The sequence below is a fragment of the Ranitomeya variabilis genome, chromosome 2 (genome assembly GCF_051348905.1).
Source record: "Ranitomeya variabilis isolate aRanVar5 chromosome 2, aRanVar5.hap1, whole genome shotgun sequence".
NCBI lineage: Eukaryota > Metazoa > Chordata > Amphibia > Anura > Dendrobatidae > Ranitomeya > Ranitomeya variabilis.
The window spans coordinates 205,823,713-205,967,891 of NC_135233.1; the positions used below are offsets into that span (position 1 = coordinate 205,823,713).

Sequence of the window (144,179 nt, forward strand, 5' to 3'; positions counted from 1 at the left end):
TGGCTTTCATGGAAAAGTCATAAGAAGAAAACCTCTCTTGTGTCCTCACCATAAACGTCAGCATCAGAAGTATGCAAAAGAAAACCTAAACAAGCTTGATGCATTTTGGAAACAAGTCCTGTGAACCGATGAGGTTAAAATAAAACTCTAATGGCCACAATGATCAAAGGTATGTGTGGAGAAAGAAGGGCGCAGAGTTTCAGGAAAAAAACATCTCGACAACCATTGACCTCTTTAGGAACTCCGCCGTACTAGTACGGCGGAAGTCCCTTCCCTCCCTTTGATGCGGGCTTCGGCCCCGAGTCCACATCTTTCCCGGGACAAGTCAACTGTTTTGAACAGCTGGCATGTGCCCAGAATAGCCGCGGATGGAATCGCGATCCACTATTAACTAGTTAAATGTTGCTGTCAAACAGTGGCATTTAACACGAGCTTCCGGCCATCGGGCCGGAAATCCTCCCACCAGTGACCCCTGTCACATGATCATGGGTCACCGGTGGGTTGACATGACAACCAGAGGTGGTCGACGCTCGTAGCAAGTGAGTAATTCTGCTATATAGAGGCGATCTGATCATCACCTCTATGTAGCAGAGCCGATCGGGTTGTGGCAGCTTCTAGTCTCCCATGGAGACTATTGAAGCTTGCCAAATGTAAAAAAAAAAGTTTTTTAAAAATATAAAAAAAAATTAAAAAATATCAAAGTTTAACCCCTTTCTGCCATCGGACGTACCATCCCGTCCATGTGACCTGGAACTTAATTCCCATGGACGGGATAGTACGTCATATGCAATCAGCCGTGCTTACGGGGGAAGCGCTGCCAATCGCAGCCGGGTGTCAGCTGATTATCACAGCTGACATCTGGCACTATGTGCCAGGAGTGGTCACGGACTGCTCTTGACACATTAACCCCCGGGACACTGCGATCAAACATGATCACAGCATTCCGGCAGCATAGGGAAGCTTCCCTGAGACCCTCAGAACAACGCGATGTGATCGAGTTGTTCCGATGGTCTCCTCCATTCCCCTCCCTGCAGGCCCCGGATCCAAGATGGCCACGGTGGTCCTTCCGGGTCCTGCAGGGAGGTGGCTTGCGAGCGCCTGCTCAGAGTAGGAGCCAGCAAGCCTCCTGCACTGCCTGTCAGATCGCTGATCTGACACAGTGATTTGACACTATATAGTGATGTCCCATCCTGGGACAATGTAAAAAAAGTAAAAAAAAAATTACACTGTGTAAAAATATTTAATAAAAAAAATTCCTAAATAAAGAAAAAATAAATAAATATTGTTCCAATAAATACTTTTCTTTATGTAAATAAAAAAAAAAACAATAAAAGTACACATATTTAGTATCACCGCGTCCGTAACGACCCGACCTATAAAACTGTCCCACGAGTTAACCCTTCATTGAACACCGTAAAAAAAAATAAACGAGGCAAAAAACAATGCTATATCATCATACCGCTGAACAAAAAGTGGAATAACATGAGATCAAAAAGAAGGATATAAATAAACATGGTACTGCTGAAAACGTCATCTTGTCCAGCAAAAAATGAGCCGCTATACAGCGAAAAAAAAAAAGTTATAGCTCTCAGAATAAAGCGATGAAAAAATTATTATTGTTTTATATAACATAGTTTTTATTGAATAAAAGCGTTGAAACGTAAAAAAATTATATACAGTAAATGAGGTATCGCTGTAATCATTCTGACCCGAAGAATAAAACTGCTTTATCAATTTTACCAAACGCGGAACGGTATAAGCGCCCCCCCCTCCCCCCCAAAAGAAATTCATGAATTGCTGGATTTTGTTCATTCTGCCTAACAAAAATCGGAATAAAAAGCGATCAAAAAATGTCATGTGCCCAAAAATGGTACCTATAAAATCGTCAACTCGTCCCGCAAAAAACAGGACCTCACATGACTCTGTGGACCAAAATATGAAAAAATTATAGCTCTCAAAATGTGGTGACGCAAAAACGACTTTTTGCAATAAAAAGCGTTTTTTTGTGTGTGACAGCTGCCAATCATAAAAATCCACTATAAAAACCCTCAATCAAACCCTCCTTTATCACCGCCTTAGTTAGGGAAAATAATAAAATAAAAAATGTATTTATTTCCATTTTCCCATTAGGGCTAGGGTTGGGGCTGGGGCTAAAGTTAGGGTTAGGGTTGGGGCTAAAGCTGGGGTTAGGGTTTGGATTACATTTACAGTTGGGTTAGGGTTGTGATTAGGGTTGTTAGGGGTGTGTTAAGGTTAGGGGTGTGTTGGGTTTGGGATTAGGGTTAGGGGTGTATTCAGGTTAGGGGTGTGGTTAGGGTTATGGTTAGGGTTGGGTGTCAAGACTCTGAACATTTTTATTACCTTTAGTGCATTACTGCCCTTTCCCAAGATGGCGTCTTTGGTCTCATGTGCACTGTGTCTTCCTGCTATAAGACTCCACCCCAGCCTTCAGTCTGTGCTAGAGTATTCTGCCTTGCATCCAGCTCCTCACCCTGGTGACTCCCTGGCTATATACCTGCTTCTGTGAACCTGTGTGGTTATCTTGCTACTCTGCTCTGAGTTCCTGCTGCATACACCAGTTCCAGTAATCCTTCTTCATCTGCTGCTCGTGTTTACTTCCATCTGCATTTGCTGGACATGTAAGCTGTTGCTGCTCTGCAAAAACCTGAGACTATTACCCAGGCCTCCCTGGTTGTGCTAAGATATTATTTGAACTGCCTTATAAGCCTAGCTATCTGTGTTTGGACTAAAACAAGGACTTATTCGTGTCAAGTAACCTCAAGAATAATTGTGCTTCATAGACTTTCTGCGTGATTGCATTTTCCTCTGAAGTTTCCTATAGACTGCTAAGCTGCGTTTACACCAAGTGTTGTGGACTTGAGTTTCTCTCTGCACCTGTTTGAATCACCGTGTGATAATATAGACTTTACCACTTATAAAACTGTGTCCTGTAGTTGTCTTGTTCCATGCAAAGAGTTTCCTGAGTTATCCCCTATAATTATTACATTGGGATTAGGGTTAGGGGTGTGCTGGGGTTAGGGGTGTGTTGGGGTTAGGGGTGTGGTTAGGGTTAGGAGTGTGTTGGGGTTAGGGTTGGAGTTAGAATTGGGGGGTTTATATTGTTTAGGCACATCAGGAGCTCTGCAAACGCAACGTGACGCTCGCAGACCATTCCATCAAAGTCTGCATTCCAAACGGCGCTCCTTCCCTTCCAAGCCCCGACGTGTGCCCAAACAGTAGTTTTCTCCCACATATGGGGTATCAGCATACTCAGGACAAATTAGACAACAACTTTTGGGGTCCAATTTCTCCTGTTACTCTTGGGAAAATACAAAACTGGGGGCTAAAAAAATCATTTTTGTGGGTCTAGTTTCCAATATGGGGTCACTTTTGGGGGGGTTTCTACTGTTTAGGTACATCAGGGGCTCTGCAAACGCAATGTGACGCCCGCAGACCATTCCATCAAAGTCTGCATTCCAAAATGGCGCTCCTTCCCTTCCGAGCTCTGCCATGTACCCAAACAGTGGTCCAAATCCACATATTGGGTATCAGCGTATTGAAGACAAATTGCACAACTTTTGGGGTCCAATTTCTCCGGATATATTTGGGAAAATAAAAAATTGGGGGTGAAAAGATCATTTTTGTGGAAAAAATATGATTTTTTATTTTTACGGCTCTACATTATAAACTTCTGTGAAGCACTTGGGGGTTCAAAGGGCTCACCAAACATTTAGATAAGTTCCTTAAGTTATCTAGTTTCCAAAATGGGGTCACTTGGGTTTCTACTGTTTAGGCACATCAGGGGCTCTCTAAACGCAACATGTCGTCTGATCTCAATTCCAGCCAATTCTGTGATGGAAAAACTCAAATGTTGCTCCTTCGCTTCTGAGCTCTGCCATGTGCCCAAACAGTGGTTTACCCCCACATATGGGGTATCTGCGTACTCGGGACAAAATGTACAATGACTTTTGGGGTCCAATTTCTCCTATTACCCTTGGTAAAATAAAACAAAATAGATCTGAATTAATTTTTTTGTGAAAAAAAGTTAAATGTTCATTTTTTTTTAAACATTCCAAAAATTCCTGTGAAGCACCTGAAGGGTTAATAAACTTATTGAATGTGGTTTTGAGCACCTTGAGGGGTGCAGTTTTTAGAATGGTGTCACACTTGGTTATTTTCCGTCATATAGACCCCTCAAAGTGACTTCAAATGTGATGTGGTCCCTAAAACAAAATGGTGTTGTAAAAATGAGAAATCGTTGGTCAACTTTTAATCTTTTTAACTCCCTAAAAAAAAAAAAAATGTTTATTCTAAAATTGTGTTTATGTAAAGTAGAAATGTGGAAAATCTTACTTATTAAGTATTTTGTGTGACATATCTCTGTGATTTAGGGGAATGAAAATTAAAAATTGAAAAATTGCAAAAATTTCAAACTTTTTGACAAATTTCTGTTTTTTTCACAAATAAATGCAAGTAATGTCGAGGAAATTTTACCACTAACATGAAGTACAATATGTCCCAAGAAAACAGTGTCAGAATCACTGGCATTCATGGAAGCGTTCTAGAGTTATAACCTCATAAAGGGACAGTGGTCAGAATTGTAAAAATTGGCCCGGTCATTAACATGCAAACCACCCTTGGGGGTAAAGGGGTTAAATGACCCCCCTTTTGCCCCATTCAAAATAAAACAATGAAAAAAAATCAAACATACACATATTTGGTATCGCTGCATTCAGAATCGCCAAGTCCATCAAGAAAAAAAAAAGATTAACCTGATCACTAAACGGCGTAGCGAGAAAAAAACTCAAGACACCAGAATTACATTTTTTGGTCGCCACGACATTGCGTTACAATGCAATAACGGGCTATTAAAAGATTGTATCTGCAACAAAATGGTATCATTAAAAACGTCAGCTCAGCACGCAAAAAATAAGCCCTCATCCAACCAAAGATCACAAAAAATGGAGACGCTACGGGTCTCGGAAAATGGTGCAATTGTTTTTTTTTTTAAACAACCTTTAGATTTTTTTCACCAGTTAAATAAAAAAGAACTTAGACATGTTTGGTGTCTATGAACTCATAATGTCCTGGAGAACATGGCAAAAAAAATCCTAAAAACTGTTGTGGAATTGCACTTTATTTTGCAATTTTGCTGCACTTGGAATTATTTTGCCATTTTTGAGTACACGATACAGTAAAACCAATGATGTTGTTCAAAAGTACAACTTCTCCCGAAAAAAACAAGCCCTCACTTGGCCATATTGACGGAAAAATAAAAAAGTTATGACCCTGGGAAGAAGGGGAGTGCAAAACAGAAATGCGAAAAGGAAAAAGGGCAGGGTCTTGAAGGGGTTAAGAATGGGGTGGATCAATCTTGCTTTAGGGTTGTGCTGCAACCAGTGGCACAGGGAACATTTCAAAGACAGAGGGAAGAATGGATTTAATGAAATTTCAACGCATTCTTGATGCAAACATAACACCATCTGTAAAAAAACTGAAGGAGAAAAGAGGATGGCTTCTACAAATGGATAATTATCCTAAACACACGTTAAAATCCACAATAGATGACCTCAAAAGGTGCAAGCTGAAGATTTTACAATGGCCCTCACAGTCCCCTGTTGTGAACATCATTGAAAATCTGTGGCTAGACCTCAAAATAGCAGAGGATGGAAGACGACCCAGGAATCTCACAGAACTTGAAGAATTCTCCAAGGAAGAAAGGTTAAAAATTCCCTCAAACAAGAACTGAAAGACTCTTGGCTGGCTGCAAAAAGTGTTTACAAGCTGTATATATAGCCTAAAATACAAAGGACATATGTCATCCTTAACTTTAGGCCTTTTTAGAGATCATTTTATCTACAACTTGCTTAACTGTTCACAATAACAGTAACAGTTTTGACCAGGGGTGCCCAAACTTTTACATATCACTGTAGATACATCAGTCTTTGTGTATCCTATGTGATGTATATACAGCAGAGTCTCAGTGTATCCTATGTCATATATATACTGCAGTGTCAGTTTATGCTATATGATGCATGTAGTAGTCTCAGTGTACCGTATGTGCTATATGCAGCAGTCGTATTTTCTCCTATGTGATTTATATACAGCAGTCTCAGTGTAACCTATATTATGTATATACAGTAACATCTGTGTATCCTATGAGATATATAGACATCAGTCTCTTTGTATCTCATGTGATGTATACAGATACTGCAGTCTAAGTATAGCCTATGTACTAACTACTACTACTACTACTACTACTACTACGCTTTTCTTATATAGCGCCATCTTATTCCGCAGCGCTTTACAGACATTATCATCGCTGTCCCCAATGGGGCTCACAATCTAAATTATATATATGGTAATTAATAATCAGAACTCTCTAAAGAAAACCCAAACCAATCAGAGGGTAACACTTCATAAAAAATTAATACATAATGACCATAGTGATGCCCCTGGAAAAAGCAGAGCGAAACGCTTTTCGGGGTGGAGGGATGCAAGACTTTTGATACCTGTGGATATCCTTCTAGGTAAAACTAATTCCTTTAAACTTGTATTTATATGTGATGTATATACAGAATTCTCATGCCCTAAAGTGTTGGCACCCTTGAAATTGTTCCAGAAAATGAAGTACAGTACAGACCAAAAGTTTGGACACACCTTCTCATTTAAATATTTTTCTGTATTTTCATGACTATGAAAATTGTACATTCACACTGAAGGCATCAAAACTATGAATTAACACATGTGGAATTATATACTTAACAAAAAAGTGTGAAACAACTGAAATTATGTCTTATATTCTATGTTCTTCAAAGTAGCCACCTTTTGCTTTGATGATTGCTTTGCACACTCTTGGCATTCTCTTGATGAACTTCAAGAGGTAGTCACCGGGAATGGTTTTCACTTCAGAGGTGTGCCCTGTCAGGTTTAATAAGTGGGATTTCTTGCCTCATAAATGGTGTTGGGACCATTAGTGTGCAGAAGTCTGGTGGATACACAGCTGGTAGTTCTACTGAATAGACTGTTAGCTGCTTTTTTCTTGCCATAATACAAATTCAAAGTAAAGAAATGAGTGGCCATTATTACTTTAAGAAATAAAGGTCGGTCAGTCCGAAAAATTTGGAAATGCAGTGGCAATAACCATCAAGAGCTACAAAGAAACTGGCTCACATGAGGACCGCCCCAGGAAAGGAAGATCAAGAGTCACCTCTGCTTCTGAGGATAAGTTTATCCGAGTCACCAGCCTCAGAAATCGCAGGTTAACATCAGCTCAGATTAGAGACCAGGTCAATGCCACACAGAGTTCTGGCAGCAGACACATCTGTACAACTCTTAAGAGGAGACTTTGTGCAGCAGGCCTTCATGGTAAAATAGCTGCTAGGAAAACACTTCCAAGGACAGGCAACAAGCAGAAGAGACTTGTTTGGGCTAAAGAACACAAGGAATGGACATTAGACCAGTGGAAATCTGTGCTTTGGTCTGATGAGTCCAAATTTGAGATCTTTGGTTCCAACCACCGTGTCTTTGTGCGACGCAGAAAAGATGAACGGATGGACTCTACATGCCTGGTTCCCACCGTGAAGCATGGAGGAGGAGGTGTGATGGTGTGGGGGTGCTTTGCTGGTGACACTGTTGGGGATTTATTCAAAATTGAAGGCATACTGAACCAACATGGCTACAACAGCATCTTGCAGCGGCATGCTATTCCATCCGGTTTGCGTTTAGTTGGTCCATCATTTATTTTTCAACAGGACAATGACCCCAAACACACCTCCAGGCTGTGTAAGGGCTATTTGGCCAAGAAGGAGAATGATGGGGTGCTACGCCAGATGACCTGAACCCAATCGAGATGGTTTGTGGTGAGCTGGACTGCAGAGTGAAGGCAAAAGGGCCAACAAGTGCTAAGCATCTCTGGGAACTCCTTCAAGATTGTTGGAAGACCATTCCCGGTGACTACCTCTTGAAGCTCATGAAGAGAATGCCAAGAGTGTGCAATGCAGTCATCAAAGCAAAAGGTGGCTACTTTGAAGAACCTAGAATATAAGACATAATTTCAGTTGTTTCACACTTTTTTGTTAAGTATATAATTCCACATGTGTTAATTCATAGTTTTGATGCCTTCAGTGTGAATGTACAATTTTCATAGTCATGAAAATACAGAAAAATCTTTAAATGAGAAGGTGTGTCCATACTTTTGGTCTGTACTGTATTTCTCTCAGAAAATTATTGCAATTACACATGTTTATTATACATATGTTTATTTCCTTTGTGTGTATTGGAACAATACAAAAAATGGAGATATAAATGCAAACTGAACATAATTTCACACAAAATTCCCAAAATGCACCAAGAAAATTGTTGGGACCTGTCCAAAATTGTGGGTAAACAACTTTGTTTCAAATGTGTGATGCTCATTCAAACTCACCTGTGGCAAGTAACAGGTGTGGGCGATATGAAATTCACACCTGAAACCAGATGAAAAGGGAGAAGTTGACTCAATCTTTGCAGTGTGTGTCTGTGAGTGCCACACCAAAGCATGGTGTCACGCACAGCGAGGGAAGACTAAGTGCAACTCGAGGGGAAGGAAGCCCAAATGCTAGGGAAATGGGGAGCTGAGACCTCTATGCAGATCTAATAGCACCCTGCCTCCCCTACCATCTCCATGTTTGTTTCACACAAATCGCTGAGCAGAAACCTAAGAGGTATATATCCCTAGAGCTAGGCCCTGAATAGGGAAGGGGGGATGAGCGCTGGTCAGTCTCCATTGTATGCTAAAGAGAAGGGAGACAAACAAGGGGAAAGCAACTTAGCTTGAGTTGACTCAGAGAGATAACACCAAACCTCTTCCAACAGCACCAGAGAGGAAGTTAGCCCTCTGCCAGGGCCGGACTGGCCATAGGGCACTTCTGGCAAATGCCAGAAGGGCCGGTGCCAGTGGCGGGCCGCTCAATCCGCCGCCCCCGCCGTCGCATTCAACTATACCGGCGTATAGACGCCGGTACAGTTGAATGCAATGATGGAGGAGAGAGCGTCTACAGACGCTCCTCTCCCATCATTCCCCGCTCTGCCTCTGACACTGCGGGTGCGCGATGATGTCATATCATCGCGCACCTGCTGTGTCCCGGGCAGACTGCAGCTGCTGAGACAGGAGCAGGAACCAGGAAGCAACGCTGGGCACGAGGAGAGGTGAGGAGAGTTTTTTTTTTTCTGGACTGTGGGGCCATTCTCGGAGGAGGTGAGGGGAGGAAGAGAAGAGATGTGGGCTGTATATAGTTCTCTGTGGGCTGTGCTCTGTGCTGTATACTACTGTGGGCTGTATATAGCTCTCTGTGGGCTGTGCTCTGTGCTGTATACTACTGTGGGCTGTATATAGTTCTCTGTGGGCTGTGCTCTGTGCTGTATACTGCTGTGGGCTGTATATAGTTCTCTGTGGGCTGTGCTCTGTGCTGTATACTGCTGTGGGCTGTATATAGTTCTCTGTGGGCTGTGCTCTGTGCTGTATACTGCTGTGGGCTGTATATAGTTCTCTATGGGCTGTGCTCTGTGCTGTATACTGCTGTGGGCTGTATATAGCTCTCTGTGGGCTGTGCTCTGTGCTGTATACTGCTGTGGGCTGTATATAGCTCTCTGTGGGCTGTGCTCTGTGCTGTATACTACTGTGTGCTCTGTGCTATATATAGTTCTCTGTGGGCTGTGCTCTGTGCTGTATACTGCTGTGGGCTGCATATAGTTCTCTGTGGGCTGTGCTCTGCGCTGTATACTGCTGTGGGCTGCATATAGTTCTCTGTGGGCTGTGCTCTGTGCTGTATACTGCTGTGGGCTGCATATAGTTCTCTGTGGGCTGTGCTCTGCGCTGTATACTGCTGTGGGCTGCATATAGTTCTCTGTGGGCTGTGCTCTGTGCTGTATACTGCTGTGGGCTGTATATAGTTTTCTGTGGGCTGTGCTCTGTGCTGTATACTACTGTGGGCTGTATATAGTTCTCTGTGGGCTGTGCTCTGTGCTGTATACTGCTGTGGGCTGTATATAGCTCTCTGTGGGCTGTGCTCTGTGCTGTATACTACTGTGTGCTCTGTGCTATATATAGTTCTCTGTGGGCTGTGCTCTGTGCTGTATACTACTGTGGGCTGTATATAGTTCTCTGTGGGCTGTGCTCTGTGCTGTATACTGCTGTGGGCTGTATATAGTTCTCTGTGGGCTGTGCTCTGTGCTGTATACTGCTGTGGGATGTATATAGTTCTCTGTGGGCTGTGCTCTGTGCTGTATACTACTGTGGGCTGTATATAGTTCTCTGTGGGCTGTGCTCTGTGCTGTATATAGCTCTCTGTGGGCTGTGCTCTGTGCTGTATACTACTGTGTGCTCTGTGCTATATATAGTTCTCTGTGGGCTGTGCTCTGTGCTGTATACTGCTGTGGGCTGTATATAGTTCTCTGTGGGCTGTGCTCTGTGCTGTATACTGCTGTGGGCTGTATATAGTTCTCTGTGGGCTGTGCTCTGTGCTGTATACTGCTGTGGGCTGTATATAGTTCTCTGTGGGCTGTGCTCTGTGCTGTATACTACTGTGGGCTGTATATAGTTCTCTGTGGGCTGTGCTCTGTGCTGTATACTACTGTGTGCTGTATATAGTTCTCTGTGGGCTGTGCTGTATATAGTACTCTGTGGGCTGTGCTGTATATAGTACTCTGTGGGCTGTGCTGTATATAGTACTCTGTGGGCTGTGCTGTATATAGTACTCTGTGGGCTGTGCTGAGTATAGTACTCTGTGGGCTGTGCTGTATATAGTACTCTGTGGGCTGTGCTGTATATAGTACTCTGTGGGCTGTGCTGTATATAGTACTCTCTGGGCTGTGCTGTATATAGTACTCTCTGGGCTGTGCTGTATATAGTACTCTCTGGGCTGTGCTTTATATAGTACTCTGGGCTGTGCTGTATATAGTACTCTGGGCTGTGCTTTATATAGTTCTCTGAGCTGTGCTGTATATAGTTCTCTGTGGGCTGTGCTGTATATAGTTCTCTGTGGGCTGTGCTGTATATATTACTTTGTGGGCTGTGCTGTATATATTACTTTGTGGGCTGTGCTGTATATATTACTCTGTGGGCTGTGCTGTATACTACTGTGTGGACTGTGCTGTATACTTCTACATGGGCTGTGCTGTATACTACTGTGTGGTCTGTGCTGTATACTACTGTGTGGTCTGTGCTGAATACTGCTGTGTGGGCTGTGTTATCTACTACGCGAGCTGTGCTATAGTATGCAGGCTGTGCTGTATACTATGCGGTTTGTGCTATATAATATGCGGGCTTTGCTATATACTATGGGGAGTATATTATATTCTATGGGGGAGGCCATGTTATGTACTATGTGGCTGTGTTATATACTATTGTGGGGGTATATTATATTCTATGGGGGAGGCTGCGTTATATACTATGGGGGGCTGCATTATATTCTATGGGGGGCTACATTATATATTATGGGGAGGTGGGCTGTATTATATTCTATGGGGGTTACATACTCTGGGGTGGCTGCATTATACTCTGTGGGGTGGCTGCATTATACTCTGTGGGGTGGCTGCATTATACTCTGGGGTGGCTGCATTATACTCTGGGGTGGCTGCATTATACTATATGTGGGCTGCATTATACTGTATCGAGGACTATGGGGAATACGTTATGCTATATGAAGAACTATGGGGTGCATTATACTATGGGAAGTGAATTGTACTACATGGATGACTGTGGCGGTGCATTATACTATATGGAGCACTATGAGGATTGTATTATGCTATATGGAGGACTATGAGGATTGTATTATGCTATATGGAGGACTATGAGGAGTGTATTATACTATGTGGAGGACTGAGCAGTGTATTTTAATATATGGAGGACTATAGGGAGTGTATTGTACTATATGGAGGACTATGGAGCACATTATAATATATGGAGGACTATGGGGTGTATTTTACTAAACAAGTAAAATGCTGCATATTCGGATTGTTTTTGCTGGAACAAAAAGCCTTGTTGTCAGCAGCACATTGCCAGTGTAAACTGTAGATGTGCTGCTGAAAACATGATACTGTATGGTGATCTATTAGTGATCGTTCTGTCTCATCATTATTCCTCAGCTGGTGGAAAGAGGCCGGGAAACAAGCGTTGAACAACTTCAGTATTGTCGATCAAACTCGTTTAGCGGCCTGAACTCAGCGCACGTAAATACAACAGAAAGGCTTCTGTGTGATGTGCAATATGTTAGCATTTGGGGACCCATTTTAAACTTTGCCTAGGGCCCCACTTTGCCTAAAACCGGCCCTGCCTACAAGTGTACAAAGATATTATACAGTCACCATGTGACAAGTGGGCCTGTGTAACTTCAAATGCCAGGGCTGAATTTTAGTCCCAGTCCGGCCCTGCCCTCTGCTATACCTCCAAGCCTTCATTCACAAGGGAAAATGGAAATGTGAAAATCACCAGCGACTCCCAGAAACAGACTGAGAGTCTATAAACATCCAGGTACAGGTGTGTAAATTAGAGCCGGAGGGAGGATGCGCTGGGTCCAAAAGTCAGAAGGATCAAGAAGGCATCTGTAATGACAAACGCAGAGACCTTCTGCAGCCAGATGCAGAGCGACTGTTAGTAGCATCTGACCCACCCGTGCCACATGGAGAACAGAAAGAGAAGAAGAGAATTGTCTGAAGACTTGAGAACCAAAATGATTGAAAAATATCAACAATCTCAAGGTTACAAGTCCATCTCCTGAGATCTTGATGTTCTTTTGTCCATGATGCGCAACATAATCAAGAAGTTTGTAAGCCATGGCACTGTAGCTAATCTCCCTGAATGCTAACGGCAGAAAAAAAAATGATGAAAGGTTGCAATGCATGATAGTCTGGATGGTGGATAAGCAGCTCCAATCAAGTTCCAAAGCAATTCAAGATGTCCTGCAGGCTCAAGGAACATTAAACACTATGGCAAAAATACTTCTGGGAAAGCATCTTTTGGACAGATGAGGCCAAGATAAAGCTTTTTGGTAAAGCACATCATTCTACTGTTTACTGAAAACGGAATGAGGCCTACAAAGAAAAGAATACAGTACTTACAATCAAATATGATGGAGGTTCAAAGATGTTTTAGAGTTGTTTTACTTCCTCTGGCACTGGATGCCTTGACTGTGCGCAAGGCATAAAGAGATATGAAGATTTCCTAAGGATTTTAGTGCTCAGGGTCAGAAAGCTTGGTTTGTGTCCTAAGTCATGAGTCTTCCAGCAAGACACTGACCCAAACATACTTCAAGACGCACCCAGAAACGGATGGAAACCAAGCCCTGGAAAGTTCTGAAGCAGCCAGCAATGAGTCCGGATCTAAATCCTATTGAACATTTGTGGAGAGATCTTAACATTGCTATTGGGAGAATGTGCCTTCAACTATGAGAGACCTGGAGCAGTTTGCAAGCGAAGAGTTGTCAAAAATTCCAGTTGAGAGGTGTAAGAAGCTTGTTGATGATTATAGGAAGCGACTGCAGTTATTTATTCCAATGGGGAAGGCAATCAAATATTAAGTTGAAGGTGTCAACAATTTTGTCCAGCGCATTTTTGGAAGTTTGTGTGAAATTATGTTGAATTTGCATTTTTTCAGGTTTTTTTTTCATTGTTCCAATATACACAAATTAAATAAACATGTGTGTAACAAAACATGTGTAAATGCAATAATTTTGTTGTAGAAATAGTTCATTTTCTGAAACAATTTCAAAGGTGCCAACACATTCGGCCATGACTGTGTGTAATATATATATATATATATATACACATACACACAGCAGTATCTCTGTATCTTTTGTGATGTATACAGCAGTCTCACTGTTTCTTATGTGATGTATATACAGCAGTCTCTGAATATCCTTTGTGATGTATATACAGCAGAGTCTGTGTCTCCTATGGGATTTATACAGGAGAGTCTGTGTCTCCTATGTGATGTAAACAGCAGAGTCTTAAAGTCTCCTATGGGATGTATATAAAGCAGTCTCGTTGTCTTCTATGTGATGTTATGGGCATATATATATCAGCATTTCAGTGTCACCTATGCAATGTATACAGCAGAGTTTCTTATGTGATGTATATACAGCAGTGTCAGTGTATGCTAATACATATACAGGAGTCTAACTATTTCCTAAGTGATGTATAAACAGCAGTCGAAGTGTATCCTATGGGATGTATATACAGTAGTCTTGGTGTCTCCTATGTGATGAGTACAGCAGACCTCTTGCTGCTTTAGTTGCATAAACTTTACATGAACAGTGATGAACATGATCACACGCCTCATCAAATAGAGGCAGTTTCCACCATCACATTGGGGTTAATTAATTAAATGTTCATAATTTTGTATGGTCCACTAAAAATGTTATAACTAATTTTAAGTTCAAAATTTTGTGTGGTCCACTAAAAATGTTCTAAGTATCCAAATGGCCCTTGGCAGAAAAAAAGGTTCCCCACACATGCTGTAGATGATGGGCTAAAATATTTTGTGTTTATGTGAACTGCACAGACATACGTCAAAGAGTTGGGCATCCATTTCCCCATCATACGAAGAGCTGATGGGTTACTTCTTTTAACCCTTCTTCTGATCTTTCCTGTTAGATAGGGTTCTTTCCAGAGGGGAGAGAAGAACAATATTTCATCCCTACAAATTGGCTTTTTTTTTTCTATTTTTTGAGCGTTTTATTTTATATTGAAGTGGAGGGCGGAAAATTCAAAGCTGCAGAACTTGGCATGCAGATTGCTGCCTATGAATGCAGGAAGAGAGTGCCGAGTCCTCACTAGCCATGGAGGGCAGGTAAAGAGTGACAGACCCCATATTACTCATTGAGGAGAAGTAGAGAGTGAGAAAGCCCCATGTCTTTTTTTATTATTGCAGTTTATTTGTAGTAATTATTTTAACTGACAAGTTGAGTAACGTTTTAAGTGAATTCCTTTATTTTTCTTGTGCTGGTCCTCAGCTGCAGCCTAAGGCCGGGATCACACTTGCGAGAAACTCGCACGAGTCTCGCATCTCAATACCCGGCACTCAGACAGGAGCGCTCAGCTGCATAGAAATACATGCAGCCACACGCACGCGCCGATCCTGAGAGCCGGCGGCAGTGCCGGGTATTGAGATGCGAGACTCGTGCGAGTTTCTCGCAAGTGTGATCCCGGCCTAAGTTATAGCCTAGACATGCATTCACAATTCTGCTGGATGAGGAGCTGGAGTCTCCCAATATAATCTGCCGGATCAATATCTGAGCAAAACTTATTCCGAATTAATCAAACTAGCTGTCCAACTGCCTCATATGAGCTCACCTGAATTTTTAGAAGTGCCACAGAAGAATATTTGCTTGCAACGTCTGTCCTATGGGCCCAAAAATAGATGTATGCTTACGGTACGTACCATAGGACATTGATATGCAAGTGTTGATGTACTGCATTTGTACCTTGTGCAGCTGTATACTGGCACAATAGGTGAGGAGGACCACCGTAAGGACCAGGGGTAAAGAAATGTAGGCAACCATGTGGGACACCATCCATAGAGGCCAACACTCACACATTTGCCAGCACAGTCCCAATTTGCAGAAATTTTGTTTCCAAATGTTGCTGTCCCAAACCAAAAATTGGAGGGTTTATATAAATTCAGATAGATTGGGGTCATTTTCGGGTACAATGGGGACTGCCAGACAGTGTAACATGTTCTGTGTAGGGACTTGGGATCTGGTTTGGGGTCCATACATATTTTGGGTATCTAGTCTGGGGTCTGTATTTGTTTATGGACTCTATATTTATTATGAAGGTTTTATCTGGGGTCTATACTTAATTAAAGGGTCTAGCATCAATAATTATTTTGGGGGTCTATTAAATTTTGGCGTCTGGTCTTAGATCTGTGTGTATTCATACTTATTCAGGGGCTTGTATTCTGAGGTCTCATCTGCGAGATATACAGTATTTATTCTGCGGTATGGATTTATTTAGAACTGATGCAGTGCCATATTTATTTTTGGGTTTGATATATTCAGAGGTATATATATTTTTAAATAGGTTTTGGCTACATCTATATATATTTAGGAGTCTGGTCTACATGTGTATTTATATAAGGGGCTTTGGGGTCTGAATGTAATACCGGCATCTATGTGAATAATGTATCAGTGTTTATTTCTATTTTTCATTGTGTATTATTATTATTTATAATCTTCAATCTATTCAGCTCCCAAAGATTTCCTTAGTATAATCCAGTTAACAAATAAAGTTTATATGCAGAATATATTGGGAAAAAAAAAATTATAGGAGCGCATGCTTACAAAATTTGCCAAATTTTTCTCTGATTTGCAGCCGATTTGGAACGAAGTGCGCGCGATGCGGCAGACAGATCTATGCCAGTGACTGGGTGAGAAGAGCGCGGGGAAATGCCTACCACCTAGCGTGCTTTGCGTGCTACTCCTGTAAGAGGCAGCTGTCTACGGGGGAAGAGTTTGGCCTTGTGGAAGAGAAGGTTTTATGCAGGATCCATTACGACACCATGATTGAAAACCTGAAAAGGGCAGCGGAAAATGGTACGTTGTCGACACCGCTTTGAAACTTATTCTATATTGAGTCGTTTTTTTTCTCTGTAATTCAAGATGCTCTTGTTATGTTGCACTATTTTCTTTTTCATTGTTGACTTCCTTCTTTTGTGTGTTATTCATCAGAGCTATGATTAAGCTATTAGTCATGGAAGCCAGCTGTGTGGGTGACAGAATGGACGACAATGTTTCCCCATAGTCCCCCACCTTAAGTCCTAAGACCCTTGGCAAACAAAAATTTGAAAACTTTTTTTTTCTTTTTTTTTTGCCAGATTTTTTTCGGTAAATGACCCACCAGATGTCAAATCATTATACTCAATAAGCTTTGTATAGATAGATAGATAGATAGATAGATAGATAGATAGATAGATAGATAGATAGATAGATAGTACGATTAACATTACATACTCGGAAGAATATGGGACTTCCCTCTGGTCTCTGGACAAAGCTGTAGGGTTTATACTGCTCCATTCGACATACATTAACAAAATAAATGATTGGCTTTCTGCCTCTGACTTGCCTAAATCCCATCGAGAATCTGTGACAAGACTTGAAAATTGCTGATCACAGACGTCTCCATCCAATCTAACAGAGCGAGTGTGCAATGAAGAAGGGGCACAAAATGTCTCCACTGCACTTCCCTTTAGGCCGGGGTCACCCTTGGGAGTTCGATGCGAGAAACTCACGCATCGATCCCCAGGGGAAAAATACAATAGAAACACGTCACCACTATTATGTCACCAGAAGTGAAAAAAAAAAATCAATCATCACCCACCGAAACTGTAGGGTAATAAGATCAAACTAACGTAGGTAACAAGTAAAATTATCTGTATTAGACGAATGTAGACATGAATAAATTACCATCAATGTCATAATGTAATTTATTACATTGTATATCATTGCCTGCTTGTTACCAGGTCAAGGATCTTGCTTTTGCTCTTATTTCATTCTCACTGCCCCCTGATTATTCCATTTTTTTTAAATTCACCATTCAATTCCATGGACCTTTATTTAGTGCTGATTTTTAATGATCTTTATTAAGGGGCGTGGCTCACAGGTTCCTCATGGGCATGTCTTTAGGCTACTCCGCATTGTTACTCTATGAGCCACGCCCCTTTAAAAAAAACAAACATAAAAATTAGAACCAAATAAAAACACTCATATCTCAGGAACTGGATGGTGAAATGAATGAAAAGCAGAATACTCAGAGGTACAGGGAAAATATGCTGGTGACAGGACCCCCCTTAGCCATAAAACAAGTGAAAAATATCTGTATTTTCAGGAAATGGGATTACTTTGGAGGGGGCAGTACCGTCAGAACAGGACAGCCAGCCAAAACCAGCAAAACGGGCCCGAACATCATTCACAGCAGAACAGCTACAGGTATGAGATTCACTGACGGGTTAAGTGCTAGGGAACGTACAGGAATCTGCCACTAATCTACTCTGTTCTCCAGGTGATGCAGGCACAGTTTGCTCAGGATAATAATCCCGATGCCCAAACACTTCAGAAACTTGCAGATATGACAGGACTGAGCAGAAGAGTTATCCAGGTCAGTATGAGACACGCAAAACTATTTGTTAAAAAAGATTTTAAAAAGTTTTCCTTGACATACAACATCAAATGTACGATCAATGTAGATCAGACCCATGAAGCCCTCAGAGATCAGGAGAACAATGGGACAGTGGCCTCTTCATCACAGTGCCTGGCATACTGAAGACCACCGGACTATGATTGTGCCAGGGTCTGCAGGTTGGCCACATTGTCATGAACATTGCTGTGCCAGGTATTGCAGTGAATGAGCCACCGCCTTTTTGTCTGGTGATTGGAATAGGTCCTTAACAATCATACATGAATGGTTAATCAATTGGAGCACCAAATCCCCCCAAAAGTTGAGACACTTTGTAAAATGTAAAGAAAACAAGAATCGAATGATTTAGAAATCTGTTACAGCCATATTTTATTCACAGCAGAACATAGATCACAGATCAGGAGACGAGCTTTACATATTTTTCCATTTCAGATGAAAAAATTAACTCAATTAGGAACTGACGACACTCACAAATCTCAAGAAAGTTGGAACGGTTCTAACAAAGGGCTGGAAAAGTAAGTGGTACTAAAGAAAAACAGCTGGAGGGTCAATTTTCAACAATGTCACATGACTAAAAACAGACAGCATGTTATAGACTAGAGGCAGAGTCTCTCAGAAGCAAAGATGGTCAGAAGTTGTGAACAACTTTGTCTAAAAACTGTGGGATGATTTCAGAAAAATCTTCCTCAACATAAAATTGCAAAGACTTTGAAATGGGCCAAAGCTTATTTAAAATGGACTGAGGCAAAATGGAAAACTGTTTTGTGGTCAGATGAATTGATCTTTGAAACGCTTTATGGAAACAACTGACGTCGTGTCCTGCGAACTCAACAGGAGAGGGACCATCCAGCTTGTTATCAGATCACATTTCAAAAGCCTGTCTCTCTGATGGTATGTGGTGGCATTAGTGACTATGGCATGGGCAGCTTACACACCTTGAAAGACTCTATCAAGGCTTATATTGAAGGTTTTAGAACAACATATGCTCCATCCAGACATTGAATATTTCAGGGAAGACCTTACATATTTCGTCAAGACAATGGAAAACCACATACTGCGTCCATCTTAGCATCATGGCTTTACAGAAGAAGAGTTTGGGTTATGATCCAGTCTCCTGCAGTCCAGACCTCTCAACAACAGAAAACATTCGGTGCATTATGAAACAAAAATTCCCACCAAGACCCCGGACTGAGGAGCAGCGAGAATCCAACATAAGACAAGTACAGGGCAACATTCCTCTCCCAAAACTCCGGCAATTGTCTCCTTACTTCCCAGACGTTTACAGACTGTTGTAAAAAGAAGCGATGCTACACAATGGTAGACCCGTCATGGCACAACTTTTTCGAGATGGTTCTGCCATCAATTTCTAATTAATTTTTTCAAATAAAATGGATAAATGTCCAACGCTCAACTTCTGATCTGTGATCTATGTTCATCTGTGAATGAAATAGGGTGATAAGATATTTTCAATTCTTTGCACTACATTTTTCTTTACATGTTACACAGCATCCCAAACTTTTATGGAATTGGAGTGGTAATATGGATAGGCAATTATCTGTAAAATTACCGAAAACCACGTTAGTGAGCTATGTTGATTTAAAGGAGGTATCTAGAACTTAGATATTGATGATGTATCCCTAAAATAGGTGATCAATATCAGATTGATGGGGTCTGATCTCGACACACTGGAACTCATCTGGAACTAGAGTACGGAACCGGGAAACTGCAACTCCATACACTGTTTGGTTTCAGTTCCCGGATACTGTGGGTCAGCTCCAATTTACTTAATTCACCCCATGATATAATATTGATAAAATATCCAAAGGGTAGGTCATCATCAATATGTAAGGCCGGTACAATCCTGTTAAAGGGGAAATGTTGGAAGGTCTCATGCACCACATTTCTGGATGCTTTATATACCTTAGCGGAAGCTAATCTCTGATGTGGCCAATCCTGCGGCACGTAGCTCCTTTCTAGCAGAGGGCTGTCTTAAAGGGAAACTGTTAGTAGGATCAACCCTCCTAAGTCGTCTATATGGTCACGTAGGTCACAGAAAGGGTCACATTGAGGTCAGATAACATAAAGTAAGGTTTTAATACTAGAGACAGGATAGAACCATTGCGATTAGTCACCTTGTCGTGGTGGGATGGCTTTTACGCTTTTTGATCAAAATAATTTTAAGTCCCCCATGTTATTTATATGTACTATTACTAATTTCTTGTTCACTTATTATAGGGTATATCCTCTTTCTTTTTGGTGAGGGGGTTGTTTGTGAAATGGCTACAGTATGAACGTGTTCTAACACTTTGCATGTATACCAAGTTATGCTCCGGTTCATTTCTTTGGTTTTGCTGTCAGTCATTACATGTCTCACACTGGTAATGACTCCTTTCATTTACAATAAACTCTGCAGGCAGATTCTCAGGGAGATCTATGTCCGGCCCATAGATCGTAACCGCTCATTTACATATTAAGAAAGGTGTGAATTTCTCTGGAATAAGACATCGGATCGCAGATATCAAGGTGTCATTTTATTCAGCTTCCTATGACCTACAAGTCCATATAGACGGCTTAGGAGGGTCAATCCTACCGACAGATCAGCTTTAAGCAGGGATGTCCTGATGGAAATACATGGGACTGTATGTAATGCTAAATCAGCATGGCCAGACAAAGCTTCCTCTGGCAATAACAGCTGATCAAAGAAACCCAGCCCCAAAGTATCATCTGATCACCAGTCCAACTTCTGTTTGGAAGAGTGGTTGACCAGTGAGACAATTTCTTTAATTTATGGTCATTTTTCCTGGTCACCGTGACTGGGACACTTTAGGATTATGCGCATGTTCCCTGACACATAACCAATAACAATTGGAGCTTCTGATTGTCACCATAACCGTTACTAGTGGTGGCGGGTACATGGATAAATGTGCCGATATTTCTATAGATCGGTAGATATCGATTATCTGTATGTTGTTGTTGATCATCACTATACCATTTCCTTGTCAATTGTTCCTTCAGTCTCAAGAAGTTGAACACATATACTTATTGTTTCCATAGTTTGTATCATCCATAACTGATACAATATGTATTTGCTGATTTTTTTTGTAAAACAATTTAAAATCCCCAGGTTTGGTTTCAGAACTGCCGAGCACGACATAAAAAACACACGCCTCAGCATACAGTGCCTCCACCCGGCCCTACACCAACCCGTCTCACCTCTTCACTTTCAGATGACATTCACTTCTCCCCCTTCAGCAGTCCAGAAAGAGCCAGAATGGTGACATTACATGGATATATAGAAAGTAAGTACACCCGCGTTTGTACTGAAAGTCCAGGACTCGTCTATTGATGATGTCTCCTGTCCTATTGTGAAATCAATGTTAAATCGGTGGCGGTCAGACACCCGACACGCTCAATGATCAGCCGATTGCGTCTCCCAATGAATGTACACAGAGCTCCATACACTGCATAGTGGCCATTCTCAGGTACTGCAGCTCGGCTCCTATTAAAGTGAATGGGAAATGAGCGGAAGAACCTAAGAAATTCAGCCCATTCTGTAGGCTTGTAGCACACGTTTGCCCTGTATTATCATCTATAAATATCACTATGTAACAACATAAAGCTATATTTGTCAGACAACCCCTTTAAATAAAAAATCCAAATGGTGATCGGCACTCCACTCCTTGTGGTATAGGTGGAAATAAGATAAATGAAGGGAAGAATTCCCGGCACTCAGAGATATTGTGAATCTTGTCTTTTTTTATTTGTCAGAATCTGAACGTTTCAGCTCCTCCCGAGCTTTCAACACCAGTGCGGGAAATTCTTAATTTCGACCCCTTTAAATAGGCCAGGATAGACCCCCTTGATGTGAGGCAACCAAAAGATGCCTTAAAGGGAATCTGTCACCTGAATTTGGCGGGCTATGTAAATGCCCTGTGCTCGGTCAGATGGGCGGTGTTTCGTCTTCTTTCCTCTACCCCATCCTTCCCCGCTGTCCGCAATATTTTCGGGAATTTGAGTAGGTGTCCTCCATAGTTCGCGTGTACGCAATGCAATCTTGCCTCGCACATGTGGAGTATGCTTTGCCCATCTGCGGGCAAAGCCAAAAAGCATTACTGCGCATGCGCTGGTGCCCTATGTCCCGGAACACAGTGAAACACTTCCGGGACAAAGTGCGCTGGCGCATGCGCAGTAATGCTTTTCGGCTTTGCCCACAGTTGTGTAAAGCATACTGCGCGTGTGCAAGGCAAGATTGCATTGCGTACGCGCAAACTATGGAGGACACCTACTCAAATTCCCGAAAATATTGCAGACAGCAGGGAAGGATGGGGTAGAGGAAAGAAGACGAAACACCGCCCATCGGAGCGGACACAGGGCATTTACATAGCCCGCCAATTTGAGGTTTTTTTTAAGTAGAAACTGTAGGAAAATAGAGTCCACCAGACCATACGGTGATATCTTTTAGAAAAGGTATATGCGCACTTGAGCGAGTTGTGTAGGCACAAGTCCTGGGAAAGGTTAATACCGGTTGCGCTGCCCCGTGGCTGGAGGAATAACTCCACCAGGGTGCGCAACTAGAAGAGACAATTCATGGTTGTAGGCAGCGCCACCGAACTGAAGAGCCCTTATCCAAAGATATATCAAGCGTTTTTAATTCCACAACACGTTTCAACACCGGACTGGCGTCTTTATCAAGTGCAAAAAATCAATTGTAGATAAAGACGCCAATCCGGCATCAAAACGCGTTGTGGAATTAAAAATGAAGGCTCAATATATCTTTGGATCAAGGATCTTCACTTCGGTAGTGCAGCCTAAAACCATGAATTATCTCTCCTTTCTTCAGGAGTGCACCATTCCCCAGCCTCGCGGATTCCTTTTTGCTGAACGACTGACAATTCGGAGCAGCGGAGTCATTGTACCACTGGCCGGAACTGTGCGCTGTTTGATGGTGGAAACAGAGGCAGCATCAGAGGAGCACAGGGGAACGGAAGCGGGACGGATCTAGCAATCTGGGTAGCTTCACAGCTAAACTTTGGAGAGAGCTTTTAATCACTGCACTCCTTGACTAAGGGACAGTCCACCTCTGATAGACCTCAGCGGTGGTCGGTAACCTGGCAATTTTTACCAGATAAAGCTCCTGGATTCAGTATACTGCCATCACTGTACTCTTTGCTATCTGTGGGAAGATCTACTAATGTCTGTGTATATTAGTGACATGAATGTGTATACTTCTATAGATTGTGTTGTTTCGTCATGGCTGCCATTTATATTAATAGCATGTTTTGGAATTGATGTTTTTCCAGGTCAGGTACAGTGTGGGCAGGTGCACTGCAGACTTCCCTATGCTGCTCCTCCTGTGCATCTCAAAAGTGACATGGAAGCCACGCTGTCTAACAGAGGAGACAAGGTAAGGGCCGCCGCCCATGGGGAGGGATGTTAGATACCTCAGCTTTTAGGGTATGGGCACACGTTCCGGATTATTTGCGGATTTTTCGCGTTTTTTGTGCATTTTTTCGGATTTCCCACTATGTTATTGAATTGGGAAGCTCCGGGAAAAAACGCGAAAAATCCGTGACATAACCGTGAGTAAAATGCGAGAAAAACGCGTGCGGATTTTATGCGGGAAATCTCCAGTTTTGCTCAGGAAATTTCCGAATAAAATCCTGACGTGTGCACATAGCCTTACAGGAAAGACACCATTGATATTTATAGATTGTCGTCTCTCTGTAGGCGTACTTATCCATGATCTACATGTATCACATTAAAGGGGTACGCCAAGAATGTGAGAAAAATGGCCACTGTGACATATTTTAAGTTGCAACCAGTCTTGACATGTAACTAGGATGCCACATACAGGGCCGAGATATTTCCAACAGTCCCATAGACAGTGAATGGAGCGCAGGTCAACCATGTGCATGGACCAGTACAGTCGATCATACATATGGACCAGTACAGTCGATCATACATATGGACCAGTACATTTGACCATGCGCATGGACCAGTACAGTCGATCATACATATGGACCAGTACAAGCGATCATACATATGGACCAGTACATTTGACCATGCTCATGGACCAGTAGTCGATCATACATATGGACCAGTACAGTCGATCATACATATGGACCAGTACAGTTGACCATGCGCATGGACCAGTACAGTCGATCATACATATGGACCAGTACAGTTGACCATGCGTATGGACCAGTACAGTCGATCATACATATGGACCAGTACAGTCGATCATACATATGGACCAGTACATTTGACCTTGCTTATGGACCAGTACAGTCGATCATACATATGGACCAGTACAGTTGACCATGCGCATGGACCAGTACAGTCGATCATACATATGGACCAGTACAGTCGATCATACATATGGACCAGTACAGTTGACCATGCGCATGGACCAGTACAGTCGATCATACATATGGACCAGTACAGTCGATCATACATATGGACCAGTACAGTTGACCATGCGCATGGACCAGTACAGTCGATCATACATATGGACCAGTACAGTTGACCATGCGCATGGACCAATACAGTCGACCATACATATGGACCAGTACAGTCGATCATGTGCATGGACCAGTACAGTCGATCATGTGTATGGACCAGTACAGTCGATCATACATATGGACCAGTACAGTCGATCATACATATGGACCAGTACAGTTGACCATGCGCATGGACCAATACAGTCGACCATACATATGGACCAGTACATTCGATCATGTGCATGGACCAGTACAGTCGATCATGCGTATGGACCAGTACAGTCGATCATGCGTATGGACCAGTACAGTCGATCATACATATGGACCAGTACAGTTGACCATGCGTATGGACCAGTACAGGCGATCATACATATGGACCAGTACAGTCGATCATACATATGGACCAGTACAGTTGACCATGCGCATGGACCAGTACAGTTGACCATGCGCATGGACCAGTACAGTCGATCGTACATATGGACCAGTACAGTTGACCATGCGCATGGACCAGTACAGTCAATCATACATATGGACCAGTACAGTTGACCATGCGTATGGACCAGCACAGTCGGTCGTACATATGGACCAGTACAGTCGACCATGCGCATGGACAAGTACAGTCGATCATACATATGGACCAGTAGAGTCGATCATACATATGGACCAGTACAGTCGACCATGCGCATGGACCAGAGCCCTGTTCTCTATATTCTGAGTCTTGTTAATGATTACTAGATGGGGGATAACTACTGGACAGGGGATAACAATTCATTGGGGAACTACCTCTTTAAAGGGTTTCTCCGAAAATGTGATAAAGACGGCCCCATGTGCAGGGCAATGCAGTAGCTTTAGTGTTCGTGGTTACAACCACTCATATAGTGACAGTTAGTTAGTTAGCTGTTAGTGGTCGTAACCATGGTATCTATGGTTATGACAACTAACAGCTAACTAACTAAATACCTGTAACTATACGAGTGGTTGTAACCACGAACACTAAAGCTACTGCATTGCCCTGCACATGAGGTAATAGCAAATCAGAAAAACTATACTACATTTCTAATTGGCGGTATTTGCTAATATTATTATTATAACACCTAGTACATATTGGAATAGGATCTCAGAGATGGAAATACCCCTATAAAGAGGTTGTCTCATACCTGTTATTAAAGGCATATCCACAGAATATACCACAAATGTCTAATAGATGTGGGTCCCAAATGTGAGAGCTGCATGTAGTTCCCGACCTGGGGTCCCCCATTCTGACTGGTGTCCACACCGCAGTGACAAAAGAGATGGCTGAGCATGTGCTGCTCTCCTCATTCACTGCTATGGGAGTCCCGAATATAGCCAATCACTCTGGCAAAGCCATCTTTCCCATCATAGACACAACAGGTGCGTGAGAACCTCTGTTCTGGAGATCTCATGGATATGCCACAGTTATATGACAATCCCTGAAGAGTGTGTGCACACTGAGTCTTTTTACTGAGCTTTTGGAGCAAAAACTGAGCAGAAAGTTTTTGAGAAGTTTTTCACTTTTGAGGAAGTTTTACAAAGTTTTCAGTCTAAAAACTCGCCCCAAAAACTCAGTGTGTACATATCCTTAAGGGCATATTCACACTGAGTCTTTATACGAGTTTATGGAGCAAAAACTGAGCGTAAACTGAGCACAAACGCTGAAAATTCTCCTTAAAACTCAAAACTCCTCAAAAACTTGGAGTTTCTGCTTTTTTAATGCTGCTTTTTTGCAGTGTGCACATAACCAAAGGCTATGTGTCGATGGAGTCTTTTTTGCTGAGTCTTTGGAGCATAAAGTAAGCAGAAACTCCAAGTTTTTGAAGAGTTTTGAATTTTTGAGGAGGATTTGGAGAGTTACTGTTCTGTTTCTTCTCAGTTTCTGCTCAAAAAAAAGTTCTGTGTGCACATAGCCTTACAGAGAAGGTGGAGGAGATTAATTAAAACTAATGTAGAGAAAAAGTACGGCTATTGTTTATTTCGTGCTCCAAAGGCCCTTTGGAGTTAGCTCCTCAAACCAGTTGTTCACTATGGATTATGACTCCATTTTTCCCCTGCACTAGTTTAGTGGTCAAAGGGTAATTGATTTTATAATTACTAATTAGTCTTTGTATTATTATGGCAGGTAATCCTTTTTCAGTACTGAACTTCATCTTCTACAATTTGGTGACGACACACAGCCCTTTAAGCCGGGGTCATGAAGAATGCAATTGAGATGGGCGATTAGCACAGAGGACATTGTGTTCCAGTTGACTTTTACTTTTGAGGAAAGTGGCCAATACACAACAGAAACTTTCATTTTTCTTGAAAACAACATGGACTTCTCCTCCCAAATAAGGATCAACACATTCTTGTTGAGAGAGTTTGACATTGGTATTAACTTATAGCACACGTACAAGTGAACGCTACCCATTCTCAGACTGAATTCGTCATCCATTGCATTTGTGTTGAAGACCAATTACATCAAAATGAGGAGACCTCAGTAACTTGGCAAGATTAAATCAGAAGAAGATGGTGGACCACATCGGAGATCCTGAATCTGGTTGGATGGCCCACATTAAATAGTGGTTGGTCTCATGTGGAGAGACAGGCCAACCATTTTTTAGTTTTGAGTTGGTTGAAGGTACAGAAAATACCACCTAGATCTACTTCTAACATAACATGTCTATCCTCCCAAAGTTTCTATTCCTTTACCCATGGCTCTCTGGTTTTCTTCTCATGTGATTACTACCACCCTGATGTTCAGATCTTTGATATGTTGTAGAGCAGATTCTAAATTATTACCTCTGAATGATTGTGGTTATGGCTTTCATGACTCCTTGTTGTGCTCACCAGCAATGTGGCTCTATGGGAATCCAACCCATAAGGTCTCATGAACTTTTTTTGGTGATGGGTGACAAGCAGTGCTTTTTGTCCTTTAAGTGAAGAGCAGGGTTACCTGTTTAGTCAATATGGAAAGAAAAGATTTAAAGCAACATACTAATTAGGTCAGCATGCCCAACTCCATAATTTCCAGGTGCTCAGTTTATAGGGAACAGTGGTGTGGAGGAAAAAAGAACATGTCCTTCTGTCATGGGTTGAAAACTGTGAACTACAATGGGGGGGCATTTTGATTTTTGCTTTAGGATCCCCACTGCTTCACACCCTAAGTGGGTGACTTGTAGAAGATCTGTGCATGCTATATCTTCTAAGGAACATGGAAACCAGACAATTGGAGCAGAATGTCTAGCTTGCAATATCAAACCGGTGCACACCTGAGTGCTGCCTATCGTCTTTATGGGGCTCTCACTTATCTCGATAGCTCCTTCATACTACCTATACATTTGGTTCTTTTAATGTTTTTGCAGTGCTGTCCCAGAGAAGGAACATGTATGTTCATAGACACCTAAATGGTTCATAGACACCTAAATGGCTCTGGTCTTACCGCATAGGAATCCAAAATGTTACTAGTAATTATTGCTTGTGTAAAGTTGACCCCATATCAGGGACTCTTGAATTATGGCTTGTCTGATAAAAGATCGTAAAAAGGCAGCCCCTGTTATTCTACCCCATACAGCCTTAGATTGACCCTTGCAGGTCATTCCAGTGGTCATTGACATGGCCCTGTTGCCAACAGTCCTTCCTAAGGGCTCGCGCAGACGGCCGTATTATCGATCCAAGTGTGATTCGACAAAACATTGTATCCCACCTGGACCAATGTTAGCCTATGTCAATTTTTTTTCCTCTGACAGACTCTGCATGTGCAAGTTTGATCCGATATTCAGATCGCACCCATGCAAGTCAATGGTTGCATGGAAAACATCGGACTACACTCAGATGACTTCTGGCTGGAGTCCGATTTCTGCGCACTGACACAATTGAGAAGATGGAGAATTTGTTTTCATCATCTTCTCATCGAAGAGAATCGGATCACATTATGATCACACTTGGATCACAGTTGGATGAGAGTGTCATTTGCATAATTGGCCCGATGCTCTTGGATGAGAGAATCTACAGCTGTCTGCACGAGCCCTAGTAAAGGATATGTGCACACTGAATCTTTTTGCTGAATTTTTTTTAGCAGAAACGGAGCGGAAACTCCAAGTTTTGAGTTTTTGAGGAGGATTTGGACTTGCTGAAAAAACTCCTCCAAAAACTCAGTGTGAACATACATATTTTAGGATTTTTTTGGGCGTGGATCCTCTTCAAAAACATCTTGAAATACTCTTGGAAAACTCTTCCAATTCTATGAGAAATTCACTTTTCTATTCATACGAGGATTTAATCTTAGATTATTTTTTTCTAAAGAGGTTTTGAAAAACATCACATTGGAAAAAATAAAGTGCATGTCACTTCTTTGATGAGGATCCTGAAGGAAAATTCTCTAAGCTAGGCAATGTCCAATGAAAAGGCAGCAAAGAATGGTTTTGGCTTGAAAAACTTATGATTTTTGATCACCTCAAAATTTTTTTTATATATACATGTACTTGAACAGTGGTTGTCAACCAGTGGCTCTTCAGCTGTTGAAAAGCCACAAACTGAAGCATGCCAAGGACACTGTGGTTGTAGATCTGCGGCAGCTAGCAGGCAATAGGCTGGAGATCACCATATTTAGGAGAACATAATCATTTTGCATTTTCTGTAAAAGCAAAGTAAAAAAGTCACTATTCTAAAATTATACCTGCACTTTTATAGGAGACCATTTGTGGCATTTTAAAAACAAGTGACAGAGGTGTCTGTAGGAGATTATATATATATATATATATATATATATATATATATATATATATATATATATATATTCATAGGGACCTGATGAAGGACATTTCACTCATCTATGAACATCGGACCACCATGCTTCTAATGACATGAACTTACATCACCATAGGCTTCAGAGGTGATCTAATGGTTTATCTTGTAGGTCTGTGCTGAATTTAGGTGACGCTCTCTACAATAGTCTGAAATTTGCATGTAAAATATTAATATATAAACTAGGGCCATGAAGCTCATGACCAGTGTGAGTCTTTTACGAGTCTAAGATTGAGATATAGTTAATAACTAGATGCGGCAACAGACAGTTCTTGACTTATGCATTGTAGGACTGGCAAAAATGGAGTTCACGGAGGTCCAATATCTATGCTTGGGTTCACATTGTGCTTAGGCTCCATAGCGGGATTCTTTCTCTAGCTCCCCCAAAAAATGAGATATTGGTGGAACCCCTGACAGGGCCATTCACTTTGTCCTCAGTTTGGCTGCTGTTTCAGAGGAGTCTGCTTTTTTGAGAAGGGGAAAAAAGCATGGTCGACCATGGACCGACGGAAGCCGGAGAGAGTATAAAAAGACTCTGTCTGACTCATTAGAGTGAATGGTCTTGTTTGGAGGTTCTGTCCAAATCCCGTTTTTAGGACTTCAGATGGAAGCCCTGTCAGAGCCACTGACGTGTGGCTCCAACGCGATGTGAACCCAGCCTAAGGTAAACTGGACAATATCCCCTTGTGGGGACACAAAGCCCTGCTACTGCCCGTAGATACTCTTATGTTACTGGGTACGAGCCATCAATTTTCTACCAGTCATTAGAAGTCTATATCCTACATTCTTTTGCCTGTAAATTTCTAGTCCTACTTGTTCTCTCGTGGACAAAAATATATGATAAGATAGAGTAGAGGTATTCTGTGCTGCTTGTCCTAGTGCATTTCATCCAAGGTTGCACTCAAGAATTCAGGCAAAAGGAAGAACTAATCACATCTATGTCAAATAGTCCAACTAGAAGGTCCAAAAATGGAAAGCACTTATGGGAAGATGTAGACTAGGGGCTGCAAATCCAACTGGAATGGACACATGAATTCCAGGAGAACTATCAACCTACAATTCATGATTATTCTGATATTCAGTAACTGGGGAGGACTAATTGAATCTGGACTATCAAACCATCACTAACCTTGAATGGTCTGAACTTCATAGATCTTCAAAGAATTTTGACATCAAGCTAAAGAGCCCTCTTAGGACCACCACCCGAAAATCTATTGCTTGAGTGTAGGTTAGATTGGGGTTTTGAGGATCAGAGTACTGGGTTTCATCTAATATTTATATGGCTGATTATAAAATGTGCGATTTAGTCTAGGCAGCCTGAATGTCCACTTGAGGTTGGAATCTTAAGCTGTGACTATACAGTGATCTTATTCGATTTTGCATAAGTAAAGCTTTCTACTAAGTGAACTGAACACTAGATGATGAAAATGAAATTGCCTCTGTGCGTTAACACAAGCGACTATAAACAGCTATATTCATCTCTGTGTAATACATACACCTCTGTCACTTGGCTGAGCGTGCCAGGAATATTTGCCAATTACTTAGCAAATCTAAAAAAAAAAAAATACATGTAACCACCATTCAACCTTTCCTAGAGGATATATATTGCTAAAGCCGCTTTTAGACGAGTCTACAAATATAAACACAGTCAACACCAAGAGGCCTCTTTTCAGATATCCTTCACAATAGACTCCCTCTGTTAAGAGATGTCGTACGGCGCTATGCTCCGCACAAAGATGCCTTTGAATAGGCAGGGAAATTTCTCCCGGGTCTTTGACATTTAGCGGATATACTTCATGACATACCGGCTCTACAAATAAACCGGTGATCAGCTGAAAAATAGCGCTTAGCAATTAGCTAAAAAACTCGGCAATAATTATGTCATACTTGTACAGAAAAGGTGGAATAATTATGTAAATGATGGATTGATTGTAATGAGAATCAGACACTTTACAACCTTGTCTACGAGCACTCTTTCACTGCCAAGATTTTCAGGTGGGTAAACAGTCACTGAATAGGAGATGCACGACACCGCACGTGTCCACTTACTGTGGATTAGTCAACCACAATCATCCACTGTTGTTTTGTAATACTGACATCTATTATTAACATGGCTTCATCAGAGGACCATATATAGGGGATGCAGAGGTAGGGGACGTACCTGGACCTGGTGTCTGAGGGGGTCAAAGTCTCCTCTACTTCTTAAGAAGGCACTAATTGTACAGATTCTGAATCGGGCTCCAGGTTTTTCTTCTGAGCTTAAGCAATGTTCTTGGGTCTAAGGCTGGTTTCACACTTGCGTTTTGATCTGCAGCGTTTTTACCGAAAAAAACGCATGCGTTTTTTTTCCCTATGTTTAACATTAAAAATGCATGCGTTCTGTCGCAGAAATGCAACATGTAGTAATTTTCAGAGGCGTTTTTTTGCCGCAAAAAAACGCATGCGTTCATTTGCGTTTGATTTGCTTCAAAAAATACATTGATGTCTATGGAAACGCATGCGTTTTTGCGTACATGCGTTTGCTTGCGTTTTAAACGCATGCGTTTTTTTTTTAAAAAAACAAGAATACACCCTGATAAGCCACCCCCCACCATCAGGGTGATAAAGGAATCCTAACCCTAACCCTACCCCTAACCCTACCCCTAACCCTAACAATATGACAGTGAATACTCTCCGAGTTTATATTTTTAGTACTCTATAGCAATACCGTATATCTTGGGGTGTCCACATTGAACAAAGCTTTTTATTAGAAGAATGTCCTGGTCTCCAGGTCAACATAATAGCCAATCCCTATGGATCCCTAGGATCCCTAGGGTTAGGGGTAGGGTTAAGGGTAGGGTTTGGATCCCTTTATCACCTTGATGGTGGGGGGTGGCTTATCAGTGACCTGGTGACCAGGACATTCTTCTAATAAAAAGCTACCCCTAACCCTATCCCTAGGGATCCAAACCCTAACCCTACCCCTAACACTAACCCTAGGGATACTAACCCTAACCCTAGCTAATTCTATTAATAGTGGGTTTTCTAGTTGATTTTGGCAGCTGTCACACACTTCTCAGCATGCGTTTCAAAAACGCAAACGCAGGAAAAAACGCATGTAAACGCGTCAAAACGCCGCGTTTTTTTTTACTGCATGCAAAAACGCATGCGTCTAAAAAACGCAGTGTTTGCACGCGTTTACATGTGTTTTTTCACCACCTGCGGTTTTTTTTACAAACGCTGCAGATCAAAACGCAAGTGTGAAACCAGCCTAAGTCCTCATGCACCTGGCAGATCCACTACATCTGACCTCATATGCAACGTCATGGTCCAACAGAAGCAATACATTTTCAGAAGTAAACCTCTAGGTCCTTATTCTTCACAGTAAGTACATTCACGCATCCATTATCCATTGACTCTTAGCAATGGATCAGTTAAAAAAATGGATGCAACATCGGACAGAAAAGAGAATTAAAAAGTATGACTACCGTTGTTCATCTATTTTTAACAGATCCCCATATATTAATGACCGAGACAGATCCGCAAAACAGAGGAGAATAGAACGTGCTCCAAGTCTCACAGATCGAAAACACAAATCCATTTTTAAAAAGGATGTGTATATGGATCAATAGAATTTTATGGGCCTGATTCAAGTACTGTTTTGCAACTTTTGGTGTTTTTGCACCATTCCCTGCCAGCTTTGCAAACATGTGCAGAATGAGGACGGGAAGGAGCATGGTGAAGCCCACCTGACAAATCAAAATCTGGCCTGGTGACAATTCTCTCTTGTGCATGTTCCCATAAGGCTAGATTGTGCCAGATTGCGCATATTTTTCTAGGAAATTCAATACGCAGCAGTTATTTTCTGCAAATTGAATGTCCTTTATTATGCTCTGAGGTCTCCACAGACCCCAAAGCATAAAAAAACTTAATTTGTAAAAAATACATTTGCTCACTGTACCACTCAACTCTCCGATCCCTCCGCTCCTGACAATGTCCCACATGGTCATCGGCACATTTTCTTATCACCACCACTCGCGCTGAAATCCTGTGACCATACATGCGCAGGCATGTAGAACCGTCCCTCGACTCTTAAGAGCTGGAAGCTATGGCCTAGTGAAACAAGAAGTGTGATAAGAAAATGCAACAAGTGATTGTCCGCTAACTGAATACAGTTCAATATCAGTATTTCCATCATAAGTTACCTAAACTAAGCCAGCCAGATTATGCCGAGCATTGAATGCTAATTCTACACATAGACGTCTCAGTGGGCAGACGGCAAACATTCTCCGCAGTTCCTTGGACTGATTTTACTATAAAATTGCCTACAATCATTCACTTTTATTTATTAGTAATTTTGTCCTTTTCTAGTAGCAGCTACATAACTTTCCTGCCACAACTTCTCCTGGCGACAGTTCGTCTAGTAGCGATCCTTCACAAGGATACGGTAGTGTAGTGTCAGCCTGACTTATTCAATCTTGCGTTGTCAATCACTCGTCTTCTTATTTATGATTGGTGAGGTCTTTGGGCTATCTACGAGGGGCAATACGGATACTCTGTGTTATACCCAGTGCAGAATGTGGAAGTATATGACATATATCCATACCTTGTGTCCATTGAACTCAACCACTGCCCCTCAAGCCTTGCTCTATGCATAACCTAGGGTATCATTTTTTGGCATTCCCAGGCTTTCCCTTTTCTACAGACTGGCTATTGATGGATGGCCAGGAGCGCTGTCATGTAGGAAAAAATAACAAAGGTGGCAGAGTGCTGCGGTCCTTTCATTCTCTGGTTCAGTCGAGTCCTACCAGTAACGACTCATTCACACTTCAGTGATTTTCTCATAGAAGCAAATTAGTCTGAGGTTGATCAGGGTTTTTTTTTATCACAGTTTCATCAGTATTTAAATTTTTACTTTCGGAGTTGGGTCAAAGTTTCATCAATGTTTCTCCAAACAAATCAAGACATTTCCGTATCTACTCCTATTTAGCAGTAAGTAAAAAAATGGACAGCACTTGGATGTCATCCAAATGCTGTGTGATTTTTTCACGGACCCAAAGATTTGTCCAAGTTGATAATTTTGACCCTACACTTAGATCAACATTGGACGTGTCTCCTCAATTTTCCATTCCGTGAAAAATCTGGGACATGTGAACGACTCCATTCAGTATTATAAATATGAGTGTTATCTGTGAAAAATACAGATAGCACTCGTATGAGATAAACTGACTTGTGAATGAGGCCTTAGACCTCTAAGGTTGACAGAAGGCCTACACCGCTTTGAGATGATCTATGACCATCTGGGTCTACAGGCGAAGGACACTTCAATTGGTGTTACTGCAAATAGCCAAATTTATGAAGAAAACCAGCAAAAACATCCAAGAACCAAGACGATAAGTTGCAAAAACATACAAGAACCAAGACGATAAGCTGTATGTACCTTACGAGGTGTCATTGGCATCACTGACTTGGCAATCCTAGTTCAACACTAAGTCATTGCTTCTCTAGAAACTGTTATGTACTATGACACAAACTATGCTATTTTTTCCCTGCATACATACACTGCAAAAATGAGTAATAGATAATGTCCTGCAGCCAATTATTTATCAGTGGTACCAGTACAAATGTCAATAAAAACCTGGAAGTCAACCAGTTTGGGGATGGAACTAAGATCATGGTGACAGAGGATAAAGTCTATTCACATCCATGTCATCACCAAAGCATTCTCCAATGGGCTGTCATTATTGTGCGTTGAGGTCAATCATCTGTTGGTTAGTTTACCCATCAACATAAAATACTCCAAATGTACTATTTATTTATAAAGAGATGTGTAAGCACTTTTTTTAAACAAAAAAATGTCTGTTTTGTTATATATACTTTAATGTTGTGCGTTGTAAACTGTCCTATTTGTGTAATAAATAAAGTTACCTTGGGTGGAAGTGGCGGCACTTGGCTAAATCACTGGTTGTTATTGGAGTTACATGGATCATGTCAATCTTCGGCACTTCATATACTTTGTAGACCCTGCGGAAAATCGTTTTCTTTTTATTAGATGCTTCAATGGTCCATAGCAGTGTAAATGTGACATTAGTCACTACTCATGGACAAGCCGTGAGGCAGGGTAGTCAAATGTTTCGGGGTCAGACACCAAGAAAGCTCTTAGTTAACTAAAGGGGAAAGACAAAGGCATAGTCAGGTCACAGCCCGAGGTCAGAATACCAGTAAGGTAGCGATTCAGAGCAAAGGGGCTAGGCAAACGGATGGTCAAAACGAGGTCCAAGGTCAGGCAGCAATAGATCAATAAATAGAGCACAGGAATACAAGGCAAACATGCACCACCGAGCAATTGCTATGACTGGCAGAGATGAGACTGACATCTTAGCTAATTAGCTGCATTATCACCTAGAACAGGGAACACCTGAAGGAAGTTCGGCACCTCACAGTCTCAGATTGGATGGCTGAGTGTTATGATCCTTAGTGGTTGAGGATCACAAATTACTCCAGCTAAGTAACAAACATAGGACAAGCTCTAGGGAGGTGGCAAACTGGACTGACCGCAAATCTGAACCTATCCAAACACACTAGAAGTAGCCGGTGAACGTGCCTAAAATTCCTAGACGTCTCGAGCCAGCCTGAGGAACTAACTACCCCTAGAGAGAAAGAAAGACCTCTCTTGCCTCCAGAGAAATAATCCCCAAAGATATAGAAGCCCCCAACAAATAATAACGGTGAGGTAAGAGGAAGGCACATACACAGGGGTGAAAGCAGATTCAGCAAATGAGGCCCACTAATACTAGATAGCAGAAAATAGAAAAGGGAATCTATGCGGTCAGTAAAAAATCCTTACAAAATATCCACTCTGAGATTTCAAGAACCCCCACACCAACTAACGGTGTGGGGGGAGAAACTCAGTCCCCTAGAGCAACCAGCAAGCGAGGAAATCACATTTTAGCGAGCTGGACTAAAAACATAATGAACGCTGATAATCAAAAAATGATCAAACAAAAACTTAGCTTGTCTTGGAGAGACTGGGAGCAAGGTTGCCACAAGGAATCTGAAGAGCACTGAATACATTGATAGCAGGCAAGGAACGGAGTATCCAGGTGAGCTAAATAGGGAACCAACCAAGGATAACGAACCAGCTGATGCTGCAACCTGCAGAAAGACAACACTACACAGTACCGCTTGTGCCCACTAGAGGGAGCCCAAAAATAGAGTTCACAACAGTACCCCCCCCTTGAGGAGGGGTCACCGAACCCTCATCAAGACCCCCAGGGCAATCAGGATGAGCCGCGTGGAAGGCACGAACCAAATCGGCCGCATGAACATCAGAGGCGACAACCCAGGAATTATCCTCCTGACCATAGCCCTTCCACTTAACCAAATACTGAAGCCTCCGTCTAGAGATAAGAGAATCCAAAATCTTCTCCACCACGTACTCCAATTCGCCCTCGACCAGCACCGGAGCAGGAGGCTCAACAGAAGGAACCACAGGTACCACATACCTCCGCAACAAAGACCTATGGAACACATTATGAATGGCAAACGATGCTGGGAGATCCAAACGAAAAGACACCGGGTTAAGGATTTCCAAGATCTTATAAGGACCGATGAAGCGAGGCTTGAATTTAGGAGAGGAGACCTTCATAGGAACATACCGAGAAGACAGCCACACCAAATCCCCAACACGAAGTCGGGGACCCACACCGCGGCGGCGATTGGCAAAGCGCTGAGCCTTCTCCTGAGACAACCTCAAATTGTCCACCACATGGTTCCAAATCTGCTGCAACCTATCCACCACAGAATCCACCCCAGGACAGTCAGAAGACTCAACCTGACCCGAGGAAAAACGAGGATGGAAACCAGAATTGCAGAAAAAAGGTGAAACCAAAGTAGCAGAACTAGTCCGATTATTAAAGGCAAAAAAGTCACCCAATCATCCTGATCAGCAGAAACAAAACTGTTGTGATTCGGTTCGTGGGCTCCCCCGGTGGTCTCTTGTGGTACTGGTGTCCTGCAAGCTTTGCCTTCTCAGTTCACCTGTTCCTATCAGGATGTGGGAGTATCCTATTTAACCTTGCTCCTCAGTCATTCTAATGCTGGCCATCAATGTATCCAGAGTGATTCTGTTGCATGTTCCTGCTCCCAGTTTTCTGCTCAGCTAAGTTGGACATTTTAGTCCTTAAGTCTATTTTTGTATGTTTTGTCCAGTTTGCACTTATGTGAATCTCTGCAGCTGGAATCTCTTGTTGGGCTGAAATTACCTATACCGGAGTTTTTTTCTGGAGATCGATCTTGTTTTCTAAATTTTAAATACAATTGTAAATTGTTTCTTTCGCTGAGATCTCATTCTGCTGGAGATCCTGCCCAGCAAGTAAAAATTGTTATTTCTTTACTGCGGGGTGACCCCCAAAATTGGGCATTTTCATTGGCACCAGGGGATCCTGCGTTGCTCAATGTGGATGCGTTTTTTCTGGCTTTGGGGTTGCTTTATGAGGAACCAAATTTGGAGATTCAGGCTGAGAAAGCCCTAATAGCCCTCTCTCAGGGGCAAGATGAAGCCGAAATATATTGCCAAAAATTTCGAAAATGGTCTGTGCTTACTCAGTGGAATGAGTGCGCTCTGGCGGCATTTTTCAGAGAAGGTCTCTCTGATGCTGTAAAAGACGTCATGGTGGGGTTTCCTGCGCCTACTGGTCTGAATGAGTCCATGACAATGGCAATTCAGATTGATCGGCGTTTACGGGAACGCAAACCTGTGCACCAGTTGGCGGTGTCTTCTGAAGAGGCACCACAGAGTATGCAATGTGATAGCTTTCTGTCCAGAAGCGAACGACAGATTTATAGGCGCAAAAATCATTTGTGCTTCTATTGTGGAAATTCTACTCATGTTATATCAGCATGCTCTAAACGAACAAAGAAAGTTGATAAATCCTCTGCTATTGGCACTTTGCAGTCCAAGTTTATTTTGTCTGTAACTCTAATTTGTTCGTTATCTTCTATTGTTGCGGATGCGTATGTGGATTCTGGCGCCGCTTTGAGTCTTATGGATTGGTCCTTTGCCAGGCGCTGTGGGTTTGATCTAGAGCCTCTGGAAGTTCCTATACCTTTAAAGGGTATTGATTCTACACCATTGGCTAGTAATAAACCACAATACTGGACACAAGTGACTATGCGTATGACTCCAGACCATCAAGAGGTGATTCGCTTCCTTGTACTGTATAATCTACATGATGTGTTGGTGCTGGGATTGCCATGGTTGCAAACTCATAACCCAGTCCTTGACTGGAAAACAATGTCTGTACTAAGCTGGGGATGTCAGGGAAATCATGGGGACACATCTTTGGTCTCCATTGCTTCATCTATTCCCTCTGAAATTCCGGAGTTTTTGTCTGATTATCGTGAGGTTTTTGAGGAATCTACTCTTAATTCTCTTCCTCCTCACAGAGATTGCGATTGCGCCATAGATTTGATCCCTGGCAGTAAATTTCCTAAGGGTCGTCTATTCAATCTGTCTGTACCTGAACATGCTGCCATGCGAGAGTATATTAGGGAGTCCTTGGAAAAGGGACATATTCGTCCTTCTTCGTCTCCTCTTGGAGCGGGGTTCTTTTTCGTAGCTAAAAGCGATGGTTCTTTGAGACCTTGTATTGATTATAGACTCTTGAATAAGATCACAGTCAAGTATCAGTATTCTTTGCCATTGCTGACAGATTTATTTGCTCGCATTGAGGGGGCGAAGTGGTTCTCTAAGATTGATCTTCGCGGTGCGTATAATTTGGTGCGAATTAAGCAGGGGGATGAGTGGAAAACCGCATTTAATACGCCCGAGGGCCATTTTGAGTATTTGGTGATGCCTTTTGGTCTGTCAAATGCCCCTTCGGTCTTTCAGTCTTTTATGCACAATATTTTCCGTGAATATCTGGATAAATTTATGATTGTGTATTTGGACGATATCTTGATTTTTTCGGATGACCGGGAATCTCATGTTCAACAAGTTAGGAGGGTTTTTCAGGTTTTGCGGACCAATTCTCTGTTTGTTAAAGGTTCAAAGTGTGTTTTTGGGGTTCAGAAGATTTCTTTTTTGGGGTACATTTTTTCCCCCTCTTCTATTGAGATGGATCCTGTGAAGGTTCGGGCTATTTGTGACTGGACGCAACCGACTTCTCTTAAGGGCCTTCAGAAATTTTTGGGCTTTGCTAACTTTTATCGTCGATTCATAACTGGTTTTTCTAGCGTTGTCAGGCCTTTGACTGATTTGACTAAAAAGGGTGCTGATGTTGCAGATTGGTCTCCTGCTGCTGTGGAGGCCTTTCGGGAGCTTAAGCGCCGTTTTTCTTCTGCTCCGGTGTTGTGCCAGCCTGATGTTTCTCTTCCTTTTCAGGTGGAAGTTGATGCTTCCGAGATCGGAGCGGGGGCGGTTTTGTCGCAGAAAAGTTCAGATTGTTCAGTGATGAGACCTTGTGCGTTCTTTTCTCGAAAATTTTCGCCCGCCGAGCGAAATTATGACGTCGGTAATCGGGAGCTTTTGGCGATGAAGTGGGCATTCGAGGAGTGGCGTCATTGGCTTGAGGGTGCTAAACATCAGGTGGTGGTCTTGACTGATCACAAAAATTTGATTTATCTTGAGTCGGCCAGACGTCTGAATCCTAGACAGGCGCGCTGGTCGTTGTTTTTCTCCCGGTTTAATTTTGTGGTTTCGTATTTGCCAGGTACTAAGAATGTGAAGGCGGATGCCCTTTCTAGGAGTTTTGAACCTGATTCCCCTGGTGATTCTAAACCTACGGGTATACTTAAGGATGGGGTGATATTGTCTGCTGTCTTCCCAGACCTGCGACGTGCTTTACAAGAGTTTCAGGCGGATCGGCCTGATCGTTGTCCGCCTGGTAGATTGTTTGTGCCGGATGAGTGGACCAATAGAGTCATCTCGGAGGTTCATTCTTCTGCGTTGGCAGGTCATCCGGGAATTTTTGGTACAAGAGATTTGGTGGTTAGGTCCTTCTGGTGGCCTTCCCTGTCTCGGGACGTGCGTACTTTTGTGCAGTCTTGCGATGTTTGTGCTCGGGCCAAGCCTTGTTGTTCTCGGGCTAGTGGGTTGTTGTTGCCCTTGCCTGTTCCTAAGAGGCCTTGGACACACATCTCTATGGATTTTATTTCTGATCTCCCTGTTTCTCAGAAGATGTCCGTCATTTGGGTGGTGTGTGACCGCTTTTCTAAGATGGTTCATTTGGTGCCCTTGCCCAAGCTGCCTTCCTCATCTGAGTTGGTGCCCCTGTTTTTTCAGAATGTGGTTCGGCTGCATGGTATTCCGGAGAATATCGTTTCCGACAGGGGATCCCAGTTTGTGTCCAGATTTTGGCGGGCGTTTTGTGCCAGGATGGGCATTGATTTGTCTTTTTCGTCTGCATTTCATCCCCAGACAAATGGCCAGACGGAACGTACTAATCAGACCTTGGAGACTTATTTGAGGTGTTTCGTGTCTGCTGATCAGGATGACTGGGTCTCCTTTTTGCCGTTGGCTGAGTTTGCCCTTAATAATCGGGCCAGTTCTGCCACTTTGGTCTCCCCTTTCTTTTGCAATTCAGGGTTCCATCCTCGTTTTTCATCTGGTCAGGTGGAGTCTTTGGATTGTCCTGGAGTGGATACCATGGTGGATAGGTTGCATCGTATTTGGGGACAGGTGGTGGACAATTTGGAGTTGTCCCAGGAGAGGACTCAACGTTTTGCTAATCGCCATCGTCGTGTTGGTCCTCGTCTTCGTGTTGGGGACTTGGTGTGGTTGTCCTCCCGTTTTGTCCCTATGAGGGTCTCTTCTCCTAAGTTTAAGCCTCGGTTCATCGGTCCTTATAAGATTTTGGAAATTCTTAACCCTGTGTCTTTTCGTTTGGACCTCCCAGCATCCTTTGCTATCCATAATGTCTTCCATCGGTCATTATTGCGGAGGTATGAGGTACCACTTGTGCCTTCTGTTGAGCCTCCTGCTCCTGTGCTGGTTGAGGGTGAATTGGAGTACGTGGTGGAGAAAATCTTGGACTCCCGTGTTTCCAGACGGAGACTTCAATATCTGGTGAAATGGAAGGGCTACGGTCAAGAGGATAATTCTTGGGTTACAGCTTCTGATGTTCATGCTTCTGATTTGGTCCGTGCCTTTCATAGGGCTCATCCAGACCGCCCTGGTGGTTCTTGTGAGGGTTCGGTGCCCCCTCCTTAAGGGGGGGGTACTGTTGTGATTCGGTACGTGGGCTCCCCCGGTGGTCTCTTGTGGTACTGGTGTCCTGCAAGCTTTGCCTTCTCAGTTCACCTGTTCCTATCAGGATGTGGGAGTATCCTATTTAACCTTGCTCCTCAGTCATTCTAATGCTGGCCATCAATGTATCCAGAGTGATTCTGTTGCATGTTCCTGCTCCCAGTTTTCTGCTCAGCTAAGTTGGACATTTTAGTCCTTAAGTCTATTTTTGTATGTTTTGTCCAGTTTGCACTTATGTGAATCTCTGCAGCTGGAAGCTCTTGTTGGGCTGAAATTACCACTCCAGTGGCATGAGTTGTCACATGAGTTAAGGTAATTTCAGGATGGTGTTTTGAAGGGTTTTGCAGCTGACCGCGAAGTCCTCTGTTGTATCTTTCTGCTATTTAGTTAGCGGGCCTCTCTGTGCTAAATCTGCTTTCATACTACGTGTGTCTTTTCATCTGCTCTCACCGTTATTATATGTGGGGGGCTGCTATCTCCTGTGGGGACATTCTCTGGAGGCAAGCCAGGACTGTGTTTTCTTCTACCAGGGGTAGTTAGTTCTCCGGCTGGCGCGCGGCATCTAGAGACAACGCAGGAATGCCCCCTGGCTACTTCTAGTGTGGTGTGTAGGTTTAGCATCGCGGTCAGCTCTAGTTTCCATCACCCGAGAGCTTGTCCGTTTATTCTATGCTTCTGATGTTTCCTTGCCATTGGAAACCATAACACAAAACATCTCAAATAAGTTTCCAATGTCTGATTAGTTCGCTCGGTTTGGCCATTAGTCTGAGGATGGAAGGCCGACGAAAAAGACAAATCAATGCCCATCTTGGCACAAAAAGTCCGCCAAAACCTGGACACAAACTGGGATCCTCTATCAGACACAATATTTTCAGGAATGCCATGCAAGCGAACCACATTCTGAAAAAATAGAGGAACCAAATCGGAGGAAGAAGGCAACTTAGGCAAGGGCACCAAATGGACCATCTTGGAAAAACGATCACACACCACCCAGATGACAGACATTTTCTGAGATACTGGAAGATCCGAAATAAAATCCATGGAAATGTGCGTCCAAGGCCTTTTCGGAACAGGCAAAGGCAAAAGCAAACCGCTGGCACGAGAACAGCAAGGCTTAGCCCGAGCACAAATCCCACAAGACTGCACAAAGGAACGCACATCCCACGACAAGGAAGGCCACCAGAAGGACCTAGCCACCAAATCTCTGGTACCAAAAATCCCAGGATGACCCGCCAACACCGAAGAATGAACCTCGGAAATAACTCTGCTGGTCCATCTATCCGGGACAAACAGTCTCTCTGGTGGACAACGGTCAGGTCTATCCGCCTGAAATTTCTGCAGCACTCGTCGCAAATCTGGGGAAATGGCAGACAAAATCACTCCCTCTCTGAGAATACCAGCCGGCTCAGAAACTCCCGGAGAGTCAGGCACAAAACTCCTAGAAAGTGCATCAGCTTTCACGTTCTTCGAACCAGGCAGGTATGAGACCACGAAGTTGAAACGGGAGAAAAACAACGACCAACGAGCCTGTCTAGGATTCAGGCGCTTGGCAGATTCAAGGTAAATCAGATTTTTGTGATCAGTCAAGACCACCACACGATGTTTAGCTCCTTCGAGCCAATGTCGCCACTCCTCAAATGCCCACTTCATAGCCAACAACTCCCGATTACCAACATCATAATTCCGCTCGGCAGGCGAAAACTTTCTTGAAAAGAAAGCACATGGCTTCATTACAGAGCCATCAGAGCTTCTCTGCGACAAGACAGCCCCTGCTCCAATCTCAGAAGCATCAACCTCGACCTGGAAGGGAAGAGACATCTGGCTGACATAAGACTGGAGCTGAAGAAAACCGGTGCTTCAGCTCCCGAAAGGCCTCCACGGCCGCAGGAGACCAATTAGTCACATCAGAACCCTTCTTGGTCAAATCTGTCAAAGGTTTAACCACGCTAGAAAAATTAGCGATGAAACGACGGTAAAAATTAGCAAAACCCAAGAACTTCTGAAGACTCTTAACAGACGTGGGCTGAGTCCAGTCATGAATAGCCTGGACCTTGACTGGGTCCATCTCCACAGTAGAAGGAGAAAAAATAAAACCCAAAAAGGAGACCTTCTGTACTCCGAAGAGACATTTTGAGCCCTTCACAAATAAGGCATTAGCACGCAGGACCTGAAACACCATCCTGACCTGCTTCACATGGGACTCCCAATCATCAGAAAAGACCAAAATGTCATCCAAATAAACAATCATAAATTTATCCAGATATTCTCGGAAGATGTCATGCATGAAGGACTGAAACACAGAAGGAGCATTAGAGAGTCCAAAAGGCATCACTAAGTACTCAAAATGGCCTTTGGGTGTATTAAATGCTGTTTTCCATTCATCTCCCTGCTTAATGCGCACAAGGTTATACGCACCACGGAGATCTATCTTGGTGAACCAACTGGCACCCTTAATCCGAGCAAACAAATCAGACAATAGTGGCAAAGGATACTGAAATTTGACTGTAATTTTATTCAGAAGACGATAATCTATACAAGGTCTCAAAGAACCGTCCTTCTTGGCCACAAAAAAAAATCCTGCACCAAGAGGGGAAGAGGATGGGCGAATATGTCCCTTCTCCAAAGACTCCTTTATATAACTCCGCATCGCGGCATGCTCTGGTATAGACAAATTAAAAAGTCGTCCCTTAGGGAATTTACTACCAGGAATTAAATTTATAGCACAGTCACAATCCCTATGAGGGGGCAGGGCACTGGACCTGGGCTCATCAAACACATCCTGGTAGTCAGACAAAAACTCAGGGACCTCAGAAGGAGTGGAAGAATCAATAGACACCAACGGAGTATCGCCATGAATTCCCTGACAACCCCAACTTGACACAGACATCGCTTTCCAATCTAAAACTGGATTATGAGCTTGCAGCCATGGCAGACCCAAAACGACAACATCATGCAAATTATGCAGAACGAGAAAGCGAATAACCTCCTGATGTACGGGAGTCATGCACATGGTCATTTGCGTCCAATACTGAGGCTTATTCTCAGCCAATGGCGTAGCATCAATTCCCCTCAGAGGAATAGGAAACTCCAAAGGCTCCAGGACAAAACCACAGCGCATGGCAAACGACAAATCCATCAGATTCAGGGCAGCACCCGAATCCACAAAAGCCATAACCGGGTAGGACGACAAAGAACAAATCAAAGTAACAGACAAAATAAATTTAGGCTGTATAGTACCAATGGTGACATGTTTAGCGATTTTTTTTAAGCGTTTAGAGCATGCTGAGATAACATGAGTAGAATCACCACAGTAAAAGCACAACCCATTTTGATGTCTATGACTTTGTCGCTCAATTCTGGTCAGAGTTCGGTCACATTGCATAGACTCAGGTCTCTGTCCAGAAAATACCGCCAAAGGATGAGCAGATTTGCGCTCCCGCAAACGCCGATCAACCTGAATGGCTAAAGCCATAGAATCACTCAGACTTGTAGGGGTGGGAAACCCCACCATAACATTCTTAACGGCCTCAGAAAGACCTTCTCTGAAATTTGCAGCCAGGGCACACTCATTCCATTGAGTAAGCACCGACCATTTCCGAAATTTTTGACAATACACCTCTGCTTCATCCTGACCTTGAGAGATAGCCAGCAACGCTTTTTCTGCCTGATTCTCAAGATTAGGCTCCTCATAAAGCAGTCCAAGAGCCAGAAAAAATGCATCTACATTAAGCAATGCAGGATCTCCTGGCGCCAGAGAGAAAGCCCAATCTTGAGGGTCGCCACGCAACAACGAGATAACAATTTTAACTTTCTGAGCGGAATCACCAGAGGAACGAGGTCTCAGAGATAGAAATAACTTACAATTATTCTTAAAATTTTGAAACCTAGATCTATCTCCAGAAAACAACTCAGGAATGGGTATCTTTGGTTCTGACATAGGGCTATGAATAACAAAATCCTGAATACTTTGCACCCGTGCAGTAAGATGATCCACACTAGAAGTCAGAGTCTGAACATTCATGTCTGCAGCTGAGCTCAAAACCACCCAGAGTTCAAGGGGATGAAGGAAGCTAAACAGACTGCAGCAAAGGAAAAGCGGGAGAAAAAAAAAAAAACTCAGGTCTTCTTTTTATCCCACTTCTGCGATGCATTAAACACTTTTAGGCCTGCTATACTGTTATGATCCTTAGTGGTTGAGGATCACAAATTACTCCAGCTAAGTAACAAACATAGGACAAGCTCTAGGGAGGTGGCAAACTGGACTGACCGCAAATCTGAACCTATCCAAACACACTAGAAGTAGCCGGTGAACGTGCCTAAAATTCCTAGACGTCTCGAGCCAGCCTGAGGAACTAACTACCCCTAGAGAGAAAGAAAGACCTCTCTTGCCTCCAGAGAAATAATCCCCAAAGATATAGAAGCCCCCAACAAATAATAACGGTGAGGTAAGAGGAAGGCACATACACAGGGGTGAAAGCAGATTCAGCAAATGAGGCCCACTAATACTAGATAGCAGAAAATAGAAAAGGGAATCTATGCGGTCAGTAAAAAATCCTTACAAAATATCCACTCTGAGATTTCAAGAACCCCCACACCAACTAACGGTGTGGGGGGAGAAACTCAGTCCCCTAGAGCAACCAGCAAGCAAGGAAATCACATTTTAGCGAGCTGGACTAAAAACATAATGAACGCTGATAATCAAAAAATGATCAAACAAAAACTTAGCTTGTCTTGGAGAGACTGGGAGCAAGGTTGCCACAAGGAATCTGAAGAGCACTGAATACATTGATAGCAGGCAAGGAACTGAGTATCCAGGTGAGCTAAATAGGGAACCAACCAAGGATAACGAACCAGCTGATGCTGCAACCTGCAGAAAGACAACACTACACAGTACCGCTTGTGCCCACTAGAGGGAGCCCAAAAATAGAGTTCACAACAGCTGAGCTGTCAATTAACATAGTGACAACTCAGCACGCCCCTGCACTACATTGGACGACTAAGCTCTCGGTCACTGCATCCAAGACACACGGAGCGGAGGAATGGTGGACAGCAAATCGTTGTAAGCTATTGGGTATATTCAAAAAAAGTAGTCAACTTTTGCACCTGTCCACAATGCGGAGGAGCACACAAAGGTATGCACTATGAGAGTATAAAGGGTTAATGCTTCTCATATTTAACAGCTACATACAAAGTCAAGGGAGCAAGTTCCCACTGGCAGCGCTCCAGGCTTCACTCACTCGCCACTTACAGCATATAAGTTCATCGCATAGTAACAAACAAAGTTTACAAGGCATTGTTTAACAGAAATCTGTAGCAGGATTTCATCCCCCAAACTATTTATTTGTACATGCAGCTTTTTCAAAGACAAGTCCAGCAAAACCTTTACATGGCCAGTCTGTTCCTCCGCTAATGAGAAATTTGCATTCCAATTTATACGCAAATGAAGCTGAAGAGCTATGGTAGATCTGAAGACTCTGTTGCTCCAGCTCTATTCCCCGCCCAGCACCGCCACCTCCTGCTTGACCGATGGCACCATGCTGTGTGATACAGGCAAAGGAGCTGGTAGTATGGCTGTACTGGAGCTTTTCCCCCAATAGATAGGGGTGTTGACAGATTCCCTTTAAGATAATTATAAAGCACATCACTCCTGGTCAGTAGGTCCTCAAGTTGGGTCTTATTCCGTAATTATGTAGATATAAAACTTAGCACTCAAATATAGTAAAGGGATGATTTTTACTGATGGCAACAATCCAGAAAACAAAGATGTTCCGGTCTATACAGTAGACCTTCATCAGTATTCGGATTTCCCAGGAAACACTGGTGAAAGGAGACAGCACAATGGTCAGCACAACAGCCCCTCATGCAGAGGTGGACACTGACCATTGCGCTGTCTCCTTTGACCAATCAGTGTTTCCTGGGGAATCCGAATAATGATGAAGGTCTACTGTATAGACCATCTTTGTTTCCTGGATTGTTGCCAATCAGTAAAAATCATCCCTTTACCATATTTCAGTGCCAACTTTTATATCTACAGATTCCCTTAAAGAAGCATACAGAAGTTTCTTTTGTATCGGAGAGTAATTCTCTCCAACACCCTGCTACAATGTAAGCAGCTACGTCTATTAGAAACCAGAGAGAATCATGAGTCAAATTAATTCAGCCTGATCCTAAATTATGGTAATTCATTTGACAGCACTGAGCCAGTTATGTCCACAATTTGTCTAGGCGACTGGTCTGCAAAGCTTAGTATTCGAGTAAATTTGGGCTTAAAAAAGAAAATACTGCTACTCTATGCTCTGTGTGACCCAGAAATGGGTTTTACAATATAAGCTTATGGAGCGTCTGAACGAAGATCTTACATTGTAAAACTCACATCCGGCTCACGTATAGAGCATAGAGGGAGCTGGATAGTCAGAAGAGGAGCAGAACGCTGCTGGATCCTGGAGAAGACGGCAGACTGTGAGTATATTAATTCACTCACACTACGCTACATCGAGCAGTTAAAATATTCAACACGTCACCAATTTTTTAAGTAAATATATTTCTAAAGATGCTATTGACATGAAATTCTCACCTGTTGTCGGTAACAAGCCATCTAATCCACACTGGCAAAGAAATCATCATAGGTGTTCATAAATTATGTGTAATAATGAGAAATGGCACAAGGAAAAAAGTATTGAACACGCTTACTGAAATTTATTTAATACTTCGTACAAAAGCCTTTGTTGCAGAGGAACATCCAAAAGCCTCGTGTATGGAGAAACTAGTCGCAGGCAATGCTCAGGTGTGATTTTGGCCCATTTTTCTACACAAACACTCTACACATTCTGAAGGTCCCGTGGGTCCTTCTATGAACTTTGAGCTTTAGTTCCTTCCATATATTTTCTATCGGATTCAGGTCTGGTGATCGGCTCGGCCATTCTAGCAGCTTTGTTTTCTTTCTCTGAAACCAGGAAAGCTGGGAAAAGGTGCTATCTGTACATGCTCATGTACTAACCGAGTGTTTTCGGTGTGCTCGAATAATATGCTCGAGTCCCTGTGGCTGCATGTCTCGCGGATGTTCGACAGCTGTAACACATGCAGGGATTGCCTACCAAACAGGCAGGAATAGCCACAAGCCATGCAACCGCGAGGAATCGAACATAGTATTCGAGAACGCTGAAGACTCTTGGATAGCGGATGAGCATTCTCGAATTACTCCTTACCTGAGTATGTTCGCTCATCCCTAATAGTTAAATTTATTATTTTTAAATCTCTCATGTGATTGAAGCTGCCCAAACCACTGGCAGCATGAATCGGGGACGGGCTCCCATGTTGCACTTAGAAGTACTACAGCTTTTCAGAGAAAACAAACTTTAAACATAGAGCCTAAAACACGGTGAAGGAGGTAACTAGTCACCACCCAGCTGTGCATACATAGACATGGAGGCGCATCTCTCCCTATGTATGCTTAAGAAGAGACACGTTAATTTTACAGAGATGGGAGATGAAAAACTAGCCGATTCCTGCCTTGGTGACCAGTCATCTCAGTCACCTTGTTCTAAATGTCACAGCATTTCATAATGAATTGTGGACATTTGTAATAATTCATGCTGCCCGTGGTTCAGGCAGCATCAATCACATGACAGGTTCGCTTTAAAGAGAACCTGTCAGCACGATTTTATATTTGACAATAAAAGTATGGCTTTATAGGAGCTTTTCCCCCCCAAAAAATTATATATTTTGTGAAGAGATCCAAAATCTAGGGTTGAAGCCATAAACAAATCAGGATAGAAGTGCATTAGGGGTGCGTCAATGCATTTGGAATAAGCAGTCACTCCCCCAGTACACTTTCAGCCTGATTTGCATATGGCTTATGCACTAAATTCCTCTTGACTGACACATCAGATCTGTACACTAAAGCAGTCATTTTAATTGTTGGACAAGTGCCTATAAAGCCACCGGTTTCAATAAACATCTGCTGACAGTTTGTCTTTAATTCTTGGATGAAAATACTTTTCAGTCAATCCTTACTTCCCTACTTGGATATCACCAAAGTTCTTCACATCCCAATGATTTGAGAAGTCATCTTTCCAATCAGAATGGGTAAGGAGAACCACTTACTGAGAAGACTGGTGGGGATTCCAGCCTCCAAGACCCAAGAATTGTGCTCTTCTGGAATTTCCAACTCTCAAAAGATCTAAGGGTAACTAAAAACTTTTAGAAAATCTTTGATATCTATCAAAACTAAAGTCAAGGTCTAAAGTTTTTGGATGGACACAAATTTAGATTTTCACACAGTTTGCTACTTCCGCGCTTTTAGATCTTTTAGTTGAACATATCTATAGTTCAGAACAATTACAGTATCAGCATTTCCTAAGTTTTGAAACTTTTATTTTTTAACAAATATATTAAGTTTATACGAAGACTCAATATTGACAGTGTTGACTCTTATGCTTGTAAGACCCCTGCAATTCACACTGGCAGTTTAATATCCGCTCCAAGGCCAAATACTGACTGATGACCGACCATTCTAGCCTAACCAGTGCTTGGAGTTTATCATAATTTCTGTGTTTTTATTTGTCCTCTGCTTTTTGAGGATTGACCACAGGTTTTCAATGGGATTAAGATCTGGGGAGCTTGGACTTCAAATTTCAATGTTTTGTTCACTGAGCCACTTAGTTATCACTTTTGCCTTGTGACATGGTCTCCATCATGCTGGATAAAGTATCATCACCACCTTGCTCCTGAAAGGTTGGGAGAAGTTGATCTTAGATGGTTAGATCCCAATCTTTATTCATAGTAGCGTTCTTAGGCGAATTTGTGAATGAGACCCCTCTATGGATGAAAAGACACCACAAATAATGGTCTCAGAATGCTTTACTGTTGGCATGAAACAGGTAGAGCTCACCTCTTCTCCAGACAATAATTTTTTCCATACATCCCACACAATCTGAAGGGGGTTTCATCATAGTAAATAACTTTGCCTTAGTCCTCTGCAGTCCAGGCCCTGTACTTTCTGCAAATTGTAAGGCTGTAGGAAGTACAGGGATTGCACTAAAGGGGTCTTGAAGAATGATTGTCCGAAGAAAAAAAAGTGAGCGCTACCACGAGTCCTCAGTCATGTCAACAATAGAGCATCCTGAGACCATTCATCTGTGTGGGGTATTCATCCATGGAGGCGGCTCACTGATAATTTTGCCTAAGGACACTGCCATGAATAAAGAATGGGATTTAAACATCCTCCATAGGCAGCTTCTCCCAAGATCCAGGAGCAATTTGGTGATGAAAAATGCTTTTCCCAGCATGATGGAAACCATGTTACAAGGGAAAAGTGTTAATTAAGTGTCTTGGTGAACAAATTATTTAAATTTTGGGTTTATAGCCCAGGAAACTACCCAGCATCTCAATCCCATTGAGAACCTGTTATTAATTCTGAAAAAGTGGGTGTACAATCAAAAACACAGGAAGTGTGATAAACTCCAAGAACTGATTAGGCAAGAATGGACGGTCATCAGTGACGATTTGGCCCAGAAACTGATATCCATCTGCCGGGGCAAAGGGCAGAAGTCGTGAAAAATAAGGGGCAACACTGAAAATACTGATTCTTCGTATAAACTTGACATATTGTCAATAAAAGTTTAAAAATGTATACAATGCTGATAAGTGTCCTCCAGTAACTTTAGAAACATCCACCTAACAGATCTAAATACACTGAAGCAGCAAACTCTTTGAGAACCAAAATTGATGTCAGTTTCAAATCTTTTGGCCATGACTGTACTACATAGTAGTTTCACTCAAAGGGCAGAAGCGTTCATCTCGTCCTTGAGAATGATCTGAGTGCTATTCACCCAAAGAGTTTCTAATGAGCCCGTACACTGCTCTTCTCATGAATGAATAAGGTGAGAAGTTCTGACCAACCCTTTGGAAAATTGGTGATGTTCTCAGGATCAAGATCTCACTCAAGGTAGAGAGTAATTTATTAGGATAATAATCCTGATGAAGGTTAGAGTTCGACCCCGAAATGCGTTGATATCCTGTTCCTCAAAGCTTTTTACCAATAACCTCTCTTGTTTGAGTCCGTATGTGAACAGCAGCACAACTGGCCATCATAAAGGTTTCTGTTGTGAAATTGGATTCTGGGCTCCCCCGGTGGCCACTTGTGGAATTGAACTTGTGTGCATCATCCCCTCTGTTCACCTGCTCCTATCAGGATGTGGGAGTCGCTATATAACCTTGCTCCTCTGTCAGTTTCATGCCGGTCAACAATGTAATCAGAAGCCTTTCTGTGCATGTTCCTGCTACCAGACAACTCCCAGCTAAGTTGGACTTTTGTCCTTGTGTGTTTTTGCATTTTGTTCCTGTTCACAGCTGCTGTTTCGTTACTGTGTCTGGAAAGCTCTTGTGATCGGAAATTGCCACTCTGGTGTTATGAGTTAATGCTAGAGTCTTAAAGTAATTTCTGGATGGTGTTTTGATAGGGTTTTCTGCTGACCATGAAAGTGCCCTTTCTGTCTTCCTGCTATCTAGTAAGCGGACCTCGATTTTGCTAAACCTATTTTCATACTACGTTTGTCATTTCATCTAAAATCACCGCCAATATATGTGGGGGCCTCTGTCTGCCTTTTGGGGAAATTTCTCTAGAGGTGAGCCAGGACTGTCTTTTCCTCTGCTAGGATTAGGTAGTTCTCCGGCTGGCGCTGGGCATCTAGGGTTAAAAAACGTAGGCATGCTACCCGGCCACTTCTAGTTGTGCGGCAGGTTTAGTTCATGGTCAGTATAGTTTCCATCTTCCAAGAGCTAGTTCTCATATATGCTGGGCTATGTTCTCTCGCCATTGAGAATCATGACAGTTTGACCGGCCCAAAAAAGGGTTAAATTACTGGCTGAGAAAGGAGAGAAAAAAGAAGTCTGCTACAATTTTTTTTTTTTCCCTCTAGTTCTGAGTGTGCTCTTAATTGAATCACTTGCTAGTCTGCCTATACTGCAGCCTTCCTCTCTTTCTCTCCTTCTAATCCTTGAATGGCTCTGTGTTCACCTGTTTCAAATGGATCTTCAGAGTGTAGCTACAGGTTTGAATAATCTCGCCACAAAGGTACAAAATTTGCAAGATTTTGTTGTTCATGCACCTATGTCTGAGCCTAGAATTCCTTTGCCTGAATTCTTCTCGGGGAATAGATCTCACTTTCAAAATTTTAAAAATAATTGCAAATTGTTTTTGTCCCTGAAGTCTCGCTCTGCCGGAGACCCTGCACAGCAGGTCAGGATTGTAATTTCCTTGCTCCGGGGCGACCCTCAAGACTGGGCTTTTGCATTGGCACCAGGGGATCCTGCGTTGCTCAATGTGGATGCGTTTTTTCTGGCCTTGGGGTTGCTTTATGAGGAACCTCATTTAGAGCTTCAGGCGGAAAAGGCCTTGATGTCCTTGTCTCAGGGGCAAGATGAAGCTGAAATATACTGCCAAAAATTCCGCAAATGGTCTGTGCTTACTCAGTGGAATGAGTGCGCCCTGGCGGCGATTTTCAGAGAAGGTCTCTCTGATGCCATTAAGGATGTTATGGTGGGGTTCCCTGTGCCTGCGAGTCTGAATGAGTCCATGACGATGGCTATTCGGATCGATAGGCGTCTGCGGGAGCGCAAACCTGTGCACCATTTGGCGGTGTCTACTGAGAAAACGCCAGAAAATATGCAATGTGATAGAATTCTGTCCAGAAGCGAGCGGCAGAATTTTAGACGAAAAAATGGGTTGTGCTTCTATTGTGGTGATTCAACTCATGTTATATCAGCATGCTTTAAGCGTACTAAGAAGCCTGACAAGTCTGTTTCAATTAGCACTTTACAGTCTAAGTTTATTCTATCTGTGACCCTGATTTGTTCTTTGTCATCTATTACCGCGGACGCCTATGTCGACTCTGGCGCTGCTTTGAGTCTTATGGATTGGTCCTTTGCCAAACGCTGTGGGTATGATTTGGAGCCATTGGAGGCTCCGATACCTCTGAAAGGGATTGACTCCACCCCATTGGCTAGTAATAAACCACAATACTGGACACAAGTGACTATGCGTGTTAATCCGGATCACCAGGAGGTTATTCGCTTTCTGGTGCTGTATAATCTACATGATGTTTTGGTGCTGGGATTGCCATGGCTGCAATCTCATAACCCAGTCCTCGACTGGAGAGCTATGTCTGTGTTAAGCTGGGGATGTAAAGGAACTCATGGGGACGTACCTTTGGTTTCCATTTCATCATCTATTCCCTCTGAGATTCCTGAATTCTTGTCTGACTTTCGTGACGTTTTTGAAGAACCCAAGGTTGGTTCACTACCTCCGCACCGGGAGTGCGATTGTGCCATAGACTTGATCCCGGGTAGTAAATACCCTAAGGGTCGTTTATTTAATCTGTCTGTGCCTGAGCACGCTGCTATGCGAGAATATATAAAGGAGTCCTTGGAAAAGGGACATATTCGTCCTTCGTCATCTCCCTTAGGAGCCGGTTTTTTCTTTGTGTCTAAGAAAGACGGCTCTTTGAGGCCGTGTATTGATTATCGACTTTTGAATAAAATCACGGTTAAATATCAATATCCGTTACCACTGCTTACTGATTTGTTTGCTCGTATAAAGGGGGCCAAGTGGTTCTCTAAGATTGATCTCCGTGGGGCGTATAATTTGGTGCGAATCAAGCAGGGGGATGAGTGGAAAACCGCATTTAATACGCCCGAGGGCCATTTTGAGTATTTGGTGATGCCTTTTGGTCTTTCAAATGCCCCTTCAGTCTTCCAGTCCTTTATGCATGACATTTTCCGCGATTATTTGGATAAATTTATGATTGTGTATCTGGATGATATTCTGATTTTTTCGGATGACTGGGACTCTCATGTCCAGCAGGTCAGGAGGGTTTTTCAGGTTTTGCGGTCTAATTCCTTGTGTGTGAAGGGTTCTAAGTGTGTTTTTGGGGTTCAAAAGATTTCCTTCTTGGGATACATTTTTTCCCCCTCTTCCATCGAGATGGATCCTGTCAAGGTTCAGGCTATTGGTGATTGGACGCAACCCTCTTCTCTTAAGAGTCTTCAGAAATTTTTGGGCTTTGCTAACTTTTATCGTCGATTTATTGCTGGTTTTTCTGATGTTGTAAAACCATTGACTGATTTGACTAAGAAGGGTGCTGATGTTGCTGATTGGTCCCCTGATGCTGTGGAGGCCTTTCGGGAGCTCAAGCGCCGCTTTTCTTCCGCCCCAGTGTTGCGTCAGCCTGATGTTGCTCTTCCTTTTCAGGTTGAGGTCGACGCTTCTGAAATCGGAGCTGGGGCGGTGTTGTCGCAGAGAAGTTCCGACTGCTCCGTGATGAGACCTTGTGCTTTTTTTTCCCGTAAATTTTCGCCCGCCGAGCGGAATTATGATATTGGGAATCGGGAGCTTTTGGCCATGAAGTGGGCTTTTGAGGAGTGGCGTCACTGGCTTGAGGGGGCCAGACATCAGGTGGTGGTATTGACTGACCACAAAAATTTAATTTACCTTGAGTCTGCCAGGCGCCTGAATCCTAGACAGGCGCGCTGGTCGTTGTTTTTCTCTCGGTTTAATTTTGTGGTGTCGTACCTACCGGGTTCTAAGAATGTTAAGGCGGATGCCCTTTCTAGGAGTTTTGAGCCTGACTCCCCTGATAATTCTGAGCCCACAGGTATCCTTAAAGATGGAGTGATATTGTCTGCCGTTTCTCCAGACCTGCGGCGGGCCTTGCAGGAGTTTCAGGCGGATAGACCTGATCGTTGCCCACCTGGTAGACTGTTTGTTCCTGATGATTGGACCAGTAGAGTCATCTCTGAGGTTCATTCTTCTGCGTTGGCAGGTCATCCTGGAATCTTTGGTACCAGGGATTTGGTGGCAAGGTCCTTCTGGTGGCCTTCCCTGTCACGAGATGTGCGAGGCTTTGTGCAGTCTTGTGACGTTTGTGCTCGGGCCAAGCCTTGTTGTTCTCGGGCTAGTGGATTGTTGTTACCCTTGCCTATCCCGAAGAGGCCTTGGACGCACATCTCGATGGATTTTATTTCGGATCTGCCTGTTTCTCAGAAGATGTCTGTCATCTGGGTGGTGTGTGACCGTTTCTCTAAGATGGTCCATCTGGTTCCCTTGCCTAAGTTGCCTTCTTCTTCCGAGTTGGTTCCTCTGTTTTTTCAAAATGTTGTTCGTTTGCATGGTATTCCGGAGAATATCGTTTCTGACAGAGGGACCCAATTCGTGTCTAGATTTTGGCGGGCATTCTGTGCTAGGATGGGCATAGATTTGTCTTTTTCGTCTGCTTTCCATCCTCAGACTAATGGCCAGACCGAGCGGACTAATCAGACCTTGGAGACATATTTGAGGTGTTTTGTGTCTGCGGATCAGGATGATTGGGTTGCTTTTTTGCCTTTGGCGGAGTTCGCCCTCAATAATCGGGCCAGCTCTGCCACCTTGGTGTCCCCGTTTTTCTGTAATTTGGGGTTTCATCCTCGATTTTCCTCCGGTCAAGTGGAATCTTCGGATTGTCCTGGAGTGGATGCTGTGGTGGAGAGGTTGCATCAGATTTGGGGGCAGGTGGTGGACAATTTGAAGTTGTCCCAGGAGAAGACTCAGCTTTTTGCCAACCGCCGTCGTCGTGTTGGTCCTCGGCTTTGTGTTGGGGACTTGGTGTGGTTGTCTTCTCGTTTTGTCCCTATGAGGGTTTCTTCTCCTAAGTTTAAGCCTCGGTTCATCGGCCCGTACAAGATATTGGAGATTCTTAACCCTGTGTCCTTCCGTTTGGACCTCCCTGCATCCTTTTCGATTCATAATGTTTTTCATCGGTCATTGTTGCGCAGGTATGAGGTACCGGTTGTGCCTTCCATTGAGCCTCCTGCTCCGGTGTTGGTTGAGGGTGAGTTGGAGTACGTTGTGGAAAAGATCTTAGACTCTCGTGTTTCCAGACGGAAACTCCAGTATCTGGTCAAATGGAAGGGATACGGTCAGGAGGATAATTCTTGGGTCACTGCCTCTGATGTTCATGCCTCCGATCTTGTCCGTGCCTTTCATAGGGCTCATCCTGATCGCCCTGGTGGTTCTGGTGAGGGTTCGGTGCCCCCTCCTTGAGGGGGGGGGTACTGTTGTGAAATTGGATTCTGGGCTCCCCCGGTGGCCACTTGTGGAATTGAACTTGTGTGCATCATCCCCTCTGTTCACCTGCTCCTATCAGGATGTGGGAGTCGCTATATAACCTTGCTCCTCTGTCAGTTTCATGCCGGTCAACAATGTAATCAGAAGCCTTTCTGTGCATGTTCCTGCTACCAGACAACTCCCAGCTAAGTTGGACTTTTGTCCTTGTGTGTTTTTGCATTTTGTTCCTGTTCACAGCTGCTGTTTCGTTACTGTGTCTGGAAAGCTCTTGTGATCGGAAATTGCCACTCTGGTGTTATGAGTTAATGCTAGAGTCTTAAAGTAATTTCTGGATGGTGTTTTGATAGGGTTTTCTGCTGACCATGAAAGTGCCCTTTCTGTCTTCCTGCTATCTAGTAAGCGGACCTTGATTTTGCTAAACCTATTTTCATACTACGTTTGTCATTTCATCTAAAATCACCGCCAATATATGTGGGGGCCTCTGTCTGCCTTTTGGGGAAATTTCTCTAGAGGTGAGCCAGGACTGTCTTTTCCTCTGCTAGGATTAGGTAGTTCTCCGGCTGGCGCTGGGCATCTAGGGATAAAAAAACGTAGGCATGCTACCCGGCCACTTCTAGTTGTGCGGCAGGTTTAGTTCATGGTCAGTATAGTTTCCATCTTCCAAGAGCTAGTTCTCATATATGCTGGGCTATGTTCTCTCGCCATTGAGAATCATGACAGGTTTCTCACCTTCTCAAACCTTTCCCGGGTGGTCAACTACAGCAGCTTCACTTACCCAAATGTTCTACAGATGCTCAGTTCTTTACACAACACCACCAGGTGAGCGCATTACCTAAGGGTGAGGGAGTCAACCTCCATCCTCCCTATTAGAGTCCCATAGCGTTGCCCTATGAGTGGTTTTCCCCTTTCTCTTCTAGTCTGAATGAAGGTTTGACAAGTGGCTCCATCCTTATGCGTTGAACGTGTATATAGTGCTTCAATGAGTGACAAGACATCAAGTCCTGTCTGTGCCACATGGATTTTCCCCATACATTATGTGATTACACTGTAAGCTGCAGGCTCGCTCTGCCTGATTTGGTGTTCAAATGTAAGGACTCAAAAGGCTCAACCCACATCCGAGGCCAGACGGCGCTAAATGAAAAAATTATGCTGCAATTTAAAAAGTTTTATTTTTCCAAATGACCAGATTATTAAAATCAGCCACGGCTAATTGAGAAAGCTCAAGGTCAGTCTACAGAAGGTCAGGCGAGGTTCTTCCTTTCTGAGGATGTGTACTGCTGTGAAATTAAAGGACGGTTTTGAATTACAGCAGGTCAGAACCTCTTACGCTCTCAGTTTTTCGCTGCAAATCCCCTTGGGCTATCCTTGAGTGCTAACATTGTTTTTACATTTTAGAGAATATAAGCAAGCATGATACCAAATGTACACAAGTAATTAAAAGCCATATTGCATTGGCCGGATAGCTAAAATTTACATTTTCCATAGTAATCAAATGAAAATGTTGGAGAACTCTATAAGTATAAGTTTACTGACGAGAGATTTATATTACAGTGATCTTCAATAAACCTGAAAGATTACCAAGAAGTTGTTTAAGTGGGTTTCCCATAAAAAGTTGTTTCCGGTTGCTGAAACCCTAAGGGTATGTTTCCACGTTCCGTATATGCAGCGCTTTGGATGCAGCTCTGCCCAAAGCGCTGCCGGCTTTTGTACGTGCGGTGATTCCGCATGTGTTCACCTATAGACTGTAATTTATCTTGCGGAGACTGAGCCTCTCCGCAAGATAAATAGACGTGCTGCGGTCTATAAAGACACGTATATGCAAGGCTGCCGCCTGCGTCTTTGAACGCATAGTGGAGATGGGATTTCATAAAATCCTCTCCACTATGCTGTAACATCTGGACACTGCGGACTGGACGCTGCGTCTGTATGCAGCGTCCAACCTGCAGCGTTTACTGACAATGGAAACATACCCTAACAGATCTGCAATTATTAGAGGAAGGACAGTCAATGGGCGGCCAAATAATGAATGGACGGCCTGTGATCATACTGAAGTCACTCTTTTCAGCGTCTCTCCAATTTGGTCAATAGGACAGGATGGCAAATTGAGAATCCCTTTATAACAACAATAAAACAATAATCCCTTTAAATAAATAAATTATATATATATATATATATATATATATATATATATACACATATACATACACACTAGCTGAAGAGCTGGGCATAGTAACTAACTGTGCTTAGCTATAACAAATTGTAATGATTATATTGCACATAAAGCACAGCTTTTCTCCATTATAGTCGCCTCCTCCGGCAGCACCTCACACTCCTCTTCCATATACAGTACAACTGGAAAATAGAATTAGTCTTACCGGTAATTCGGTTTCTAGGAACCTTCCACAACAGTCACCTTGAAGGATGTCTCCCCGCCCTAATGGGGGACAGGAAACACAAAGAGGTTAAATAACCCTCCCCTTCCTGCTACCTCCAGTGTTTTCTGGACATACTAGCAAGAATAGTTACCACTGGTCTTGAGCGATACCTTCCGATATTTGAAAGTATCGGTATCGGATTGGATCGGCCGATATCCAAAAAATATCGGATATCGCCGATACCGATACCCGATACCAATACAAGTCAATGGGACACAAATATCGGAAGATATCCTGGATGGTTCCCAGGGTCTGAGGGAGAGGAAACTCTCCTTCAGGCCCTGGGATCCATATTCATGTAAAAAATAAAGAATAAAAATAAAAAATATGGATATACTCACCCTCGGACGGGCCCTGGCTGTCACTGCTGCAAGCGTCTGCCTCCATTCCTAAGAATGCAGTGAGTGAAGGACCTTACTTACCATACACGGGACTGAGGGAGAAATATGTTTTTGATTTTGCATTTTGGGCGTTTGCAAATAAGTTGACCTCTGGGTTCCCTCATCTCGAGGTTAGGGATAGGAAGACCTCATGGTTCAGGCACCATTCCCTGGGATGGACGTCCTTCCTGCTGAGGAAGTCCACCTGGGTGTTGTCTGAGCCCTTCCGATGTACTGCTCAGATTGATAGCAGGTGTTTCTGTGCCCAGAGAAATATCCATGCTGCAATTAGTTTCAGGTTGGCATATTTCGTGCCCCCTTGATGTCGGAGATAGGGCACCGTTGTTACGTTGTCGGAGTAGACACGGATATGATGGCCCCGGTTTAGAGATGAAGCGGCTATCAGTGCTTCCTCCACTGCCTTTAATTCTCTCAGGTTGGAAGATCTGGATCTTATGTCCGGGGACCATAGTCCTTGAAAATATGTTTCCTCCACCACGGCGCCCCAACCTCTTCGGCTGGCATCTGTATGAAGAATTTCAGGGGAAGCTTATCCCAGCTTACCCCTTGCCGTAGGTTTCGGCCATTCAACCACCATGAGAGGGCAGACTTCACGTGTCCAGTAAGCGGAATCTTTCTGGATAGAACCTTCCGATACTTCCGTGAGTATAGGAGGACGCGAGTTTGGAGGGTTCGTGTATGTGCCTGAGCCCAGGATACTGCCTGAATACACGAAGTTAGGGAACCCAGAATGAACATGGACTCTTAAGGTTGGTGACCTTTGTTGTCTGAATGTGGAGATCCTCTGACGATCTTCGGAGAGGAAGGATGTTCTTTTTTCTGAGTCTAAGAAAATCCCCAGGAATTTTTTCCTTATGGAGGGGTGCAGGTCCGACTTCTGGAGATTTGGGATCCAGCTCAGGGACTCGAGTATACCTAGTGTCTTTGACACATCCCGGTTCAGATGAGATATTGATGGAGTGATGATAAGATCGTCTAAGTATGGGACGAGGTAAATTCCCTGAAGACGGATGAAGATGACTGCTTCTCTCATAACCTTTGAGAACACCCTTGGAGCTGAGGATACGCCGAAGGGGAGCACATTGAACTGAAAATGGGTGATCCTGCGGTTGTGGGAGATTGCGAACCTGAGAAACCTCCTGTGATCCGGATGGATCGGAACATGGTAATAGGTGTCCCTCAGGTCTATCTTAACCATCATCCAGTTCTGTCCGATAAGTGGGATTGCCGTTCTGATTGACTCCATATTGAACCTCCGGTATCTGATGAACTGATTCAAAGGTTTTAAATTTATGGTCACTCTGCATTTCACAGAGGGCTTCCTTATGAGGAATAGACGAGAGTAATGGCCACTGCCTACATCCTGCTGAGGTACTTGAGAAATTACTTTTTCTCACAAGAGATCCTGTAATTGTAGAAGGGAGTCCTGGAGGGCTGGGGGCTGTTCTGGGGTAATCCTCAGGCATTGGCGGGGAGGACTCTCGAATTCCAACTTCAACCTGAATTGTATGGTGTGGAGGATCCACTGGTTCGTGGATATAGACAGCCATTGTGCGAGAAATTGCGAAAGTCGGCCCTCCACCGGAGAATCACTGTTTATCAGGGGTCTGCTGTTGTTGGGGAACAAGGATGTTCCTGCCTCTACCCCCTTCGGGTAGCTCCATCGGCCCGATTTACCTTTACCCTTGGACTCCTTCTGGGAGGACTGTTCATGAGGGGGATGAAAAAAAACACTTCCTAGTGGGTGATATCGCCTCCCCATGATTTCAGCCAAAGGGCTCTCCTGGCTGAGTTAGAGAGGATTAAAGACCGAGCACCCACTCGAACAGATTCTCCTGAGGAATCGGCTAAGAACCCCGTCACCTTTTGGAGGTGGGGTAGGGAGTCCAGGATTTCTTCTCTGGAGGTCCCCTGGGAGAGGTGTTCCTCTAACTTGCAAAGCCAGATAACCAGGGCTCTGGCGACGCATGTGGAAGCAATATTTGCTTTAAGCAAATTCATAGAGGATTCCCAGGACTTTTGTAGGTGACTTTCTATCTTTCGATCCATGGGATCTTTTAATTGGGAGGAATCCTCGAATGGGAGGGACGTCTTTTTGGTTACTTTAGAGACTTGGACGTTCACCATAGGGACTTCCCAAATAGAATTATCACCTTTGAGGGGAAAGCGGTTCCTTAATTCTGAAGTAATGCTAAGGCCCTTCTCTGGGGAAGCCCACTCCTGAAAAATAAGATTTTGGACATTTTCATGGATAGGAAACCCTTTCTTACTTTTGGGTTTCAGACCCCCAAACATCTCATCCTGAAATGAGTACCTTTCCTCCACCTCCTCGACCCCCATGGTGTTTCTTACTATGGAAACAAGCTCATCCATATCCTCCGAAGAAAAATAGTATTTCTTCCCATCAGGTTTAGGGGTGGATGTGGAGCCCTCATTCTCCCAAATATCTTCTGACCCTGAAGTATGAACTTTGCCCGAGTCAGTTTCAACCGGTGCCATTTTCCTCTGTTTAGGGGGAAGAGGATGCGACTCCGGGGGCTGGGAAAGGGCTGACTTGGAGGTTTGTATCTCCTGCTTAATCAGTGTTTTAATGCTGTCCAGGAGGGAGGGCTGTTCAGCACGTAATATGTCATCCCTGCAGGGTTGACAAAGGGTCTTCTTGTAAGCGGAAGGCAGTCTGAAGCCACAAACACCACACTTGCAGCTAGGTTTGTTCTTTGGGGCAGAGAAGGCATACTAAATGATCCACACTAACAAGTCTGGAAAGTGAAGGACCAGCCCAGCTACTCATGGTAGGAGGGTGAATGCTGGGTTCTGCAGATACAGCAGTGGGTTTGTCGCCGTCTATGGTCAAACTGTCAGCAGTCACACAGAGACAGAGACACAGCGTCTTACCTGGAGGCCCCTGACCAGGATATGAAGGCATCGAGGTCCAGCATCAATTGTGTGCTCCTCCTCCCCTTGGTCCATAGGGAGGATCCCATGAACGACCCTAGCAGTGATCCAGGCATCAAAGCACCTGGAACACAGGAGGCAGCGTGTGCGTTCCAGTGTGGAGCCCCAGGACGCTAACCGGAAGTGCGCCACTGACGTCACATCTGGCGAGCGCCGACTCCGGAACTTCAGCCACATGCCGGGAGAAGGATGCCAGAGAGCTTCGGGATGACTCTGGCAGCACATCACCGCCCCGCTTTACCTCCCGAGGAGGCGCGGGAGGGGGGTTCCAAGTCCATGGAAGATGGAGACGGTAGCAGCCGTATGGAGGAGGAAAAGAGAACCACCTGACCTCGGCTGCCCAGCATGGTAAGAATTCCAAGGGCTCCGTTCGCTGGCCACGGCAGCACCTGAGAGGAACCTCTTCATGCCCCACTTTGGGACAGAAAACACTGGAGGTAGCAGGAAGGGGAGGGTTATTTAACCTCTTTGTGTTTCCTGTCCCCCATTAGGTCGGGAAGACATCCTCCAAGGTGACGGTCGTAGAAGGTGACTAGAGAAACACTTGATCCTGAGAGAAATTGCAGTGATTGCAATAAATAGTATCGTATACACAGCCTACTTCTTCTGCAGCACCACACTTTTCTCCTTTAGACCTCATTCACTCGTTATTTGGTCAGTATTTTTACCTCAGTATTTGTAAGCTAAAACTTGGAGTAAAACAATCAGAGGAAAAGTATATTAGAAACATGTCATCACTTCTGTATTTTTCTCCCAATAGTAGTTTTGGCTTATAAAATACTGAGGTAAAATACTGACCAAATACTGAACGTGTGAATGTGGCCTTATACACAGCCTCCTGAAGCGCCTCACTCTTCTCTATACACAACCTCATACTGCAGCAGCACCTCACTTCTCTCATTTTCCCATCACACCTCATTCCCCCCTCACTCCTCTCATTTTCCCCCTCACACCTGTCATTTTTTGATCACTCCACTATTTTCCACTCACACCTCTTCATTTTCCCCTCACTCCTCTCATTTTCCCCTCACTCCTCTCATTTTCCCCTCACACGTGCACAGCAACTTCCTGTTATGAGCACAGCGGTGTAATCCATGAGGCTCCTCCCTTTCCCTTGACGTCATTCCTCACAGGAGCAACTCCATTCTAGACACGACGGAGCTAGATGTGGCCTGTGCCTGCCGCACACTGATACTCTGAAGGTGGCGTATCTAATTGTAGCTTGCAGCGGCTGTGATGTCGCAGCTGGTGAGTTTTGCAGGGTGGCTTTCGAGGTGAATGTGTCTCCACCCATGTGCACTAACAAAGTGGGCCATGTGGATGGGGCTTTGCGTGTGGACTGAGCGTGGCTATGTGGAGTGGGCGGGGCTAAGTGGAGTGGGGGTGACTTGATACATACATACACTCAGCTTTATATATATACATACACTCACTGGCCACTTTATTAGGTACACCTGTCCAACTTCTTGTTAACACTTAATTTCTAATCAGCCAATCACATGGCGGCAACTCAGTGCATTTAGGCATGTAGACATGGTCAAGACAATCTCCTGCAGTTCAAACCGAGCATCAGTATGGGGAAGAAAGGTGATTTGAGTGCCTTTGAACGTGGCATGGTTGTTGGTGCCAGAAGGGCTGGTCTGAGTATTTCAGAAACTGCTGATCTACTGGGATTTTCACGCACAACCATCTCTAGGGTTTACAGAGAATGGTCCGAAAAAGAAAAAAAATCCAGTGAGCGGCAGTTCTGTGGGCGGAAATGCCTTGTTGATGCCAGAGGTCAGAGGAGAATGGGCAGACTGGTTCGAGCTGATAGAAAGGCAACAGTGACTCAAATCGCCACCCGTTACAACCAAGGTAGGCCTAAGAGCATCTCTGAACGCACAGTGCGTCGAACTTTGAGGCAGATGGGCTACAGCAGCAGAAGACCACACCAGGTACCACTCCTTTCAGCTAAGAACAGGAAACTGAGGCTACAATTTGTACAAGCTCATCGAAATTGGACAGTAGAAGATTGGAAAAACGTTGCTTGGTCTGATGAGTCTCGATTTCTGCTGCGACATTCGGATGGTAGGGTCAGAATTTGGCGTAAACAACATGAAAGCATGGATCCATCCTGCCTTGTATGGAGCATCTTCGGGATGTGCAGCCGACAAATCTGCGGCAACTGTGTGATGCCATCATGTCAATATGGACCAAAATCTCTGAGGAATGCTTCCAGCACCTTGTTGAATCTATGCCACGAAGAATTGAGGCAGTTCTGAAGGCAAAAGGGGGTCCAACCCGTTACTAGCATGGTGTACCTAATAAAGTGGCCGGTGAGTGTATATGAAGATATCAACACAAAGTGCTAATACTTTGTTATTCACAGTGAGACCCCTCTAAAACATTTTTTATATTCCACTTTTCTGCTACATATTTTCTGTCCCACCATATAGTATGGATATTAGCTTTTTAAGAGGGCCACCTTGCTAGGAAGTAATTTGTCACTAAAGAGATGATTGGTGGTCTTACAGAGCAACTAAATTATTTTAAATGTATTTATTGATTAGCCTTTGCAAAGTTATTAAACTCTGCAATATACTCCATTACCTTATTTCACTTCCTTCTCTCGCTCTCAAAGAAATATGCTGAAATTGCTGTTTTAAGTGCCTGGTTCATGCTCATTTAGAATCTACTTTGATCTGCTGCCCTAGCAAGAAACATACTCAAAGACTATTTACTGTTCTCACTGTTTGAGCATAGCGGGAGGGTAGCAGAGAAACTCATACAAGGAGAGCGTTCGTAAATAGTGTTTGGGTACGGATTCTAGGCAGAGCAGCAGGTTAAAGCTGCCTCTAAAAGAGCATGAAGTAAGCAGTTAAAACAGCATGTTCAGCAAGCTGTTTCAGACAGAAGGATGCAAAATCAGGCAAGGGAGTATATTATAAAGATTCACAACTTTATAAAGGCTGGTCAATGATTAAATAAAAAAAGCTAGAACTACTCTTTAAAAAAGTTGGTTGTGGTTTTAAAAATGCTGATTTAGGCTCTGATCAGGATAACCCTGGGACTCGAGGTGTTGTGCTGCAATAGTTTACACAGAAGCTAAAATACATCTAATTTATAGTGTCATATTAAAAAATAGTCTACTTATATTTAGATTACTACAGAATCCCTGAAAAGGGTATATCTGGGACTTTAAAAAAAAAAACTAAAAATGTATCTAAGCACTAACATACAGGTAATTGCAACTGACCTGCCTGTTGTGCACAGTGCTGTTCTTCCCCAGCGCAAAGCGGTCACAGACTGCTCCTGTCAGGGATTCCGCTGCCTCTGCCGACGAAATGGGCTGGAACTTCCGAGGTCATTCTGATTGACAAGTGGCGCCCCCAGATGTGCAGCGGGGATCGGCTGTCAATCAGAATGACCTAGGAAGTTCCGCCCATCTATAGAACAGAGCGGAAAAGAAGCCTCCGCTCTGTAGAGGTCACGTCAGCAGAGACTTGTGGGCAGTCTGTGACCGCTCTGTGCCGGGGAAGAAGGGCGCCGGGCACAACAGGCAGGTAAGCTGCAACCACCTGACTGTTAGTGCTTTGATACATTTTTTGCCTTTTCCAAAGTCCCGGATATCCCTTTTAATTGATTACCCACTTTTTGACTTTTTCTCTTTACTATGACATAGTTAATACATTTGCATTTTTTCTTAAGTCACTTTTCTTTTTTTGTCTTGTGGTAGACTGACATTTTTTATGCGAAATTCTTCAGAGTTGTGCACGCGGTTCATGAATTTTACACAAAATAAAAACAGCACAAAAAGTCACATGTTCTGTTAAAAATTTGCACAAAAAAATTAAAGTCTAAATAAAATTATTCCAGGAGGAAAATGGACTTGTGGAAACATTTTGAGACTTTTAAAAAAGTTTAATTGATGAAATTACGACACACTGAAAACACCCATAACTCCGATCACAATGACAAGCATAAAAAAAAGAACACAAAATAAAAGGCGCAAATATTTTTTTAAGAAAAAAAAAGACAAATGAAAACCCCCAAAACGCACAAATACAACAATGAATTGAGACCAAAGTTTTCATTTTATTCCCAAATCTTATTCTAAAGAAGTAAGACACAGATGTGACTGTGAACACTTTTACATTCCAAGTAGATTATACAAGAACAGGTGACATGTTAGCTAAGTGTCCCCCCGGTCTAGTGCTTAGGTTTGTATCCTGTAATCTCATCCCATCCCTTCCGGCACGTCTGAATGATCCATTCATGTTCATCATCATCTGGAGAGACAGAAGAGAAACAAATGATAGATATTAAGGACATGTAGCACTGAAGGTAAGTGTATGGCTGGCAATGCTGGTGGGATCTGTCTTGGTGCATTGTGATTGCTGCTGAAAAGGAGACCCTGTTATTAAAGGCTCCGTGACTATTTTCAGTCTGACTACATCTTCCCCTGGTACGGATACTGTTCCTTGCTCAGTTATGTGACACTGTGACTGGCACGAATATTGCGCAGGCAATATTACCGACGTCATCGAGAATGAGACCGCTAGTGACCTGTGGAGCGTCGTTCTCAGGACAGCACATTACAGATTGCTTGAGAGAATCACTGGATGTTATAGGAACCCAAAATGGATTATGTTGGAGCTGTTGGGATTATTATTTAATAATAAATGAGTACGCCAGGGAATGTGTAGGGGAGTCTTTATTCAAATAAATTTTTTTTTCCTGTGTCTTTGTCTTTTTATTTTAAAATCCGGGGTTAGTAATGGGGGTGTCTGTTAGATGCCTCTCCATTAGTAACCCCTTGGCTTGATACCAGCTGACATGAACCCCAAAAACTATTACCCCGATTGCCACCGCACCAGCCGAGGCTAAGTGCCAGAGTTGATGCATCTAATTGATGTGCCATTTTGGGGGCAGCTGGGAGATGGTGTTGTCAGGGTGGGAAGGGGCCAATATCTATGACCTTCCCAGCCTATTAACCCTTTTCTGACATCCGACATAATATTCAGTTCATGTGACCTGGGCCTGTTTGACCATGGACAGAATATTACGTCATTTCTTTAATGCAACACTGTGACCGAAGTCGCAGTGATTACATTAAAATTCCGGCACCATCTTAACTGTGGGTAGATGGTGTCATCATTCTGGGGGTGTCGCCACCCACAGGCATCCAATTCTGAACAGCCAATCGCAGCATTTCTCAGTGTTTCAGCCAATCAGATTGCCTGAAACACTGAAGTCCAAGCCTAGGATCGGTGCTCCAGGAGCATTGATCCTAGGCTGGTGCCTGGCAATGCCAGGCATCATCAAAAACTACTCTGATTGGCACGATCGATGATCACATCGATCGCGCCAATCGCAGGCCTCAACCGCGGAGTGACTCTGCTCTGCCTAGGATCGGAGCTGTAGAAGCACCGATCCAAGGCCGCTGCCTAGCAACGCCAGCGTCACCAGGGCCAGCTCTGATTGGTGTGATCGATGTCATTATCGATCACACCAATGACAGGGCACAGCAGCGGTATAACTGCTCTGTGACCTGTATGTCACCTGTCTGTGACCGCTCTGCAGGTCCTCACACTAGCTGTGGATTCCTGCAGAGCGATCACGCTACAGGTTCTTCTGCTGTGCTGGGCCTTGTGGTGCAACAGAAGCCTGTGACACCACAATTCCTACTGGACAGAGAAGAAAGAAGACAAGACAGAAAAAAGAAGAGACAACAGCTGTGTTTTGATCCCTGCCTGATCTCTCTTCATCTACCCTAATCCCTCGCATCCCCCCTTGCCTTTCCTTCTTTTCACCCCCTCCACCCCCTTTGCGCCACCTCCGTGCGCGCATTTAGCAGCTGCCAAGCGTTGATTGGTGGCGCAGTTCACCGATCAACACTCGTGGTCGCTTTTCTTTTTCACCCCCCTTTGCGCCACCTCCGTGCGCACATCCAGCAGTCGCTGAACTTTGTTTAGTGACGCAGTTCACTCATCAAAGCTCGTGTCTGCTGTTTTACACTTTTCTTTTCACAGACATTTTTTTCTCCCTGGCTGTGCTTTTTTCTTTTCAGACAAAAGTTTACACCTAGCACTATCCCCCCCCCCACACACACAGTTAAAAAAAAGTACTGACACAATCACTATATTCATAAAAAAAATGTTGCCCCGCCCATCCCAACAACGCTATTCAGTGGATGGAAGAGGCATACGCTTTCCTTGCCTCCGAGACTGATAGTGAGGAAGAAGATCCCACATTTCTTTATTTCTCAAATTCATCGTCCTCTTCCACCTCCTCATCATCCTCCTCAGGTCCTGCTGAACCGCCATGCACACGTCCCAGGACAGAAGATGATGCAGTGCACCCCACACAGTATGGACCTCGCTCCCTGAAAATTATGAGCCACTGATTCCTGATTTTGTGGCAGATTCAGGAATCAAGTTTGACAACACCAGCCTCACAGAACTAGACTTTTCAAAGACTTTTTCTCTGAGGATTTTGTTAACCTCATGGTGGGCCAAACTAATTTATACGCTCATCAATTTTTGGCACAAAACCCCGGTTCATCATTTTCTAACTGGTCTCCTGTACACGCAGTTGAAATGATGCAGTTTAGGGGCCTGGTCCTTCACATGGGGATCCTGAAGAAGCCAAAACTTCGGCAATGTACGAGGTACCTTTGCACTGTAAACCGACCTGTGTACTGGGGTACCGCAAAAACACGGGGGGGGGGGGGGGGGGGCGTTGATCTCTCTGATCAACTCCTCCATCCATACAGTGCTTTGAGAAAGGCCAAGGTGTGGTACAAAAAGCTGTCCGTGCACATTGTACAGATGACAATGCTCAACGCTTTCCTGCTGTCACGATGTGCAGGCCACACCAATACGTTTTATCTTCAGTTCCAGGAGGTAGTGATTAAGGCACTGATATTAGGCATTCAGGAAGGAGCGGGCCACAGTACTTCCGGAACTGAAGGTGCTCGTATCATACCAGGTCAGCATTTCCCAGGGGGGTCCCTCAAACTGGAAAAAAAGGTAAGTTGCACAAAAGGTGCCGAGTGTGTTACAGAAGGTGAATACGCAAGGACACCATTTATCAATGCGACACCTGCCCGAAAAACCTGGCCTGTGTATGAAAGAATGCTTCAAACTGTACCACACCTCCATGCACTACTATTTAACTTAAATTTACATAACAGGAAACAGTAGATTAATTCCAAAAAGGGGGCACTTGTTGGGCATTGTCACTGTGTAGGCACATCTAGATAAGTTCCTTGTGGGTCTAGTTTCCAAAATGGGGTCACTTGTGTGGGATTTCTACTGTTTAGGCACATCAGGGGCTTTGCAGACGGAACATGACGCGCGTAGACCATTCCATCAAAGTCTGCATTCGTCACTACTTCCCTTCCGAGCCCCGACATGTGCCCAAACAGTAGTTTTCTCCCACTTATGTGGTACCAGTGTACTCAGGACAAATTGGACAACAACTTTTGGGATCCAATTTCTCCTGTTACCCTTGGGAAAATAAAAAATTGGGGACTAAAAGATCATGTTTGTGGAAAAAATATAATTTTTTTATTTTCAAGCTCGGGCGTTATAAACTTTAGTGAAACACTTGGGGGTTCAAAGTGCTCACCACACATCTAGATAAGGTCCTTGGGGTGTCTAGTTTCCAAAATGGGGTCACTTGTGAGGGGTTTCCACTGTTTAGGCACATCAGGGGCTGTCCAAACACGATCTCAGTTTCAGCCAATTTTGGTTTGAAAAAGTCTAACGGCGCTCCTTCCCTTCCGAGCCCTGCGCCAAAACAGTGGTTTTCCCCCACATGTGGGATATCGGCATACTCAGGATAAATTGCACAACAACTTCATCAGTCCATTTTCTCCTTCTACCCTTGTGAAAATAAAAAAAATGTTGCAAAAAGATCTTTTTTGTGACTAAAAAGTTAAATGTTCATTTTTTCCTTCCACGTTGCTTCTGCTCCTGTGAAACACCTGAAGGGTTAATAAACTTCTTGAAAGTGATTTTGATCAGCTTGAGGGGTGCAGTTTTTAGAATGGTGTCACTCTTGGGCATTTTCTGCCATATAGACCCCTCAAAATTACTTCAAATGTGAAGTGGTCCCTAAAAAAAAATGGTTTTGTAAATGTTGAAAAAATGGGAAATCGGTGGTCAAATTTCAACCCTTATAACTTCCTAACATAAAAAAATTTTGCTTCCAAAATTGTGCTGCTGTACAGTAAACATGTGGGAAATGTTATTTATTAACTATTTTGTGTGACATATTTCTCTGTTTTAAGGGCCTAAAAATTAAAAGTTTGAAAATTGCTACATTTTCCAAATGTTTGCCAAATTTCCATTTTTTACACAAATAAACACAAGTTATATTGAAGAAATGTTACCACTAACGTGAAGTACAATATGTCACAAAAAAACAGTTTCAGAATCGCCAAGATCCATTGAAGCGTTCCAGAGTTATAAGGCTATGCGCACACGATGCGGATTTGCTGCGGATTTGCAGCGGATTTTTCCGCGCAGAAACGCTGCAGATCCGCACTGTGATGTACAGTACAATGTTATTCATTGGAAAAAAAAAGCTATGTGGATGGTGTGGAAAAATCAGTTCGGAATTGCTGCTGATTATAAAGAAGTGCATGTCACTTCTTTTGTGCAGATCTGCAGCGTTTCTGCACTCCTCCATGTTAAAATTCTGCAGTGGCAAAAACTGCAGAAAAACCCCACAAAATCCACATAACCACGGCTGCGGATCCTGTCAGGAGATGGGGATTTTATGCAGAAAATTCTGCACCTCTTTTCCTACATGTGCACATAGCCTTACTTCATAAAAGGACAGTGGTCAGAATTGTAAAAATTGGCCCGGTCATTAACGCGCAATCTACCCTCAGGGGTAAAGGGGTTAATATTAGCCCGCAGCGATCTGCTTTGCCTTAGCTGGTTATTAAAAATAGGGAGGGTCCCACATCACTTTTTAGGGGGTTGCCCATTTTTAATAACCAGCAACAGCAAAGCAAACAGGTGGATGATGAAATTAATAGGCTGAGGAAGGTTCATGGATATTGGTCCTTTCCTAGCATAATAAGACCGTTGTTATTTTTCATTTATTAATAAAAACAGTAAACTACACACACAAGGCACTGCTCTACTCCTCCACTTAGACCTCCACTTCTTGGTTAAAGGTTATTATTTTTTAATTCTATATTATTTTAAATAATTACCGAATCTGCATTTGTTTGCAGGGTAATTGTCCTAGCCTTACCCCCATTTTGCTTCCTTTTGGAGGTCCCTAGCCCTTACTATGATCATTTTACAACACCGAAGTCCCCATTGACTTATTTGGGGTCCGGAATTAAGTTTGGGTCAGGTTCTGGTACTCGAATCAAAGTTTGCACTAAAGTTTGACCGAACCCAAGCTTTCACGGGTCCGCTCTTCCCTAGTTTTGACATGGTATTGCAAGTATGGCTGCTTTTTCTTTCTTTCAGTTTTTTTTCCCCCAACACAAAATAGTAAAAAATTTTGACTTGTAAAGGAAATTATACTGTCACGGGGTTACCGCAACAGAGATGAGCCAGAAGACCACAGCATCTGATTGCTCCTACTCCTGCACCGAAAATAAGCACTTCACCTTCTTTTTAAATGGTGCCAATTTATTTTGGCAGAACAGGGGTTAATCGGCCATGTTGGGAGCTCTGGGATTCTGAGCTCAGTTAGCCACTGCCATCCCCTATATAATCTGGGTTTTGACTGAAACACATAGTCAGAGCTAGCTTAAGCTGCATGGCTTGAAGGAGAGTTGTTTGGTGGTGGTTATGAGAAGTTTGGTGGATTTATCTGTGACTGTTGCTTGGCTTTGTAAGTGTGATAATTCCCTTTCCTCCTCTTACTTTGGTTTTTCCCCATCCTCCACCCCCCGATGCATTCCTCTGTTATATTTGAGTGAATATTTGTGGGTCTGTTATTTTCAGTTGCCCTTGTTCGTATTGCCTTGTTTTCATCTCGTTGGTGTACTGCAGTGCACGGTTGCTCTCCTCTTTCCTGGATGGAGGAAGAATACAGATGGAGGGCGGATACAAGAGATAAGTCAAGGTTGGTGGCCCCGACATCTTCACCTTCAAAGGTAACCCGGGTAATAGAGCACCCACTAGTGCTAGAGACAGGGTAGAGCCCCTGCTCCCGGGTCACCTGCCGAGTCGTGACATTTACATTACTTTAAAAAGGCTTTAAAAATGTAAATTAAAAAAAAATTGTGATGTGTATTTGTATTCGATTCCAAGTCAAACCTTTTCAGAACCAGCTTTTGCTGCAATTACTGCTGCAGTCTTTTAGGGTCTGTGTCTATTAGCTTTATACATCCAGAGGTGACATTTTTGCCCTTCCTTCTTTGAACACTCACTCTCGCTCAGCAAGATTGGATGGAGATGTCTGTGAACAGCAGTTTTCCAGTCTTGCCACAGATTCTCAGTGGCATTTAGGTCTGGAGTGTGACTGGGCCGTTCACACTCATGAATATGCTTTGATCTAAACCATCCATTGTAGCTCTGGCATTATGTTTAGGGTTGTTGTCCTGCTAAAAAGTGAACCTACCCCTAGTCACGAGGCTTTTGCAGCCTCTAATAAGTTTTCCTCCTGGATTGTCTTGCATTTAGCTCCATCCATCTTCCCATCAACTCTGATCAGCTTATCTGTCATTGCTGAAGAAAAGCCTCCCCACATCATGATGCTGCCACCACCATGTGTGACGATGGGGATGGCATTTTCAGGGTGATGTTAGTTTTCTGCCATACCAAACGTTCTGCATTTAGCCCAAACGTTCTACTTTGGTCTCATCTGATCAGGACACTTTCTCTCGCATGCTTGCTGTGTCCCTTACATGGCTTTTTGCAAAGTGCAAATGATACTTCTTATGCTTTCCTTTCTAAAATGACTTTCTTCTTGTCATTCTTCCATAAAGGCAAGATTTGTGGCTACGTTCACACATTCAGTATTTGGTCACTATTTCACATCAGTATTTGTAATCCAAAACCAGGAGTGGGTCAAGAATACATGCACGTATTTCTATTATACTTTTTCTCTGATTTTTCCTCTCCTGGTTTTGGCTACAAATACTGATGTGAAATACTGACCAAAATACTGCCGCGTGAACGTGGCCTAACAGTTGTCCTATGGACAGATTCTCCCACCTGAGCTGTGTAACTCTGCGAATCCTCCAGACAGACCAATGGCCTCTTAGCTGCTTCGCTAATTAGTGCTCTCCTCGCTTGAGATATCAGTTTAGGTGGACAACCATGTCTTGGTAGGTTTGCAGTTGTGCCATACTCCTTCCATTATTTTGATGATGGATTAAACAGTCGTCCATTAGATAGTCGGAGCTTGGGCTATTTTTTTTCAGAACCCAACCCTGCTTTATTCTTCTCCACAACTTTATCCCTGACCTGTCTGGTGTTCTCCTTGGTTTTCAAGATGCTGTTTGGTCACTAATGTTCTCAAAGCAAACCTCACACAACATCTGTAGTTATACTCAAAAAAAAAATTACACACAGGTGGACTCAATTTACTAATTACGGTATGTGACTCCTGGAGGCAATTTGCCACTCAGGATGTTATATAGGGGTATCAGAGTACAGGGAGCTGAATACAAATGCACGACACAATTTTCAGATTTATTTATTTTTAAAATAATTACAAAATTGTGATATATAGAAAATGTCCACCTCACCCTCAAATGGCTCTCCTTTACTCCAGAGCAAGGAAACATGTTGTTTAGATGTATTGGATAGCAAACAAGGAGAAGTTCCAGCTCTACGGTGTGCAGAAAAATGTCATAGAAATCCAAAGGGTAAAATTAAGACATCAAATGTCATGTAAAAAATCCATAAAAACAATGTAGATCTATGACTCAGATGAGAACCATCCTTGATCATGATTAATGATGGTTCTCATCTGAAACACGTAGATCCACATTGTTTTTATGGATTTTGCACATGACATTTGATGTCTTGATTTTACCCTTGGATTTCTATGAAATTTTTCTGCACATTGTAGAGCTGGAATTTCTCCTAGTTTGCTATCAATTCTTTATACCACAACTTGCTAATTTGTGTTGGTATAGCAGATAAAATCCCAATCCATTAAATTATTAATGGTACAGAAGAGTCTTTGTGACGTGTTTTGAGTTGATCTGACTAAATCGTAGAAGAGCAAGGATACTACAATCTCATTTTTCAATTTTTGCCGTGACTAGCTTTAAAAGGGGTTGTGACCAACTGGCTGCTGTGACAATAAATACCTTTAACAAGGTTGCCTCATTACAAACATGATCCCTCAATCCCCAATTCCAACTGGTGTCATGGCCGTTGTAACTTTCCCGTCCACTGCGTCTGTTGCTTCAATAGAAGACAACCTACAAATTCTTCATGGCTACGTCTTGCCCATGTCGGCTATAGCTTTTTGACCAAGCAGTATGTATAGTGCCACTACAAAAGACATATCCTTAGGCCTTAAAGAGGATCTGTCACCATGTAAAAAGTGCCCAGATCCCTTTGAGTATTTTTTTTTTTTTTTTCAATTTTGCTATACGGTTTCTGAAGGCCATTTTATTTAGGGCAAGGTTTCAAGGTCTTTACCAAGGAGGCGCTCCTCATAAGGTAAAAATGCAGAGGAGCCTAAAGAAATTCCCCCAGAAAATCCCTTTGTCAAAGACTAGCAAAAACGAGCACTAAATAAAAAGCGTTAAATAAAATAATAATTAGTGGAGAGGTGGTAATAAAATAAGAGCAAAAACTATCCACTTTTGACCACATGACAAGTCCTCTTTAGCTGGTTATAAGCCAACAACGCTCACATTTTTCTACAAAACCCTAAAGATTTTTCAGCAACGAATGCCAGACGCAAGAAAGTATCATACTAATAAAATAAAGAAATGCTACCTTTAATAGATAGCAAATGAAAAAAGTATGAAATGACAGCAGATCCTATTCGTACGTAGACTTTTTCCCCTAAAAAGGCCGATTGCTCGGTAATTACTGCAGTTCTGAGGCCATTTGAATCTCTGCAGCTGCAACCTCTTCAGCAGTAACCCATGAAACAAGACAAACTGGGCTTATTATACTGAACAAGCCTTAAAGCCCCTCCCTGATTGTCAGTAATTGGCGGCAATGGACTTAACAGCCACTTGACTATCCTTTTCACACTACCTGGCTGTGCAGACGACAATTTGAATCACAAATGTATGTGCCTCTTACAGCAGCTGCCTGCGAGCGCCAGCGCTGCGCTCCGAGACCTCAAGAACCAGGACTATGCATCAATGTTTCAGACGCAATTATTCCTAGGTATTGATTAGCGCCAGCAAACGCCGGACTAATAATTGCTGCGCTTCCAATAGCAGCTATTTTAAATATGTTAATAGAGTGATAGAGACGGTTTACAACACTTCAAGATCTTAATTTCTGTCTATGGTAAGATGTTAGGTCGGGCAATGTGGTCCAGCTGCTGGTTTGATTAAAAAGGGAATAAACTGTTTTAAAAAAATAAAAAAATAAAAAAATCGGGTAATGCAATGCTTTTCAATGTATATCGTATAAGGAATCTATGTCTCGATATAAATTAATTATGTCTTTTTCAGGAGGATACTGCCTGAAAAAGCACCGCGAAACAATTAAAAAGTAAATAGTGTACAGCAATGTAAATACGTCATTGCTGTGCACATGCTCAGTCTTTTACTACTTCTGTTATTGGTTCGGAAACCATGAAGTGGTTTAAAGAACTGGCATGTTCAATGTTCGGGTAAGTTTCATAGGAAGTCGCCCTCCACTATGGTAGAAAGTACAAAGAAAATATGTCGGTGGCAGAGCTGCTGCACAAAACAATGATGAAGCCACCAGCGAAGCCATTTCAAGAAAAAGACCACCAGCTTTTTAGCCTAGAAAAAGTTGGCGGCTCGACCAACGGAAAATCAAGACATCGTGTGCACATACCCTAAAAACATTCTTGTGCCATATACCTCTGTGGCCTGTGATTAGCTGCAGTGGTCATGTGAGATATACAGTAAATCAACGCTGCAGCTAAGTTGGTTTCCCTTGGGCTCAAAATATGTTAGAGGTGAAGAATTTCAACAAAAAAAAAAAAAGTATCAAGAGAGGAAGATCGGAGGCAATGCACTTGCCCACAACTTCTGACTGAGTGGTCAAGATCTCCGGGTGAATGTCACTTTTTACAGGCTCGCTGGCCCACCACTGTCCACGCTGTAGGCCACCAGCTGCTTTAGGCACACGACCTACAAGACATACAAGGCACAGCACAGTGGTGTAACTGCCAGGGGAAAAGAGGACTTGATCGCTTGGATAAGGCGAGTTTAAACTTTAATTTTTTTAATCTGGCATAGCACACAGGTGCCATTATTGCTTTTGAAAGGGACAGTCGGGGCATTATTACTCTTTAATTATTTCTAAAGGGGTACTGAGGTAGCATTATCTTTTTAATGGAGCACTCAGGGGGCATTATGACTGTTACTTGCCTTGCCCCAGCACTGGCATGTCTATATGCCAACAAGCCTGGCTATGAATAAATACACTGACAGATTTTTTGGGCATATCGGGCATGCCTAAACAATATGAGAGCAGCTATAAGTGCCAGCTCCGCAGCCACTTCTGATCGCATAGGCACAACTGCTGTGCCCACACAATCCCGGTAATAGTGCCTCCCAGATCACGAACACACTCCTACTGGTGACTTACTCTTTCGGAGCCATGTCAAGGGGTTAAAAGAGCTCTGGATGCCTTTCTGGTAATATATAATTTTACAAGTTAGCTGTATTAGGTTACTTACATAGTTACATAGTTAGTAAGGCCGAAAAAAGACATTTGTCCATCCAGTTCAGCCTATATTCCATCATAATAAATCCCCAGATCTACGTCCTTCTACAGAACCTAATAATTGTATGATACAATATTGTTCTGCTCCAGGAAGACATCCAGGCCTCTCTTGAACCCCTCAACTGAGTTCGCCATCACCACCTCCTCAGGCAAGCAATTCCAGATTCTCACTGCCCTAACAGTAAAGAATCCTCTTCTATTTTGGTGGAAAAACCTTCTCTCCTCCAGACGCAAAGAATGCCCCTTTGTGCCCGTCACCTTCCTTGGTATAAACAGATCCTCAGCGAGATATTTGTATTGTCCCCTTATATACTTATACATGGTTATTAGATCGCCCCTCAGTCGTCTTTTTTCTAGACTAAATAATCCTAATTTCGCTAATCTATCTGGGTATTGTAGTTCTCCCATCCCCTTTATTAATTTTGTTGCCCTCCTTTGTACTCTCTCTAGTTCCATTATATCCTTCTTGAGCACCGGTGCCCAAAACTGGACACAGTACTCCATGTGCGGTCTAACTAGGGATTTGTACAGAGGCAGTATAATGCTCTCATCATGTGTATCCAGACCTCTTTTAATGCACCCCATGATCCTGTTTGCCTTGGCAGCTGCTGCCTGGCACTGGCTGCTCCAGGTAAGTTTATCATTAACTAGGATCCCCAAGTCCTTCTCCATGTCAGATTTACCCAGTGGTTTCCCATTCAGTGTGTAATGGTGATATTTATTCTTTCTTCCCATGTGTATAACCTTACATTTATCATTGTTAAACCTCATCTGCCACCTTTCAGCCCAAGTTTCCAACTTATCCAGATCCATCTGTAGCAGAATACTATCTTCTCTTGTATTAACTGCTTTACATAGTTTTGTATCATCTGCAAATATCAATATTTTACTGTGTAAACCTTCTACCAGATCATTAATGAATATGTTGAAGAGAACAGGTCCCAATACCGACCCCTGCGGTACCCCACTGGTCACAGCGACCCAGTTAGAGACTATACCATTTATAACCACCCTCTGCTTTCTATCACTAAGCCAGTTACTAACCCATTTACACACATTTTCCCCCAGACCAAGCATTCTCATTTTGTGTACCAACCTCTTGTGCGGCACGGTATCAAATGCTTTGGAAAAATCGAGACCTTACTTGAGAAGGTAATTGATCCAGGGATTTATTCGGATTGCTGTAATTGGAGGAGAGGATTTATTTTACCCAATGGGCATCCACCTCTTAGGCATTTGGCATCGCCATCCCCTGGAGTAATACTGCTCAGGGCTGTACAGCTGGTCATACTCATTGGGTAGCTATCCCTAATGTCTTGGCTCGGCCACTGGCAGAGGAGTCCTTGCACCGAACAAAATGATCAAGCGACTGAATTCCAACCAAAGGATTCTTATGACACATGACACAATCTGTCAGTCAGGAGGTTCCCTAGTCACATTAGATCTTGTTAAAATTTGGAACGACTTGTCTAACAAGAGGATCTACTACTCAACATAGAACAGGTTTCTCTACTGTAAGGGTAAAGACCATAGGGGACAAGAATTCTGTATAGTTTAGCTGTGGATCTGTGCTGGTATAATCCACAGCAGAAAATAGTTCAGTGCATCAGTTTTTTACAAGTGTCATCTACATGCTGCAGACACGAGAAAACGGTTGTGTGACCCTAGCCAAAGGCGAAGTGGACTCTTTTCCAGATAATCTGAATTGACCCAAAGAACACTGAGTTTTTCTGCCAGATGAAGTGGTCATGATAAATCCTCTTACTACCACGGCCAGTTAGGTTTGGTCCTGACAGAGCCTCAAATCTGGTATGCGTCCCTTCATGCGGTGATAGTTTTGGAACACTTCCAACATTTCCCAGTGATTATGAGATTATTTTTCTTGACACATTGTACTTTAGGTTATATTTAGATCAATAAAATTTACGATTATTTATGAAAATGTCAAAATGTACCAAAGGATTAGAGATTTTTGCAAATTTCAATCTTTCACGTTTTAGGCTCCTCAGACTTTATTCATACACCAGTGATTCTAGTCAATGTTTCATCAGTATTCGTAAGATCAGGGGTGGCACCAAAACACAGAACTCAGGTGAATCTTTCCATAATAATTTTTCTCTCTGTAGATTCCACTGTAAAGTATTTTTTAAGAATATTGATGCTAAATCCTGACCAAATACTTACATGTGATTACGGCATAAAACGGTTATACAACACAAGATAGTTAATAAATAATTGACGTACGCCGACATTAGCCATGGATGGAAATAGGATCCCCACAACTTATTTCACAATTTCTCCATATGTGGTTGGAAACTACACACTTCGGGGCTCAGAAGGAAAGGAGCGTGTGACTTTTGGTGCCCAAATTTGGCATTTGCAGAGCCTCTGGAGTTCCAAAACATTGATCCCACTTTGGAAATTACACCCCTCAAGGAATTAGTCCAGGGATGTAGCAAGTAGGATTACAGGTGTTTCACGTAACTTTATAACATTGGGTTGCAAAAATAAATGAAATTTTTGTCCACGAAAATATTGTTTTAGGTGAAAAATTTTCACTTTCACGTGTCAAAGGAGAGTTTGCACCATACAATTTTTTATGCGATTTCTCTTAATCTCGGCAGTTCCCCATATGTGGTTGGAAACTAGTGATTGGCCACACACCTGAGTTCAGAAGTGAAGGAACGTAAATTTAAGTGGAAAAAATTGTATGCTAGATTTGCAAAGTAAAAACACTTTTTAAAATTTTTTTGCTTTGCTATATTCTGAGCGATATACTTTTTCATTTTTCAGTTGACAAAGCTGCGTGTGTGACTGCTTTTTTGCTGGATGAGTTTATATTTTCAGTAAAACTTTTTTTTTCCTTTATAAAGAACTTTTTTTATTCCACTTTGTGTGGCAGTGTGAAGAGAAAACAGCATTTTTGGCACTTTTTTTTTTTTTATATTTCTTTATGGTGTTCATGGAACAGATTGAATAATTTGTTACAGCCTGGTGAGTCCAGATGTGGCATATAAATGGTATTTTTTACAATTTTTTTCGCCATTTTTCATTCCTTTATTTTTTGGCTAATTCCTTTTAGCTTTTTTTTACGTAGTCCCACTATGGGAACTTTCCGTGGTCTGATAGCTGGAGACCTGTCAATTTTAGGCTTCATTCAGACATATGTATTTTCACGTCTGAGAAAAATAGACCAAGTTTTATCAGTGATTTTATTTTGAGTTTAATAAGACTTTAATTGGAGTTTGGTCCTAATTTAATTAGTTGTTCTCGGATGAGAGAAAAAAAAAGTTTCTCCAGCTTCTCCCATCAAATCATTGTGTGAAAAACCGTCAGCATTCAAGATGGGTTCCCGTCCTGTTTGTTTTGGTTTTTTTGCACAAACCCATAGACTTCCAATGCCAATGTTATTCCCCCATGGGGATCAATATCGGACATGTCTCCGATTTTGCACAGAATGCTTCGTCCAACATAAACATTGGTTACGTGAACAACTCCATATATTATTCAAGGTACAAGTGTTATTGATGCTTGAAAATTGGAAAATAATTATTGATCGAGGAATTTATTCTGATTATCACATTTCGAGTCCGGAATGTTTTCCCCTAAGATCAGGCTTAGAGGAAAGGGCCTAAAATGAGAATATATTGTACCAAGTCGGCTTTTTTTCTCCGTCTGTGACATCAAAAAGGTTCCAATTCTTAACCAGATGATTAAGACCCTACTTAGTCATACATCAGCTACTTCTCCACTTTGGATTTACGGTGGATAAAAAAAACTTACATGATGGAAATTTGAAGTATCAGCATCTTAAATAATGTTTTCACGTTGTCTTTTTGACAAACACTCCATGAAGATAACCTGCATGTTTCCTGAAAATTGCCATGGATTTGCATTTCAGATTTCGGCTGCAGGGATACAGTCTATGCAGTTGTGGCACCAGTAGAAGATGTAGGGCCAAAAAATTGCATCTCAAAACCACACTAATTGTTGTAAATTAAAAATACGCAGATCGGACTAAATTTGTGTTCACCAAATTGCATAGATTTTACTGGGAAATTTGCTTTTCAGCCAAGCTATTCTCCACGTATCAATGTTCCCTATCAGGCTCTGGGGTCTCCTGACCATAATTAACGTAACGTTAATGGTAAAAGAGAAACTAATACTCACCTTTCCACCCACCTGTCCCAACAACCCGCTGTCTCTGATGGCCGCCATCTGGTCCTCAGGACCTCTGCTTTCCGCAGTTGAGTGTCGGTGTCTTCTCTAAAGCAAGACTTTTGGTCGCAATCAGGCCTCAGACAGAGGTCATTGCATGTCATGATGTCACAAGGTGTCATGACCACTGAGGCCTAGACCTATAACAGGACTTCCGGCCGTGACCAGGTCAGAGGTCTGAGGTGTAGTCACTTCTGGAAGTCCTGTCGTAGAGTGAAGACACTGGCACTCGAATGCGGAAACAAGAGGTCTTCAGGACCGGATGGTGGATGGCGGAGATACCAGGACAGGTGAGTGGTGAATTAATAGATTTTTTTCATTTTTTTTTAATCTTTTGCTGGCCCTCTACCGTTCACTAAAATGGCAGACACAGCTGGACATTAGACACAGCTGCAGCAGAGATTCAGTGCTGGACCCAGGCAAGGTAAGTAAAGATCGTTTTATTTTGTTTGTTTAGAATAAACTTCACATGGGAACCTGGAATTTTTTTTTTAAAAGGGGACAATGGCTTTAAGGTATTAGGGGTAAACACAAAATCTGAAAATGCAACATACTCATCCGTAGGCGAGATGGAGCCACCCGGTATAGTGCTTAGTCTGGGTATGTCCTCCATACATTGCACTGACATCATTTGGCTCAGTGCACAAAATCCTATAAAAAAAATAATCTACATCTAGGGACTTGGATTTGGGCACAGGTAGTAGTAAAGAAGAATATTGTTTGTTTTCAAGCTGAATTGTCTTCGATGTGATCTTTGACACTAACCACCATTTAAACTGTTCTGTAAAAACAAGCTACACTTGAACTCGGGAGTGATAGACATCCGAAAGTGACACTCCCAGACCCTCGCACAACTTCTGCTAAACCTGTCTTGTTAAGACGCAGCTACAGAGGACTTCCTGAATGTTTCCTACCATCTGCTTTAGATGCTTTAGTAGGCTGGCCTGTAGCCTTGGAGTTTTCCTGCTCCTTCCTGCACACCCTGCACAAGTCGCTCTGGATGGGTTCCCTGTCATTCCAGACCCTTTCCTCATTTTCCTTTGCCTACAACATGTTTTTTTTCTATTACTCTTTCCGTTACTTCATGGCTTTGTGCCTTCCAGCAACTCCCCAGGAAAATTCTGCTTTATTATTATGCTACTTATCCCAATTTTATCAGGCGTTTTGAAGTATTGTTTCCAAACATATTTTATATTGTATTTTCATCTAAGTGCAAAACTCATCAATGATAGATACAATTGACACCCATGTATACTGTACGTAGAAAACTAAATAATCCATTGAGTACCATTTTTATGGTCCTTCCCTGTTTTGGAAATTTAATAAAATTTAGAAAGACACCAAAATCAAACCAGCAACAACAAGAAGACCCCATGTTGCATGTGCAGAACATAAAGGGATCAATGAATGAATGGTTCTTGTTATTTGTTTGTTTTTTAAATTACCAATGGGGGTGAGATTTGGTAAACTAAAGATACAATGAAAATCTCTCCCCCTACTTGTTCAATGAAGCCCATTAGACATAGACTAGTACTACACTAATGTAGACTACATTTCCTATGATACCTCTGCTAAAGCTCAGTGACATAAAGTTGCTATCCCCTAATTCACACAAGTGTATCCTATGTCATACAGCTTCAGCTTGGCTCCATTGCCTCCTGCTTGTGATAGATTTCACCATGTCAGCTTTCACAAGTAGGAGGCAGGGAAAGCAGTGTACGACAAAAAGTATAACTCTCTGGAGTTATATACAGAGTATATTCAGAGGAAAGAGAAAATTGGCGCTAGGTGACAAGGTGTCTAAAAGCTGCCAGGATAGGTGATGGTGTCATCCTGTGTTTTACTATATGGCAGACTTGGTGGTTGCTTCTGGTGTGTGCAAAGCAGGACTTTGACAATTTCCTTTTGTACTTGTATTAATTTAAGAGTGCAATGTACATATTTTAAGGCAGTTATAAGGATGTTAATTAATGCTCAACTGCAGCCAACAAGTAAAGCTTCAACAATGCTGTGTTTTAACTTGTATGAGTAGGGGTCATATCTTCTAGGGCACATGATCTCCAAAATGCCAATTCTTTGTGGAATAAAGGACAATTCTCAAATAAAGCTTGGCATGTGCCTAAGAGTCATGGTTCTGACTGAAGAGCACTCAAGTACATAAGGGCAATTACATGCTGTGTACTCACAAGTGAAGTACTCCACACAAGTGGAGTGTCCCTACAATGCAGAATGATAGTGAAAGAGCTACAGAAGTTTGTACAAGTGCTGCGCTTTAATAAAATGTGACTGGGCCTAAAAGGATACAATCAACCAACATGCATCAAACATATCTTTTTTATATCACATGTATTAAATGAGAAAACTTGAGATGCATAAAATGCTTCATCGGGCATTCAGTAATTTCCGACAAAGAATAGTAAAATAGCTCAGGATCTCATATCCCTATGGTCAAAAGCTAGAACTGAGGTTATTAGTCACAAAAAAAACACTTAAATTACTTGACAGTAAGTTTATAATAAGTTGTGTGATAATAGTAAAGAAATTGCTTTTCTAACCGGGACATCTATGGGCCAATCTGCTGTGACCTGCATCTATCTGGGTAACTGGGTCCCAACGTGCGCCACTGGGATTAAATAAATGGCAGCGCAGGAATATCTTTCTCCATTTTTTAAGGAGGAGAGCCAGCCTCGGCGTGCCTTGTCTGGGACGAGTCTGGAACCATTGGTGCTCTCACCCAAGTTGCAGGGGGGAGAATTTAGTGCCCCGGATTGACCCTTGAACTTGGGATCAGGGGGCGTGAAGGGAATAAGAGGGGGACAGTGTGCAGGAACAGGAGCCCAGTTGGCGGGAAGCTGGCGGGAAGCTGTGGTGTGCGGAGGCAGAGTGAGAGCCCTCCCGCGCTGTGTAGTCAGGACAAAGTAGGCTCAAGTCAGAGAGGCCTACGGAGACTTACCGGAGACTGTAGGAAGAGACATCTCCTAGAAACCCAGATATCCACTCCTGCAGTGTCACTGAGCGTGAGCTAGTCTTCCCCACGACCAGACCACAGGGGGCGCAGTTCGAGACTCGACATCCCGGCCAAGAACCGAGTGTGGCCGTTGTACGTTTACTCTCCCACCCGTATTAGTGTTGTACCTACACTTATAAAGGACTGTTCTCTCTCCATCGTGACTCATCGTGGAACCAGGACCCGCTAAAGGACATTCCAGGACTCTCGCAGACACTGGAACCCAGGACCCATCTCGGACCAGGATACCGCCGGATTCAAGCGTTCAGGCCGGAATGCCACCACCATCTTCACAGAGACTGATCCTCAACACCGCCAGACTGATAAGTTTGATACCTTCGTACCTCCCTCAACCCTTTAATGTCCCTGCTATACCTACGTCCACCAAACTCAGTTCTATTATCCTTATTCCCCTCATTTACCCTCTCCGTGCGTGGAGTAACGCTGTCTCATTAAATTCCCCTGTTAACCCTTGTTCTGCCTCTGACCGTTACTGCATCCTGGTACCTCCTCACAATTTCATAGAATGTTATAGAATGTTACAGTTGGAAGGGATCTCCAGGGTCATCGTGTCCAACCCCCTGCTCAAGGCAGGATTCAATAAACCATCTCAGACAGATGTCTGTCCAGCCTTTGTCTGAAGACTTCCATTGAAGGAGGACGCACCATGTCTCGCAGCAGTCTGTTCCACTCAATGATCACCCTCACAGTCAAAAAAGTTTAATCTAATCTGTATCTTCTCCCTTTCAGTTTCGTTCCATTGCTTCTTGTGTTTCCATGTACAAATGAGAATAATGATGATCCCTCTACACTGTGACAGCCCTCCAGATATTTGTAGACAGCTACTAGGTCTCCTCTTAGCTAAACATTCCCAGATCCTTTAAGGGTATGTTTCCACGGTCAGGAAACGCTGCTTGTTTGACGCTGCGCAGAGCTGCAGCGTCAAACAAGCAGCGTCCAGATGTTCCAGCATAGTGGAGGGGATTTTATGAAATCCCGTCTCCACTATGCGTGGAAACCCGCACGCGGCGGCCCTGCGACTCCGGACATGCTGCGCGTCTTTTCAGATCGCAGCATGTCCGTACACCTTGCGGGGACGCAGCGTCCCCGCAAGGCATATCACAGGGCGCTATGGGAGAGAGCGATCATCCCGGATGTGAAGAGTTAACACATCCGGCATGATCGCGTCCCAGAAAGGGGGCGGGGCTTCGCCGCTGCGGCGATACCGCCGGCCATCCTGACAGTGGAAACATACCCTAATCGTTCCTCACAGGACATACTTAGCAGTCTGCTCACCATCCTGGTCGCTCTTCTCTGAATTTGCTCAAAAATGTGATGCCTAGAACTGGACCCAGTATTCCAGATGACCAAGGAGGAGTAGAGGGGGATAATTACTTCACGTGATTATTTGTATATATGGAAGTCTCAAAAATTGCAGAGCATGTTCATAGAGGTAGTCACTTCATATATATTCGACTCCTTTAAAAATCAATATAAAGTCAAGGCAATATAACATGTTCTTCATTTTCCACTTCCACTCCTGGGTCTGACATTACTTCTTAGTCTGACCACTTTCTGCATCATGGGAAGCCTTGCGCCCCCCCGGTTTACAATGCCGCTGTCATAGGGCTGGTGTTTAGTTAAACAGTGGTTTTGTCACAGACAGGATATCTTCTAAACAAAAGTTCAAAGTCTATGCGAGAACATGGGATGGGTGGGTGTTCCCACCATACTGTTAATCATTACAGGTTCCTGTGTTTTTGGAAAAGCGCACTGCTTATCTCGGTTGATATAATATTTTCTGCATACCAAACTTTTTGGGATGTTCGCCAACTAAAACGATGGAGACAAAGTTATGGGATGGGGTGTCGATAGGAGCTGCCCTTCTGCCCCACGGCATGCAGAAACGTTCAGAGTTTTAATGTTAGCCCTAGAGGTGATCTGTCCTACAGAACTGTGGACACAACGAAAGAAGTCACATTATGTAAAGGGCCATTAACATAAAACACAGCAAAAAAAACAGTCTCTGCAATCGCTAATTAAAACCTGACAATTGTACATACTTTTTACAACTTTCCTTTTATTTTAGATTTTTTTTTAATTCCCTATTCTTTATATGATAATAGGGGAGTCAACTTGCCTGAGCTTGTTACAAGCATGTACAGCAGCTAAACGGATCAAAGACTAAAATACACTATTTTGGGAGTGTTTTCTAGGTAGCCTGTGTGATATGCATAATATTCAAAGTGCGGGGAGTGGGATGAGGTGAGCTGTGACACCACCTATTGTGAATGGTGGATCCTGTGTTATCTACTGTATATAGAGGTGTTATCAGTCATTGTACAGGAGGAGGAGGAGGTGAGCTGAGATATCACCTATTGTGACTGGTGGATCCTGTGTTTATATAGAGGTGTTATCAGTCATTGTACAGGAGGAGGAGGAGGTGAGCTGTGGCATCACCTATTGTGAATGGCGGATCCTGTGTAATCTACTGTATATAGACGTGTTATCAGTCATTGTACAGGAGGAGGAGGTGAGCTGTGATATCACCTATTGTGAATGGTGGATCCTGTGTTATCTACTGTATATAGAGGTGTTATCAGTCATTGTACAGGAGGAGGAGGGCAAGGAGGTGAGCTGTGATATCACCTATTGTGAATGGTGGATCCTGTGTTATCTACTGTATATAGAGGTGTTATCAGTCATTGTACAGGAGGAGGAGGTGAGCTGTGACATCACCTATTGTGAATGGTGGATCCTGTGTTATCTACTGTTTATAGAGGTGTTATCAGTCATTGTACAGGAGGAGGAGGTGAGCTGTGATATCACCTATTTTGAACGGTGGATCCTGTGTTATCTACTGTATATAGAGGTGTTATCAGTCATTATACAGGAGGAGGAGGTGAGCTCTGATATCACCTATTGTGAATGGTGGATCCTGTGTTATCTACTGTATATAGAGGTGTTATCAGCCATTGTACAGGAGGAGGAGGTGAGCTGTGACATCACCTATTGTGAATGGTGGATCCTGTGTTATCTGCTGTATATAGAGGTGTTATTCTTTGTACAGGAGGAGGAGGTGAACTGTGACCATCACCTATTGTCAATGTCTGTCCGCTCTTTCATCCTTCTCTGCTAGACTTCAAAAACTTAATATGGACAAAACAGAATTCATCATCATTCCCCCATCTCACTCAACTCTCCCAACAGACCTATCCATTACAGTAAACGGCTGCCCACTCTCCCCAGTCCCACAAGCTCACTGCCTCGGGGTAATCCTCGAATCTGATCTCTCCTTCAAACCACATATCCAAGCCCTTTCCACCTCCTGCCGACTTCAACTCAAAAGCACCTCCCGAATCCGTACATTCCTTAACCAAGAATCTGTAAAAACCCTAGTCCATGCCCTCATCATCTCCCGCCTTGACTACTGCAACCTCCTGCTCTGTGGCCTACCCTCTAACACTCTTGCACCCCTCCAATCTATTCTAAACTCTGCTGCCCGACTAATCCACCTGTCCCCCCGCTATTCCCCGGCCTCTCCCTTCTGTCAATCCCTTCACTGCCAATTCAATTGCCCAGAGACTCCAGTACAATACCCTAACCATGACATACAAAGCCATCCACAACCTGTCTCCTCCATACATCTGTGACCTCGTCTCCCGTTACTTACCTGCACGCAACCTCCGATCCGCACAAGATCTCCTTCTCTACTCCCCTGTTATCTCCTCTTCCCACAATCGCATACAAGATTTCTCTCGCGCATCCCCCTAACTCTGGAACTCTCTACAACAACATATCAGACTCTCACCTACCATCGAAACCTTCAAAAAGAACCTGAAGACCTACCTCCTCCGACAAGCCTACAACCTACAGTAACCACCGATCAACCAAACCACTGCACAACCAGCTCTATCCTCACCTACTGTATTCTCACCCATCCCTTGTAGATTGTGAGCCCTCGCGGGCAGGGTCCTCTGTTGTGAAATTGGATTTTCGGCTCCCCCGGTGGCCACTGGTGGAATTGAACTGGTGTGCATCATCCCCTCTGTTCACCTGTTCCCATCAGGATGTGGGAGTCGCTATTTGGCCTTGCTCCTCTGTCGCTTCCATGCCGGTCAACATTGTAATCAGAAGCCTTTCTGTGCATGTTCCTGCTGCTAGACAACTTCCAGCTAAGTTGGACTTTTGTCCTTGTTTGTTTTTGCATTTTGTTCCAGTTCACAGCTGTAGTTTCGTTTCTGTGTCTGGAAAGCTCTTGTGATCTGAAATTGCCACTCTGATGTTATGAGTTAATACTAGAGTCTTAAAGTAATTTCAGGATGGTATTTTGATAGGGTTTTCAGCTGACCATGAAGGTGTCCTTTCTGTCTTCCTGCTATCTAGTAAGCGGACCTCAATTTTGCTAAACCTATTTTCATACTACGTTTGTTATTTCATCTAAAATCACCGCCAATATATGTGGGGGCCTCTGTCTGCCTTTCGGGGAAATTTCTCTAGAGGTGAGCCAGGACTATATTTTCCTCTGCCAGGATTAGTTAGTCCTCCGGCCGGCGCTGGGCGTCTAGGGATAAAACGCAGGCTACGCTACCCGGCTACTGTTAGTTGTGCGGCAGGTTTAGTTCATGGTCAGTTTAGTTTCCATCCTTCCAAGAGCTAGTTCTTATGTTTGCTGGGCTATGTTCTCTTGCCATTGAGAACCATACCAGTCCTCTCTCCTCCTGGACCAGTCATGACTTGTATTGATTAAGATTATTGTACTTGTTTTTTATTATGTATACTCCTCCTCACATGTAAAGAGCCATGGAATAAATGGTGCTGTAATAATAAAACTAATAATTATTATTATTATTATTGATGCTGTGTTATCTACTGTATAAAAAAGTTATCAGTCATTGTACAGAAGGGGAGAAGGTAGGAGAAGTAGACCAAAAGCTCCTCAAAATCTAGACATCAAAGAAATTCTGGAACAAATGAGAATACATTCTGAGCTTCATAGCCTTACATTGAGAAAGTGAGCTCAGCACCACACAGTGATCCAGCAGCTTACAGATGTGGTAACGGCATGCTGGAAGAGACTGAGAAGCCGCTGAAACATGAGTATTTATTACTTCATTACACTTACACAAATGATCCATAACAAACAGCCAAATAAAGAAAAAAAAAATCACTGCATTGTAACTTAAAGAGTGTACCCTAAGGGTAAATTCCCAGGGGACATTTCCATTGAGGTTTTTCTTTCATCAGAATGATTGAGTGCTGCTTGTTTGCAATGCATTTTGGCCTTCATAACCACAGCATTGCATTGCGGCACAGACTCCACTCTCTGATGCAATCCTTCTTCAGGATAGCTTTTCCAGTTTTCCCACAAACAAAGTACATTTTAATTAATAGATCTTGGAATAAAAATAAGTTCCACAATTGGATGAGTTTAATTATGAGCGAGCCCATGGATATTCAGATTTGCCAGGTTCAGCTGGACTTTTTAAAAGGTCCGATTCGATAACCGAACTTGACCCCGCTGCCGAACTCCATCTAAGTCAATGGGCACCCAAGCTTCAGTGCTGTAAAATGGCTGAAAAATTGCAGGAGTAAGGGCTTGGGGGCTGCAAAAGGAAGCAAAAAGGGGGTAAGAGCAGGACAAGTGCCCTGCACAAAAAGTGGATATGAAAATGCTAAACCCCTTTACCTACCCCCCCTAAGCCTGTTTTCACCTTCATGACCAGTCTAAGTTTTACAATTCTGACCAATGTCAATGTATGAGATAATAATTTTGAAACACTTCAACGGATCCCAGTGATTCCGAGGCTGTTTTTTCATGACATTTTGTACTTTATGATAGTGGTAACATTTTTTCAATATGACTTGCTTCTCTGAAGTTTCTAACATTGAGCTGTGAAAATAAAATAAACATTTTCCCACAAAAATGTTTTTAACCCCAAATTTTGCATTTTCATAAGGCTAACAGGACAAATTGCACCATACAATTTGTTGTGCAATTTCACTTGAGTACGCAGATACTCAATATGTGAAGAAAACTAGTGTTTAGGCACGGCAGGGCTTGGAAGGAAAGGAGCACCATTAGACTTTTTGAATGCAAAATTTGCTGGAATAAATTAGCGGATGCCATGTTGCATTTGGAGAGCCCCTGATGTGTCAGAACAGTGGAAACCCCCCACAAATGACAGCATTTTGGAAACTAGACCCCTCAGGGAACTTATCTAGATGTGTGGTGAGCACTTTTAACCCCCAACGTGCTTCTCAAAAAACTTTATAACATTGAGCCGTGAAAAAAAAAAAAATCAAATCACATTTATCCCACAAAAATGATTTTTAGCCCAAAATTTTGCATTTTCATAAGGGTAACAGGAGAAATTCACCAGTCACTTTGTTGTGAAATTTCTCCTGTATGCCGATACCACATATGTGGGGGAAAACTACTGTTTGGGTGCACAGTAGTGCTCAGAAAGGAAGGAGTGACGTTTTGGAACATAGACATTGATGGAATTGTGTGCGGGTGTCATGTTGTGTTTGGAGAGTCCCTGGTGTGTTTAAACAGTAGAAAACCCCCACAAGTGATCCCATTTTGGAAATTAGACCCCTCAAGGAATTTATCTAGATGTGTGGTGAACACCATTGACCCCCCAAATGCTTCACAGAATTTTACAACGTTGATCTGCGAAAATGAATTTAAAAAAAAGTGTTTTTTCACACAACTTTTGTTTTAACCCCAAATATTTTTACTTTTACAAGGATAGCAGGAGAAAATGGACCTCAAAATTTGTTGTGCAATCTCTCCTGAGTATAACGATATCCCATATGTGGACAAAAACTACTTTTGAGGCACAGTGCAAAGTTCGGAAGGGAAGAGGCGCCATACTGGAGTTCAGATTTTGCTGAAATTGTTTGAGGGTGCCATGTCACATTGGCAGAGCCCCTGAGGTGCCAGAACAGAATAAACCCCCATATATGACCTAATTTTACAAAATTCACTCCCCAATTAATTAATCTAGGGGTGCAGTGATCATATTGACACCACAGGTGCCTCACAGAACTTTATACTGTTGGGTGTCTAAGAAAGAATAAACTACATTTTTACCACTAAAATGCTGTGTTTAATTTTTCTAAGGGCTAATAGAAAAATGGACCTTACGTTGTTGAAAAAAAAATCTCTTCGAGTGGGTCAATACCCTACATGTAAACGCAAAATACTTTCCAAGCACTGTGCATGGCTCAGAAGTGAAGGCGCGCCATATTATAGTGCAAATTTTACTGTTCTGGTTTGGCGATGCCATGACCCACTGGCAGAGTCCATGAGGTGCCAGAACAGCAGAACTCCTCATAAGTGACCCCATGTCACAAAATGCACCTCTTCATGAATTAATCTATGGGTGTAGTGATCACATTGACACCACAGGTATGTCACGGAATTGTATACCATTGGGCTGTGAAGAAAAAATAATTATACTTTTACCACAGAAAATGTGTTTTAGCCCCAGAGTTTACGTTTTCCCAAGGAGAACTGGGTAAAATATGGCACTAAAATTTTCCTAGAATAGTTTGCAGACTCCATATACAGAGCCCCTAATTGCTAGAAGAGCAGAATCCGACTCAAGTGACTCCATCTTGAAAAACACACCCCTTTGGGAATTTATCTACAGTTGTAATGATTTTAACTCCATTTGTGCTTTCCAGAAACAAGCAGCAGTGGAAGTTACTGAGTAAATTGCAAACTGCCATTGTAGTGACCAGTACGTTGTAGTGACCAGCACGCTGTAGTGACCAGCACGCTGTAGTGACCAGCTCATGCTTCTGGAGACACTCACTTGTAAATTAGGCAGACTCTCATCACTACAGAAATGTCAAAAATGTGGACGCTAAAAGTGGTTTAGGCACACTGGAGCTCAGAAGTGAGGGGGCATTTGGATTTGGGAGCAAAGAATTAGCTGGATTTCTTTTGGGGTGGGAAGAGCCATAGCGCTTTTTCAGAGCCTTTGTGCTACCAGTAACGTGGAAGCCCTATATTTCTATTGAAAGGTGATGAACCTGAGCGGGGACTTGCTATTTTGTGGATTGAGTTGAAGCCTTTATTGTTGAAGCCTTTATTGGGAGCATTTTACATAACGTTTGGGATCACATTTATCCTGCGCTCTATGCTGAGAAATTATATCGGGGTTTCCATTTAAAGGGAACATGTCACCCCCAAATTCGAAGGTGAGCTAAGCCCACCAGCATCAGGGGCTTATCTACAGCATTCTGGAATGCTGTAGACAAGCCCACGATGTATCCTAAAAGATGAGAAAAAAAGGCTAGATTATACTCACCCAGGGGCGATCCCGGTACGATGGGCGTCGCGGTCCGGGGCCTCCCATCTTCTTACGATGACGTCCTCTTCTTGTCTTCACGCTGCGGCTCCGGCGCAGGCGTACTTTATCTCCCTGTTGAGGGCAGAGCAAAGTACTGCATTGCGCAGGAGCTAGGCCTCTCTGACCTTTCCTGGCGCCTGCGCACTGCAGAACTTTGCTCTGCCCTCAACAGGGAGATAAAGTATGCCTGCCCAGAGCCGCAGCGTGAAGACAAGAAGAGGACGTCATCTGATGAAGATAGGAGGTGCCGGACCGGACAGCAGCGGGACCGCCCCTGGGTGAGTATAATCTAACTTCTTTTTCTCATCTTTTAGAATACATCGGGGGCTTATCTACAGCATTACAGAATGCTGCAGATAAGCCCCTGATGATGGTGGGCTTAGCTCACCTTCGATTTTGGGGGTGACAGGTTCCCTTTAAATTGGCGAGTGATGTGATCCAGATTAAACCCTCACTCATGATAATGAGGCATCAGAGTTACTCTGGACTCCGTCTGGCCTCTTTTTAGGCATTCACAAAACCATGGTGGACCGCGTTTTTATGAACACCTAAAAAGATGGACACCGCTGGATCATCTTCCACCAGGGATTTCGTCTGAATCACGTATTTCAGAGAATTACTCGGAAACCCCGGTGTAAGCGCTCAACACAGAACGCAAGGTAAATCTGAGCTGAGCCTTACTGCGATCTTTGAGAGGCAGAATGAACAAATGAGCAATAGGTGAAGAATTGGTTTTAATTTTTACACCATTCCACGTGTGGTATAAGTGATTAGGCGACTTTATTCTTCGGGTCGCGGCAATGCCGGCAAGCCGATACTTGCGCCCTGTAAATTATCACCTGGGTGAATCACAGCTCATTAGTTTGGAGATTATTTTAGTGCCTATATCAATCTCATTTGGCCCCCCACTCCATCACGGTGTCTGCTTGGGTTGTGCTGTCAGTTGCACTTCTCATATATATTTATTTTGGGATACACTCCTATTATAGGTTTAACCAACCACTCATCTGTCTGCTGTTTGATCCCAGTCCACAGCCCCTGTACGTTGTGCGATTTGTCCCCCAAACAGAGAAGTTTAAGGCCAACCTACTGTTGTTTCCCCCTGGCTGTGCTGAAGTTGGTGGTGCAGGTCTTACTATGACCGGACGACGAGGCAGTGGAGGAAGCGGAGGAGAAGGAAGCAACCTGGACACAAAAATTCAGCAATCCTAGGTGGTGGTAGGACAAGAGCTAGATGCCTTCCGCCTCTGTCCCAGCCACAACTACATTTACTCAGTGGGCAGTTAGGGAAGTGTAGTGCCCCTGGCCGTGCTTACTAGTCCAGGTATTGGTGGTCATGTAGACCTTGCCACAAATGGCGTTGCACAGTGCGCACCTGATTTGGTCTGCAACATGTTTGTGCAGGGCAACCTGGAAAAGTAGTGGCGGTTGAGAACAACATACTGTAGGACAACCACCACCATCATTTTTCTACAGCTGTCCGTCTCCACCAGCCGGAATGGCAGCATTTGAAAGTCCAACAATTTGGGAATGCCATCATTCAGGACCATTGCTCATGGGTGGCATCTCTTTTCTCGCTCGTGGGCTTGGGGGTATGGAAAGCCAAACACTTCCATGGGATGGTGTGGAGATGCTCGGTGACACTGGTGGTAGTGGTGATGCTGTCACATCCTCTCTTTTTGGGGAGGCAGGTGGCCCTGTTGATCGTGAGCGGGAGAAAGGCAAAGACTGCAGCAGAAGAGTGAGCAGGAGGAGCCTCAGATCTGTCATGCTTTTTAAGGGGTGTACTCCACTGCACCTCGTGCTTGGAATTCAGATGCCTTGTCACACAGGTGGTGCTCAGGCTCAGCACATGTATGCCTCACTTCAGGGTCTAAGCACAGTGTGCAAACCACCTGTTGCTTGTCGGCAGCATATTCCCTGAAGAAATGCCATTCAGGGAGCTCTTTGGAACGGTTTTTGGTGTGCCTACATTAGCAGAGCGGTGGGAAGTAGCAGCCAATGTACTGGCTAGGGTCCGCCTTTGCATCCTGCTCCCTGTTTTGCAGTGCTCATTGGCACGGGGAACATTTCACGGGTGGAGAGAAGAATAGATTTAATGAAATTTCAACCAATTCTTGAAGCAAACATAACACCATCTGTAAAAAAAAAGCTGAAGTTGAAAAGAGGATGGCTTCTACAAATGGATAATGGTCCTAAACACACACATCAAAATCCACACTTAGACTACATCAAAAGGCACAAGCTGAAGGTTTTACAATGGCCCTCACCGTCCCCTAATCTGAACATCATTGAAAATCTGTGGCTAGACCTCAAAAGAGTAAAGGATGCAAGACGGCCCAGGAATCTCACAGAACTGGCAGAATTTTCAAAGGAAGAATGGATGAAAATCCCTGAAACAAGAATTGAAAGACTCTTGGCTGGCTGCAAAAAGTGTTTACAAGCTGGGATACTTTCAAACGTGGGTGCTACTAGGTACTAACCATGCAGGGGCCCCAAAGGAAATGTGTCATCTGTAAACTTTAGGCCTTTTAGAGATCATTTCATCTTCACATTTTCACAATAACAGTAATTTTGACCAAGGGTGCCCAAACTTTTACCTGCCACTGGATATGATCCTTGTTGCATGGTGCATTGTCCTGTTACATATGCCATGCAGTAAACTGCTATTATGGAGGCATGGACTTAGTAGGCGACAATGGTCAGGTAAGGCTAGGTGCACACTCTATCTATGCACTCAGCCTACAGTATACATCCAGAACAGTTTTTTTTTTTTTACATTAGGTCCCTATGGTGACTGTATGTCTTAGAATTCATCCTGACTGTGACACAACTAATGGACATCTATGGTGACTTCTTGGCCTGGGTGGATTGGACGGGTTGTTACCAACATCTGGTGAGAATTTCAGGTCAATAGCACCTTTAGAAATAGATTTACTTAGATAGTAAATAGATTGGTAACGTGTTCAACACTTATTTCACCCACTTTATATCTTAACATAATAAGCCTAGCTTCCCGGTTATCAGACAATATCCTTTGTTGCATACATTTCTAACACTTGTATAGAGGCAGACGACAATAGATCAGTGTGTACAATATAAATGGCAGCTTGTAAAATAGACATACGGTAAGTGCACCACAATATAAACCAACATAAGCACCATATAGCAATAATGATAATGGTGTGTCATGTCACTGAGTGGCCTAGCGGATACTTTAATTGAGCCTTATGGTGTGCTAACACGGGAGTCCCGAAAGAGTGCTCTCTTCTACACTAGACGAGAAAGCTGTTGGGTTAATGTTTGCTCGCCATCGCTGAGAATGGTCTTGGCTTTGACAAGTTATATATAACACGCTCTTGAATCAGTCCTCAGAGATGGGTAAGTGCCGCCTGCGGAGCAGCGACTGTTCTCAGAAACATTCTCCAGCTACGATGAGAGCCGTGTCGGGAGAGGGTCTGCATACGGCGTCCTGAGGCAGCCCGCCTCAGTTTAGTAATTACGGCCTGCAATTACACCCTCTCATGGAAGTCTGTGTTTGCAGTATATACAGAGCCTATAGAGAGGATTTCACCCCCTCGTATAACACCACTGAGTCACGGTGGATTCATTACTTGTTTTTGACATTGATCAGTAAAATAACATGGAGTCTTTTTGTTGAGTTTTCAGAGCAGAAACTCCTAATTTTTGAGGAAGATTTTCCTCTCAGTTTCTGCTAAAAAAACAAAAACTTCAGTGTCGAACAATCAGAAACTAAGTGTGCATGGTGTCCTCTGTCCTAAAATGCAGGCTTTCTTGGTGGCTTTTTACTATATTTTTTTTAACGGGTGTATCTGGGACTTTACAAACGAACATTTAAGCCGTAACAGGCAGGTAGTTGCTACTTACCTACCTGTTGTGCCCGGCGCCGTTAATCCCCGGCACAGACCGCTCCTGCCGGAGATTCAGCTGCCTCTGCTGACGTGACGGAGCGGCACTTTCCAGATAATTCTGACTGACAGCCAGCTCCTCCAGTTAGGCAGCAGGGATCCGGCTGTCAGTCAGAATGACCTTGGCAGTCCCGCCTCACTGACAGCGTGGACTGGGAAATAATCTAACGCTCTGCAGACCTGATGTCAGCAGAGGCAGCTGAATCCCCAGCAGGAGCGGTCTGTAACTGTTCTGTGCCAGGGAAGGACAGCGCCGGGCACAACAGGCAGGTAAGTAGCAACTACCTGCCTGTTAATGCATAGATACATTTTTTGTTTTTTTGCAAAGTCCCGGATACCCCCTTTAAGAGAGCGGGTGTCATCCCAATGAGCAGGATACATTTTTTTAAACAAGGATTCCAAATCCTGGAGTGGTTAAAACAAGTGACCAAAAACTGAACACATGCACAGAAATATGTTTTTCCATAGACATGCATATGTTCATTTTTGTTAAGTTTTTGGGGGGGTTTTCAGGTAGTTTCTGCAGCGGAAAAATGACGTCATAAAACCTTTTAAAAACCATCAAACGTATGAACATATGCATGTCTATGGAAAAACCACATTAAAAGAAGTGACAAACAAGCGCACAGTAACCACTTCGGGGTTCGGAAACCTTGGTTAAAAAAAAAAAAATCTATCATGTTCATTTTTCCACCCAGAAGCTGTCCGCTCTCCTAATAAAAAGACAGCAGCGGCAGCGCTGCCCCAAAAACCATGGCTTCTTCCTGAGAACTTTAAAAGCAGCTTTTTTTTCCTGAAGAGGTTTTGAAAACTGCCAAGTGAATAAACTAAAGTGCGAGTCAATTCTCTGAAGTGTATCCTGGAGGAAACCTCTCCAACCAAACAAGGCGCTGTCCACTGAAAAGGACAATTTAGGAAAAAAAAAACTCTTCAAAACCTTCTCCAAAAAAAGAGCGCATCCTGAAGAAGTTTCCACTTGAAAAACTCATGATTTTTGAACCACTCCAAAAAACTCCATCTAAACGTAGCCCAAGGCTATCTGTACACGGAGGATTTGTGGACCAAAAACTAGTTATGTGCACACAGCATCTTGTGGTTTTTTGTTTTTGTTTTTACATTGCTGTGTACGATGTTACTTTTTTTCCGGGGATTTTCTCCTCTTTTTCAGGCAGTTTCTAGACAGAATCCATCTACAAAAGATGCGGCGTGCACATCGCCACTAAGTAGAAACTCTCCAATTCCTCCAGAAGAACCTCAAAACTTCTATAAGAGCCAAACGATGCTAAATATTTAATGAAACCAAATTAGAAAAATTATTTTTAGCCCAATATACACACATTTAAGTGATAAAAATTGCCCCTTAACATGTCCCATCTCTCCTAAGGACAAACCTGCATGTAAAGGTTGACACTGCAGCCTTGCAGCGCTGGGGTCCTGGGTTCAGATCCCGCCAAGGACAACATCTGCAAGGAGTTTGTATGTTCTCCCAGGGTTCGGTGGGTTTCCTCCGGGTTTTCCAGTTTCCCCCCACACTCCAAGGCCAGGATCTATTTTATACAAGCGGTTTCCTCTGCACACATGGGTATACTTTTCTTTTTTTTACCTGCGTTTCTCAGGAATCGGTGCTGGTAGTCATTGACCACTCTGCTGACGGGGTCGTAGAAGCCATCCCCACAATCATAACAGCCTTCCGGGATTTGTCGAGGGGGATCCAAGTTTGTAAGTTGGGAGCGACCTAAAGATCAAAACAGAGATTTCCCATCCATCTTATTTCCTGCGTCCCTGGACAGTGCGATCCCCACCGCTTCATGTCGTCATTGCACCATGATGACGTGTCGCTTGGAAAGCACCCGCCACCGTCACATGGAGCTGGACGCCACTTGGAGCCTTTACTCACATTGCTACTAAAATCCGATATTTTCTGTTTTGCTTTTCTTCCCGCTTTACAGATACAATGCGAAAGCAACAACTAAAATCCACGTGCATATTGTCCAATGCATTAAAATCCACGATAAACTTTTCGCGTGCTACATGTAGATTTATTGTGGATTTTGCTAAGGATTTGCCATGGATTTTATCTTCTGCATAAAATCCACCATGAAAATCTGATGTATGAATTGAAATTCTGTGGACTTAAAATCTGCATCGCCTTTGGAAATACACTCCTCAACATTGAAATTGCTGCAAGAAAGAAAAGTTGTGGAATTATGGAAATGACGTGATGGATATATTATATAGATAGATATAGAAAATATTCAATTTATTCAGAATTGAATATGAGCGCCACTTGCAGGAATCCCAGCACTTACAGCCTCGCCGGCTATTAATGAGGTTATTAATGGTCGTGTGAGGAAAGTTCTGCTGAATGCTCTCGGGCAAATCATCAAGATCTGCTGCTGGCAGCTCCTGTGTAATCATTGACCAATGACATCCCAGATGTGCTCGATGGGACATAAGTGTGGAGACGCTGCAGCCAAAGGAGCAGGTTCAAGCCATACAGACAGGTCATAGAATACCAAACATACAGCCTGGTGCTGTCGGGATGATGCTGGGACATTTTGGAGATACGCCTGTACCACTGGTTCCACTTTGGATCCATTCTGTGCTGCAAGTGAAATTAAACGTCACATACCAAGTGTAAAGCACGACATTGGGCAATGAGCCAGACGTCCAGCAATATGTTCCATTGACATCATGAAATCATCCTCAAAGACTATCATGGTGGAGAACAAGATGACATGGAGGCTGGAATGGAGGTCTATCCTCTTCAGCGATGATTCCTGCTTTTGTCTTGCACTCAATGTTAGCCGGGGATAAGTCTGGAGACCACATGGCCACGAAGAGACCTTCACAGAAAAATGTCACACCAGTCCTACTCCCAGGATTATGGTGTGGGGTAGAACAATATATGGTAGCCAGTCCCCTCTAGTCTTCATTCTAGGTATACTAACAATTTGGCAGTACATTGATTTGATGGTGGAACCAGTGGTCCAGCGATTTCTCCAAACTGACACAGGAGCCATGTTTCAACACAACAACTTGCTTGTGCTACTTTGAGCAGACTGTGTGGCCTAAACTTGCTACCATGGTCTCTGGACTTATCTCCTATCGTGCATACAGTGGAGGAAGTAAGTATTTGATCCCTTGCTGATTTTCTATGTTTGCCCACTGACAAAGACAGGAACAGTCTAAAACTTTAAGGGTAGGTTAATTTTAACATTGAGAGATAGAATATCAAAAATAAAATCCAGAAAATCACATTGTATAAATTATATAAATATACTTGCATTTTGCAGTGAGAAATAAGTATTTGATCCCTCTGGCAAACAAGAATTAATACTTGGTTGCAAAACCCTAGTTGGCACGCACAGCAGTCAGATGTTTTTTGTAGTTGATGATGAGGCTTGTGCACGTCAGGAGGGATTTTGCTCCACTCCTCTTCGCAGATCATCTCTAAATCATTAAGATTTTGAGGCTGTCGCTCGGCAACTCGGAGCTTCAACTCCATCCATAGGTTTTCTATGGGATTAAGGTCTGGAGACTGGCTAGGCCACTCCATGACCTTAGAAAGCTCTTTGGTCTTGCCCATGTTGTAGAGGTTAGAGTCTGACTGATTAATTGAGTTTGTGGACAGGAGTCTTTTATAAAAGTGACTATGTAAGACAGCTGTCTTTAGTGCAGGTAACGAGTTGATTAGGAGCGTCTAACTGGTCTGTAGGAGCCAGAACTCTTAATGGTTAGTAGGGGATCAAATACTTATTTCTCAGTGTAAAACGCAAATACATTTTTATAATTTATACAATGTGATTTTCTGGATTTTATATTTGATATTCTATCTCTCAATGTTAATATTAACCTACCCTTAAAGTTATAGACTGTTCATGTCTTTGTCAGTGGGCAAACTTACAAAATCAGCAAGGGATTATTTCCTTCACTGTATGTGAGACATTCTTGGTCAGCAATTGCAAAAGGAGCTGCCAGCAGCGGATTTTGATAATTTGCCCAAATGCATTCAGAGCGGCAGAACATTGCTCAGATGACCATTAGTAGCCATCACCTGTCAGTGCGGGGATTCCTGCACCTGGTGCTCATATCGGATACTGAATAAATTGAGATGTTTTGAAAATGTTGTTTCCATTTTTTCATCATTTGCAGATCAATAACATGTCTGTCCATCCTGTGATTTCCATATCTCCATGATGATATTTCGCTCTTGGGGTTGCAATTTTAAATATTGAGGAGAATGGATGAAATTTGTTCGCACCCCATCAACTTTGCTGCTACTATAATATTCTGTGAATATCACTCACAAATCAAAATCCAAGGAGTATAGTCGTACCTGCGGGCTTCAGGCCGTTACAGATTTCAGTATAAAACCGTCTGTCATAACCATCGCAGTAACGCCATTTCTCCTTTTCATACTGAAGTCCATCCGCAAAGGTATATTTACCCTAGAAAATATCAAAGGGATAAAAATATGTAAGAAAAATTGTTTGTAAAATCCACTTCCCCCATGTTGTCCCAATCCAAAAATAAAATTAAAAAAAAAAAAAATTAAAAACCAAACATATTTGTCACTACTGCATCCTAAATGGTCTTATATGATTAATTAACACTTACAGGCATAAAGAATAAAAGAAAAAAAAAAAAAAAAGGTGGAACACAAGAATTGCCATTTTTCAGTCACCGCAGCTGAACCCAAAAGTGCAATGAAAAGTTGATGAAAACATTGCATGTACCTCAAAATAGTATCACTAAAACGACAGCTCATCATGGAAAAAAACAAGGGAAATATAAAAGCGTTACGGTCCAGGAAAATGTCGACAAATCTAGTTTTTTTATTTTGTTTTTTTTAACAACAAAAATTCAAAAAAAACAAATCTACAAGTTCGGTATTGCTAGAACTGTTTGGACCTGCATAGTATCCTAGCCATATAATTTTTACTGAAAACACTATAAAACATTAAAAAAAAAAAAATATGGCAGAATAACATTTTATTAATTATCCTTTTACCTCGAATATTTCCCCCTTTTTCCATTACAAAGATTGGTAAAGTAAATGGTGTCATTCAAAACTACAATTTGTCCCACACAGAAAAAAAGGTCTTAACAGCCAAGTATATGCATGCAAAGATAAAATAGTTATGCTTCTTGGAGGAGAAAAAAACTAAACTAAAGCGCAAAAATTAAAATTCGCCCAGTCAAGGAGTTAAACAATCGCTCAAAAGTATTCAAGTGGCTAAATAATTTTCTCTATATATAAATCATATTAAAGGGAGTCTGTCACCAGGTTTTCACCACCTAATCTGAGAGCAGCGTAATGTAGGGGCAGAGACCCCGATTCCAGTGATGTATCATTTACTGGGCTACTTGCTGTAGTTTTGATAAAATCCCTGTTTTATATCCAGCTCTCTGAATGTTGAGCTCTGTATAACCCCGCCCACACCACTGATTGGTTGCTTTCTGTGTACACTGTGCATAGGCAGAGAGATACAAATCAGTGGTGGAGGCGGGGTTATACAGAGCTCATGAACATAGAGGCCTACATGGCAGCAGGGTTACTAGTCCTCTAGTGATAATCTCCTGTTGATAAATCTGTGATTTTATCGAAAAATACAGCAAGTAGCCCAGTAAGTGACACATCGCTGGAATCAGGGTACCTGCCCCTACATTATGCTGCTCTCAGATTTGGGGTAAAAACCTGGTGACAAAATCCTTTTAAATGCTGTAACATTGACGTACATCAATATATTTACTATCAGCATAGCATGTTAAGATCTGTAATATTGCACCATATTGGACCCATAAATTAGTTGAATATTCTGCTGATGTAATATTGAGTCATAAGCGAGGCAATCAACTGTGGCATGTTGTCCCTCCTGGTTCAGTGCTAGGGCCCCGGCTCTTCTCCACCTACACCTTTGGCCTGGGACAGCTCATAGCATCTCACGGTTTTCAGTATCATCTCTTTGCCGACAACACACAGATCTACATCTCTGGACAAGATATCACCACCCTCCTAACCAGAATCCCTCAATGTCTGTCCGCTATTTCATCCTTCTTCTCCGCTAGATTTCTAAAACTTAATATGGACAAAACAGAATTCATTGTCCTTCCCCATCTAACGTGACCCCCCCAACAAACCTATCCATTACAGTAAACGGCTGCCCACTCTCCCCAGTCCCACAAGCTCGCTGCCTCGGGGTAATCCTTGACACTGATCTCTCCTTCACACCACATATTCAAGCCCTTTCCACTTCCTGCCGCCTTCAACTCAAAAACATCTCCCGAATCCGTACATTCCTAAACCAAGAATCTGCAAAAACCCTAGTCCATGCCCTCATCATCTCCCGCCTCAACTACTGTAACCTCCTGCTCTGTGGCCTGTTGTGAATTCCGCTCTTGGGCTCCCTCCGGTGGTTATAAGTAGCATTTTTGTGAGTTCTGCTCTTGGGCTCCCTCCTGTGGTTTTGAGTGGTATGGCTGCTTCTTGGATTTAGCATCAGCAGCTGTTTTCACTGATCGTCTTTCTGGCTCTGCTATATTAGTCTGGCCTTTTCCCTAATTCAATGCCAGTTGTCAATTGTTGAGCTTGGAGTCATGGCTCTCTGAGGATTTCCCTGTCACTCTGACCATTTCAGCAAAGCTAAGTCCTTGCTTGTCTTTTTGCAGTTCACTTGTTGTGGACTTTGTTGTTTAGCACTTTCTATGTTTTGCTCATTTGTCCAGCTTATCAGTATGTATCTAGTCAGCTAAGCTGGAAGCTCTGGGCAGCAGAGTTTGCCCTCCACACCTTTAGTCAGGTGTGGAGATTTTTGCATTTCTCTGCGGTGGACTTTTTCTAGTTTTTATTACTGACCGCACAGTGTTCTGTCCTGTACTAATTCTTTCTAGCTAGTAGTGGCCTCCTTTGCTAAATCTTGTTTCATACTACGTATGTCATTTCCTTCTCCTCTCACAGTCATTATTTGTGGGGGGCTGTCCTATCCTTTGGGGATTTTCTCTGAGGCAAGATAGCTTTCCTGCTTCTACCTTTAGGGGTAGCTAGATCTCCGGCTGTGACGAGGTGTCCAGGGAGTGACAGGAACATCCCACGGCTACTGCTAGTGTCTGTGTTAAGGACTGCGGTCGGTATAGTTACCACCTGCTCAGAGCTAGTCGCATGTCGCTCCTTAATCACCAGACCATAACAGTGGCCTCCCCTCTAACACTCTCGCACCCCTCCAATCTATTCTAAACTCAGCTGCCTGACTAATCCACCTGTCCCCCCGCTATTCCCCAGCCTCTCCCCTCTGCCAATCCCTTCACTGGCTCCCCATTACCCAGAGACTCCAGTACAAAAGCCTAACCGTGACGTACAAAGCCATCCACAACCTGTCTCCTCCATACATCTGTGACCTCGTCTGCCGGTACTTACCTACACGCAACCTCCGATCCTCACAAGATCTCCTTCTCTACTCCCCTCTTATCTCCTCTTCCTACAATCACATACAAGATTTCTACCGCACATCACCCCTACTCTGGAACTCTCTACCACAACATATCAGACTCTCACCTACCATCGAAACCTTCTAAAAGAGCCTGAAGACCCACCTCTTCCGACAAGCCTACAACCTGCAGTAACCACCGATCCACCAAACCGCTGCATGACCAGCTCTATCCTCACCTACTGTATTCTCACCCATCCCTTGTAGATTGTGAGCCCTCGCGGGCAGGGTCCTCTCTCCTCCTGTACCAGTCGTGACTTGTATTGTGTAAGATTATTGTACTTGTTTTTATGTATACCCTTCCTCACATGTAAAGCGCCATGGAATAAATGGCGCTATAATTCCATTATTTTACCTCTAATGCAATACCAGAATCCCACTGCGCCTCATATTTACTCCCATTTGGAAAGTAGAGCGTTCCTTGCCCGTGAAACATGCCGTCCTTCATCTCCCCCTCATAGCGGGTTTCTGTAGGGAGGATATATTCTCCTTTACCCTCCAGTCTGCAAGAAATAATATCAGAGGCATTTTATTACAACAGGTTCCATTTATTTGGACTACTATATACAAGTGCTTCTCACTAAACTAGAATATCATCAAAGCTAATTTATTTCAGTTCTTCAATACAAAAAGTGAAACTCCTATATTCTAGAGTCATTACACACAGAGTGATCTATTTCTAGTGTTTATTTCTGTTAAAGTTGATGATTACGGCTTACAGCCAATGAAAACCCAAAAGTCATTATCTCAGTAAATTAGAATAATTAACAAAAAACACCTGTAAAGGCTCCTAAGTGTTTATAAAGGTCCCTTAGTCTGTTTCAGTAGGCTTCACAATCATGGGGAAGACTGCTGACCTGGCAGATGTCCAGAAGGCAGTCAGTGACACACTCCACAAGGAGGGGAAGCCACAAAAGGTCATTGCTAAAGCAGCTGGCTACTCACTCCCATTTGATAAAGCAAGCAGGCGAAAAGCGCATCAGAGGAAGCAAGGAAGGCTGTAGTGGTCTGGACCTACCATGGGTAAGCTGGTGCTTTTTCTTATGGCATGCTACGTTATAGGAACATAGGTATATCCTACAACTATGTCTTCTACTTGGCGCCATTTGCATTCACCCTTATTGTGATCTCTTTTTTACCTCGCTTCCAAAGGGTCTTATGCTGACCCTTAGCCTCTTCCTTGCCTACAGTGCCTTGCGAAAGTATTCGGCCCCCTTGAACTTTTCAACCTTTTCCCACATATCATGCTTCAAACATAAAGATACCAAATGTTAATTTTTGGTGAAGAATCAACAACAAGTGGAACACAATTGTGAAGTTGAACGAAATTTATTGGTTATTTTAAATTTTTGTGGAAAATCAAAAACTGAAAAGTGGGGCGTGCAATATTATTCGGCCCCTTTAACGTAATACATTGTTGCGCCACCTTTTGCTGCGATTACAAGTCGCTTGGGGTATGTCTCTATCAGTTTTGTACATCGAGAGACTGAAATTCTTGCCCATTCTTCCTTGGCAAACAGCTCGAGCTCAGTGAGGTTTGATGGAGATCGTTTGTGAACAGCAGTTTTCAGCTCTTTCCACAGATTCTCTATTGGATTGAGGATTTGACTCTGACTTGGCCATACTAACACCTGGATACGTTTATTTGTGAACCATTCCATTGTAGATTTTGCTTTATGTTTGGGATCACTGTCTTGTTGGAAGACAAATCTCCGTCCCAGTCTCAGGTCTTTTTCAGACTCCAACAGGTTTTCTTCAAGAATGGTCCTGTATTTGGCTCCATCCATCTTCCCATCAATTTTAACCATCTTCCCTATCCCTGCTGAAGAAAAGCCCAAACCATGATGCTGCCACCACCGTGTTTGACAGTGGGGATGGTGTGTTCAGGGTTATGAGCTGTGTTGCCTTTACGCCAAACATATCGTTTGGAATTGTTGCCAAAAAGTTTGATTTTGGTTTCATCTGACCAGAGCACCTTCTTCCACATGTTTGGTGTGTCTCCCAGGTGGCTTGTTGCAAACTTTAAACAACACTTTTTATGGATATCTTTGAGAAATGGCTTTCTTCTGGCAACTCTTCCATAAAGGCCAGAGTTGTGCAGTGTACAACTGATTGTTGTCCTATGGACAGACTGTGCCACCTCAGCTGTAGATCTCTGCAGTTCATCCAGAACGATCATGGGCCTCTTGGCTGCATCTCTGATCAGTCTTCTCCTTGTTTGAGATGAAAGTTTAGAGGGACGGCCGGGTCTTGGTAGATTTGTAGTGGTATGATACTCCTTCCATTTCAATATGATCGCTTGCACAGTGCTCCTTGGGATGTTTAAAGTTTTGGAAATCATTTTGTATCCAAATCCGGCTTTAAACTTCTCCACAACAGTATCACGGACCTGCCTGTTGTGTTCCTTGGTCTTCATGATGCTCTCTGTTCTTCAAGCAGAACCCTGAGACTATCACAGAGCAGGTGCATTTATACGGAGACTAAATTACACACAGGTGGATTATATTTATCATCATTAGGCATTTAGGACAACATTGGATCATTCAGAGATCCACAAGGAACTTCTGGAGTGAGTTTGCTGCACTGAAAGTTTTTGATTTTCCACAAAAATTTTAAATAACCAATAAATTTTGTTCAACTTCACAATTGTGTTCCACTTGTTGTTGATTCTTCATCAAAAATTTACATTTGGTATCTTTATGTTTGAAGCAGGATATGTGGGAAAAGGTTGAAAAGTTCAAGGGTGCCGAATACTTTCGCAAGGCACTGTACATTGCAGATCGCCCTGGATGAAGCAGCACCTGCTACACGGAGAAAGACCCGACACAGACAACGGCAGCCCTGGCACATGATGCAAACATGCTTTCTTCAGCATTGCTCATGGTGCGCTGAGCGTCAGTGGAGAAAAATTGCTTTCAGCAGAGGATTTCATCCACTATAAGTTCATGCTTAAAACTTCATCTGGCCTAACATTCCTACTTCACTTCACTAGCTAACAATCCAAAATGACTTTTTGAAACCTTACACTCCCTGCTAAGCCCTAAAGCACAGGCCCCATTACCAACCTGTCAGGAGTGTGTCACGCCGACCTGGGAGATCTGGGGGTAGAATATCACTGCATATTGTGAAATGTAAATCTTCCATTTAGCCTGTGTGTTTGGATACCACATTAAATTAATATGGCTTCCTTGGGTGCTGAAGAGGTTAATGACCCTTTTATGCTGGTCAGAAACTTGCAGCTAAATTTCAGCTGCTTCTAATCTGGTCATTACCTCTCCCTATAAAACCTAGCCAGACCCTCTCTGTCCTGCCGGTGAAAGCGCTGCTTCCTTGCTCCTAGGAGCTGTGCTGAATAGGAGACCAGGGCTGTGGAGTCAGTAAGCCAAACCTCCTACTCCTCAATTTCCATGACACCGACTCCGCCAAAATGGGCTCCGACTCCACAGCCCTATAGGAGACCGTCGTTGCTATTGGATATTTGTCTTCCTGTGCAGTGTTCTGAAGCTAAGTAGTTCAAGTTTGGAGTTGTGGTGTTCTGTAGTTTGCTGTTGACCCTGGCCTCTCTAACTTTAAGAGTACCCACGGGCATGGATAGTTTTTCCCAGCTCCAGAGACAATTTGAGGCCCCTCTTCCTTACTGAAGACCTTCACAGCGTGACACAACCTCAGTGGTGAGGATCTGGCCACTCATTTCCTTGAAAAAAAAATCAACCATATCCATCAGGACATTTCTGCCCGATCTCCTCAGTACCTGGATCCCCTTACATGCCGCACTTCAAGCTCACTTGCCATGTTTGAGCCAGTTACAGAAAAAGTTAGCCGGCCCCTTGCTTCCTCTCTGCCTACTACCGTGACCCTATTCCCTCACATCTCCAGCAGTCTCTCACTGGTTGCCATCACTTGCCTAACTAAAATATTTAACCTCTCCTTCTTCAGGTATTATTCCGTTTTCTTTCAAACACGCCATCATAACCCCTTTACTTAAAGAAAACAAAACTGTTCTGCTAACTACAGACCCATCTCTAATTTTCCCATATCTAAACTGGAACGCTTGGTCCACTCCCGTCTTATCCGCTATCTCTCAGATAACTCTCTTCTTCACCCTCTACAATCTGGTTTCCGATCTTTACACTCTACTGAAACTGCCCTCACTAAAGTCTCTAATGATTTACTAACAGCTAAATCCAATGGTCACTGCTCCCTGCTGATTCTCCTGGATCTCTCTGTTGCTTTTTGACACTGTGGATCACCAGCTCTTCCTCACTATGCTCTGCTCCATCGGCCTCAAGGACACCGTTCTCTCCTGGTTCTCCTCCTACCTCTCCTTCACTGTATCCTTTCCCGACTCTCTTTCTCCTCTCCTCGTCCCCTTACTATCCGGGGTTCCTCAGGGCTCAGTCCTAAGCCCCCCCCTCTTTCTATACACCACCCCTATTAGTCAAACAATCAGTAGATTTGGGTTCCAGCACCATCTCTATGCTGACAACACCCACTTATACACATTATCTCCTGACATCAGCCCCAGCCGAATACAAAATACCAAAGATTGTCTGTCTGCTGTCTCTAACTTAATGTCCTCCCTTTATCTGACACTGAATCTCTCCAAAACTAAACTTCTTGTGTTTCATCCTTCTACTAACCTCACTCTACCCGACACTGAAATTACCCTGGAGGGTTCAACCATAACTCCCCAGCAGCTCGCCCACTGTCTTGGGGTCATATGTGACACAGAACTTTCCTTTACTCCCTACATCTGATCACTCACTCGCCCTTGTCACCTGCATCTTAAAAACATCTCCAGAATCCGACCTTTCGTCACCTGTGAAACTGCTAAATCTCTGTATTTCTTATTCATTCTCGTCTGGACTACTGCAACTCTCTTCTGATCGTTCTCCCTCTAACCAAACGTTCTCCTCAACAATCCGTCCAGAATGCGGCAGCTAGAGTTGTATTTGTGTCCAGCAGCTACACCGATGCCTCCACCCTCAGCCAGTCATTACACTGGTTACCCATGCACTACAGAATATAATATCATCTCGCTCACCCACAAAGATCTCCACAGTTCTGCACCACCCTACATTTCCTCCCTCATCTGTCTATCACCCTACACGTGCCCTCTGTTCTGAAACTGACCTAATGAAACGCTGCTGCAGATGCCCCTGCATGTTGTCACCTGCCCCCTCCATGCATGGACACCGACGTACTCATCGGCCAAGCCCCGTGGTGTGGTCCCCAGCGTTCTCCTGCTTCCTTTGTGTGCGCCGCAGTCTGGTGGCACGCCTAGTAGGTGCAAGCCCACAATTCCCTGTTCTTAAAGGGGCAGCACGTACATTGTTGCTTAGAGGCATTTAGCATAAGTAGTACACCTGCACGATGGCTCCCAGCCAATAGCTGAAAACATAGGAAGCACAGGTATATTTTAAGGGATATGTAAAGAGGAATTATTCCTGGACTGTCCTGGGAGACTTTGAGTAAAAGCAAAGCAGTCAGGGAAAACTTTCTTTAAGCTGATAGTTTTCTCTCCCAACCCCCATAGATATGCATGCTCAGTTTGATTGAGCATGCACGTGTACTCACGGAGGAAAGGGTTTCATAGAAACAACTGATTGATCCGTCTCTGACCCAACATGATTTGTGTCAGGCGAGGCCCCATATATATTGGATTGGGAGTTCGTCCTGACAGTGGCATTGATGACATCACTATGCATGGGGGCCTTGGACCTAGCGCCAGCGGTATGAATCCCCTCAGTCCTGGGGATGGGATTGCCTGGCATGATGACTGGAAGAAGAAAACAGAAATGGCTAAAGTTGCAAAGTGTTGGTATAAAAAAAAAAAAAAAAAAAACACAAGCGACTTTGCAGTGTACCCCTCATTATACAGTCAACACACTTCATGAACAGAAACATCACAGAATGTTTTTAAACTATAAGTGCAATCATATTGATGCTGTGACGATTATGGCTATGGACCTAAGACTGAGACCAGTCGCAAAAACAGTACCAAAACAAGAAAACAACACGACTAAAGGACTCCAAAATAGTTAACTAAGTATAATAAATATTTTATTAGGGAACACAGGTACAGATGAAAACCAGGAAAAGGAGGAGATACACCTACTAGCACATGCCAGAAATGGACGCTCTGCAGGACATACAATGATGTGACAGGCAAAGAAAATAACACTATTAAATATATATATATTGCACCAATACCATACAGCCTGATTTAATATTAGCCCCATACAGGAGGAAATAAATAGGTAAGAAACATCACATATTAGAATAACATATTACCCGTATATACGGCCAAGTACTGTCCAGGAGCGTCCCCCCGACGCGCGTTTCGGCGCTGTAGCCTTTCTCAAGTGGGGGAAATAAGTATTTGATCCCTTGCTGATTTTGTAAGTTTGCCCACTGACAAAGACATGAACAGTCTATAATTTTAAGGGTAGGATAATTTTAACATTGAGGGTGAGAATATCAAAATAAAATCCAGAAAATCACATTGTATAAATTATATAAATGTATTTGCATTTTGCAGTGAGAAATAAGTATTTGATCTCTCTGGCAAACAAGACTAATTACTGGGTGGCAAAACCCTTGTTGGCAAGCACAGCAGTCAGAGGTTTTGTGTAGTTGATGATGAGTGTTGCGCAAATGTCAGGAGGGATTTTGCTCCACTCCTCTTTGCTGATCATCTCTAAATCATTAAGATTTTGAGGCTGTCGCTTGGTAACTCGGAGCTTCAACTCCCTCCATAAGTTTTCTATGGGATTAAGGTTTGTAGGCTGGCTAGGCCACTCCATGACCTTATGCAGGTAACGAGTTGATTAGGAGCACCTAACTGGTCTGTAGGAGACAGAACTCTTAATGGTTGGTAGAAGATCAAATACCTTTTTCTCACTGCAAAATGCTAATAAATTTATATAATTTATACAATGTGATTTTTCTGGATTTTATTTTTGATATTCTATCTATAAATGTTAAAATTAACCTTCCCTTAAAATTATAGACTGTTCATGTCTTTGTCAGTGGGCAAACTTACAAAATCAGCAAGGGATCAAAGACTTATTTCCCCCATTGTATATCCTCTCCATTCTCAAGAGCAAAGGGATTTTTATTTGATTGTTTACTGCACGTCTGCTACGTTACTGGCCATCGCTGCAGTCCATCAGCTGTTGCCAGCTTTCTAGGCAAGGAACGCACTTGGTAAGTGCTGCTCTGCAGCTGCCCTATCAATTCAGCGTGTAGGGAGAATGGGGGGAGCATAGCGTAGAGGAGCACGGAGGGAGCGTGGCGCAGAGGAGAATGGGGGAGAATAGCGTAGAGGAGCAAGGAGGGAGCGTGGCGCAGAGGAGCACGGAGGGAGCGTGGCGCAGAGGAGCACGGAGGGAGCGTGGCGCAGAGGAGCACAGAGGGAGCGTGGCGCAGAGGAGCATGGGGGAGAATAGCGTAGAGGAGCAAGGAGGGAGCGTGGCGCAGAGGAGCATGGAGGGAGCGTGGCGCAGAGGAGCATGGAGGGAGCGTGGCGCAGAGGAGCATGGAGGGAGCGTGGCGCAGAGGAGCATGGGGGAGAATAGCGTAGAGGAGCACGGAGGGAGCGTGGCGCAGAGGAGCACGGAGGGAGCGTGGCGCAGAGGAGCACGGAGGGAGCGTGGCGCAGAGGAGCACGGAGGGAGCGTGGCGCAGAGGAGCACGGAGGGAGCGTGGCGCAGAGGAGCACGGAGGGAGCGTGGCGCAGAGGAGCACGGAGGGAGCGTGGCGCAGAGGAGCACGGAGGGAGCATGACGCGGATTAGCAGGATGCCTGGAAACAGTGGAACTGCCCTTATAAGGCAAGCTTAAAGGGACAGTCTAGGTCACGCTTAAAGGGACAGTCTAGGGCAAGCAGGGGAAAAACTAGGGAAAAAAACTGAACATGGCAGCCTATCAGGTTTCTGCTTTCATATTTAAAGCGTCTCGGACAATGAAAGCTGAGATGTGATTGGCTGCCCCCCGTACCTTCCATGCCGGCGCTCCCCTGTGTACTGGCTGCCCGTGTACTCCATCACTAGGACTGCAGTATATGAAGCGTCACCATGGTGACCGGGAATCACATGACGACAGCAGCCCAATGATAGATGGCTTTACACTAGCAGCTGTAATTTCCGCCTTGCCGGTGTGTGACAGCGCTCTCCCGCCCGGAGCAGCCTCCTGTGTAGGAGACGTGACTGAAATAGAAGGCACCCGCCGTGTATCCGGGGAAGTCACCTTATCTTTCTAGCAACTTAAGGACGCAATGACGTCATTTGTATGCGACGAGGTCACGAGAAAGAGTAATCGCGCATGCGCAGTAGGCTGACCTTCCCGGGACGGACGGAGCCATGCCCGGGACCGTGGAATTACCCACGCACGATGAGCTGTCAGTGAAGGAGGTAGCTATGTCTGTGTGGAGCCTGTGTGTGCACTGATATAGCGCAGAGCTGGGACTAGTAGTGCTGCATGTGTGGCTGACACCGGGCAGTGTCACCAGGCGCCCTGCACACAGCACACTGGGGAATGCTGGAGACCCCTGTGTGCCACACCTGATGCTCAGACTATGGGGGCTGCTGGGACTGTCCCCATAGAGATAAAGGGCATCCCCTCATACATGGCCTGCAGAAGCGCCACTCCGGACCGCAGGCTGGGTCTGGTACTGCACATTGGAGTGTGGACGTGTATATCCAGGATTATCTCTCCGCAATGGGCTGAGGTCAGGGGTGCAGACCCCAGCTGAGCTGTACTCGCCCCCCGCTGCCTCCTCACTGCTCTGGGAATAGATGATTGGCTGCAGCAGAAGAGTCACATCCACAACGCTGCAGCCAATCAGTAAGGATAATGCCATCTACAGCGACTGACTGCAATGATGAAATCACGTCTACAGCGCTGCAGCCAATCACTGAGTTTCCCACCTCATGCCGTCTGTAGCGACTGAGCTCAGTGATTGGCTGCAGCGCCGTTGATGCGCGGCCCCTGGATCTTGCATTCTATAGCGACTGAACTCAGTGATTGAAGAGGACATGTCACATCGACAGCGCTGCAGCCAATCACTGAGCTCATCCGCGGATGGCATAAGCCGCTGATTTTGGTGACAGTCAATCAATAAAGACCAAAGCCCCAGAGAGACAGTGCTGGACCTGGGGAGGGTAAGTAAGGCTGTCAGCATGACACAATCCGCCGTCGGGAGACTGACACTGGCATTTAAGTAGTTAATACGCCGCGAACAGCGCAAACTCCGACCGATCCTGTTAGAAGCAGGTATCGTCTGTAGTGTTTCCGATCCTGCTTCATACACCCGCACCAGTCACGTACTGCAATATGCTGCCTCTATAAGCAGGATTATTATCTATGTGGGGAAATCATTTTCCTAGGAGATAATTGATTATTCTTTTCCGGAACAATTTAGGTCAATGTCAGCTCCGCCGTGCTGAAGGCTGCAGCCCATCACTATGGGTCCCAATGTGACAAGACTAATAAAGAGTTCATGCTGTGTCGCTGGGAAGAGAAAGACCCAAGAAAGTGTCTGAATGAAGGCAGAAGAGTAAATGAGTGCGCCCTGGATGTTTTCAGGTAACGGTGTTTGTGCGCACGATGTCATAATCCTGCTTTATCTACTTATTCAGAGCTGCTATGTTTTTCCCAATAGTGCCGAGATTGCCCCAGTCTACACAGCAAAGCTGACAACTTATTGTGTCTGTTCTTCTTGCATCCAGAATGAAAACTAGTATATTTTTCATGGTGTTAATTAGATAAAACCTTTTAAATTGTATTGTTTAGCCGCTTGTCGAGCGCCCTGTGTCTTTAAATGTTGGGGTGGTCCGCATGTGACCCCATGGAGATGAGTGATATAAGCACCAAAAGACTGTTCAAACCATGCACAATCCTCTGCACCTTCCTCCTACTTGTTTTTCATCTATCTCCACCCTTAATGGTGGTTGACCGCTTCAACTTTATATGATTAAAATAGATGGCGGGAAGGTGAACTGAACAGTTTGACATTGCCAAGGGTGCACAGAGAGTCTGTCTTGGTTTGAACAGTCATTTTTTGCTGACAGATTCCCTTCAATGCTCCAGTCTCAACAATCAGAGGGTCACAACGTCTGGGAAGAGGCTGATTTTTAGGAAACCTATTGTCCATCTCGGGGGGACTCCATTGTAACTGGAGCACTAAAAGTTATTGTGCTGTTAAGATCATCCACCACCCCTCCCCTGAAAAAGAGAAAAAACTATATAAGGACCTTGTGGGGTATATAATCTGTCAAATAAAGTAAAAACATGAAAATAAACCCCCCACCACTGGCCAACACATTTTAGTAGTAGATGTGCTATTGAAACAAAAACGTTTGGCTGTATTTTTTTTTTTTTTTTTTATAATAGTGTAACTTTTATCACAGAAAAAAAATACAGAAACATGGATTCAGTACCCAACAAGAATAAGAAGTATTGCTTTAAAACCCTCATGTACTAAAAAAAACCCGAAACTCTGTTTCATCATTAACAGGGAAAAAATGCCGGGGCTTATAGTGGCAGGTAAAGTTTGGGCACCCCTGGTAAAAATTACTGTTATTGTGAACAGTTAAGCAAGTTGAAGATGAAATGATCTCTAAAAGGGCTAAAGTTATAGATGACACATTTCTTTTGTATTTTAGGCACAAAAATATATATATTTTCATCTTTTGCATTTTAAAAATTACAAAAAGGAAAGAGTTGATGCAAAAGTTTGGACACCCTTGGAGATTTGAGCGCTTTGATAATTTTGACTAATATTTCAGACCTTAATTATCCTTTTAGGCCAGGTGGTGCAAATTTTCCAAGCTTTATAAAAACTCAGCCTCCTCTAAGCTTGTGCCAAAAAAAACAGCAGCCATGGGTTCTTCTAAGCAGCTGCCTAGCGCTCTGAAAATGAAAATGTAGGTCCACAAAGCAGGACAAGGCTATAAGAAGATGGCACAGTGTTTTCAAGTTGCCTTTCCTCAGTTTGAAATGTAATTGAGTAATGGCAGCTAACAGGAACAGTGGAGGTCAAGACAAGGTCTGGAAGACCAAGCAAAATTTCAGTGAGAGCTGCACATAGGATTGCTAGAGAGGCACATCAGAACCCCCCTTGACTGCAAAAGACCTTCAGAAAGATTTAGCAGACTCTGGAGTTGTGGTACATTGATCCACTGTTCAGAGACACCTGCACAAATATGGCCTTCATGGAAGAGTCCTCAGAAGAAAACCTCTCCATCATCACTATAAAATTCAGCATGAGAAGTATGCAAAAGAACATCTTAACAAACCTGATGCATTTTGGAGACAAGTACTTTGGACCAATGAGATTAAAATAGAACTCTAATGGCCACATTGATCAAAGGTATGTGTGGAGAAAAAAGGCACAGAATTTCAGGAGACGAACATCTCACCAACCATTAAGCATGGAGGTGGATCAATCATGCTCTGTGGTTGTGTTGCAGCCAATGGCTCGGGGAACATTTCACGGATAAAAAGAAGAATGTATTCAATGAAATTTCAACAAATTCTTCATGCAAACATAACACCATCTGTAAAAAAGCTGAAGGTGAAAAGAGAATGGCTTCTACAAATGGATAATGATCCTAAACACACGTCAAAATCCACAATATACGACCTCAAAAGGCGCAAGCTGAAGGTTTTACAATGGCCCTCACAGTCCCCTGATCTGAACATAATTGAAAATCTGTGGCTAGACCTCAAAATAGCAAAGGATGGAAGACGGCCCAGGAATCTCACAGAACGGGAAGAATTTTCCTAGGAAGAATGGATGAAAATCTCTCGAACAATTATTGAAAGATACTTGGCTGGCTACAAAAATCATTTACAAGCTGTGATACTTGCAGAAGGGGGCGCTACTACTAGGTACTAACCATGCAGGATGCCCATCAACTTGCTTAACTGTTCACAATAACTAATTTTGGTCAGGTGTGCCCAAACTTTTACGTGCCACTGTATGCTAATAAAATCCAATCTTGGCTTGTGAATATCATTTAAAGGGCGAGTACCGGGCTGTAGATAACACTGATCTCTGAGATTCATCCAGAAGAAGTGTGAGTGAAGCAGCTCATTAGTGATCACTGATTGTCTGCAGTGTTCACGGGGCATAACTGTGCCACGCGAGACCTGACACCGACATCGCTGGAGCGGCAGCGGGGTGGGAGGCGAGTATCTGTTACTGTATTCCGCAGTCAAAGATATAAATATTTAAAAAGGGGTTGCCCGAGTAGGTGAGAACCCATTTACCACTAATCTTTCTTGGTCTTATGTAGCCATTAATCATTATTTATTTATTTTTAGGAAAATTAAGACTCATTGTGCCGAGCCCTTTACTGAATATTGGACGTGTTTGGACTACACTGGCTTATTGGAGCTCCGTCGCTGCCGTAAGCAGCAGCTGGCATTTGATAACTGTGTCCTTGACAAACTCGGTTGGGTGAGACCAGATCTGGGAGAATTATCTAAGGTAGGACCCTTGGGGGCTGTATGTAAATAATGTGCGCTCCTCAGTGTTCCTCATTACATTAAAGGGGGTTATATTGGGACCAACTTTTGTAGGTTGGTAGCAAATGATCAATGAGTCTCATCTCTGACAGAGCTATATGTTTATATATGAGCTGGGCAATGTCTCCATCACATGCAGGACGACTGATGTTGGTGCTGGGTCGAGGACAGTGCCGAGTGTGGGAGCTGCAGAACACCATTGCTGACTCCACACATACAGGACAGCTTCAGGCTAATGCTCATGTCCAGAAATGAGGACACGCTAGTGGCAGGGCTGGAAGTGCTGCACAGTGGGGGTCATGAGGTTCAACTGTGTTTTCGCAGCCAGTACAACAAGCACCACTGGCTAGCTGAACCATAAAGAAGTGATGGAGACTAGGTGAGCAGATAGCCGGAATCTCTGAAGTTGTTGTTAATCAGTAGTATTTTGGTGTCGGTCATTGGCACGCGGGCGCTGGCAGCTCCAAAATGGCTACCACAAACAGGCTTGGCTCCAGCTACTTCATTCTGCCCTGACCTTCACCCTGTAACACCTGTACAGGGATGTGGACTTACACAGGGGTTCCCTGGCTGGACCACGTATTTAGATGCTGTTCGGTGGTGCAAGCTGACAAGAAGGATATTTGGGCAGCCGGGTCAGAACCAGGAGGTAATGTCGGGAACAAAATCATAACGCAAGCAGGAAGACAACGGGAACGGGAAAATCAGGACAAAGCACAGAAGTATATACTAGGACAACATAGCAGGGCTACCGAATAGTCAGTCTCCTAGGCTCAGCAAAGTGGCAGTAGATGGGACGGGCGTGGATGTGCCAGGGATAGGATTAATCATGTTGGTCATGAAACCGTCCATTTTAAGTTTTAGTTGGAGAAGCTGTTTGTTCTCCAGAATCTATCTTCCTCCTGTAACTGGAGAGAAAACCATATAGTCTTTTGTATCAATTTAGTTTGAGCTGCTTCATTCCTCTTATCAGTTGTTATGTTGATGTAGAGCAGAGGTGTCAAACTGCATTCCTCGAGGGCCGCCAACAGGTCATGTTTTCAGGATTTCCTTAGCATTCCACAAGGTGCTGGAATCATTCTGTGCAGGTGATTAAATTATCACCTGTGCAATACAAGGAAATCCTGAAAACATGACCTGTTGGCGGCCCTCGAGGAATGCAGTTTGACACCTCTGATGTAGCTTGATAAAGGCCTTTGGGGCCGAAACGTTGCTGTTTTTTGGCTTAATAAAACTACTTTTTTATACTACACACTTGGATGGAGCGCTGTTCTTCTATTGCTTGAGATTTCTACGGTCCTGGATGGTTCCCTGGACGTGGACGGGCGCTCCAGTTAGTGAGTGCTGTCAGCCTTCTGCTTATTGTTTACCTCTGATGTAGAGTCTGTGCTACTTCTTGATATGACTGGCTGTGCTGCTGCTTCTGATGCAGCAGATGTCGGCAACTTTACAGAAAGCCTGCTGTGCTTGGGAGCTTACCTTCCTCCCCATCATTGGGCTGCCTATCCTCCAACATCATAACCTCCCTACTGACGAACGACACGCTACAGACAGACGGACAGCACGCTACAGATTGTCCATTGTATGACTCCTGCATGAGGGTATAGTATGGCAATGTCGGACATATCCTCGATAAAGGTTCACGCTGCAGCTAGACATGTGGCGTTTTTCTGCTGAGGTGTATAAAAAGTCTTATTCCAAAGAAAGTCTTCAATAGATAATTTTATCAAAATTTAAAAATAAAATGAAGTAGCCAAACATTGCCTGCTCATATTCAGCTTTCTTATTTTTATTTCTTTTCCTCCACATCAGGTAACAAAAGTGAAAACGGACCGACCTCTCCCAGAAAATGTCTTACGATCAAGGCCAAGACCAGAACCGAACCCTCCTGTCGAGGGAGAATTGAAGCCATCCAAGTATGGCAGCAGGCTCTTCTTCTGGAACTGGTAGACGTGTGCGTCCTCGTATCCAGCTCTGGTCTTATGTCTCCGCTTCTGTTTTATTGTCTCTGTGGGAACAGAATAAAATGCTGAAACCTCACTTACTGTATCAGTGTATCGTAAAGTCAGGCGGAGAGAAAAATCTTAAGGAATTAAGAAAACGTATTTCCCCAATTTTCTGCCAATCTGCTTCCACGTTCTATGTGTAAAAAGCATTGCAATCCTCGGGCTGATCGTCAGCTCCCCTGACCTGCGTGTGACAGATACATAGAAATACACGCTGTCACACTCGGGTCGGGTGAGCAGATGCCCAGTCCGAGCATTGCGATACGATCCTTGCACCATCTGACTGCTTCTTAAACCTGTTTTTGGTACACAAAGCTGTCTATGTCCAGCAGCTGTCCTGATTCTCAAGCTCTGTAATTTGCCCTCCACTCTTTTTCAGTGTGCAGTAATCATCCTTCATCAGCATTCTGCCGGCACTAAAGGTTCAGGAACCTTCTTTTTCTGACTTCTCTACATGCATTCCTTCGGCGTCCTTGAAAAATATGCTCGAGTCCCCGCGGCTGCATGTCTCGCGATTGTTTGACACATGCAGGAATTGCGTAAGAAACAGACAATGCCCACGTGAGTTGCGGCATTGAACAGCCGTGAGACATGCAGCTGCGGGAACTGGAACATATTTTTCGAGCACGCTGAAGTCACTCGGTGAGCACCACAGCATGCTCAGATAACACCTTTTCTGAGCAAGTTCGCTCATCACTATTTCTTATAACTTTTTTCCGGAAGTCAGCAAGTAATGGGGATAAAAGTGCCCTGTCCAGGATAACATTTTCCTGTACCCCCATGAATCAGTAAGTTATCATCTATCCACAGGTATTACCAGACCGCCCTTTTTAAATTAAAGGGGTATTCCCATCTCCAAGATCCTATCCCAATATGTAGTAGGTGTAATAATAATAATAAGAATATTAGAAAATACCTCCAATTAGAAATGTAGTATAGTTCTTCTGATTCTCCATGTTGCTCGCCCCGTGTCCAGGGCACTGCAGTAGCTTAGGTATCCATGGTTACGACCAGTAGTCATAAACGTGGGTCTCTAAGCTACTGCATTGCCCTGCACAGGGGGCAAGCAACATAGAGAATCAGAAGAACTATACTACATTTCTAATTGGAGATATTTGATAATATTACTATTACAGCGACTACATAATGAGATGGGATCTTGGAGATGGGAATTATTTTTTAACTGTTGCACCGCCCGCTTACCGTTAGAGGATGAAAGCATAAAACGTGTTTTTAATCAGTTGTACAGTTACTTTTGAGCCATTAAAAATGGAGACGAGACTGTACAAAAAAAAAAAAAAGCGAATGCAAAACTGCTGAATGTCTGAATTGCAATCACATGTCGGTGACATTGTATGGTGCAGATGCACAGAGCCGAAATCATAAAATTCTGCGTCTCACCAAAAGTGCGGACCTGAGCGTCCTTCTAGTAGTGTCAGGAGGCGGACGGACTTTTTATAAGTCTTTTATTCACCTTTTTATTTAATTTTTTTTTCTCTACCGCCGTCCTCTCTTACAGCAGAGATCTAGTTAACGGCAGCTCTAATGACCCGTTCCTTTTTTTCTTTTCCTTAACTATTTAGTTGCCGCCAAATTAGCTTCAGTAATCAAGATTGATTGTGAATGAAATTGTAGATTGTAAAAACATAATAAAAAACAGGACGTCTCAGGCGGAGAATTAATGAGAATAACACTGCCACATATCCTAGGGACAGAGGATCATTGTCCAGCAGTCTGGGAGCAGCAATTAGGGCAGGATCGCTCTGACTTGGTGTTCCCTGTTCTTTTAGACCAACCTCATGCATCAATAAAGCCGCTGACAGCGGGAACAGCGAAACATCTGGGTTCTGGGGGGGTAAGTGCTTTCAGATGCCGGCTCCCGAGCTCTGCTCGCTGTGGGGAAACTTGTCGTCGTCTTAAACATGATGTCATTTTAATTTGTGTGATAAATTTAGTAGACGTTTGATCTCTTAAGTAGATACTTCTAAAAAAAAAAAAGTTAAATGGTCGAAAAGGCCGCAGAGAGCAGGTCGTGTGTATCGGATTACCCCATAACATCGCTGCGCAGCTTCCTAGGGCACATGATGGTGTAAGAGGGAATGACAAAACCGGATCCTGTGCTGTTTTATACAGAAATAGAGGAGAAAATATTTAGGTGTTTCTTATACACAGTGGGTACGGAAAGTATTCAGACCCCTTTAAATGTTTCACTCTTTGTTTCATTGCAGCCATTTGATAAATTCTAAAAAGTTCATTTTTTTTCTCATTAATGTACACTCTGCACCCCATCTTGACTGAAAAAACAGAATTATAGAAATTTTTGCAAATTTACTAAAAAAAGAAAAACTGAAATATCACATGGTCATAAGTATTCAGACCCTTTGCTCAGACACTCATATTTAACCCCTTCAAGTCGCGGCCCTTTTTCGTTTTTGTGTTTTCGTTTTTCGCTCCCCTCCTTCCCAGAGCCATAACTTTTTTATTTTTCCGTCAATATGGCCATGTGAGGGCTTATTTTTTGCGAAACGAGTTGTACTTTTGAACGACATCATTGGTTTTACCATGTCATGTACTAGAAAATGGGAAAAAAATTCCAAGTGCGGTGAAATTGCAAAAAAAGTGCAATCCCACACTTGTTTTTTGTTTGTTTTTTTTGCTAGGTTCACTAAATGCTAAAACTGACCTGCCATTATGATTCTCTAGGTCATTACGAGTTCATAGACACCTAACATGTCTAGGTTATTTTTTATCCAAGTGGTGAAAAAAAATTCCAAACTTTGCTTAAAAAAAAAAAAAAAAAAAAAAAGGGCAATTTTCCGATACCCGTAGCGTCTCCAATTTTCGTGATCTGGGGTCGGGTGAGGGCTTATTTTTTGCATACCGAGCTGATGTTTTTAATGATACCATTTCGGCACAGATACGTTCTTTTGATCGCCCGTTATTGCATTTTAACGCAATGTCGTGGCGACCAAAAAAACGTAATTCTGGCGTTTCGGATTTTTTTTTCGCTACGCTGTTTAGCGATCAGGTTAATGCTTTTTTTTATTTGATAGATCGGGCGATTCTGAACGCGGCGATACCAAATATGTGTAGGTTTGTTTTTTTTTTAATTGTTTTATTTAGGATGGGGCGAAAGGGGGGTGATTTAAACTTTTATATTTTTAATATTTTTTTCACATTTTTAAAAACTTTTTTTTTTCACTTTTGCCATGCTTCAGTAGCCTCCAAGGGAGGCTAGAAGCAGGCACAGCCCGATCGGCTCTGCTACATAACAGCGATCATCAGATCGCTGTTATGTAGGAGAATTGCAGGTGTGCTGTGAGCGCCGACCACAGGGTGGCGCTCACAGCCACCGGCGATCAGTAACCATAGAGGTCTCAAGGACCTCTATGGTTACCTTCCTGATGCATCGCCGACCCCCGATCATGTGACGGGGGTCGGCGATGACGTCATTTCCGGCCGCCCGGCCGGATGCGGTAGTTAAATGCCGCTGTCTGCATTTGACAGCGGCATTTAACAGGTTAATAGCGGCGGGTGAATAGCGATTTCACCCGCCGCTATTGCGCGCACATGTCAGCTGTACAAAACAGCTGACATGTCGCGACTTTGATGTGCGCTCACCGCCGGAGCGCACATCAAAGCAGGGGACCCGACATGCGCAGTACATGTACGGCGCATGTCGTGAAAGGGTTAAGTCCATTTCCGTGTGATCCTCCTTGAGATGGTTCTACTCCGTCATTGGAGTCCAGCTGTGTGTAATTAAACTGATAGGACTTGATTTGGAAAGGCGCACACCTGTCTATATAAGACCTCACAGCTCACAGTGCATGTCAGACCACATGAGAATCATGAGGTCAAAGGAACTGGCCAATGAGCTCAGAGACAGAATGGTGGCAAGGCACAGATCTGGCCAAGGTTACAACAGAATTTCTGCAGCACTCAAGGTTCCTAACAGCACAGTGGCCTCAATAATCCTTAAATGGAAGAAGTTTGAGACCACCAGAAGTCTTCCTAGACCTGGCCGTTCAGCCAAACTGAGCAATCGTGGGAGAGGAGCCTTGGTGAGAGAGGTAAAGAAGAACCCCAAGATCACTGTGGCTGAGCTCCAGAGATGCAGTAGGGAGATGGGAAAAGTTCCACAAAGTCAACTATCACTGCAGCCCTCCACCAGTCGGGCTTTTATAGCAGAATGGCCCGACAGAAGTCTCTCCTCAGTGCAAGACATATGAAAGCCCGCATAGTGTTTGCAGATTCCCTGGTCCGATGAAATGAAGATAGACCTTTTTGGTGATAATTCTAAGCAGTATGTGTGGAGAAAACCAGGCATTGCTCATCACCTGCCCAATACAATCCCGACAGTGAAACATGGTGGTGGTACCATCATGCTTTGGGGGTGTTTTTCAGCTGCAGGGACAGGACGACTGGTTGTCACTGAAGGAACATAAATGTGGCCAAGTACAGATATATCCTGGATGGAAACCTTCCAGAGTGCTCTGGACCTCAGACTTGGCCGAAGGTTCACCTTCCAGCAAGACAATGACCCTAAGCACACAGCTAAAATAACAAAGGAGCGGCTTCAGAATAACTGTGTGACTATTCTTGACTGACCCAGCCAGAGCCCTGACCTAAACCCAAATGAGCATCTCTGGAGAGACCTGAAAATGGCTGTCCACCAACGTTCACTATCCAACCTGACAGAACTGGAGAGGATCTGCAAGGAAGAATGGCCGAGGATCCCCAAATCCAGGAGGGAAAAATTTGTTGCATCATTCCCAAGAAGACTCATGGCTGAACTAGCTCCAAAGGTGCTTCTACTCACTACTGAGCAAAGGGTCTGAATACTTATGACCATGTGATATTTCAGTTTCTCTTTTTTAATACATTTGCAAAAATTACTACATTTGTTTTTTTTTTCAGTCAAGATAGGGTGCAGAGTGTATGTTAATGAGAAAAAAAATGAACTTTTTGGAATTTACCAAATAGCTGCAATGAAACAAAGTGAAAACTTTAAAGGGGTCTGAATACTTTCCGTACCTACTGTGTATTATGGTACGTCATGTTCCACTATGACAAAAAAAATGTAGATCGCCTGCAAACTGGTTGTCATAGCTTAATAGATTGTTTGAGATATGTATGATCACTAGTGATGTGCAATCGTGCTGGGATAAGGTGTTATCTGAGCAGGCTCGGGTGCTAACAGTGTATTCGGCATGCTTGAATAATATGTTCCGAGGAGTCCCCACGGCTGCGTGTCTTGTTGCTGTTAGGCAATCCCTGCTGTGGCTGTTGAGCAGACAGGCAATCCCTGGATGTGTTGCGGCTGTCGAACAGCCGCAGGGACTCAAACACATTATTCGAGCACGCCTAAGTCACTCGGTTAGTACACGAGCATGCTCAGATAACACCTTATCCCATCACATTTGATCATCAATCAAATGTGCATATACAGCATGTTGTGAGCATGTGCGACCACTGCTTCATTCAAGGACGCACATGCTCATAACCACTCCATTCACACAGGATGACTTGCCGGTAATTTACGGGGTCACCTTTGAAAGTGCATGTAAAACTGCATATCACGAGGCCTACATGGGCTGATGTGGACCCCTCGGGCTGCTATGCATTGGGCGTTCGGCTCCACTAATGAATTCTATGGGATTCCCTAATTTGTAACCTTTCACCTCTGTACCAGTGGAGCTGCAGGAAATGCCTGTTCTCCAGACCTAGAGTAGTCACAGTTAACAATGGCGGCTGTAGAGAAAACACTAATGCTCAGCACGGAAGCAAAAAAAGAGCTCACTGATACCAGCGCGGCCTTGTAACAGGAGCCACTAGTGTAAAAGTCAGTTCCCTACTAAATATTCCAAGATCAACTGAAAAATGTTATTGAAAAGTGGAAGGAAATGTAGCAACTCCTCCATGACGGTGCAGACCACCTAAAGTTACTGAGCGGGTACGCTGAGTGCATGAAAGTCACCAACGCTCTGCTGACTCCATAACTGCAGAGTCCAAATCTACCCTGAAAATAACTTCAGCACTAAAACTGCGCCAGGTGCTTCATAGCATGGGTTTCTATGGCTGAGCAGCTGCATGCAAGCCTTACATCACCAAGCACAATACCAATCATCAGATGGATTGATGGAAAGCCGCCACACTTTACTCTGGACCCCACTTCTCTGGCATCAGATGGATGAGCCTGTGTTTGGTAAATGCCAGGAGAACGTTACCTCCCTGACTGCATTGTGCCAGCCGTAAGGAGAGGTGTAATGCCGTGGTTGATTTTTAGTAGTTTGGCCTAGGACTCTCAATTCTTTAGCACAAGACATTGAGGACTATTGTTGCTTCCAGCTTTGTGAGAGCAAGTTAGGGAAGACCCTTTTTAGTTCCTCATGACTGCCCAGTGCACAGTGCAAGTTCCATAACGGCAAGTTTAGGGCGAGTTTCGTTTAGAAGAACATGACCAGCTGCACAGAGTCTTGACCTGTAACCCATCCAACACTTAGGGTTGCCACGCCCGCTGGTGGTGCACGTGGTTCGTGGACCCGCTGTGCTGCAGTGCCAGGGCTGCCTAGGAAGGTGCGTGACCTGGTGTTCACTGGTGCCCCTGATGGTGGAGACAGCCTGGGCTGCAGGCAGAACCCCAGGGGTCAGGTTCGTTGACACTGATAAAGGATTAGTGCTCCGTTCAGACTAATAAGTTTTGACTCCTCTACAGAACGGTTACTGACACGGTTTTGTGCTACGTTGCGACTTGGCGACTGGTTTTAGCATGCATTCCAGCTATTGGCTGTGAACCATCTTGCGCAGCAGCTCTGGTGGTAATCCCGTGAGTGTGGGGTCATTGCAGGCTGTCCTGAAGACGTGAGTTTGCAGGTTGTATGTGGAGGTTCCAAATGTGGGAGATAATGAGGCACTGAATTCCAGAGGACGGTGGATGCTCGAAAGAAGTCTTGGAGGAGATTAGGTGAGGAACGTGCGACAGCGGAGGAGAGGAAGAGGTCTAGAGAGGACCGGAAGATATAGGGAGAATAGTTGGAGATATATGGAGGAGGGGACTACAGACGGCTTTGTGGAACAATGTTAGTAGTCTGAACTGGATTCGTTGGCAAATTGGGAGCCAAAAGTTTTGTAAAAGCAGAGGGTTTGTCAGGGGAGACTGGGATTAACCCCTTAAGGACCTTCTTTTTTTTTTTTTTTTTACCTTTGCGTTTTCCTCACCTTGTTCCTCGAGCTGTAAGTTTTTTTTTTAAATTATTTTAGCAGTAGGAAGGCTTGTAGTTTTGTGGGTCGAGTTGTATTTTTGATTGATACTATCCATTTTATCAGGTAATGCACTGGGATGTGGGAAACAAAACTCAGAGTGTGGAGAAAATAGTAAAAAAAAAAATAAAAAAAAAATTATTTATTTACAGTTTTCATTTTATTGTAAATATGACTTGACAGTATGATTACGCAGCTAACATGCCTGCATACTTTTATTTTTATTTAAGTGGTGAAATTTTTTTGGTCTGTGACGCCATTTTCTGAGAAGTTAAGGATTTAAATTTTTTTTCGGGATATGGGCTTTGTGAAGATTTTTTTCTGCACCTTAAGCCAATGTTTTTATCAATATAATTTTCAGGTAGATACAATGTTTTGATCGCCTCTTATCACAATTTTTCATTGTTGCGGCAGCTTAAAAAATGCAATTCTGCCATTTTGTTTTTTTTTTCTCCTTACAATGTAAACTGATCGGATTTATTTATTTTATATTATGATAGATCGGTCTTTTACGAGCGCAGCGATACCAAATATGTGTATTTTTTTATTTCTTAATTTGTAATGGGTTGATTTTGAACATTATCATGATAGGCACAGGGGTCTTCAGCAGACCCTTGGCCATCATGGCAACCCATCAGTGCACCGATGGGTGCACAGAACAGTGTGCCGGCGAGTTTTCAATGCCGCTCTCACAGATTAACAGCGGCATTGACAGGTTAACAGCCATGGGTGGAGCTCAACTCCACCCGGGGCTGTTAGAGGCAGATGATGGCTGATTAAATCAACCATCATCTGCCGGCAAAGATATCAGTCAGGCAAACCCTGTACGTGATATGTTAGAAAGGGGTTAATCAAGCAGCAGAATTAAGGACGGACTGGAGAGGTGTGAGAGTATTAGCCAAGAGGCCACACAGGAGGATATTGCAGTAGTCAAGGTGGGAGATGATGAGGGCACTAGCATTTTAGTAAATTCAGGGTTAAGGAGAGGACAAATTCTGGAAATGTTTTTGAGCTGGAGGCTTCAGAAGATGGTGAGTGCTTGGATGTGCAATTTGATGGACAGGGCAGAGTCAAGCGTTGCACCGAAACAGCGGCTTTGTGATACGGGGAAAGCGTGATGTTGTTTATAGTGATCGATACGTCTGATAGGGGATTAAGTGAGATGGAGGAAAGCTGATGAGTTTGGTATTAGTTCATAGAAGCACGTACTGAAGTTTATATATGTGAACTATGGATGTAGAATTGTTAAAGTTAAAAACAAAACTCTCAAGATGGCGAGATGCGTTTTTTGTATGCACCCTGTGATGTTCACATTTACACCACCGGACCCGATTTAACATTTTGTTTGCCCATTTTGGACACTTACCAACTCGCTGCAATATTTCTGGAAAAACGGTCTGTGCTACCCTTGTCTTTTTATTTATTTTATTACTTTTTTTTTGTGATTACTATCTCTAGGCTAATGCCCATGTGTAAGGAATACAAGGAAAGGTGCCCCTGTTTATAGGAGTCTGCGAGTGTGACACAGCAATATCCATGTGTGAGCCACTAGAGACAGGCTACAGGTCAACAGCTCAGAGTATGCCGGGTGTGGTGTCGGGGCTCGTGGCAGCCGCACATGAGGCTAAACAGAGGAAATTGGGGTCATCACCTGTTGAACGCTCCATGCAGGAAGCAGGTTTAGAACGCAGGAAAGAAATACAATAGATTGTTAGAAGTTTAAAGCAAAACGAGAGGAGGCTCATTGTTCATAGAGATACATGTAATAAAGATCTGGCAGCTCGGGTGATCAGATTAGCCGAAAAGAAACACATTATACATTCCTGGGAAGTCTGTATTTATTAGATGTGCAGCACACACTCGGCGCAGATAATGCGATAAACGCTGCACTTCAGAACTGTTTTGCATCCTGAAATTCCAATATCACTGAAGATCATTCTAACATGCTTCTCCTTCTTATCTTGGATCTCCTCTCATTCCAAGATGCTTCTTCTTATCTTGGATCTCCCCTCAGTCCAAGATGCTTCTTCTTATCTTGGATCTCCCTTTATTCCAAGATGCTTCTCCGTCTTATCTTGGATCTCCCCTCATTCCAAGATGCTTCACCTTCTTATCTTGGATCTCCCCTCATTCCAAGATGCTTCTCCTTCTTATCTTGGATCTCCCCTCATTCCAAGATGCTTCTCCTTCTTATCTTGGATCTCCCCTGTGAAGAAACCAGATTGTATCTTAATTTCCCAGACAACCATTTTTTTGCAAAACCAAAAGAACTGGCTTTTTATCTGTATATTGGCTTGTGAATTCAAGTGTTTATGTCTGGTGGGTCAAGAAGACAGACTTGCCAACTGATATACTATCTAACATATTGTGTAAGTCTGTAATAGTGACTGTACATTGAGTGTGTTAAGGCCCCGTCACACATAGCGAGATCGCTAGCGAGATCGCTACTGAGTCACAAGTTTTGTGACGCAACAGCGACCTCAGTAGCGATCTCGCTATGTGTGACACATACCAGCGACCAGGCCCCTGCTGCGAGATCGCTGGTCGTGTCGGAATGGCCTGGACCTTTTTTTTGGTCGTTGAGGTCCCGCTGACATCGCTGAATCGGTGTGTGTGACACCGATCCAGCGATGTCTTCACTGGTAACCAGGGTAAACATCGGGTTACTAAGCGCAGGGCCGCGCTTAGTAACCCGATGTTTACCCTGGTTACCAGCGTAAATGTAAAAAAAAACAAACAGTACGTACTCACCATCTGATGTCCGTCAGGTCCCTTGCCGTCTGCTTCCTGCTCTGACTGAGTGCCGCCGTACAGTGAGAGCAGAGCGCAGCGGTGACGTCACTGCTGTGCTCTCACTTTACGGCGGCAGTCAGAGCAGGAAGCAGACGGCAAGGGACCTGACGGACATCAGATGGTGAGTATGTACAGTTTGTTTTTTTTGGTAACCGGGGTAAACATCGGGTTACTAAGCGCGGCCCTGCACTTAGTAACCCGATGTTTACCCTGGTTACCCGGGTGCTGCAGGGGGACTTCGGCATCGATGAAGACAGTTTCAACGATGCCGAAGTCGTTCCCCTGATCGTTGGTCGCTGGAGAAAGCTGTCTGTGTGACAGCTCCCCAGCGACCACACAACGACTTACCAACGATCACGGCCAGGTCGTATCGCTGGTCGTGATCGTTGGTAAATCGCTATGTGTGACGGGGCCTTTAAGCTTTGTTTATTGATGTGTGCTTATATGCTAATAGTGCTACTTAATCCCATCACCATTGTTTACCTTATCTTGATGTTGGACTGAAAGACCCTGGGTAATTCTAAAAATAGCTGACATGCCTTGGGTATAAAAAGACTCAGAGATCACATCCTGGGAGACTGAAGTAACACAGAGCTACCAGCCAGACATTCTGCAAACCACCCAGCAGACAAGAGAAAGGACTGCAGCCAATTCATCATGGCACCATCACGAGGGCCACTGATCTATGATTCTATAGGAAACAACCTAGGGGTTTTCGGCTCCGGTTGGAAGGACGCAGATCTGATCCAGTGACCATCTCCGAACCATGGATATGTTTGGAGAAAGCCAGGTTTGGGACCCGCTGGTCGCCTGGTTCCATGGAGATGGTCAGATAAGCCAGGTGGTGACTCTCGTGTCAACTGGCTTTGGACCTTGTATGGACTCTATGGACAGTTCTCGGTCATCTCCCTATGCTTGTCATTACCCTTTCTCTGTGCGTGCATCCACAGATGGAGTAGCGACCCTGGGAGCTCTGACATCGTGTCAACTGGCTTTGGACCTTGTATGGACTCTATGGACAGTTCTTGGTCATCTCCCTATGCTTGCCGTTACCTCTTCTCTGTGCGTGCATCCACAGATGGAGTAGCGACCCTGGGAGCTCTGACACCATGTCATACTGGAAATACGTGGAGACGCAGTGATCTTTTATATGCGCCCATGTGACCCTGGGAGCTCTGACACCATGTCATACTGGAAATACGTGGAGACACAGTGATCTTTTATATGCGCCCATGTGACCAAGCAATTCCAGCCATGGGGGGATTGTTCTGTTTGTTATTGTGTGCTGTGGTTCAATAAAGTATTGCCACCCTGTTTTACCTTAACCCTGTGTTGTCTGTGTAGTATATTGCCCACTGGGAGATAGAGCGGGCGTTCAGTGGTATGAGCCGTGGTCCATGCAGTCTTGCTAAACACAGCCGGGCCAGCGTACGAGAGCACCCACTGACCCCGTTTCTCCACATCCCCTCATTCCAAGATTCTTCTTCTTATCTTGGATCTCCACTCATTCCAAGATGCTTCTCCTTCTTATCTTAGATCTCCCCATCCACTATCTGTCCCGCATATAATACTGTTTATATTACACAGTTACCTTTCTTTTCCAGATAGGTTTTTTTTTATTTTTGCTTGAAACTAACTGAATTATGAATGAAGCAACTTTGCAACAGTCTTGATTTCAAAGATTCTACATTTTTGTGTATACAGCTCTTATGCTCACCTGTGTGTCTCCATATTTATGGGCTGCAAACAGTCAATACATAAGGGAGCAGATGGTAGGGAGTCCAATTCTTAGAAAGTGTAAACGTAAGCCCCCCATTTGGCACATTTGAACATTCGTCCAGCAGCTATCTTGACCGCCTTTCTCCTACACAGGAGCGCTCGCCTGGCTTAGCGTTTCTGCCCTCTATATGAGAGAGAGAGCAAATGGATCCGCAGTCCAAAATCGGACATGGAAGATCCTTACTAGTGGTGAGCGAATATACTCGTTACTCGAGATTTCTCGAGCACGCTCGGGTGACCTCCGAGTATTTTTCAGTGCTCATTTTTCTTGCTGCAGCTGAATGATTTACATCTGTTAGCCAGCATAAGTGCATGTGGGGATTCCCTAGCAACCAGGCAACCCCCACATGTACTGAACGCGGCGATACCAAATATGTGTAGGTTTGATTTTTTTTTATTGTTTTATTTTGAATGGGGCAAAAGGGGGGTGATTTAAACTTTTTAATTTTTTTTTATTTTTTTCATATATAAAAATAAAAACATTTTTTTTTTAAATTTTGGCATGCTTCAATAGTCTCCATGGGAGGCTAGAAGCTGGCACAACTCGGTTGCCTCTGCTACATAGAAGCGATTCTCAGATCGCTCCTATGTAGTAGAATTACTGCATTGCTACGAGCGCCGACCACAGGGTGGCGCTCACAGCAATCCGGCATCAACAATCATAGAGTCTTCAATAACCTCTGGTTGTTATGCCAACGCATCACTGCCCCCCAATCACGTGACGGGGGTCAGCGATGTGCTCATTTCCAGCCCGATGACCGGAAGCAGTAGTTAGATGCCGCTGTCAGCCGCTAGTTAATAAATCATCAAAGCGGGGGATCTGAGCTCGGAGGTACTATCCCATCCGAGGTGAGAAAGGGGTTAATTATAGCTCAAAAAATAAATATTTTATAGTCCTTTATGTTGCGGTTGCTGGATGTCTTCCTGCTTTCTGCCGACACATACTTGTGCGTCTCACAAAATTAGAATATCATCAAAAAGTTAATTTGTCAGTTCTTCAGTACAAAAAGTGAAACTCATATATTATATATAGTCATTACACACAGAGTGATCTATTTCAAGTGTTTATTGCTGTTAATGTTGATGATTATGGTTTACAGCCAATGAAAACCCAAAAGGCATTATCTCAGTAAATTAGAATACTTTATAACACCAGCTTGAAAAATGATTTTAAAATCCGTCTTGAAATGTATGTTCAGTAAATGCACTCAATACTTGGTCAGGGCACCTTTTGCATCAATTAGTGCATCAATGCAGCGTGGCATGGAGGCGATCAGCCTGTGGCACTGCTGAGGGGTTATGGAAGCCCAGTTTGCTTTGTGTTGTGAAATTGGATTTTGGGCTCCCCCGGTGGCCACTGGTGGAATTGAACTGGTGTGCATCATCCCCTCTGTTCACCTGTTTCCATCAGGATGTGGGAGTCGCTATTTAGCCTTGCTCCTCTGTCACTTCCATGCCGGTCAACATTGTAATCAGAAGCCTTTCTGTGCATGTTCCTGCTGCTAGACAACTCCCAGCTAAGTTGGACTTTAGTCCTCGTTTGTTTTTGCATTTTGTTCCAGGTCACAGCTGTAGTTTCGTTTCTGTGTCTGGAAAGCTCTTGTGATCTGAAATTGCCACTCTGATGTTATGAGTTAATACTAGAGTCTTAAAGTAATTTCAGGATGGTGTTTTGATAGGGTTTTCAGCTGACCATGAAAGTGCCCTTTCTGTCTTCCTGCTATCTAGTAAGCGGACCTCAATTTTGCTAAACCTATTTTCATACTACGTTTGTCATTTCATCTAAAATCACCGCCAATATATGTGGGGGCCTCTGTCTGCCTTTCGGGGAAATTTCTCTAGAGGTGAGCCAGGACTATATTTTCCTCTGCCAGGATTAGTTAGTCCTCCGGCCGGCGCTGGGCGTCTAGGGATAAAACGCAGGCTACGCTACCCGGCTACTGTTAGTTGTGCGGCAGGTTTAGTTCATGGTCAGTTTAGTTTCCATCCTTCCAAGAGCTAGTTCTTATGTTTGCTGGGCTATGTTCTCTTGCCATTGAGAACCATAACAGTTTGACCGGACACAAAGGGTTAAATTAATTGACAGAGAAAGGAGAGAAAAGAGAAGTCTGCTGAAGATTTTTTTTTTTTTTTTCCCTTCAGTTCTGAGTGTGCTTGTAATTGAATCTCTTGCAAGTCTGCCTATATTGCAGCCTTTCTCTCTCTCTCTCCTTCTAATCCTGGAATGGCTCTGTGTTCACCTGTTTAAAATGGATATTCAGAGTTTAGCTGCAGGTTTGAATAATCTCACCACGAAAGTTCAAAATTTACAAGATTTTGTTGTTCAGGTTCCTATATCTGAACCTAGAATTCCTTTGCCTGAATTTTTCTCGGGGAATAGATCTTGCTTTCAAAATTTCAAAAATAATTGCAAGTTGTTTTTGTCCCTGAAATCTTGCTCTGCTGGAGATCCTGCTCAGCAGGTCAGGATTGTGATTTCCTTGCTCCGGGGCGACCCTCAGGATTGGGCTTTTGCATTGGCTCCAGGGGATCCTGCGTTGCTCAATGTGGATGCGTTTTTTCTGGCCTTGGGGTTGCTTTATGAGGAACCTCAGTTAGAACTTCAGGCGGAAAAGGCCTTGATGTCCCTATCTCAGGGGCAAGACGAAGCTGAAATATACTGCCAGAAATTCCGTAAATGGGCTGTGCTTACTCAGTGGAATGAGTGCGCCCTGGCGGCGAATTTCAGAGAGGGTCTCTCTGATGCCATTAAGGATGTTATGGTGGGGTTCCCTGTGCCTGCGGGTCTGAATGAGTCCATGACAATGGCTATCCAGATCGATAGGCGTCTGCGGGAGCGCAAACCTGTGCACCATTTGGCGGTGTCTACTGAGAAGACGCCAGAGAATATGCAATGTGATAGAATTCTGTCCAGAAGTGAACGGCAGAATTTTAGACGAAAAAATGGGTTGTGCTTCTATTGCGGTGATTCAACTCATGTTATATCAGCATGCTCTAAGCGTACTAAGAAGCTTGATAAGTCTGTTTCAATTGGCACTTTACAGTCTAAGTTTATTCTATCTGTGACCCTGATTTGTTCTTTATCATCTATTACCGCGGATGCCTATGTCGACTCTGGCGCCGCTTTGAGTCTTATGGATTGGTCCTTTGCCAAACGCTGTGGGTATGATTTGGAGCCTCTTGAAACTCCTATACCCCTGAAGGGGATTGACTCCACCCCATTGGCTAGCAATAAACCACAATACTGGACACAAGTAACTATGCGGATTAATCCGGATCACCAGGAGATTATTCGCTTTCTTGTGCTGTATAACCTACATGATGTGTTGGTGCTTGGATTGCCATGGCTGCAATCTCATAACCCAGTCCTTGACTGGAAAGCTATGTCTGTGTTAAGCTGGGGATGTAAGGGGACGCATGGGGACGTACCTGTGGTTTCCATTTCATCATCTATTTCCTCTGAGATTCCTGAATTCTTGACTGAATATCGTGACGTTTTTGAAGAACCTAAGCTTGGTTCATTACCTCCGCACCGGGAGTGCGATTGTGCCATAGATTTGATTCCGGGTAGTAAATACCCTAAGGGTCGTTTATTTAATCTGTCTGTGCCTGAACATGCTGCTATGCGAGAATATATAAAGGAGTCCTTGGAAAAGGGACATATTCGTCCTTCGTCATCTCCCTTAGGAGCCGGTTTTTTCTTTGTGGCTAAGAAAGATGGCTCTTTGAGGCCGTGTATTGATTATCGGCTTTTGAATAAAATCACGGTTAAATATCAATATCCGTTGCCACTGCTGACTGATTTGTTTGCTCGCATAAAGGGGGCCAAGTGGTTCTCTAAGATAGATCTCCGTGGGGCGTATAATTTGGTGCGAATTAAGCAGGGGGATGAGTGGAAAACCGCATTTAATACGCCCGAGGGCCACTTTGAGTATTTGGTGATGCCTTTTGGTCTTTCAAATGCCCCTTCAGTCTTTCAGTCCTTTATGCATGACATTTTCCGTGATTATTTGGATAAATTTATGATTGTGTATCTGGATGATATTTTGATTTTTTCGGATGACTGGGACTCTCATGTCCAGCAGGTCAGGAGGGTTTTTCAGGTTTTGCGGTCTAATTCCTTGTGTGTGAAGGGTTCTAAGTGCGTTTTTGGGGTTCAAAAGATTTCCTTTTTGGGATATATTTTTTCCCCCTCTTCCATCGAGATGGATCCTGTCAAGGTTCAGGCTATTTGTGATTGGACGCAACCCTCTTCTCTTAAGAGTCTTCAGAAATTTTTGGGCTTTGCTAACTTTTATCGTCGATTTATTGCTGGTTTTTCTGATGTTGTTAAACCATTGACTGATTTGACTAAGAAGGGTGCTGATGTTGCTGATTGGTCCCCTGCTGCTGTGGAGGCCTTTCGGGAGCTTAAGCGCCGCTTTTCTTCCGCCCCTGTGTTGCGTCAGCCTGATGTTGCTCTTCCTTTTCAGGTTGAGGTCGACGCTTCTGAAATCGGAGCTGGGGCGGTTTTGTCGCAGAGAAGTTCCGATTGCTCCGTGATGAGACCTTGTGCTTTTTTCTCGCGTAAATTTTCGCCCGCCGAGCGGAATTATGATGTTGGGAATCGGGAGCTTTTGGCCATGAAGTGGGCTTTTGAGGAGTGGCGTCATTGGCTTGAGGGGGCTAGACATCAGGTGGTGGTATTGACTGACCACAAAAATCTAATTTATCTTGAGTCCGCCAGACGCCTGAATCCTAGACAGGCGCGCTGGTCGTTGTTTTTCTCTCGGTTTAATTTTGTGGTGTCCTACCTGCCGGGTTCTAAGAATGTTAAGGCGGATGCCCTTTCTAGGAGTTTTGAGCCTGACTCCCCTGGTAATTCTGAACCTACAGGTATCCTTAAGGATGGAGTGATATTGTCTGCCGTTTCTCCAGACCTGCGGCGGGCCTTGCAGGAGTTTCAGGTGGATAGACCTGATCGTTGCCCACCTGGTAGACTGTTTGTTCCTGATGATTGGACCAGTAAAGTCATTTCTGAGGTTCATTCTTCTGCGTTGGCAGGTCATCCTGGAATCTTTGGTACCAGGGATTTGGTGGCAAGGTCCTTCTGGTGGCCTTCCCTGTCTCGAGATGTGCGAGGCTTCGTGCAGTCTTGTGACGTTTGTGCTCGGGCCAAGCCTTGTTGTTCTCGGGCTAGTGGATTGTTGTTGCCCTTGCCTATCCCGAAGAGGCCCTGGACGCACATCTCGATGGATTTTATTTCGGATCTTCCTGTTTCTCAGAAGATGTCTGTCATCTGGGTGGTGTGTGATCGTTTCTCTAAGATGGTCCATTTGGTTCCCCTGCCTAAGTTGCCTTCTTCTTCCGAGTTGGTTCCTCTGTTTTTTCAAAATGTGGTCCGTTTGCATGGTATTCCGGAGAATATCGTTTCTGACAGAGGTACCCAATTCGTGTCTAGATTTTGGCGAGCATTCTGTGCTAGGATGGGCATAGATTTGTCTTTCTCGTCTGCTTTCCATCCTCAGACTAATGGCCAGACCGAGCGGACGAATCAGACCTTGGAGACATATTTGAGGTGTTTTGTGTCTGCAGATCAGGATGATTGGGTTGCTTTTTTGCCTTTAGCGGAGTTTGCCCTCAATAATCGGGCCAGCTCTGCCACCTTGGTGTCTCCCTTTTTCTATAATTCGGGGTTTCATCCTCGATTTTCTTCTGGTCAGGTGGAATCTTCGGATTGTCCAGGAGTGGATGCTGTGGTGGAGAGGTTGCATCAGATTTGGGGGCAGGTAGTGGACAATTTGAAGTTGTCCCAGGAGAAGACTCAGCTTTTTGCCAACCGCCGGCGTCGGGTTGGTCCTCGGCTTTGTGTTGGGGACTTGGTGTGGTTGTCTTCTCGTTTTGTCCCTATGAGGGTTTCTTCTCCCAAGTTTAAGCCTCGGTTCATCGGCCCGTACAAGATATTGGAGATTCTTAACCCTGTGTCCTTCCGTTTGGACCTCCCTGCATCTTTTTCTATTCATAATGTTTTTCATCGGTCATTATTGCGCAGGTATGAGGTACCGGTTGTGCCTTCCGTTGAGCCTCCTGCTCCGGTGTTGGTTGAGGGCGAGTTGGAGTACGTTGTGGAAAAAATCTTGGACTCCCGTGTTTCCAGACGGAAACTCCAGTATCTGGTCAAATGGAAGGGATACGGTCAGGAGGATAATTCTTGGGTGACTGCCTCTGATGTTCATGCCTCCGATCTGGTCCGTGCCTTTCATAGGGCTCATCCTGATCGCCCTGGTGGTTCTGGTGAGGGTTCGGTGCCCCCTCCTTGAGGGGGGGGGTACTGTTGTGAAATTGGATTTTGGGCTCCCCCGGTGGCCACTGGTGGAATTGAACTGGTGTGCATCATCCCCTCTGTTCACCTGTTTCCATCAGGATGTGGGAGTCGCTATTTAGCCTTGCTCCTCTGTCACTTCCATGCCGGTCAACATTGTAATCAGAAGCCTTTCTGTGCATGTTCCTGCTGCTAGACAACTCCCAGCTAAGTTGGACTTTAGTCCTCGTTTGTTTTTGCATTTTGTTCCAGGTCACAGCTGTAGTTTCGTTTCTGTGTCTGGAAAGCTCTTGTGATCTGAAATTGCCACTCTGATGTTATGAGTTAATACTAGAGTCTTAAAGTAATTTCAGGATGGTGTTTTGATAGGGTTTTCAGCTGACCATGAAAGTGCCCTTTCTGTCTTCCTGCTATCTAGTAAGCGGACCTCAATTTTGCTAAACCTATTTTCATACTACGTTTGTCATTTCATCTAAAATCACCGCCAATATATGTGGGGGCCTCTGTCTGCCTTTCGGGGAAATTTCTCTAGAGGTGAGCCAGGACTATATTTTCCTCTGCCAGGATTAGTTAGTCCTCCGGCCGGCGCTGGGCGTCTAGGGATAAAACGCAGGCAACGCTACCCGGCTACTGTTAGTTGTGCGGCAGGTTTAGTTCATGGTCAGTTTAGTTTCCATCCTTCCAAAAGCTAGTTCTTATGTTTGCTGGGCTATGTTCTCTTGCCATTGAGAACCATAACAGCTTTGATAGCAGCCTTCAGCTCGTCTGCATTGTTGGGTCTGGTGTCTCATCTTCCTCTTGACAATGCTCCATAGATTCTCTATGGGGTTAAGGTCAGGTGAGTTTTCTGGCCAATCTAGCACAGCGATACTGTTGTTTGTAAACCAGGTATTGGTACTTTTGGCCGTGTGGACAGGGGCCAAGTCCTCCTGGAGAATGAAATTCCATCTCCAAAAAGCTTGTTGGCAGAGGGAAGCATGAAGTGCTCTAAAATGTCCTGGTAGACGGCTGTGCTGACCTTGGCCTTGATAAAACACAGTGAACCTATACCAGCAGATGACATTGCTCCCCAAACCATCACTGATTGTGGAGACTTCACACTAGACCTCAGGCAGCTTGGATTGTGGCCTCTCCACTCTTCCTCCAGACTCTGTGACCTGGATTTCCAAATGAAATGCAAAATTTACTTTAATCTGAAAACAACACCTTGGACCACTGAGCAACAGGCCAGTTCTTTTTCTCCTTGGCCCAGGTAAGACACTTTTGGTGTTGTCTATTGGCCATGAGTGGCTTGACACAAGGAATGTGACACTTGTAGCCCATGTCCTGGATACTTCTGTGTGTGGTGGCTCTTGAAGCAATGACTCCAGCAGCAGTCCACTCCTTGTGAATCTCCCCCAAATTTTTGAATGGCCTTTTCTTAACAATCCTTTCAAGGCTGTGGTTATCCCGGTTGCTTGTGCACCTTTCTCTACCACACTTTTTCCTTCCACTCCACTTTCCATTAATATGCTTGGATACAGCACTCTGTGACCAGCCAGCTTCTTTAGCAATGACCTTTTGTGGCTTACCCTCCTTATGGAGTGTGTCAATGACTGCCTTCTGGACATCTGTGAAGTCAGCAGTCTTCCCCATGATTGTGGATCTACTGAAACAGACTAAGGGACCTTTTATAAACGCTTAGGAGCCTTTGCAGGTGTTTTTTGTTAGTTATTCTAATCTACTGAGATAATGACTTTTGGGTTTTCATTGGCTGTAAGCCATAATCATCAACATTAACAGAAATAAACACGTGAAATAGATCACTCTGATTGTAATGACTCTATATATGATGAGTTTCACTTTTTGTATTGAAAAACTGAAATAAATTAACTTTTTGATGATATTCTTATTTTGTGAGAAGCACCTGTAGGTCTGCATAGAAACAGTATACACAAAATGGTAGATTTTGGTTTAGGTTTAAACTATTTGTAGCACTGCTTTTTTACTTTACATACACTGGAAGTTAGAAATCTTTGTAATGTCTTTATTGTCCGTAAATGTCCCCCTCAAATGTAATGGTAGGCACGGTACTGTATAAGGAACGTGCCTCTGACTGCAGAGCCCTTAAGGGATAGCTAAATGGGAAAACTGTGCAGTGCCCAATTCCCCCCTTCCACTAATTCCCCAGGTGATGTCACGATTGGGACGCCCAGCGGACTAGCCGGGGAGAGGAGGGGAGTCTGGCCACACCCTCAGGGGTTAAAGGCTAGTGACGGGACCAGGTTCTCCCTCTTTCTCCCCGGCTGACCCTTGGAAGCTGTTGTGACCCTCGGAAGCTGTTGTCTGACCCTTGGAAGCTGCTGTCCCGGACATCCTGACCACCATGGCTGCCCCTACGATCAAGGCCCTACAGCAGGGAGCTGCACAGGAAGGTGAGCAATGGTCGCGTTCCCTTAATTCTGGCCTGGGTGCACCTTCCTGTGCCCTCTCTTCACCCCCTGGCCTCCCCGTCGTCCCCCAGGGCTCCGTCCCTGCACACACCCCCTCCTGGGGCCTCGTCTTCTCCTGTCGCCCCAGTGCTGCTAACCCCCACTCACCTGCCCGTGATATCGGCCCCGGCCACTGCAGACCCCGGTCCTCTGGGGCTCCCGCTCCCAGCCCCCGGTGCTCCTGCTGACCATGGCGCAGCGGCGCCACCAGGTAGACGCTCGGGGCGTTCCTCCCTTCCTCCCGAGCGCCTGCGTGTCGGAGGGGAGCCGGCGCTGCCAAGCCACGGTGCCTCTGCCCCACGTACGGCTGCGGGTATACACACAGAGATGGAGGGCACCATCCACACAAAATAGCAATAAGTTATGAAATAGGGGGTCAACCAAAGCCTGATTCAAACAAGATGGCTCCGGGTGGCACGGCGGGCGCCACGACGCTTGCCCCAGGCTCCGCTGCCCGCCGGTGCCATACTCCGAGTGCGCCCCCTCATAGCCCAGGCCCGCCCGGTCTCCCAGAGCGCAGTGCGGGCCTGTTGGGACACGCCCACTTCCGGCCCCACTTCCTCCCTGCAGCCCCACAGCATTGCGGGGGCAGGCAGGGGATCGCCCGCCGCCTCGGTGTCCTCGGCGGCGCGCCAGCCGCTCCAGGGGATCGGGGTGCGGCGCAGGCAATCAGCCCGGGCGCGCCGCAGGTCCCCTGCAGCGGCGGGGAGTCTCCCCTCCCTGATGCCGGCTGGGGACCACCAAGGCCTGCCCACGTACGCCCCTGCACGCACTGGTAGCACAGCGCTAGCCTGGGGGGCCCCAGCCCGCCAAATCGTTCAGGGGGGGCCTCACATGCAGCGCTCCCTAACCCCCCGAGCCAGGTCCCGCCACGGAGCGCTGCAGCGGCCCCTGCCACACCAGGGCTGCACCACCGTGGACCTCTGGCCAGCCCACTCCTGGGCCGCCATGTCTCCCCAGCAGGCACATCAGCGTTGCCTGTGTGGGGGGGTGGGCGGTCAGGGGCCAGAGCCACGAATATGGCCGCAGAGCGTGATAACCGGTCTAACCGGACCGGCCAGCACGCTCTGCAGCCAGGAGTGTACTCACCAAGCATGCACACAGTCGCACCAAGCACAAACACAGCTACAATAAATTATGCGCCACCAACACCCCCATGGTCACAAATGCAAATCGCAGATAGTTTCCTATCAGCCCCCGCCCTTTTAAGCTCACCCCGCAGTGCAAGTCTAACAGTCGCTGTGCCTTCCCCGGCTCTACGCCCTACACCGCCACTCACGCCCCATAACCAAATTAACGTCACCCCTAATCCCGAATTAAATGCCCCCAACACAACCCCTAGACAGGGCAATCGCAGGCATAGATGCCACAGATCGTCCTCACCCTCATCAGTAGATTCCCGCCACCGTCCTCGCTGTCCATCTAGCTGTCGGCATTCCCACTCCAGTCGCCGACACCACTCATACAGGAGCCACAGGAGCCACCATAGATCCCGCTCCTCCAGATGGCGCTCGCCATCCACAACCGACGGCTCAGACACATTGGGGAGTCACAACGGGCGGTACCTGTCGCATGCCGAAAGACGGCGGTCTCACCGGTCACCCAGAGCGGTTACCCGGTGGGAACAGACATTGACACCCCCCGCTACCGACCAGGCGGAGGTCGGAGCCCCAGTAGCCTCTCGTCCTCGAGCACACAACAGATCTCATGCGCCACGTGCTCCGTCCCTGGCTGCCGCACAGGGAGAACTACCATACATACCTCCCCGGTCCACCAGCCAGCACCGAACCATTGAGGCAATAGAAGCCGGAGCACCTCCCTCTCCAGGAGTCGCTCGGCACCAGACACAACGCAGCAGAATACATCCCCGTGCCACGGCGCTGGCCACTGGCCTGCCATCGTCATCCTTCCGGGCGGGCGGTCAGCACCAGGACAGCGCCACGGCCGGAGCCAGAGTCCCTCCGTCCGGAGACACTCTGCCTGCATCTGACAGCGGTGAATTCCCTGATTTCGGTGAGCACTCGACCATACAAAATGTGGGAGAAAGCGAGCTAGCATCCGCTATAAAGGCCCTAGTTCAGCAGTTGACTCGCCCAGGCGTACCAACTGACACTAGCACCACCCAAGCAGCTAGTCTTCACAAGGATGTATTTTTCTGTGGAGTTAGCCCACTGGGAACACACGTAGATTTAGAAACAAAACAGAAAATATGGAGCAACGATTACGTAGATATATGGTCACTGTTATCGGCAGACCAACAGGCGAGCGCCTACAAGATAGGAACAAACAAAAAATAGCGCAAACGATGAATAACTGGCTTCAGGCCTTCGTGGTTCTCGGCTGCATCATGGGCCAAAAGCACCCAGAACGCTGTTCTGAACTATTTATCTATCAGGACCTAATTTATAATTCATATAAGTGTCACGGCGGGTCTGCATGGAAGCGGTACGACGAGGAGTTCCGCAGGCGGTTGGCCATGCAACCAGACTTGGGCTGGGGGGTGAAAGCGACGGATGTATGGCTACGACTCATGCTGTCCCAAAAGCACCTCCCCTTTTCAGCAGCGACCACTTATCACTCAGCAGCAGCAGGCCAGAATACCGTGGTCGTACGCGGACCTGGGGCCTGCTTACTATTTAACAATGGATACTGCCGTTTCCGCGGGTCCTGTAAATATAGACACGAATGCTCCTCCTGCGGAGGTGGACACCCTGCATCCAGGTGTACCCGCCAAAGAAACAGAGCGCCTGCGAGGCTTAACCCCGGTGAACGTAACCGCAATGGGCCCATGGCTAAACCTTTATCACAATAAAGGAGTGGCGCAGCAACTATATTTCGGTTTTAAATACGGTTTGTATATCCCTTTCAAACCCAGCCCCTCCCCAACTACGGCAAGTAATTTGAAATCGGCTTGCGAATTCCTTGAGATTTTACATCAAAAAATCCAAAAAGAAGTAGAACTGGGCAGGATGGTGGGCCCATTTAGATCATTGCCATTCAAGAATCTCAGGATCTCGCCATTAGGTATCGTTCCCAAAAAAGAGCCAGGAAAATATCGGCTAATACATCACCTTTCTTACCCAAAAGGCGCATCGGTTAACGACGCGATACCCGCGGAAGAGACGTCTGTAACCTACTCTTCTTTTGACAGGGCCATCGAGCTCATGGGTGCAGCTGGGCCCGGTGCCCTGCTGACGAAATCCGACATAGAGTCAGCCTTCCGCCTTTTGCCCGTTCACCCTGAGTGTTTCCATCTATTAGGCTGTGAGGTGGACAGGCTATTCTACTTCGATATGTGCCTACCAATGGGCTGCTCCATTTCCTGTCATTACTTCGAGCTTTTCAGCACCTTCCTAGACTGGGTAATATGATACGAAACTGGTAGCAATTCAACAATTCACTGCCTCGACGATTTCTTGTTCGTTGGTCCCGGGGACTCCAGACTCTGCTCATTTCTTCTCCAAAAGTTTAAGTTTTTAGCTTGTAAATTCGGAGTACCACTTTCACCGGATAAAACAGTCGGCCCTTGTAACGTTCTGCCTTTTCTCGGTATCGAAATAGACACCAATGCAATGGTGTTTCGACTACCAGCTGATAAACTGCAAAAAACTCTGCAAATGGTGAAAAACTGCCACAAAGCAAAAATGTCACCCTGCAGCAGATGCAGTCCCTGCTAGGATTTCTCAACTTTGCCTGTCGGGTAATGCCGGCGGGCAGAGCTTTTTCACGCCGACTATCACTAGCAACCAAGGGCATAGCCCAGCCGAGCCACCGAATTAGACTAAACCGCTCCCTGAAGGCAGACTTGCTGGTCTGGAGGACATTCCTGGAGTCCTACAATGGGCATACATGCGTGATGGCACGGGAGACGCTAAACAAAGATTTAGGCCTAGTGGTCGGTGGAAATATTACAGATGGTTTTGCGGCAATCTACAAGGACCAGTGGTGCAAAGGCCCATGGCCTGAACTATGGACCACGGCCGCATGGGGCCGTGACCCAGCACTGGTAGAAATTTTGGCAATAGTAACATCAGTCGAGCTATGGGGTGCCCAATTGGAAAATACGAACATCAGATTTCTCACCAAACAGTTGAGAACAGCAAAAACCCTAAACAGCATGTCCTCTTGTTCTCAGCCAGCACTCGCGCTGTTGCGCCGCCTAGCATTATTATGCCTCAAACACAACATCTGGTGCCGTGCCAGATTTACAGCGACTGTAGATGATAAAATTGTTAACTCTTTGTTATCTTCTGATTGGCAAGCATTCAAACTCTTCCTCCCCAAGGCGCAAACATCGGGCCTACAATGTCCTCCTTCCCTCTTGGACATGGTGGCCAATCACTGATGCCCTTGATCCGCACTTCAGTGACACCGGCTACTTGGCAGGTTTACGGTAAGGCGTGGGAGGAGTGGTGCTCGCTAACTCAAGGAAGGCCAGTCGACAGGTGCGACCGGGCGAGATGCGACGTCTTAGTAGAACTCTTAGAACGGCTCAGGTGGAGAGGTGCGTCAGGGACATTAGCGCAACGTCATCTATCGGGAATAGCCTTCTTCTTTCAGCTGCTGGGGTGGGT

At 44.1% G+C, this 144,179-nt stretch overlaps 3 protein-coding genes and 1 long non-coding RNA gene across 11 annotated transcripts in view; 2 read left to right on the forward strand and 2 right to left on the reverse strand.

Annotated features, from left to right (window-relative positions):
• The window catches only part of LOC143809236 (uncharacterized), an 88,510-nt gene extending 62,981 nt beyond the window's left edge, over nucleotides 1–25,529 (reverse strand). Inside the window, exon 1 of the long non-coding RNA XR_013222164.1 lies at nucleotides 25,455–25,529. This is a non-coding gene — a long non-coding RNA (uncharacterized LOC143809236). The remainder of the gene's footprint in view (nucleotides 1–25,454) is intronic.
• LHX6 (LIM homeobox 6) overlaps nucleotides 1–29,386 on the forward strand; it is a 246,813-nt gene extending 217,427 nt beyond the window's left edge. For 4 of the 5 annotated variants that reach the window (XM_077292352.1, XM_077292348.1, XM_077292349.1 and 1 more), the window contains 6 exons: nucleotides 16,351–16,571; nucleotides 17,863–17,963; nucleotides 18,037–18,132; nucleotides 21,296–21,470; nucleotides 23,472–23,575; nucleotides 26,809–29,386. In XM_077292352.1, coding sequence (XP_077148467.1) covers nucleotides 16,351–16,571; nucleotides 17,863–17,963; nucleotides 18,037–18,132; nucleotides 21,296–21,470; nucleotides 23,472–23,575; nucleotides 26,809–26,829 — 718 coding nt within the window. In that variant the 3' untranslated portion in view covers nucleotides 26,830–29,386. The remainder of the gene's footprint in view (nucleotides 1–16,350; nucleotides 16,572–17,862; nucleotides 17,964–18,036; nucleotides 18,133–21,295; nucleotides 21,471–23,471; nucleotides 23,576–26,808) is intronic. The other variant, XM_077292350.1, reaches the window with a different exon arrangement.
• Nucleotides 29,387–66,470: 37,084 nt separating this feature from the next.
• MORN5 (MORN repeat containing 5) lies at nucleotides 66,471–112,611 on the reverse strand. 4 transcript variants are annotated; one of them, XM_077283491.1, is made up of 6 exons: nucleotides 112,463–112,601; nucleotides 110,040–110,241; nucleotides 104,818–104,965; nucleotides 101,315–101,426; nucleotides 98,579–98,710; nucleotides 66,646–66,859 (listed from the first exon to the last, which is right to left on the reverse strand). In XM_077283491.1, exons 1-6 carry the CDS (start codon nucleotides 112,467–112,469, stop codon nucleotides 66,780–66,782), a joined length of 681 nt encoding a protein of 226 aa, XP_077139606.1. In that variant the 5' UTR covers nucleotides 112,470–112,601; the 3' UTR covers nucleotides 66,646–66,779. The 4 variants fall into 4 exon arrangements, with proteins under 4 accessions (XP_077139609.1, XP_077139606.1, XP_077139607.1 ...); XM_077283492.1 differs by lacking the exon at nucleotides 66,646–66,859 and adding an exon at nucleotides 89,772–90,286; XM_077283493.1 differs by lacking the exon at nucleotides 66,646–66,859 and adding an exon at nucleotides 95,038–95,184.
• Nucleotides 112,612–112,696: 85 nt separating this feature from the next.
• NDUFA8 (NADH:ubiquinone oxidoreductase subunit A8) lies at nucleotides 112,697–119,035 on the forward strand. Its single transcript, XM_077283495.1, has 4 exons — nucleotides 112,697–112,875; nucleotides 113,886–114,049; nucleotides 116,792–116,957; nucleotides 118,808–119,035. Exons 1-4 carry the CDS (start codon nucleotides 112,825–112,827, stop codon nucleotides 118,943–118,945), a joined length of 519 nt encoding a protein of 172 aa, XP_077139610.1. The 5' UTR covers nucleotides 112,697–112,824; the 3' UTR covers nucleotides 118,946–119,035.
• Nucleotides 119,036–144,179: the final 25,144 nt, after the last annotated feature.

Excerpts from the sequence above, each read along its gene's own strand:
- MORN5 (XM_077283491.1), bottom strand. Across the intron at positions 101,427-104,817 it reads ATTCTGGTATTGCATTAGAG|GGTAAATATACCTTTGCGGA; the intron begins GTAAAATAATGG and ends GATATTTTCTAG. Across the intron at positions 98,711-101,314 it reads TAACGGCCTGAAGCCCGCAG|GTCGCTCCCAACTTACAAAC; the intron begins GTACGACTATAC and ends TTTGATCTTTAG.
- NDUFA8 (XM_077283495.1), top strand. The coding sequence starts at position 112,825 with ATGCCCGGGACCGTGGAATTACCCACGCACGATGAGCTGTCAGTGAAG. Across the intron at positions 114,050-116,791 it reads TGCGCCCTGGATGTTTTCAG|GAAAATTAAGACTCATTGTG; the intron begins GTAACGGTGTTT and ends ATTTATTTTTAG. Across the intron at positions 116,958-118,807 it reads ATCTGGGAGAATTATCTAAG|GTAACAAAAGTGAAAACGGA; the intron begins GTAGGACCCTTG and ends CCTCCACATCAG.